Consider the following 131,342-nt stretch of genomic DNA (forward strand, 5'->3'; position numbering starts at 1 on the left):
TGCCTTCAATTCTTCTTCAATTCTTGCAGCCTCTCTTAATATCATATCTTCGATTTCTAAATCATCTTTTATCTTTTGTTGCCGCATTCTTATTAACCTTTTCCTTCCTGCAGGAAATCACAATGTTTTTAGTTGAACATTATTTTGTATAAGTTGAACATAAAGACTTGAGAAACTGAACATCACACAAAACTGTTCTTATTTATGAATATATCATAGTTGTATAAGTTGAATTGAGTTGAACATGATTATTTATAAGTTGAACATGACACTTGAGAAATTGAACATCAAACAAAAGTGTTCTTATTTGTGAACATCATCTTTTATAAATTGAACATCATCTTTTATAACTTGAACATCATCTTTTATAACTTGAACATCATCTTTTATAAGTTGAACATTGTGAATTATAAACTGAACATGACAATATTTAGGCAGCGCCACTTTTGATCTTTTAGTAAAGAATAATGGCCGTCTGTTTAATACTATTGTTGCTTGTCTTTTAGTTGAACATGATTCTGTATAAGTTGAACATAAGACTTGAGAAACTGAACATCACACAAAGTGTTGAAGATATCATAGTTTTATAGGCTAAATTTAGTTGTACATAATTCTTTATAAGTTGAACATGAAACTTGAGAAACTGAACGTCACACAAAATTATTGAACATATATTGGTTTTATAAGTTAAATTTAATTGAACATGATTTTGGATAAAATGAACATTAGACTTGATAAAATGAACATCACACAAAAGTATCGAATCAATTGCATCAAAAATCTCACCACACTCATAGTATTAATTCTCGGCTCGATATAAACTACGCACTAAACTTATGAATCTACTCCATAATTTCAAACTCATTCACAAAAATTAACCTCTAAAAAAAAATCCTAAAACATGTAAACTATAAATTAAAAATAGTAGTAGTTACTAATAACATTGTTACCAAATCTAATCATGCAATTACTTTAATCGTGGCTAGATTTCCAGCAGCATGATCAGTATTCAAAGCATTTTACCTACTCATGTCTAGATCCAGAAAATCATTTCTATACGTTGAATTAGAAAACACTCACAACAAGTCTTATCACGAGTCCGATTATGAGTTTGAACATCAATCATATTCGTATGCTGCGTCTTCTGTATGATCTTGTCAATCACATATGTAAAAAATAGACGTACGCAGACATAATTTGAATCAAAACAGATGCCCTAACCGGAACGGAGGAGATCGAAACTCCGGCGAAAGCATCGTCATCCTAGATTTTAGCAAAACTCAAAGAAATTGCAATTAATTGCAGTTTCGGAGAAGGAAAGAAGAGAGAAAGAGATAGATTACGGATGAGGAGGAGGTCAGCTGCCAGTGGAGGTGGTGATTGGCGCCGCCGGTTATTCGCCATGGCGCAAAATATGGAGAGAGAAAATGGGGTTTGATGAGAGAGAAAAATGATGAGAGGTTGTAGGAGAGAGAAAAATAGGTATATTATATATAATAGGTGTCGTTTTAGCTCATATGCACCTATCTTTAGGTGCATAGGTATGCAGCCATTAATTATTAAACCTTCCATGGATCCGAAGTCCGATACTGACCTTTGGAATTGGGCCCATACGTAACCTCATAGTCATGTAGTTTGTTCCTTTCCTAAACACAGCCCAATTGAATAAGTTCCACTCACCCAATACCAAACTAAGAGCTTCAACTTTCAAGTTTGATTTTACTCCTCCCGTTCCCAAAATTCTTCCTTTTCTCCAATTTTTTTTTTTTTTTTTTTTTTTTTTTTTTTTTTTTTTTTTTTTTTTTTTTTTCTCATTTGAAATATATTCCATGTATAACAAATGATTCTCCAATACTGCCCTCACAAAAGTTCTTGCAGGCACTATATGAACAATAAATTTATTGTATACCGGAGGAACTTTACCCAATTTTTGGTAATTTTTAACGGGCTTTATTCATTGTTTGTAGGTTTTGTGTTGCTTTACCCAAATATTATGTGAATCGGAGTGAAACCGAAGTGGGTGAATCGATACAATATTGATTTAACCTTGTCCATGTATTCATTTTTGGTTCTTAACCATTTTGGAGTCAAATTCTCTTAGGAGTCTTTATGTGGATATGTCCTAATCGATTGTCCATAAATGTTCCCCTATTCGAATTTCACATAAAGGTTCATGAACTTTTCCTTGAAAACTTATTGGCGGCTCCCTAATTTGACTCATTCGTAGACCTATTCGCACAAGTCAGCTCTCAAATTCTCTTAGCCAAATCCGCCCTCAAAAGGTACTACGAAAGCTAGGTTTTGTGGGGTAGAGGCGTGAAAATATCCCCAAGGGAGTAGCTAGCACGTTGAAATCTACAAACCATGTATTATGGCCCAACTTATCTCCTTATAGTAGCCATTAGTTTTACATGAACGCAATGCGTGCGATAATAAATACTCAATCGCAAGAGGGACACCAAAAGGTTAAAGATTGTGGAAGTTCTCTAATAAAATAGAGATTAGTATTTGTTCTTACATTAATAATAGTATCCCTCTATTTAAAGAAGTTATTAGAACCAATCTAACAAGTGTCACGTAAAAACGAGGCCCTAGCCGCCCCTTTTTCTCTCTAGCTCTCCCTCCTCTCTTTAGGGTTTATGGAAATTAGGTCTTCCTAGCCAAATTTGTTAAGAACTTTGGCTATTTTCGTCCCTTTCTATTTAGTTTACTTTTGTTTTTTATTGTTAATTTCGATAAAACTATATATTTGAGTGTAGTAAGTATCCTTATATATGGTGGGTTTAATTCTAATTGAGTTTCGTGAGTATAGTGTAGTACAAGTTGTTTCTTTGATACGATATGCCGGATTGAAAGACAAGTCAGTCAATCTTGGGAGTACAATCAGATGAATGAGACGAGAACCACATCGCGGCTACAACAAATCTACAAACTCCCTCGTTGAAAAATGTTGTAAATCACAATGGTATAAAAGAGGGCATACAGAAATTTCAATATACTATAATAAAGAAGTTTTATTACGTATTTGCCCAATACAAATACTTCATCCGTTCCGAAAATATCGCACCATGATTGACTTTTACTTCTCTAACCATTACTTTGACTCTTAATATCTCAAATCGTGTGCAAGTAAAAATTATAAAAAATTAATATTTAGAAAACATATATCGATACGAATCTAACATGACCCTCCATGGCTAAAATTTCCTTACGTACGAATCACAAAAAATGACCAAAGTCGTAGTGTAAATAGTGTAAAAAACAAATGATACGATATTTCCCAAATGGAGGAAGTATGTTTGTTGATGTCGTCTAATTAATTTGTTGTATAAAAAAAGAAAAAAGCAAGTGTTAAGTTCTTTATTCATTTACTTTGGTTTAGAGATGAAAGATTAGCGGGGGATTATTATTTCAAACTGTATTTGTTCAAAAATCTTTAAGAAAAAGAGCCTAGAGACATACCAGTCCATCTCAAAAGCCTAAAGTCCACCAGATATGGCCAACATGGCGGGTTGGGTTGGTCGTGGGTGAGTGTGGTGGGTCGTCAGTTGGGGATAATTGGATAATTGACACACCACCCGTCTCAGTTAAACTAGGGTGGGTCAAGTCGTGGGTTGTGTCGGAAAAATAGACGCAGTACATGATGGGTCGTGGGTTACGCGGGTCGTGGTCGAGGTGGGTTGCACGGGTCGGGTGGGTCTGATGGATTTGGTGGGTTATGACAAATGTGATTCCGAAGGGTCAGGCGAGTTTGGTGGGTGTACGTGAGTTTTAGAAACTGATTTGGGTCGGGTGGGTTTGGACAATTAATTAAGCGTTAAAAAATTACAAATTTTGTATGAACTTAAATTAATTAATTTTTATGTTATTCACTTACTCACATAAATTGTTTAAATTAGGATGAGTTTCGCGGGTTGGGTTCGTGTGTTGTGTGGGCTGGGTTCGTGTGTGGGTTGAGTGGGACGGGTGTGTCGTGACGGGTTGTGTCGGGTCCGATGGGGTGGGTCGAAATGGGTTGTGTTGAAAAATTCGACCCACAACACATCAAAAAAATATATGGATTGGGTGGGTTATGTCATGGGTCATAAATGTATCCGACCCACATAACCCACTACGGACTGTGTCAGGGTGGACTGGATCAAACCCAACCCACTAGCCATCTCTAAGTCCACTTCATTACACACAATCGTACAATTAGTGTACAACAACCATCAATGGCTTCTATTCATAATTGGTACTCTTATGGCCGGGTTACTAAAATTTATTTTTGATATAATCTTTATTAAACTTCATCGAAAATTATCAACCCTTATTATTCTCCCTAAATAATCTTTATTATATAAGGGAACACCTGAGCGTCGTAAAAGTGATTGTCTATTTTATCCTTTACTAAAATTAAATAAATTAAAATAAACTAAACATAAAACATTTTATATTACAATATAAAAGGAAATTAATTTAAAAGATATTTACTAAAATCAACAAATATTAAAACTAAGAAGAAAAAGCAATAAAAATGGCAATAAGTAATTAACCAAGTATATATTATTATGTGAAATTTTTTAAATTACAAGCATGAATCGCGTGCATAGAAAACTAGTTAAAAATAATGTGAACGACTTATTTTTTCTTCTCCAAAGCTTGTAATTCATCCGATGGGATGCTTTTAGATCAGGGCTTCTTTTGTAAGCACTACCTAGTTTTCTTTCCTAATAAAAAAAAACAACTAGATTGCATCTAGTTTATTTTAGCATTTTACGGGTTATTGTGGAAAATTGTCATATTGGTATCGTTTGTTTAAGTTAGGTTTGAATTATGTGATTTTAAGTCAATGTTCACTTTTAAAAGAAGTATTACTTTGATTCAAAAAATGCCTAGTATATATATCTAAGAAAATTGGTGTTCACTATGAGAATAATAATGGTTAATATGCATGTAAAAATAGTTACTTTATCTGAAAAGACGGTGTTTAATTTATCATAATCACTGTGTGAATAATAAAGGTCACTATGTATGTAGAAGGGTTGCTAGAAAAATTAGTTTCTTACCAGGTCCTTGTTAAGGTGAACCAACTACCGTCTTTTGCGCCAAGGAGACCCCCTTTCCTCGTACATGTTTGTTCTTTGTATTGAAGTTTTTTCTGCTCTTTTACGGAAAGATGAAGTTATTGGTTCTCTTCTTGGTCTTCGGGTCTTTTATTTCGCCCTTTCAATTTATCATATGTTCTTTGCCGATGATTCAATGTTATTCTTCAAGGTTTCTCCTTCACCTTGTGAGGTAGTTTGCTATTTATTATTGAAAATATGTAGGAATTAAGGCCAGCTTATCAATCTTCAAAAGTCCTTCGTTAAGTTCAGTCCAAACACTTCGTCAAACTATCTTCAATATTTAGCCTCATGTTTATCGTTGACTGTCAAGGATTTATTAGGTTCCTATCTGGACGTCCCAGTTGATTTTGGTCATGCTACGATTCCTTCTTTTCAGTTTCTGGTTGATAAGGTTGCGCATCGCATTTTAGAATTTTCTTTGCTCCATTTACCCTTCGCAACAAAGTTGGTCGTATTAACTCTATTATTATTCATCGTTCAATCATGTTTTGACCACGTTTCGAGTTCCACCTTCCATTTGTGATCACCTTTATGGTATATTAGCCCAATTATGGTGGTCTTCTACTTCTTCCATCTGGGGTATGTCTCTTACACAAAGATATGAGCTTCATGTTCCTAAGGGGGTGGGTGGTCTAGGGATTCTTTGTCTCATGCCCTTTAATCAAGATTTGTTAGCCAACCAAGCTTGGTGGATTATGCACCATCCCCAACTCTTTCTTTCTCGGGTGTTTACTATGAAGTATGTTTCTCTTCGTCATTTCCGCTCCATTGTCTCAGATCATCGTATGTCTTGAGTTGGCCGTAGTCTATAGGTTGGTTTCCACTCTATTTGGGATAGATTATATTGAAGGTGGGTTTAGGTACTCGGGTTTGTATTCCCTAGGATTCCTGGGTTTTGCGATGGCCTATGGTTTTCCTGGATTATATGGATGAGTCGGCTTTGCCAACTCATGTTTCCTCTCTTATTGACCTGCGTTCTTATGCATGGAATGCTCGTCTTGTTCATCGGCTTTTCGATCCTCTTACGACATATCATATTATGGCTTTGGATAGGCCTTCAGTTCGTATGGATGACCTCGTTTACTGAAAATACTCTCGAGATGGTAATTTTTCAGTTCGTTTAGCCTATGCAGTACTACTTCAGGGATCGTTGTACCCGCCTTTGTCCCCATATCCTTGGTGGAAATGCTTGTGGGGTCTTCCTCTGCTTCCTCGTTAGAAAATTTTCAAATGGAAACTTTTGCATATTGTTGCTAATATTCTTGTTCGCCGAAGATGAGCAGGCGACACATAAACTATTAGTAAAGTCGCCTCAAAAAAATAGCGATACATAAACTTTTATTGTCGCCTTTTGTAGAAAAGAGACACATAAAACACATCCAAAAATATAAAAAGAACTTATGTGTTGCATGTATTATAAAAGGCGATGAGTAATATATGTGCGTCCCATTTATCATTGTAGGCGACTTTTAGGTCATATTTTACGAGTCCCACCGTACAATAAAACATTGGATGTATAAGTTATGTGTCTCTTACTATTTAATGGGCTACACATATGGTTTACACATCGCTTGTTATATTGCAGGCGATTCCTTAAATTTGACCTGATGTATCAGTTGCAAATATTAAAGAGACTTCTGAAGCTTATGTGTCACCTTAAATTGTGGGGCGACACCTTAGGTAGTTAAGTTTTATTTTTATTTAAAAAAAACATTAGCCAGTTTACATTAGATCTCACTTTTGCCTTTGCTCAACCCTGAGCCCCTCTCTCCTCTCTTCTCATTTCCATTTTATATATCTTCACCATCCTTGATCTCTCAGCTGTGGCGTTACGGAAGAAGGAAACTTCACACACAAAGAACTCCAGTTTATCTTGACGTACGTTGTCCATCTATTATATGGGGGTCGACCCTCTTAGTTCGTTTTGTGGGTTAGATTTGGAAACGGCTGGTCACTTGGTCTATCATTGTTCAATGTATATGTGCTTGTAATTTGCACATCTTTAGGAGCCAATTAGGTTCTATTTTGTGTACATATTATAGTACGTAGTTTAGTAGCATATAGTTCATTTAGAGCTATTCCTACTCTATTGCTTTTCTTAGCTTGTTTATCTACAGAGAGCTTCTCTCTCCCTATTTTTAGGCCAAGCTCCTCTCTCCCTATTTTCAGGGCAAGCTAAGCGACACATGGAGTATGGATGTCTCGCTAATCCAAAAGAGATATTGACTATACCAGTGGGGTTCAAGTGCAAGATTTGCGGCATCCTCGTCATCCCACCTCATCACTATCATTGAAGGATGTCATGAAGAAAGAGAATTATTGGTGGAAAGCTTCCACCAAGTTGTGTCTTTGGACTTGAAGGACACACGATGTTTATGCACGGGAGAAGTGTAGAAGAGAAGTGGAGAAGCTAAGAGAATGGTCCTTGCGTGGATCATGCAACCCTTATATCGCATTGGAAGAAGATCCCCAATTGGATAGTAGTTATGCATGGGGAGTGCACAATTCGACTTGGGTCGTGCAGTTTCTGGTTCACGACCCTCTGCACGGGTCGTGCACATTTGGCATCAGTCGTGCAATATTCCATTCCAACAATTGCACGGGTCGTGTAGAGCTGACAAAGCCCGTGCAATGTCTAACGGCTACCCTACTTTTTGGGCACATGTTCCCCTTAGTATAAATAGAATGTGACCCCTAAGCCCGCATGCGTGGAGTGTGTGTAGTGTATCTTAGGTTTATTTTCTGTCATTTCTCTTAGGAACACACTCTCACCATTTTATTACTTTCTATATTACTCTTTAATTGCTTAATTTGTCTTTTAATTTATGCATATTTAGGAGCGAGATCTCCTCTTTTAATTCAAGTACTTTCTTTTGTGTACTTGCTTAATTTCTTTATAGCTTTTATTTAATTGATTTCTTTTCAATTTATAAGTTTTTAGTTCATGATTTGTGGTTGAGTTTCTTTTCCCATTTAGGTATGTTCTTGGTGTTCATCCCCAAATTCATCTTTTAGGTTGAGTTTCTTTACCCGAAATAGAAAGTCATGTTTTCATGTATGGTTTGTTTAGATCTATTATTTTTAAGTGTTACTATGTGTGAGTTCTCTTAGGCCTAGGGGTTGGGTGACCCCTAGTAAAATTATGGCATGATTTCTCTTTCTCTCTCCTCTTGTATGTAACTTTGGTGTTTATTAGGCTTTTCTAGTTGTTGTGGGATTATGTTCTTGCTTGAGATGGGTGTATGAGCATGCTAGATGGAGTTAGGTTGGTCTTGCTTGTTTGTCCCTTGTTCCAAACCCCAATTAAAAGTTATGATTCATGTGCTATAGTTGTACTCCTAGATAGGCATTGAGCACGGAGTCTTTGACATCAGGACGCTCCTTTATCATAGGAAAGCGCTTGTTCTTCGTGTAAACCCTAGGAGCGTGATTATAGTGGGTGTTGAGCCTTATTTCTATTTACCTAGTTGTCACCTTGACCATCGGAAATCTAGGTAGGAAATCGGAAACACAACGCTAGACTCTTGAACCACACCGTGACCATCGGGTGGGAATGGTCTGTAGTACATGTAGTGTCCAATGCTCCCTAGACTAACTTGTAATTCGCCAATTGTTCATGCTTGAGTAGATTAAAGAGACCTTGACTTGCCATAGCTACTCTAGGCGGAATCCCTCTTCCTTAGTCCTATCCCTTTATATTGATTACCCCGTTTGTGCAATTAGTGACAAGTTGTGCAAACAACCCAACTACTGATTGTTTTTTCAAAGTGAAGTGTGCTAGTAACTACATGTGTCTTGCTAGTATTGAAAATGTTTGATCCCCGAGAGTTCGACCCCTTACTTATCCCTTGTCTACTATACTTTGTGTAGAGTCATAGGATTTAGTCAAGTGTACTAAATTGTATTACTTGTGTGGACGCCCCTTGGTATTAGCGACTACCTTGGGGCCCTTTGGCTTGCTCGAAATAATATTCGGTTCCGTCGGGAATCCTGTTTGGATGATAAGTTCTTAGGGTTTGTTTCTTCTTGGATTTCTCGGTTGTCTCTAGCTCGCAGTTGGTGTCCTTCCTTGTCTCTAAATCGTCCATCTTCATTGCCGACGTCGTGTCGTCTTCCGGTGATCCTTCTTTATCGTTTTCTCCAATTCTTATTTTGGATGGTGCTTGGGTTGCCTGGAATAGGGCATGCACGGGGTAGATTTTTCAGGATTTCCTGTCTCAACGTCGTGGGGGTGTGGGAGTCAAGCTTTTTCCGGTCTTGTCTGCTTTGCATGCAAAAATGTTGGCTTGGTTGTTGGGTCTTCATCATGCATGCCATTCAGAGGCCTTTATCTTAGATCGTTCTTCTCACTGACTCCGCTCAGTTGGTTTCTGTTGTTTCTCGTTGTCTCTCTCCTCCGATTGCAGTTTCTTGGCTCTTTCTGGATATCCTTTCGGTTATTTGGAAGTTCATCTCTTGTTTGAACTCGGAGTTCTCCCGTTCTGAGGTTTCCGCTGCTCACTCTTTGGCTCATAGCGCAAGGAATCGATAGTCTCTTCGTCTTCGATTTGAAGTTTTTTTAGGATTTTTGTTTCTTTGTGTTTCGTACCTTTGTTTGTACTTCCTTAGTATTTTAAAAAGAGATACACTTTGACCGGCACATAGTTTTAGGAGAGTGAATTGAATTTATTAAAATAAGATGAAAGTGGGGTAGTTGATGAATTATTTATTATACTTAAAAGATGATGGGAGTATAATGGAAAGTGGGGACCAAAACATGTCAAAAAATGAAATTGTATCTCTTTTTAAAATACGGTCGTTTAAGGAAAGTATGTCTCTTTTTAAAATACGGAGGGAGAAGTTATTTGTCAAAAAAACAAAACAACTACTACTATAAAATTAAAAGTGGCTTACTAAACCCCGCCCCACTATTATTCACCCGCCCTATTAAATGTCCTAACTAACCCTCTTAATATTTACCCCTTCATATTTTTACATTTCACCTTACTTTTACTCACCATCTTACCTCCAACCTTACAACTCACCTTCAACCTTACAACCCACCTTCAACCTTCCAACATTCCGGCAGCCACCACTTCGGCAGCCACCACTCCGGCCGGACCTTCGGCCAAAATTATGGCGACTCGAAATCCGGCGGCTTCCACCACTCGGGCAATCACTTTTACAGCGACGCAAATATCCGACAAAAAAATGCGTCGAAAATTCTTACATGTACGAGTCATCCGGGGGAACATCCACGTCATCCCAAGAGATTTTTGGTACGTGCTCAAACTGCAAAAGTCTCTACCATGGTGGAAGCTTAAAATGAAGAAGCATGCATATTACTTCGATTTTAATTATTGTTGAATTTGAAATAATTATTCCGGAAAATATTAGTTAGACTTTTCGTTTTGAGCTCGCACCATGGTAGAGACTTCTGTTGTTTGAGCTTCTACCATGGTGGAAGCTTAAAACGAAGAAGTCTACATCTTGGTGGAAGCTTAAAACGTAGAAGTTTCCATGCTAAAAAAAAATGTAATTCTATTTTTTTTTATTTAATTAGTGATATTAAATACGAAATAGTTTTGGTAATTAAGTGTTGAATTGAAATAGTTATTCCGAAAATAAATTAGTTAGACTTTTTCGTTTTAAGTTTGCACCATGGTGGAGACTTCTATTGTTTAAGCTTCTATTATGGTGGAAGCTTAAAACGAAGAAGTCTTTACCATGTGAGAAGCTCAAAACGAAAAAGTCTAACTAATTTTTTTACATAGAATTTTATTTTCTTTTTATTCGATTGAATTTGAAATTGATATTAATTATTTATTTGATTAATTAATTCATACGAAGTATATTTTACACTAATTAAATAAAATATACTATATTATTTTTTTCGCATAAAGACTTCTATGTTTGAAGCTACTACCACGGTAGAGACTTTTTCGTTTTAAGCTTCCACCATGGTAGAAGCTCAAACAACATAAGTCTCCACCATAGTGCGAGCTTAAATCGAAAATGTCTACCTAATATTTTTCGGAATAATCGTTTCAAGTTCAACAATAATTAAAATTGAATTAATATGAGACTTCTTCATTTTGAGCTTCCACCATGGTGGAGACTTCTGCAGTTTGAGCTCGTACCATGGTACGAGCTTAAACTGCAGAAGTCCCAACCATGGTGGAAGCTCAAACTAAAGAAGCCTCTATAATTTTTACCGGAATTTTTTTATCTCTTGGGATGACGTGGATGTTCCTCTGGATGACTTGTACATGTAATAATTTCGACGCATTTTTTCTCCAGAGATTTCCCTCGCCGGAGTGGTGGCTGCCCAGAATTTGGGTCGCCGGAGGTCTGCCAGAGGTATGTCCGGAGGTCTGGCCGGAGTGGTGGCCGTCGGAATGTTGGAAGGTTGAAGGTGGGTGGTAAGGTTGAAGGTAAGTTGGTGAGTAAAAGTAAGGTGAAGGTAAAACATGAGAGCAAGATTATTGGAGAGGATATATATATCCTCTCTTCTACTCTCTCTCATTTTCTCCTTTTGACACATCACATTCTCTTTCTTCCACATCATTTTCCACTATCTCATTCCTCTTCCTTTTCCTATTTCTATTCTTTTTCACACATCAAAGAGGATCCTCTCTTTTTTCCTCTCTCTTAGTTTACATACCCCAAAACATATTATCTTTCTTATTAAAACATTTAATTTAGGAATAATGATAATTTCAAGTGTTTAAAAAATAAATTAGCATAATTAATTATTTTTCCACTACTATTGATAAAATAAATCGATTTGTAACCTTGACAATAATAAACTTGTTAATATAACATTAATAATAATTAAAAATATTACAATATAATGACAGTAATTAACTAACAATGACAAGAACAAACCATAACATTGATAAGAATAAAAACATTACTAACATTAATTAATGCAATACACTGACCGTAATTAAAAAAAAGTGACAGTAAATGAAAAACAATGGCAGTGATAAACCCTAACGGTGACAATAATAATAAAAATTGCAGTTACTAGTTTACTACTAATAATTCAAAGCAAAAATCTACTACTCAACTCATCTATCAGTTTCAGGTACATATGTATGCTTCTAGTTCATCATGAAAAAGATGAGATGTATGAAATATGGTTAAAATTAGGTTCAATTTATAGAGAAAAAATATATATAATCGTTGGTATTTTTTTTTATTTACAAATAAGTTACCGTTTTTTATTTATTATCGTTATAAATTATAACCGTATGCAAAATTGTTTAAAATTACCCAATTTTTAAATGACATGCGGCTTAATATATCCTCTAGCTAACCCAATATATCCTCTCCATATAGAGGATATATTGCGTTCCTCTCCATATAGAGGATCCTCTCTTCTACTCTTACATTAAAGAGGATCCTAATTTAGAGGAGAAAGAGTGTAATAGAGGACATATATCCTCCCCATTGCTAATGCTCTGAAAGGGTAGATATAGAGAAGAATATTGTGACATTTAATAGAGCGGATGAGTATTAATGGGACAGAGTTTACCGCTCCACAATTAAAATTCATAAGAGTTATAGATCAACATTGATCCAAGTACTGTACGGAGCATCATTGTCAATGTGAAAACAATTTAGCAGTGCACATGCTTGTACACGTAGATCTGACTAAGTGCTCACTTGAGAAATGAGAACCACAAATCTAATTTCACGACCATCAATGTCCTTAACCCAACAACAGTTACTCCGTATTTACGAAGTAAGTACAGAGTATATCTGTATAAGTGATGTAACTTGTTTATGTCTGTTATTACTCCGTAATAAATAAACCTGATCAAAATTAGCGTATGAAATAGTGTAATAATACAAATTAATTGATGCATCTATTAAGAAAATAAATAAATAAATAAATTACAGAGTATACATTTTCTATAAATAGAGGTCCACTTATTAATTTGGTATAGGACTAAGTTTAATTGAGTGGGCATTTGATTAGTCAATTTTGAATTTAGGTTATTTTTCAGACGGTATGGGATCCAAAAATACTTGTCTGATTCTTAGCCGAATAAGCAGGATATTAATATGGGGAAACTTGCTTGAAACATAGTCGTGTTTACGGATACTAAGAAGTTTAACTCGATTTGTGAATGCTCGATCTTTGGCATAAACATAGAGAAAGATTGAAAACGTAAAGAAAACAAGATTTTATAATCTTTGATGATTTTAATAGAAGTTAGTTGTTTTGCCAATAAAGTAGACTGACTCGAAATTGCATATAGGAAGAGCTTAAAAAGAAAAAGAAAAAAAACTTATGCTCCTCGATTCCTTGATTGATACAGTAAATGTCAACTAGCTTATACGTACTCCAGCGTAATTAAAGACCAGTGATGGATCCAATAATTTGATACAGGATATCCCACTTTACAAATTTCTTGTTTGTGATGTTGACTCTTCAAGCAGATTGAGTATTCTACTCCATGCAAGTTGAGATTGTAGCTAACATCAATAATTTTCCAGTTGGAACCCTATTTCACTATATAATTAATACAATAATAATTAAACTAGTAATTATTGGAAATTCTAGTTGAGAAAAGCAATGAAAAGAGTGAAAAGTGTATAGTGAAAATTGTCCCACATTGGTAGGAAGCCATCTTTTTACTTTATTTATGAAGTGAGGGGGTTGTTGTACTACTTGTATATGAAAGTGAAAGAGTGGTATGGAAGGACACATGTGCGCCGATTGGCTGGGTCAGGGTGGGCTCCAGGCCTCGGGATCTTGGGCGTGGGGTGGGTTGGTGGGCCTTACCTATCGGTACCCGATTATTTTGGTTAGACCATTGTTATATTAATATTTTTGATTTGATTACGTCATTTGGATTAATTAACCTTAATGGCGTCCGTTACAACCTTAACTGTGATTACTCAATCAAATTTTTCGTTGATTCCAAAAACACACAATACGTGATATTCCAGAAAAATCAAACACATTGTTTCTCTCTCAAAAAATTGCTCTCGGTTTTGGGTATATGTTATAACTCCATTCGAGTTTGTGAGTGCACACAAATTCGGTTTTGTGTATATGTTATAACCGTTGGATTAATTAGCCTTAATGGCATTTATTCGGATTCGTTGATTCCAAAAACACACAATACATAATGTTCCAGAAAATCAAACACATGCATTGTTTCCCTCTCACAAAATGGATCTCGATTTTGGATATATGTTCTTACTCCATTCGCGTTTGTAAGTGCACACAAATTCGGAACTGCCCTAATCTTGGAGGGCGACCGCTTTCTGTTCTTCTGCACTAGGAGGTAGCGTGTAATCGTCTTTTAGGACAATAAGTGTCAACGACATCTCAATCAATTGTTCCATCAATCATATAAGTTTGTTCTAATTATTGTATTATCGCAACAGTAATTAAACCGTAATAATATATTATTATTATTATTGTTAATTTTATTTTAACGTATAAGATCATTTCGTATTAATTTATGACAATTTGTTTATATATAATAATAATAATAATAATAATAATAATAATAATAATTATTATTATTATTACTATTTATTATTTACTACTATATATTATTATTATAAACGTGTAAAATTTTTACATAAATGAACCACTTCACTTGTATAGTTCTATAGCCTCAGCTCAGATCATCCCCAAATGTAAGGTTTGTTAGAAAGTTTGAAAATGAAGCATCTCGGTCGTTGTCGTTTATATACTCCACTTGGTAAGGTTTTATTTTGCATCAGCAACACCAATTGACTACGGAGTACTTAAATTGCTAAATTTGAACATGACTGCGTTAACCTAAAAAAACGTAACATACTAATACACGCTATTGACCATCTTTGCTACAACGTACGTACATTAGAAACAAAATTGTTGAACATCTCTTATTCTCGATTACTACACCTTGAACAAACTTTGTAATTTAAAACAACGACAGATACTGATCATATTAAGTAGTGAACATATAAAAACTTCAAACAAGAGTTACGGACTTACGACTTCAATTGTTTTGAAAGTTTAATATATTTACGTGCAATTTACTACTCCGTATAATATATATGCAGTAAAGAACTTTTCTTGCCAATATTACAATCCAGCTAGTACCATTGAATTGAGGGAGTATGAAATTATGCATGATGTTAATAAGTTGGCCAATTCAATTCCTACCCCAATTCACTAATTGAATCTCGCAGCAAGTAAACTTGGTACCAATAATTGAAGTGATTATAAGACAGCGATCCCTATCCATATCTATATATTATACTAAAAGAGAGGAAATCAATGTGGTGATGACAAATGTCACTCATTGATTGGCCTCTCTTTTAGATATAAAAAAAATTAAAAAATTAAATAATTGATTGTAAATTATTTTGTTACCTTTTTACCCAATAAAGATTTGATTCTATTTTCCTAAAAAAAAGATATCATGAGGAATACTATATAAAATCTGTTTTTATATTTTGGTAACAAATATAACAATATATGCTTATATTTTTATTAAAAAAATTAATCCATTTTACGGATTACGTAGTAGGATATTTACAAAAAATAATTAATGTAATCTACCGATTTGTACTTACAAAATTAGAATACAAATAAATTAGAAAAACAACTAAGTATGAATATAGTATAAAAAAAGGTTACTATAATACTATATAATATTTTAACAACTAAATTTGATAATTATAAGTAATATTTTATTACTTTAAAAAAGAAAGTACGGAGTATTGTAACTTCCTTAAACACGAGAAAAACTTGCGTAACCTTATCTAGCTACTACTCTACTATGTAACTCCTCAATTTTTAAAATTTTGCAACTCTTTTGTTTTTACACTAACTACTAAATTCACACATCTTTGTAATTTTAATGTTATTTGGTGAATTTTAATATAGATGATGAACATAGTCATGTAATCCGTATCATTTCGTTGGATTTGTCTAAATATTTACATAATACTTACATAATACAAATTTAATACCCATATCATAATAAAAATTTAATAAAATGACTAACTGTATGTATATATTGTCAATTTTTATTTAAAACATGTGTCTTATATTGACCGTGGATATGTATAACGAATATTTATCTTTACTTTAATATTCAAAGTAGTATTTATCAAGGTTTTGTAAAAGATGCTTATTGAAAAAAGAAATTGTTCTATATAAAAATGTCTCTCTCTCTAACTCCCTATCTTATACTTTATTCTATATAAAAAATATTCACTATATCCCATCATACCTATTTTCCTATTAGATTATATAATATAATCTTAAAATAACTTATGGCATAAAACTCCGTGAATATACTATTACAACAATTAAATCCGGACGGAGAGAGTATATATTTATAATGTTTTGTTTATTTAATCAATTATTCTAATAAGATACTGCAATTGAAGAAGACTCAGTAGTAGAATTTTAAAAATCAAAACTCTCTTACCAAAAAAAATTGAGTCATGGAGTGGGTTTGAGGCAAGTGTGGATACACGTGTAGGTGATAGATTGGGGATGAGTTTTACTTTTAACCCGTTAGAAGGAGATTGGGAGGGGTGAGTACTTTTCCCATCGTGGGTGACGGGAATAGAGATAAGAATTTTGGACGAGTACGAGTGTGGAGACTCCGACCAACTTCAAAGTCATGACTAGCTGAATAAATAAAATAGTGGAGTAGTTGTTAAGTGCTCGGATAATGATATAAATATGACTATCAAAGTAAAGATGGATGAGAATAACACTATGATTGACACATGTGACCATCAAAGTAAAGGATGGATGAGAATAACACTATGATTGACACATGTGATGAATAAAGATGAAAATAACTTTGTTTATGTACCTTTATTTGACTTTATTTTTATGATAAACAAGATACCGAATGGGGAAATAGAAAAAAAATTTCATCATTATTTTTAATTAAGAGAATATCTATAAGGTTGTGTCCAAAGTATAGTGTAACCAGATAACCAAATTGAGATTTGAGTTTTAAAATTCAAAACTCTCTTACCAAAACATAATGTTGAGTTCAGCCGTTTAGGGCTAGGTTTGACACATGTGATGAGTGGGGATGAAAATAATTTGTTCTATGTACCTTTATTTGTTTTTATTTTTTAATAAGTAAGACCAAATGGGCAATAAAAATTTATCCATCATTAGTTTTAATTAGGAGAATGTCCATAAGCTATATGTGTCCAAATTATAATGTAATCAGACAACAATATTATCAAATACTCTAGAATAGAGTTTTAAAATAAACTCTCCTACCAAAAAATAATGTCGGGTTCAGTCGTCTAGGGGTAGGTTTGACACGTGTGATGAATATGGAGGAAAATAATTTTGTCTAAGTACCCTTATTTGGTTCTTTTTTTAAATAAATAAGACACCGAAATTTATCCATCATTAATTTTAATTAATTAGGAAAATATCTATAAGTTATTTGTGTCTAAAGTATAATGTAACCAGACAACCAAATTGTCTAATACTCTTAGAGTTTTAAAATTCAAAGCTCTCTTATCAAAAAATAATGTCGGGTCAAGCCGTCCAGGGCTTGGTTTGAGGCGGGTGTAGATACACGGACGGGGATGGAGCGGGGTTAATTTTATTTTTTGCTTACGAGGCGGGAATTAGGACTGGGATGAGTATGACACCTATCGTGGTGACGGGCATGTGAATGAGAATTTCAGGTTGTGTTGAGGGACCAACATCACCCCGCTTCGAAGATATCTCTAGCTGAATAAAATATATGGTGGGATAGGTGTTAAATGATCGGGTAATGATTTAGATGATTTATGAATTAAGTGGGTATGACTATCGAAGTAAAGAATGGATGCGAATAAATTTATGTTTGACATGGTTTGTTATGAAAGAGGAAGAACGTAAATCTATCTACGTGCCCTTATTTTATTATTTTGAATTTGTTAAATATATAAGACATGGAATGAGCAGTAACATACCGAGCAATCATTAGTTTAAGAAGAAAATTATCTATAAGCTCTATTTCGATGATAATTGTCTATAGTTATAGTTTAGATATGCAAATTTAATATTCATATCATAAATCGTGCATCGAATGGGGAGAGTTTGAATCGATTGGATTTGAGAACACTCACCTCCTAATTATGTATGTCACTTTTTTATATTTTCATCAATATTATAGCTAAAACAATCAATTTTAATACTTCGTAATAAACTTATGTCAATATATTTAAAAGTTAGTTGAAAGGAAAAGTGGATTATTTATCGAATATGGGGATGTCAGTGGGTTTTTTTGGGAGATCCCCCGTGCATCCTTCCCAAGTGGGGCGGGGTTGAAGAAAGTTTGGTGGGTGACGGGGTTAAAAAATGAATTCGTCACAGGTGACGACGGGGCGATGATGGATTTTAGATTGGACTTGTCTACGTCGTTAATCTTCATCTAATTGATTATATATATATATATATATATATATATATATATATATATATATATATATATATATATATATATATATTAAAAAAAACTCTTATAAAAAAAAGAGTTGAACCTAAGGATGGGTTTGAGGCGGGTGTGGGTATACCGGGGGGGGGGGGGGGGTGATGATTGGGGATGAAATTTATTTTGTACCTCCCGAGACGTGGATTGGGGGTGGTGGCTATCGTTCCTATTGTTGATGGAAAAGATGGGGAAGAGAATTGTTGGTGGATACGTGTCTGCAGAGCCAACCCCGCCTCAAGTCATCTCTAAATGAATAAAGTAAGTGGTGTGTGTAGGTGCTAAGTGATCAGGTAATGAGGTTGATGGGGTGACCGTGCGAGTATTAAGTAGTTATTACTATCCAATTAGTAAAGGGTAAACGAAATAATTTTATGCTTGACACAAGTGGGAATAATTTATTTTTTTATATATCTACCCTTATTTGTTTTAATAAATAAGAAATTGAATGAGCAACAACAAATTTATTCATCCTTAGTTTTAATTTGGTTAGTTTTAATTTGGAAAATATCCATAAGTACTATTTTGATGATATTGTCTACCAGATTTCATACAAATTTATATTTAGATGATTATATCGTGCATCGCACGGGTATTATACTAGTATTATACTAAAAGAGAGGAAATCAATGTGGAGCTGACAAATGTCGCTCTCTGATTCGCCTCTCTTTTAATTAAAAAGTTAATTAAAATTATTGGTCAAAATTACTTTGCTTTAATTAAGGAAAACATGCACAAATAAAATATTATTGATTGTCATTATAAATCTCAAAGATTATGTGGATAATAAGCATCCTAAAAATATTACGAAAAAATATAAATTACCAAAATTTTTTGATTCCGTGGATTATAAACATCCTAATCATATTACGAAAAAATATAAATTACCAAAAATTTTCATCTACACCCGCCCGGTGAACTCATATTGATAAACTACAAAAATGATAACATTAGCTATGTGATTGAAAATGATTATACAAACGGAAATTATTAAGTCACATAGCTAATGTTAATGATTTCCTTTCATATGCTTTTCCTTGATAATAAACATAAAAAATTGACAACTTTAGCTATGTGAACGGAAGAATGCTTATTGTCATCGATTAATTTTTCTACACTAATCTATCTAACTATTTATATATTTCTATACTATAATAAAACAAAGGACGTTAATGTAGTGGTGACAAATGTCACTCTATGATTCGCCACTCTTTTAATATAAATAATTAAACTTAATATAAAAATAATTAAACCTCACATATTTTAATTACTAGATGTGATAAAATTCTCCCAAAAATAGTCCTACGTATGCTTATTCTATGATAACAAAAACTAATATGGAAAAATCTATAAGAATAATAGTAATGCACAGTTCAATTACTTTTGGTATAAATCTACGTACTATAGAATATTCATAATTAATACTAGGGTTTTATGCGTACTACATACTCCCATCTATCTATCTATCTATCTATCTATCTATCTATCTATCTATCTATATATATTCTACTAAAACACATGACACTCATTCTGAGGCTAACATTACTAACATATATACGTACTTATTTAATCCATTATACAATTTTATTGTACATTCTCACGTCTTTATAGAATGCAACTGAATATCTATACATATTTTTAAAATAAGAAATATAAACAAGCATCATAATATTGTTACTAATAATATGTACTCCGTATTGCATAGTAATTTCTTAGAGGGAATAATTTATGTAAGAGTACACAAGATATGAATCTTAAACTTAAATTATTTTTAAATTTGATAAAATGTACTACTATAGAAAAACAATTAAAGTTTAATGCAAGTTTACGATAAATTAATATTAGTTTACCTTCCCTATATAATATAATCAAGGAATGAAAACAATTTTTGTCTATCAAGGAATGAAAGCATTTTAGCATATACTACTCTTCGTTCTTTTGAGCGCTACTATGTTATTCATATTGACCAAAATCGTGGAATACTCAACAACCGATTGACAATATAACAATAAGTTGTTAGTAATAATTTGTTAATGGTTGTTTTAATTTTTATTATTAACCTTTTACGAAGTATACAATGGAAACATATCAATAAAATACGAACACTATATCCAAATAAAGTAACTAATATCTAAGATATTATGACTTTATGAGAAATATTATTCTCAATTGCATGACATATTATCTACAATATCTCCATATAAATATGTTAAATCATAATTAAAATAAAAAAATCGGTGGAACAAATTTAATGAACATTCATCTATCTCCGCCCTGTTTAGACGTGAATAAGTAGTGGTTTGATAAGTGATGAACATTTATACAGATAAAATAATAATCTCCATGGTGACGTGGTGGGTTTGGTTTTGAGTTTTAGCCAATGTAATCTCTTTCTTCATAAATACAATCCACAAAGTACAACCAATTTTATTTTGATCACATAAAAAACAAATGGAATAAAGAAAAATGGAAGTAGGGTGCATTCTTTTCACCTTATTTAAAATGAATTTAAATTTATCTAAACTTATTGGATTTGGAATTGATTAAATCTAATAGACCTAATAAAACTTATTGGATTTGATCATAACTGATTTCAAAAGAGTAAACTTGAAATAGAGCAAGTAACAAAATGAGGTGGGCAGCAAAATGATACAGGTAACACAATAATAAAAAAAGACTTAATATCTGAACATATAACTTTTTTTTTCAAGGGTGAAGAAAACACATATGTAATATAAGTTATAATCATTTGTTCCGAATATTTCCATAATTTTATAGTTAATAAATATTTTGTTAGTAAAATAAGTTCAACATTCTCAAAAGTGAGTAGATATACTGCACATTTTATATACATTCATATTTAAATTTTAAAGTTACTATGTAAGGTAAAAGAAATTTCGGGTAAGATCGATGCATTTGTGGTGGGATAATAACTAGAGATGGCCAACGCGGCGTGTTGGATGGCTCATGAGTGAGTTTGGTGGGTCATGGGGCGGGGATAATTAACACGCAAACCTCCGTAGTTAAATTAGTGTGGGTTGAGTCGCGGGTTGTGTCGGAAAAAATGGACAAAGTACATGATGGGCCGTGGGTTACATGGGTCGTGGTGGGTTGTGCGTGTCGAGTGGGTCCGATGGGTTTGGTGGGTTACGACAGGTTTAGGCCAAATGTGAATCCGATGGTCAGGTGTATTAGGTGGGTCTGGTGGGTTTAGACGAGTTTTAGGAACTGGTGTGGGTTAGGTGGGTTTAGAAGATTTACTAAGCGTTAAAAAGTTACAAATTTTATATGAATTTAAATGAATTAATATATGTTATTCACATACTCACATAAATGTGGTTAATGTATATTTAAACAATAAAATTATATATTTTTTAACATTTTAAACATACAAAATAGTTATTTGCCAAAAAAAAAATTAGTTTAAATTAGAATTGGTTCGGTGGGTTGAGTTCGTGTATTGGGTGGGTTGTGTTCGGGTGTTGGGTTGGATGGGTCGGGTGTGCCGTGGTGGGCTGTGTCGAGTTCGATAGGGTCGATCGAAATGGGTTGTGTTGAAAAAACTCGACCCACGACACATTGTGTCATGGGTCGTAAGTGGGTCCGACCCACGTAACCCACTATGGGCTTTGTCAGGATGGGTTAGGTCAGACCCGGCTCACTGTCCATCTCTAATAAAGACTAATGAGGCATGTAACCAAACGTGTACGGGTAACACGATAAAAAAATGAGATAGTATAGGATGTTAATTGATTTTTATACCTAACATGAAATTATGGGTGACGGGTGTAAATGAGAATGAAAATTCCACTTTTTTTTTATAAACTAATTTAACTTCGCACTTAAAGTTAAAATTTGTAAACCGTGCATCGCACGGGTCCTATACTAGTGAGATTTCTATAATTGACACATCTTATCAACTTAATTATAATTAGAAAGTCCAACGTTACACCAATCCCAAGAAGATAATTGGCAGTTTAACTCGCAATATGATCGAGAATAGTACTAATGTACGGATGAATTAGTTAATTGTGTAATTTATCTATACTCGTAATACTAGGTTATATAATTGAATAAGTTATCTTCTTCCATTTTCTTACTTGTACGTTAACATCTCTTTTCCATTCATACCTTTCATACTCAATTCTGGTAGTTTTGTTTCCTCTTTTAAGAAAAGAGTTACTCACGCATTGAATTTGTTGAAAATAGGGCGAATATTTTAATCATGTTTCCAATTGTGAAGCATCTAACAATGTACTCGAGAATCACATTGCACTTTAGCCTTTAGGGGTAGATTCACATGACTAAATGTCACAGTCTGAGTGTTTTGACACCGGATCGAGCAGTACACTCTTGATTATGGGGCAGTAAAGGCGCAAGCGTTGTGTGAAAAGTGTATCTCAAGGCTTGAGGGGAACGATTAAGTTCTTGATTCAAAATGATTACTTTTTCCTATTGGCGACAAAAGCGAGAGTCGAGGGTCGATGGGCGCTTGTGTGTGCACAACAAACACAAGAATGACCGAAGACGAGAGTGTATCTATTTTTGGGAGACATTATTGATTTGAAAAGTTTAACAACAAACAACAACACATTAACTATAAAGACTTACAACAACGCTAGTAATTAAGGAATACATGCAACTTCTGATGAGGTATTAATTAGTCCATACCCTTTATAGAGGTTTATTTTGAATTAGCTTTAAAATTCTAGTGAATGTTGGAGTGACAGAAACATAATGGTTCTATCTAAAGCCTAAAAAATTACTTCCTCCGTTTCTATATAGTTGCAACATTTCCCTAAAAGGGAAATGTCACAATAGTTGCAACACACCTAAATTGGAAACATTTTTTACCCAAAGTTACAATTTTACACCTAAGATCGACGAAGTAAGTAATATGACTAAAGTGGTTGTGGCCTCACTCAAGTACCACTTTCTTAAATACCATGTAGACGTATGTTGCAACAATAAAGAATCGGGGGAAGTATTAGAAAAGTCCTATAAAGCCTTAGATAAGAAAATACAAGGAATGTATACGTTGGATTCTAACATCCTCCCCCACTTAAGTTGTGGACGACGTTGTTGACTTATAAAATTACAATAGATAAAAGAAAAAGCTCTTATCCTAAATTCTGCATTCCCTTTTGCCCGTTGGTTGACGGTCGTTGTTCGAGTGTTCTTGAATCTTGTAATTATCTCTTGGGTGTTGGGTGAGCTTCTGCTGGAGTTTTGTGAAGTGTTTCTTCTTATATAGGTTGATGCTTCTTATGAATCCACATCTTCATTGCTCCTGGTTTCTTTCTCGATCGGTGCGGATGGACGCGAGCTTTCATCTTGTATATTGTCTATGGTGCGAGGTTGCTTCTGGGATGTTGCCTTTTTCTAGGGCTTCATTACACGCATTGCCAAAGGTATCATATCCCTTCTCTTTTGCATTTGTGGGGGTACCTGTACTTTTGACAACTTTTGACAAGACAAGTATGTCCACCTGCTACAAACATAGAATTCAAATGAGGCATTAATTACAATTGATTCGCTGGTGCGGAGGAACTCCAATACGTGCACAAAGATGAAATCGTCCATGTAGAAGGCACCGAAGTTCATTTTTCCTTCCGAATCTCCCAACATTGTTGCCACCTGTTTTGCAACACCGTGAATCGGCTTTGCTTTAGAGTTGACGGATTTCATGTCACTGCCTTCTACCTTAAGGACCGCTCCACATCGATTTGTCTCTCTTTTAGTATAGTACTCGGTATATAGATTAGTAATAAAGTGATAAATATTTTCTGAGTGTCTATACTATAGTTCTAGTTTCGTTAGTTAAGATTTTGACATTATTCTACATACGAAGTATATGATAAAGATGATTTTAAAAATGTGTTTATTTTAAATATAAGATAGTCAAAGGAGAGAGCGACACTTGTTAGCTTTACATTGATATGCCTCTCTTTTAGTCTAATAGATAGATAGATAGATAGATAGATAAATTGATAGGTAGGTAGATATACAGATGGGGGGAGGGGAACTTGTATGTAATATCTATACTAATATATTAAAAGGCGTTTGTGAAAACGTATATGTGTCGCGTAGATTCCCTCCGTATTACGCCATGTCACCACTAATAAGCATCATAGTATGTTATTGACAACCAAAAAAGCATGCATGTAGCAAGGATCGAACATCAAACCTCATGGATTAAAAGTTTCACTTCCTACCATCTCAACTACCTACAATGTTTGTGATATTTTCACATATAAATGTAAAATCCAATCTTTTAAAATTGGGCACATTTTTAGAAAACGTAAACCCGATTAAAAGTAAAACCTGGAGCAACGCCCGGGTCACACACTAGTTTTAATGTAAAAGTTACAAAAAAAAAAAAATAACTCCTAAAAAATACGGTTAAAATGATATGTGTAACTCCTAAAAAAATACGGAGGGAGTATCACTTATAAGTTATAACTCGAAATTTGTCTTAAAATTAAACTTGATTTTGTTAATGAAAACTCGTGGGGGTTGGCATACAATACTCCAATAGGTGAATAGTGTTTGTATGTGGCGCATAGGTCGCGCAATGGCAATGTCAATAATGTAGCTCTCCGCATATTCCCTGAATGTACTACTTCCTCTCTCTCTTTCTCCTCCTCTGCTTTCTATTTTATTATTTTTCTACCATAAATCACAAAATAATTATTGAACCGAATATTTCCAAAAGTATAATAGTATAGTAAAATAAAATAATTATAATTCAGCATGCAATATTTTTCTAGTTAATGGTCACTAGTGAATTAGTGATGTTACTAGGTCTATAGGGAAATCATCATTTGATTTGATGCCCTAATTGTTCAATCTATTTTTTAAAATAAAATTCCTTGTCTTTTTTAATGTGCTAATCTCCATTTCTCTATGTCTATGACTTTATTCACCTTTTCGTTTATTAATTGTTGAGCTAAGCATGGAAAGGAATTACTAAGACTAGTTTAATTACATAATCCTTTTTGACCATGAAAAAAGAACTAGAAAAATATTAGTAATGTTTGGTATCTTAGTGCTAGATCATTGCATCAAACACAATACAAGGAAATGAATGAAATTATTAATGAGTGAAGTCTACACAAAAGTAAAATAGTAATTTCAATCCACCATCCAATCAAAAGTTGAATAGTTGAAATTATTTGATTTTAAAATTAATTTAACTACAATCGGTTGTATTAGAAGCTTTTTTGCCCATGTGCTCACAAAGTACATGCATACAATACGGAATAACTTTGATTATACGTTATTGATGGTATAACCGATTGTAGATGCATAGAAAATCAACAAAATTTCAGAAGAAGAGAAAAAAAACAAAATAATAAGCTAAAGTAGTGTTGTCAACTGTACTTAAATTTGTGAAGGAATAAAGCTCAATTAGTATATAAGAGTGAGAATTTGGCTTTTATGAGGATCAACGGTCAAATTCGATTTACAAGGATAGTAATAGTGCAACAGATTTTGTTGAGCAATTATGATTTGCATTTTAGTATATACTCGTGGTATAAGGTGAATATAAGGTCCATCTATGCTTCAACCAAACAAGGTTAGGGTCAAAAACATAATCTTCCCAACTAGATATCCATATCAAGATTATATCCTATTCCCTTGTAAAAAAAGTATATAGTCTTTTATGCTTTTCATTCAAAGGGTTTTGCTTATATGAAAAAAGACAATCACGTAGGGTCTTATTAGATTAATTTCAATGTATAGTTTTGGAATATTAATTTTTTTGTAACTTTTACGCCATGCTTACTGTGCACCATGGTCCATAGTCCACGAATTGATTTAACGCAATTTAAAAGGTGGACTATGGTGCACAGTGAGTATGGTGAATACATAGATTGCCTGTTGAATACGTAGTAGTAGTAGTAGGAGATTGGTGATATAGCTCATAATCTAACAATAAATTAATTATTACACGTTTTTTTACAAGAATTTGTATTCTCATATACGTAAAATAAGAGTTATTACCATGGAAGATGCCAAAAACCAAAGATGAAGGTGACGCAAAAATACGCTCCCCAATGAAGATGATCATAATAAAATTAAAAATTTGGAAGTGGATTAGGGTGATGCTTGCCTTCAATGAGTCCGACCCATTAGGTAATTAGATAGCTAGTGATGACAAATGACCACCATGCCTCGTGCAATCTTTCCATTTTCATGCTATCTTCCCACTTGAGAGGGCTAATCTATTGCATGGTTTCTTGTTAATGAATTAATTTTTGTTTCATAAAAAGCTTATTTGATAAAGACACAAAAGAAAATCGTCCAAATTTTATAACCAGCTTGACTCAAAGTTTCTATCACATACATTTAATACATATACATACATATATTTTATTTTCTTTTCCATTTGGAAAAACAGTAAAAAGTACGGAGTGCAATTATAATTGGGTAAACAAATTTACAAATCAAACCAAGTATCATATTAAAGGGGTTTTAAATTCATTTACTTGGTCGTTTAGGTCGGAAGTAGTCTAATTTCTTCGGAAATTAGACTATTTTCGATCCTTCTTGCTTTTCATTCTTTTTTCTTGTTTTGGTTTCTTGTTTGTTGATTTGTTCCCAATTATTACTGGGTTGTTCCCAATTTATTTGGGTTTTTCCTAGATTTTTCTAGGTTCTTGATTCTCATTCATGGATGAGAATTTTTTTAGAGTTTCAATAATTGGGAAGGAGATTTGGATTCATACAGGTTTCGTGTTTATCATCAACTCGTCGATCAGAACAATTCGTGCGCAGATTGCGAAGGACTCTACTGGGAAAGATGTGAAATCATCGAAAATCACTGCTCGCGTCAAGCTAGAAGCGGTGGAGTACGAGATGTGCTTTAGGATGCAGAATAGTAATTGTTTTGATTATAACAGTTATGTATTTTCTTTGAATCTGTGGTATGCATCATTGTAAATGCCGTATGACTTATTATTAATGGATTGTTCTTCCCCGTCAAAAAAAAAAAGGGGTTCATTTTAGACACTTAACCTATATCACTCCGTAAACCAAATCTACCCTTTAGCCATGAAGATTTATGGTGAGTTCTTTTTCACTTAATAGTTACTCTCTCTATTTTTTTTAATGACATAATTGTTTAGGCACGTTTACTAATGTACGATTTCAAACATTAATACTCTCTATTTATTTTAAAAAGAGATACACTTTGACCGGCACATAGTTTCAGGAGAGTGAGTTGAATTTATTAAAATAAGATGAAAGTGGGGTAATTGGTGAATTATTTATCATAGTAAAATGATGATGTGAGTGAGTGTAGGGACAACATTAATTGGTGAATTATCTAATAAGACCCCACACGACTATGTTTTTTCTTAATTATAAATCACAAAAGGAGTTCAAATGAGCTTGTGTGAATAGTGTCAAAAACTCAATTGTGTCATGTAAATAAGAACGAAAGAAGTATAAGTTTATAAACTTTTATATAAGTTGGTCTTACATAAACGACCGTATTGGTGTCATGTAAGTTAAGCAATGAAATCAATTAGTTAAGCAATGAAACCAATTAGTTAAGTAATGAAACCAATTAGTTAAGCACGAGAAATAATTAGTTATAAGCACTTGAACCAATTAGTTAAGCACTTGAACCAATTAGTTAATCTATCAAAGCGGTCTTTTCGATAAAGCGATCTTACACAAAGTCGTCGTGATAAATTTCAGGTGAAATAATTTTTAATCAGATCTAAACAGATTAGATAAACTTCAACTAAATTAATTACAATAACATATGTTCAGCATATTTCAATTCAGATAATACTTCCTCCGATTCTTTATTATTGCAATATACCCCTTTACACGTTATCTAAGAAAGTGGTACTTGATTGGGGCCACAACCACTATAGTCACATTACTTACTTCATCTTAGGTGTAAAATTGTAAATTTGGGTAAAAAATGTTTCCATTTTAGGTATGTTGCAACTATTGTGACATTTTTCATTTTAGGAAAGCGTTGCAACTGTATAGAAACGGAGGAAATATTTCTTATTTGAAGGTTTTATTTTATGTCCTAACTTCTACATTTGATAAATTCGATAGGGCTAAACCGAAAAAAAAAGTTGTGTATAAATGGTACTCCTTCTGTCCCTTAATACTCCCACCGTTTTGACATTTACACTATACACATAATTCACTTTGACCGTATTTTATTTCTTATATATGAAAACAAATGTTAGCATAAAATATATTGTTGGGTTCATCTTAATATATATTTTTAAAATATTAATATTCTTATACGTTTTTTATAATATGTAGTTAAAGATATTGGTGATCAAGGTTGTGCATTGAAAAGCGTGTCCAGTCAAAACGGTGCGAGTATTTAGAGATGAAAGGAGTATTATTGGAGTTGTACCCCTCCCTTCGTCCTCTCTTTTCTCCTTTGCCGTCTCTCTATTTTCAATTCCCCCCCGCCCCCTCTTTATTTTTCTTTCTGTCCCTGTTCCACCATTTTGACTCCCCCCTTTTTCTCTCTCCTACCCTCACACTCCAACTCCAACTCACCTTTTTCTCTCTCCTCCTTTTCCAACCCTTATATAAACTCCTTTCCTTAGACGCCAAACTCATTCACACCGCGCATTTCAAAACGTACCCCCCATTTTCTTCAACTGTCAAAAATCCAACAAAACACAGAATGAAGGTGGAAAGATCATCACCATCCCCCAAGTGTGGCGATTGTGGTAATTGCAGGATGATCTTCGTCGTCGATAATAATAACAACAATAATAATAAGCGTAAGTTGTACACCACTACTTCAAAGTTTCTCCTACCAATTAATCAAGGAAAAGATGATAATGATATTGTTAATGGAATCTTGAATGATGATCATATAAACCAATTTTTGGTTCCACCATTGAATTTCTCCTTTGTCGATAATGGCGTCTTCCGTTCTGGTTTCCCCGAACCTCCCAATTTCCCTTTCCTTCAATCCTTAGGTCTTCGGTCTATCATGTAAGTACTTCTCCCTCTATTTTTTAAATCAAAAGTTTGAGTATAAAAGATGATTGTTATCGCTACATTATATGATAGTTGAAGATTTAATTATGATTAGCGTTGAATAATTGGTTGTAGATATTTGTGCCCGGAAGCATATCCAGAGACGAATTTGGAGTTTATCAAGAAGAATGGAATTAAGTTATACAAGTTCGGGATTGAAGGACACAAGGTAAATTATTCCCAATCTCAATTGGATTACTATTATTATACCAATAATTGATTTGGAATTTAGTGAAATTTAATTAATTAAGTGGATGAATTGTGTGTTTAATTAGGGTAAGTTAAGTATACTTAATTTATGAGGGGAAGTTAAGTATAGTTAGGTGGTTGTGATTGTGTCGAAACAGTAGTGATTATTATTATTATCGACCTGTAAAGTAGAATATACGGAGTATATCAATCTGTTTGTAAAGTGCGGTGCGGTGCTGCGACAACGAGAAAATAAAAGAATGATTTGAAATGGTTTAGAATCTTTAACAACTGAAGATGGAATATGCCTTCAGCCTTCAGCCTTCAGCATTCATCAATCAGGGTGTTTTTGTACTTGTGTATTTTATGTACGCCTTTCACTAACCTAGCTAATCAGTACATGTAGTACTCTGTAAGTCCGTAGGTAGTCTTGTCACATGCGCTACTCACTGTTGATTCAGTGGTGATTGAGGCTGAACTTGATAGGGAAGAACTATGTGTCCACAACAACAATAGGGAGGGGACTGGAACCTATCCACCCAGAACTAGCCCTGAATCCGGATTAACCCTAAGGGTGAACCGGGTGCTAACACCCAAAAAAATATCATACGGAGTAGTATCATGAATAGAATGAGGGTCGAATATTTCTGTCCTATTGCTCTAGAATTGGTCCATCTTACATTCAGCCGCATCAGGTGATAGTTTTTTTTTCCTCATTTAATTTGAATGATTAAATTGATTATTGCTTATTGTCATTTGAACTACTATATTAAATCTTAGTTGTAAGTTGATTTTGGTTAACCAACATAAGTTGGTAGAGTTGGTAGGGAACTCACCTTGTGACTTTGAGGTTACAGGGTCGAGCCTCACTGCGTAGCCGCACTGGTTAACTTGTGTGAGGTGCTGGTTCAGTAGGGTCCCTTCTTCTTACCTATTAAGGTGAAAAGAACAAAACTGTTACTATGAAATGTTAATTATATACTCCGTAGTTCATTCTAATTTGTCGTACGTGTATTTATGTCAAGTTAGCTAATTGACTCATTGAGTGTATAATAATGCGACGTCACATGCCATGTTGATTGCTGAATCCGTCTCTAATTATACTACGTATATTGTTAGCCCCTAGATTAGCTTCTTCGGTTCATCTTATCTTAACACTTTCAACATTTGTTTAAGTACAAAATAACTTTGAACATATGCTACCTAGCTACCATGTTCTTAGTATTGGTAATTGATAATCCATTTATCAACGAGTAAAATATAGAATGGTACAACATTTAACGATAATAATTAAGTATATAGTACAATCTTTTATGGGATAGGTACAATATATTAAAATTTGTCCATTTTTTACCTTGAAGTTGCGTTGCTCCAGTAGGGGAATTCAAACTTAATTGGGATCTTAAAGTTGCCGAGTGAAGCTTTCACCACTAGACCCATCAGTGGCGGAGCCACGGTGCCCTCAGTGGGGTCCTTGACCCCACTTGAATTTTTTTTTTTTTTTTTTTTATAGTTAAAATTTCAATTTTTTTTTAAAAAATAAATAATTTTAGTGAAAGTTTCATCAATTTTTAAATAGTGACCCACTATCTCAAATTTCTGGATCCGCTACTGAGACCCATGTTTTGTTTTGCTAGTGTAGCAACTAAACTAAAATATGAAGTACTTACCTCATCCATGACGAGTAAAACGGGGATGTACACTTTTGTTTTTCTTTCTATACAAGGATGTTTTGATGTTTACTGCATAATCGAATATTTTACTGTGATTATGTGAGTTCTAGGAAAGAACTAGAATCTTAGCAACCAATGGAAAGATAACATTCTTTTGGACTCTTTCTTTGTTAGGTTTTATTTAAGTGACTTCTTAGCTCACATCTAGTCAGCTGTGAATAAGTAATTGTATTACTCCATCCGTCTTAATTTAGTTGTCACATTACTACTTCAAATTACTATATTATTAAATTTTAGAGACTACGAAATGGGTTTGGATTAATCAACAAAGAGGAGGAGAGTTCGGTCCACTTATAAGGCCAACGAATACTCCACGTACACTAAAGTTATCGACAATAGCGAGACTAACTCCTTAAGCTTATAAATTGGTATTTATCTTCTCTCTTTTCAATTTAGGACAACTCACGTATGTTTCATCAAATATTTTATTCTGGACGGATAGAGGATATATTTGTTAAATATCATTGATGGATTGGATGTTTTATTGGTTATAGGAGCCGTTTGTGAACATCCCAGACAAAGCAATACGTGAAGCCCTAAAAGTTGTACTAGGTATGTATAGTATTACATACATCATTGCCTTTGTTTATAAATTATAAATCGATCTTGAGTTGAAATTTTTGGTAAGTTTGGTAAGTTACTAGTTACTACTAGTAGTTATTATCTTGATCGAGTTGGGTTGTAAGTTGTAACTTGTATGTGTTGTAATTACAGATGTAAGGAATCATCCAGTTTTGATACATTGCAAAAGAGGAAAGGTAATACTAGTTGTAGTTAATTGTTTAATATATTCCTGCGGGAAATTAGAAAGTAATATTGGTTGCTTGGTGATGATCAGCACCGAACAGGATGCCTGGTGGGATGTTTAAGAAAATTGGAAAAGTGGTGTTTGTCATCCATTTTCGATGAATATCAAAGATTTGCAGGTGGCAAAGCCAGAGTCTCGGATCAACGATTTATAGAGTTGTTCGACACAGCTAGCTTCAACCATCTTCCAATTTCCTTTACAGCAGCTTCCAAGATTAGGTAACTAATATTCATCCACATTTGAATATTCATCCACATTTCTGCTACCAAATTAAAGGAATATTCGACATTTCGAAGACGGACACCCTCCTCAATCGATCACCCTCCTCAATCGATCACCATCGCCGGCCATGTGGTATTTTCCTAAGTTGCTCTTAGAATTATATATGTACTTGTTAATTGTTTAGCTTAGAGTAATACAAAGCATTACGCTTCTTATTTTCTAGTACTGAAAGGCAGAGAGAGTTGCCGGAATTACAGATTGACAACTCGTCAATCTTTTCCATTTATCCAGTTATTTTTACTAATGCCTAATCATTGGTTATCATGACAATTGAATTGACAAACACAGCCAACCTTTGCATATCCCATACTAACCAACCGTTACCCTTTCTCTAACTATTGGAAAGAAGTCGATCGTTGTACAAAAATGTTGCAGGATTTTAATGTTTCAATTCGATCCATCCGTTAATGTACTTGGAGTTTCCATTGTGATTCTTGTACAAAATTCACGTCCCTTCACTTGTACTCCCTACTCCATAGTCGATTAATTGAAGATTCCTACCCTTACCATTAATGGGGTTAACAAATAACAACCTATTCAATGTTATGATACTACGTATATATCGATATTGATTGAAGCTTACTAAAATTATTTTCCCCTTATAAAAACACTATTTTTCATGATTCCCAATTTCTATTCTGGATGTTGAATGTTCATTGAACTTGATTGTTAATTTTTAGATAACATAACTAGTATAGGACCCGTGCGATGCACGGTTTACAAATCTTAACTTTAAGTGCGAAGTTAAATTTGTTTTAAATTTTTTTTTGTGGATTTTTCATTCTCATTTGCACCCGTCACCCATAATTTCATGTTAGGTATAAAAATCAATTAACATCCTATAATATCTCTTTTTAATTGTGTTACCCATACGCATTTGATTACATGCCTCATTAGTCTTTATTAGAGATGGACAGTGAGTCGGGTCTGACATAGCTCATCCTGACACAGCACATAGTGGGTTACGTGGGTCAGACCCACTTATGACCCATGACACAATGTGTCGTCGGACGAGTTTTTTCGACACAACTCATTTCGACCGACCCCATCGAACTCGACACAACCCACCACGGTACACCCGACCCATCCAACTCAACACCCGAACCAAACCCACCTGATACACGAACTCAACCCACCGAACCATTCCTTAAAAAATCGTCTAAACGCACCTAACTCACACCAGTCCTAAAACTCGTCGAAACCCACGAAACCCACCTAATACACCTGACCCATCGGAGTCACATCTGGCCTAAACCTGTCGTAACCTATCAAACCCATCGGACCCACTCGACACGCACAAATCACCACGACCCATGTAACCCACGACCCATCATGTACTTTGTCCTTTTTTTCCGACACAACACACGACTCGACCCACCCTGGTTTAACTGCGGAGGTTTGTGTGTTATATATCCCTGCCCCACGACCCACCAAACTCACTCATGAGCCATCCAACATGCCACGTTGGCCATCTCTAGTTATTATCCCACTATAAATGCATCTTATCCGAAATTTCTTTTACCTTACATAATAACTTTAAAATTTAAATATGAATCTATGTAAAATGTGCAATATATTTACTCACTTTTGAGAATGTTGTACTTATTTTATTAACAAAATATTTTATTAACTATAAAAATTATGGAAATATTCGGAACAAATGATTATAACTTATATTGCATATGTGTTTTCTTCATCCTTGAAAAAAAAGTTGTATGTTCAGATATTATGTCATTTTTTTTTATTGTGTTACCCGTATCATTTTGTTGCCCACCTCATTTTGTTACTTGCTCTATTTCAAGTTTACTCTTTTGAAATCAGTTATGATCAAATCCAATAAGGTTAATTAGGTCTATTAGATTTAATCAAGTCCAAATCCAATAAGTTTAGATAAATTTAAATTCATTTTAAATAAGGTGAAACTAATGCACCCTATTGCCATTTTTTTTTGTTCCATTTGTTTTTATGTGGTCAAAATAAAATTTTAAAAATTGGTTGTACTTTGTGGATTGTATTTATGAAGAAAGAAACTACATTGGCTAAAACTCAAAACCAAACCCACCACGTCACCATGGAGAATATTATTTTATCTCTATAAATGTTCATCACTTATCAAATCACTACTTATTCACGTCCAAACAGGGCGGAGACAGATGAATGTCCATTAAATATGTTCCACCGTTTTTTATTTTAATTATGATTTAACATATTTATATGGTGATATTGTAGATAATAATGTCGTGCAATTGAGAAAAATATTTCTCGTAAAGTCATAATATCTTAGATATTAGTTACTTTATTTGGATATAGTGTTCGTATTTCATTGATATGTTTCCAATGTATACTTCGTAAAAGGTTAATAATAAAAATTAAAACAACCATTAACAAATTATAACTAACAGCTTATTGTTATTTTGTCAAATTGGTTGTTGAGTATTCCACGATTTTGGTCAATATGAATAACATAGTAGCGCTCAAAAGAACGAAGAGCAGTATATACTAAAATGCTTTCATTCCTTGAAAGACAAAAATTGTTTTTATTCCTATATTATATAGGGAAGGTACACTAATTTTATTAAAATTTAATTGTTTTTCTATAGTAGTACATTTTATCAAATATGAAAATAATTTAAGTTTAAGATTCATATCTTGTGTACTCTTACATAAATTATCCCCTCTAAGAAATTACTATGCAATTCATATTATTAGTAAAAATAATATGATGTTTGTTTACAATTCTTATTTTAAAAATATATATAGATATTCAGTTCCATTCTATAAAGACGTGAGAGTGTACCATAAAATTGTATAATGGATTAAATAAGTATGTATATATGTTAGTAATGTTGTCAATGATATTATTGTGTATAAAGATATTGCATAAAATTGTATTTCATAATAAAATATTCATGATGTATTATTTAAGAAAAATATGCATGATAAGATACAATTTTATTAGGTAGTACTCCATTATAATTAAGATATTAGGTGTCAATTTCCTACGTACGTAAAACATTGAATGTTTTTAAAATTAATTTTTCATATTGATAAGTCATTGTTACCATGAAATATAATGCATTCAGTCTAGTATGACTCTAATTTATCTATTAATTAATTTATGTGTAATATAATTTTCTATATTATAAAATGAGCAAATAAAATAGACAGATATACTTGTCAGCACCATGTAGTTAGATTTTTAGTTTGAGGAAAATAACATACTTATTTATTTATACCTAATTATATGAACTTTAAGAATGGAATCTTGATGATTTACATTTATATGTAAATTTTTAAGATGTTCAATATCAAAATAATATTTACGATTTATAACAACCAACAATATATTTCAGGTGCATATTTTTCCTTAAATACGACAAATAAATTTATATTTATGCACAATATTTGCAATATTGATATTTTGTTATAATCTATTCAGATACGACAAAATATTAGCACAATAGTTTAGATAGTAAGTATTTCATTCAAATTTACTTGAACGTAAACAATTAGTATGCAATACTTTTTGTTGTTTGATTTTATTAAACAAACGCTATTAAAAAGAAATAGTGTCTTAGTTGTTTGGTTCTATTAGACAGGCGCTATGCCGCTATTAATAAACATAACCAACTTATCTTTCAACCTTGTTCGGTTGTTCCTCGCGTTGTTTAATCTATTTAGACACGACAAACTATTTGCACAATAGTTTAGAAAGTTCAAATTTACTTGAACGTAAATAATTAGTATGCAGAACTTTTTGTTGTTTGATTCTATTAAACAAACGCTATTAAAAAGAAATAATGTCTTAGTTGTTTGATTCTATTAAACAGGCGTTATGCCGCTATTAATAAAAATAACCAACTTTTCTTTCAACCTTGTTCGTTTGTTCCTCGTGTTGTTTAATGTTGAACAGTGGAGCTCTTTTATGGATTATTGACATTGTTGGTATTGAATTACTTTTTTGTTTTTGATGTTATAGATCGATTTGCATTGATTTGGGTGGTGGTCTTACAGTGGGAAGAGTTTGGAAATTGTTTCTTTAAATTGTAGAGAATAATTCCATAAACCGTACTTTGAAAACATACTTCGTAATATGATATTGAACTATAAGCTAAAACATATTTCGTAATATGATAATTAACTGAAATATATATTCCGTATATATAACTGATTTGTTTGCCGGAAAATATTTTTAAGATGTATATTATCAACAGAATCTTTAGGGTTTGTAATCAAAATAAATAATACACTTCCTTAAATAAAATATTCTAATTCCCTCAAAAAAAATTTAATTAATTTTTTTTAATTAAAAAGAGAGGCGAATCAATGAGTGACATTTGTCATCACCACATTGATTTCCTCTCTTTTAGTATAATAACTAGTATAACACCCGTGCGATGCACAATTTGAAAATCATAATATAAAATTTGGGTATAGGGATTTTTTTTACACTAATACAATATTGTATTAAGTGAGTATGACTATCAACGGTGGTAGGAACATATTTAAAATTATTCTTAATTGTCACACAACCCTCTTATGTACTAATAAATCTTAACACACATCTTCATTCTACTCATCTTTAACCCACACGAATTAACACCTTAGTATGTATAACTTACCAATAAACTTGATAAAATGTCTGACCCTCCGGACTTGTACCTGAATATCCGAAATAGAAGTCTTCTTACCCGTAAATAAATCCTACTCGAATGCACTCACTTTTGTCATTCTTAAATAACAGTCGGTTACTTAATCCAAGCACCAACTTTGACCTCAGTTAGGTCGTTCATAACCTATACCAGTAAAATATATTCATACTTAGTAAAAATAATAGCATATACCAGTTGTTTCGTATTAATAATTAACTTTATAAAATAATACTCAGTAAATTTTCTATATACTTTTCTATAAATTTATTGATATTAACGATCAAAGTTAAATCTTGAAAAGTGACACTTATTAAGGATTATGTATATATTCTGCTTTTGAGCATTCTGACATATAATCTTTAGCATTACACTTGTTATAAAGTCAAGAAAATACTTAATACTTACAACAAAATGTTCAAGGATTCGGGGCAAGCTAGTGGGTGTGTGGGACCATCACATGTAACCCCAACCTATATCCTCCTTACCATGGTACATAAAAAATCTATCTTGATTCCCCCACCAACTTATTATATATGAAGCACTTTTTTAAAAAAAAAAATAAAAAAAATCGATATCTATGTATTTAATTTCACGTTGAAATTAAGGATTTTTTTTTAATAATAATATGTTCTCTTTTTTAAAAAAATACGAAAAAAAAGAGTTTATAATACATTTTTCTGTATGTTAGTAAAAATACATGACTATGTTCATGGTAAGAACCTTTTCTTCCTGTCCAATAAAAAAAATTAAATCACATTTTCTAGCATACAAAACATTTTCCTGGTCAGGGTTTTTTTATTTATTTTTTAACCACAATTATCTTTATTATGGTCTTCTCATCAACTTATATGACCTTAATTATTGAAATAAGTTCCAGATCCTATAAGTTCAGGTAATTAGTTGAAGAGAAATCCCCCTATATGAGCCAACTCTTGAAATAAAGTAAAAAAAATGATTTTCCCTTTCATACTTATTGAATAATGTCATTCGATTTTCAATTTTAAGATATTAGTAAGCAGGAAAAAACTAAAGAAAAGTTTTTTTGCTTAATAGTCGAATTTTTATAACTCTGAACTTTAGGAATAATAACTTTCAATAATCAATTACAATGTTTCAAATTCAATAATCATACTCTATATTAGGTTAAACTACCTAGCTAGAAAGTTCAATTAGTTAGTCTATGATTCTTGTTTTACATATTTTTTCTCTAAATTCTCGCGTTAAAAAGGTTGTTCTACACTCACTCGTCTTTCCATAACTATGATTTTTTTATTACTCCTATCAATGTGACAACTTTTTATAAAGTAAGAAGTTTGAATATTCAATGAATGAGTTATGTATTGTCGTTTGAAAGTCGAGAATATGATCATGCACATACTGATTTATTTTTTCTGACCAAAATATAACAATTATCAATTATGAGCTAGTTATGTTGTTACATACTCGGGCATTGTTCAATTCGACTTATTGTGACTTATTTCAGGCAAAATAAGTTCAATGTTCATTTAAGTTCAGATAGTTTAGTTTTGTTCAGGTTAGACAAAATAAGTCGAATAGAACTAAGCCTTGTTTGTATATTTTGTAATAAAGTAAAATATATTATTTTGTTTTAATTATTTTTATTAAAAGAGTCGCAAATCATAGAGCGACATTTATATTAAAAAATAACTTTAACAAAGTAATCCATAATTAAGTTTTAATTTCCTCTAAATCTATTACTATATACTAAAAGAGACACCAGGAACGACACGTGTCAATTTCTGGTGCGATATTTCCCGCCGAAAAACACTTTCCCAAAAAAGTGTATTTGTTTTATTTTATTTTTATTCTCTTCCTTTTTTTTATAAACTATTTATGTATGGAAACAAAATTTACTTTATAAATTATGGCAATAATAGATACGACGTAATAATAATTATTCTAAATTGGTAATATTTTAGTCAAATCGATATATTAATAATGGAAAATATATCACTCAATATTTTAGTCAAATTACCATATTAGCATTTTAAATATGCATATTTGATGAATAAATTTAAACGAGTATGTTAAAAATGTTATAACTATGCAGTAGTTTGAGAATTATTCATTTAAATATTTTGTGGAAAAAATTGATAAAAATCCGTGCGTGCACGGGATCTAAGCTAGTATATTGATATGAACGATCAAAGTTAAATCTCGAAAACTGACACTTATTAAGGACTACGTACATAATATGCTTTTGAGAATTTTGACATATTTTCGTAAGTCGTGCATCGCACGGGTATCATACTAGTTTTATAAATAAAATATTCTAATTCCCTCAAAAAAAATTTAATTAATTTTTTTTAATTAAAAAGAGAGGCGAATCAATGAGTGACATTTGTCATCACCACATTGATTTCCTCTCTTTTAGTATAATAATATAGATAGATAGATGAGATTATTGTTCCTTTTTGGATGTATTAGAAACTGAAATGGTTTTTTTATTGGGGAAAAGTGCTGTCTCATGAAATTTTAGTATTGACTTATATATACGCTGAGATCACAAAATTAATATTCCTAGGGATGTCAACGAGCCGAGCCGAGCCGAGTATTTGGATGTTCGAGCTAGGCTTGATAAGAAATTTCCGAGCTCGAGCTCGAGCCGAGCTTTCATTTTCCCTGTTCGAGCTTGGCTCATTTAAGTTTTTCGTTGTTCGAGCTTAGCTCACGAGTAGCTTGTTTAAGTTCAAGCTCGAGCCGCGCCGAGCTATTAACAAACGAGCCTTAAGAAACGAGCTTTTAACAAACAAGCCTTAATAAACAAGCAAGATCGAATTTAAATGATCATATTAATAAATGAAATATTATCTTAAAAAATTATAAAAACATAACCATACCCAAATAAAAAGTTAGCACAGTATAAAAACTAATACTATTTTATAAATTATAATCTCCTAAAAATCAAAATCTAACAAAATAATTGCAACTTATATTTACTTATAAATAAAAATTTGTCATATTTTTTTTTAGAAATTTAATATAAACGAGCTTGAACAAGCTTTTAAACGAGCTTATAAACGAACAAGAACGAGCTTGGAAACGAACACGAACGAGCTTGGAAACGAACATGAACGAGTTGTTCGCGAGCCTAAACGAGCCGAACACTAGGCTGTTCGAGCTAGTATCATTTATTAAACGAGCTTAAATTTTTTGTTCAAGCTCGTTTATTTATTTATTGAACGAGCTTTGACCGAGCTTTGACCGAGCTTGTTCACGAGTTATTCACGAGCGTATCGGCTCATTGACATCCCTAAATATTCCGTCGCAATTTAGAAGGTTGACCATGGTGCACATAGAGCAGGGTGCACCTTAGGAACACTAGTATATAGTTGAAAGAACATCTGGTTATGAGAAAAGAACATGAGTATTTTTTTTTATTTAGGTTTTTAATAAATAATGAAATAATATATTATTTTTATAACAAAAAAGTGAAATATTATATCGCATGTTCTTTTGTCGTAGTGTCATGTTCTTTTGCTTATGTACATATGTTCTTTTGGTGCACCATGCTCTATGTGCACCACGGTCCATAGTCTACGGATTGATATTCCGTACTTCTCCTTTTCTTTTTGGGTTATTTACGTTTTTCTTTTTGGGTGTTTTAAAATGTTCTTTACATTAAATTTTTCTCATTTTCCCAATATCAGAATTTTGATAAGAGTGAAAACATTATAAATAAATTTAATTTTCCTTGTTTAAATTAAAAAAAATAGAGGAATCTCAATTCACATTAATTAGTCGTTAATAAATGTGTAAAAAGTCAAACGAAAAGAACAAAAAGAAACGGAGATAGTAGCAGTTTAAATTTAAGAATTCAGATTCGGTTGGAACTAGTTCGGGTTTAAAACGGTTTTGTTACAGTTTGATTTGGTTGGAATTGAGTTGGGTTCAGGTGTATGTCGGATTTGGATACAATTTTAACCGATTAACTTCGGGTATGGTCACGTTCGGATCGAGAGTATCGGGTTCGGGTCAAGTATGTATAGGTGAGTATCGGGTTCGGGTCAAATGTGGATTAGATGAACCTTGGATTTGGGTCAATTACGCATTGGGTTTGCGGTTCAAGTTTAGATTGAATTAAACTTGTATTCTTGTGTTTTATAAATCGAGTGACTCTCGAGTTCGCGATAAAATCCAAATAACTTTATTATTCTAGGACTTTATTCCAAATAAATTAGACTTCTATTACTTTGTCTCCTATTTATTTAGAATAAATGTTCATATATCGAGTAGGAGTTACTCAATTGGCTATACTATATATATTAAAAGACGTTTTTAAAGAAGTTAGCTATACATGACACATGACGCTCTTCTTATTAGTCATTCACTCTATGTGATTTTCACATGCATGGAAAAAATATGAAATATGGTTTGCATAAGGTTTGAACCCAAACCTTGTGTTTAAACAATAAGGCCTTTACCACTAAGACATGACATGTTTCATGTTATCATTGCGAAAATAAAAATAAATAAATGCAAACGTTATTAATGTATAACCTGAGGCATCGCTCAAGCCCAAAAGCTAGTTAATAGTTCAATTCGGTTAACTTGAGTCATATTAATAATAAGTAAATTGAATAGGATTTGGGCTAAACTGAGTATGTTTTTATCTTGGGTGGCTTTGGTTTATCGGTAACTCGAGTAGGGTTTAAAATCTTCGGTATTAGATAACTCAGGTCAGATTGACAACAATTCAATTGAATTCTGATTCGGGTCGACGTGGGTCAGGTTAAATCGGATATTGGGTTTGATAGGGTTGGGTTGGTTGCGGTTATTATCGGGTAAAGATAGTTTCGGATTTCTATTAGATCGGACGCAAGTTTTGTTCGGTTAAAAGTTAACATATGCAAATTGGGTTACAAGTCTCATCGGGATGCTAGCGGTTCAGGTCTTGAATTCACGGGTTAAATCGAATTTTGGATCAATAATGGATTGATTCGAGTCGGTTTTGAGATCATCATTTCTCGGATGTATTTGGGTTGGATGTCGAAGTTTCGGTCGTGGTCACCTTTTTTTTTACCGCCTCACATTTACACGCAACTAGAACCGGACCAAAACCTTGTGAAGCCCAATAAATAACTCGTTCTGCTAATATGTGAGTCACAAAATTTTCCAAAGGCCCAAGTTAATTGACCCAAAATTTTCCAAAGGCCCAAACCTGTGAAAGCCTTTTGTCACAATATCTGTTTCTCTCTATGCAACAGAATGTTTAATTGTATCAAGTGGTCATAAATCATAATGGCCGGGTTTGAACCTAGGGGTTGTAGACTTGTAGCAATATGAGCAAGGACTCGGGTGAGCTCTGCTTTCCCTTGGTTTAGGGCTTGACCCTTCAAAAATTTACGCACAACAGCGTGAAAGTTCAAACAATGCATCTATTTTGAAACAGAGAAAATATTATTAATTTAGCAAAAATTACAAGACTTAACTCATTTGTCATTTTTTCACCTTCTTTCTTGTTATAGAGTGAAATTTGTGGTTTAGGGCAATATTTTAGGGACGACTTCTTTCTTAATAAAGTGAAAATTGTGGTAGGGTAGTATTTTAGGGACGACTTTCTTTCTTAATAAACTGAAAATTGTTGTTCAGGGTAATTTTTCAGGGACGACTTCTTTCTTAACAAAGTGAAAATTGTAGTTCAGCCTAATCTTTTAGGGACAACTTCTTTCTGAATAAAGTGAAAATTGTGGTTAGGGTAATCTTTTAGGGACGAAGGGATTAGGAGCCTAATAGACTATAAATAGAAGGTGATTTTCGTGATTACCTCGAAATATAAAGGTTTAAATCCTTGTGGAGTTGTAGGTTCCTGAACTGCATGAGTTGGCTTACCTTAAAAAATACTCCGTACTTCTTCATGTTGGCAATTCCCTATTCTGCACTATGGCAAATTGGTGTTCTTTAATTAGGGCCGGGTTTTGTTTTAATCTTAAAAATGGAAATGCAGGGGTATCTAAATTCTAAATGCAGATGTATATTACTATTATATTAAGTTGAGATTTGATTTAAGATTGTAAAACATTTGTCAGATGTCAGACTAAAGATTAATAAATACTGAAAGGTTTAGCTGAACAAGTGATAAGCTTTGTTTTGTTTCTCCAATAAGTAATATATCTTGTAATTGTTCGTCGATTTAAGGGGAACTTTTATGTGATCCCATACTCAGCAAGTAATCGGTAATAACTCAAAATTTATTGTTAACACACTTAAGAAAGAAACTTACATGTTATAACTATAAGTTTACTAGTGCAAAAAATAATTATCTTTTAAGACTTGTTGATGAACAAACATTCTTCACCAAGAACAACTTTAAACAAATAAAAATAAAATCGTTTTATACTATGATATGAAGAATATATGCTGGATCTATATATAATGTTTGTTATTCTAATAAGCAGCAGCAATAGGACCTAAGTCCAACTTGACTCCATTTTGGGCATTCTTCATAGCTTCAAACCTGGGCTCCTTAGGCTGGAATTTAAGGCCTGCATACAGCTTCATGTAGTCATCAAATACAAATTCTGGGTAGATTTGCTTTTGCTGATCCTTCTCCACCAAACAAGGTGCAGGGAAGATCACTGCATCGCTTGCAGGGTTGTAGAACGATGCAATCGACATTCTAGTCCCGCCTGTTTGGGCTACTACTCGATGCAGAACACTCTTGTATTTCCCATTACTGATTACCTACACAATTTTATTTATATTACAAGGTTAATTAATTGATGGTATTATTGACTAATTGCGCGCCTCATCCATATATAAGGTACTGCTTATCTGAATTGAATGGAGCTAAACTGAACTGAACTTAAATAAAATCCAAAAGAACAGAGCCCAAATGTACTACTTCCTCCGTTTCTGAAAGAACAGAGGGAGTAATAAGTTAGTGTTTTACCTCAAGTTGGTCACCAAGGTTGATAACAATAGAGTGGCGCATGGGTGGAACATCGATCCATTGGTCATCTTTAAGGAGTTGTAAGCCGCTAACTTTGTCATCTTGGAATAAGAGGATGATGCCACCTGCATCGGTATGGGCTCGTAGTCCCTTGATCAAGTCAGGTTTAGGGCATGGTGGGTAATTGCTCACCTTGGTACCATAGTTGGGTGCTCTGCCTCCATAGAATACCTTCTTAAGGTAACCTTTCTCTAACCCTAGATTCTCACACAACAAGTCCAAAAGATCTTCTGCTAGTTTTTCTAGTCTCAGACCAAACTCCTTCATTACCCTCCTGTAATAATATCCCCCATATAATTAATTATTTGAACAACGGAATATATTATAGTATGTGTGACTATTAATTTCAGTACGTACCTATATTCGTCATCTAGATCAGGGATAGAGGCAATGTTAGAATCAGGAAGGTGGCGCAAATAGAAGGTGCTTTCCCAATCCATGTCCTTAATCTCAGTAGACACATTCTCTAAGCCTTTGCTTGCTACAAGCTCTTTAAATCTTTGTTCATTACATTTCTTGTAATGCTCCTTTGTGATCCTCTCCACCGTGTCCATCAGATCATGTGAAATTCCATGATTTACCAACTAAATATATACCCACCAAATAAATTCATCATAAATTTATTAGTAAAATGTTTACATCCTAATTTGAAAATGTGAAAAAACCATAATGAATAAAAAAAAAAATCTATGGACTATATATCTACCCGTTAGCTAAGCTAGTGTAACGGATAACAAGGTAGAAGTGACACAAACTCGTACCACTAGATGAATCCATAAAATATCGAATGGAAGTTTTTTTTACCACCTGAACAAAAATAGAAAAGAGAGTACTCCGTAGTAGAATGGAATATTAAAAACATACCTCGAAAAAACCCCAATTTTCACAAGCGTCGTGGATCTTAGCCATGGTAGCTTGTCTCTCCTCACCATTAAGATTTTCCAAATTGATAACCGGGAAGTTCTCCATTTCTTTTTTTTTCCCTCTTATGTAAAGCTTGGTTTTTTCTTTGGAGAATATTCTTTGTTACTTTGATTTTTCACTTATGTTTGTGGTAGTGATAAAATGAGCATTGGTTGGTCCTATTTATAGAAGGTGGAAATGAGGGTTACGAAAAGTATAATAAAAATAATGATATGTGTTTGGTTGAGATTTAGTCATTTATTTGAATAAGTGGGCCCATTGACAAAGGAATGTTGGAGTCCTACCACATGCTTAAATTTATAAAACCGTCTTACCCATACTTCACTAGTGATGGCTAAACAATGGGTCTAGATTCTTGACCGAAAGAGAGGAACCATGAATGCCACTTTCCAAAGCATATGACTTCGGATTTACTTTTTTTTTATTTTTATTATCCCTTTTTTTAGCTTATAAGTATCTAGCTAGGAAGCTACCTAGAGTTGCATGAATTTTTTTTTTTGAAAGATAAGAAGAATATACTTAGGAGCCTCTCCGCACGAGAGTCACTTCTGAGTAGTCATTACAAAGGATGGAAGATAAATGCGGACTAACTTTAGGATCTAAATACATTTTTCCTGCAATGAGGTGACCTACATTTGTTATCCAATCTGCTGCTGAGTTGACTTCTCTGAAGACATGATTAATATCCCAAGTGTCGAAAGAGCCGAGTAGAATCTTGATGTCTTGAATGATGTTATGAATTTTCCACGGAGGAGTGTACTTTCCTTTAATAGAATTGATGACAAGAAGATTATCACCTTCGATCTGAATGTGAGAAATGTTGAGACGTCGAGCTTCTTGGAGACCTTTGTGGAGAGCGATAACTTCAGCCATGAACGCCTGAGTGTGACCAAGGTTAAAGGTACAGGCCGAGACCGGAATGCATGTACTGTTGCGGATGATAATTCCTGCTGCTGAAGAAGTTTTCTTACATGAAGATTTTCCACCAAAGTAATTATTTTGAAGTTTGACTTAATTGTGACTTAGTAATCAAAAGTTTATTTTGACTTCCATTGAGGTTATTTTCATTCTTTTTGTCAACTAGAGGCTTCAAAGTTATTCCATATGTTAACAAATTAAGAGGGAGAAAATATTCGATCTTGTACTCCATCGTCCCTTAATGTATGCCTCGTTACATTTTTTTGGGTTAAACTTAAAAAAATTTGACCATAAATTTCCATCAACATGTAAGTAATAATATAATCATGTGGGATCGTGTTAGGTTCGATTCAATGTATTTTTTTTAAAAATCAACCTTTTAAAATTTGTATGCGTTATATTAACATTTTAGATCTTGGAGACAATAAAAAGTCAAAATGAGCAAACAAGAAGGGAAGAAAGAAGTAATTTATTGTAATCACTATTTAAATTATAACATTGTAATAAGGTCTTGTTCTTCTGAGCGTTATTTGGCTGAACCCCAATTCAATTCAATTCAAACCTGGCTTGGTGTACACAGAAGTATAGGGGATTGGCATTCTGAGATACAAATGATCAACCACTTAACAGAGATCACCAGGTACACAAACTATTTACGGAGTTGTTGTTTTTGTTGCTGTTTATATACTCTAGAAGGACAGAAATGCCAGGAAGTTTCAGCAACAGCAACAGGTGATTTATGAGATTGTGAAGAGCATTCAGGTGGTTGTTTATGCCAGTTACTATAATGTGAAGAAGTTAGCAAGTATGGTGTCTTAGGTGCTATTTTCTGTGGTTTTGGCTGTTTTTTGTTACTTATTTTCAACCAAGTTTTGGTGTTGCTTGCCTGTTGGCTTGGCCCTTGTTTTGTAAGTTTGTATAAACTGCCTATATTTTGGTTAATAATATTTTACTATTTATCAAAAAAAAATTATAAAATAATTTTTATTTATTTATTATCATAATTTTATTATTTATAATTTATTATTTATGAATATTATATTAGTATTACTCCGTATTACTAATTTCTTATTTATTACTAGATTTTAGCCCGTGCGATGCAATAATTCTATTAAATTGTTAAGTTAAAATCAAACTCCTTTATATACCAACTGCTATATTTTATCTATTAGATTAGATTAGTTTTTGATTTTGGAATTTGGATTGAGTTTCATTTTAGATTTATGTTTTAATTATTAGAGTGTTTCATTTTGGATGAAATTGTATATGTCTAATATTAATCATTAATAATAAAAATTATCTACGTGGCACCTAATTATTTATCTACATGACACTCGACTTTTTTTTAATTCAAAAATAATTTCAAAATCTTAATTTTCATTGGCCGAAACCAGAGTTAAGATAAAGAATGGGGACTCATCTTTCACATTTTTCACCGTTTAGGACCTACACCTTTTTTTTTACCCTTTAGGACCTCAAATCAATTTTCCGGTAAGTTAACTCAGACTAACTCACCGTTAACCACAACATGAATATAAAAAAATAAATAGAAAAATAAATAAAGGAACATCCTCCCAAACTAAATAAAATATGACCAGTATACAATATAATCCTTGGTCTATAAAATTAACTCTGATTGCTTCTTGCTCTGAATTTTCATCAAACACCAAAATTAATTAATCGGTGTTCATCAAACACCAACTTGAATCTGGTCAATCTTTCTGTATTTACAATCTCTTGCATCATTAATTCAACAAACCTAAATTTTTTTTCGTAGTTCTTGACGGTCGACAACAGATTCTGGAAATAACCTCACCTTAGAGCATTGGGAGGCCGCTTTACGGGCTGTTCATTATCTGAAGGGCACGCCCGGGGCAAGGGGTTCAATTCTCTTACATGCCAATAGTGAATTATTCTTAGAAGAGTGGCGTGACTCTAATTGGGTTGCATGTCCTATTACTCAACGATCTCTGACAGGTTGGCTTGTTTTCCTTGGCCAATCATCTATTTCTTGGAAGATGAAGAAGCAACACACAATGTCTCATTCTTTCGTCGAGGCGGAGAATTTCTCCATGGCCGTTATTACTTGTGAACATAAGTAGATCAAAGGATTGTTATTTAACTTAAGTGTTCATCATCCTAAGTTGGTCAGGTTATTTTGTGATAGTCAATTTGCAATGCACATGGCTAGAAATTTGGTCTTTTATAAATGCACCAAGCATATTGAAGTTGATTGTTATTTGTACACCAAGTCACCGGGGAAACGCAATTTGATTTACTCTTTACCATGTTGGCATGTTGGTCGGACATGTTTTATCCTAGGATGTTTATGTAGTTTAGGATTGTTTGCTAAACGTCTGATATAATTATTCTAGAGTTTTCATATTAGTAGACTTCCTATTGTACTATATATACTTGCATATAAAAAATATTACGCTCAAAAGTTGAATCCTAAACACAATTAACACATTTAAAGTCATCCACATATATTTCAAAAATTAGAATCACTTATATAAGATTCAAACCCATTACTTCGTAATTCGAACACTGATGACTTATCCAATTGTTTATGTCATGTAATGTTATTTTTTACAAACGAAATATAGTAAGTGGTGATAAGTCAATAACAAATATTTTAATAAAGTAGGTGGTAACTAAAATTGTTTTTGCAAAAAGGTAAAGTATATACTACCAAAAACTTTTGTGTGCCCCCGATTTACGGTATTTTACTGTACATCCAAATATAAAAGTGAACCAGACCAAAGATATAAGTGACCTTATTCGGGGACTAAATTTACCTTACTCAAGGATAAATGTGACCCTAACCATTGAAAAAATGTGACCCTAACAATAAACAATGAAGTGCCCTGATCAAGAGTGATATGCTTGTTACAAGTTATAACTATGACCAATATACAACACCACCAATGAAAATATACACCAATACACAAGTGTAATATAGGTAGTAGGCTTCGTGGAGTTTGACCTCACGTACACCATGTACAATATTATACATTGCTCTACCATTTGAGCTAATAGCTTTGAAAATAAGGTAACTTATAACTACAATAAAGAAAACTTAAAACATCAATAAGGGTAACTAATAACCGAACAGGTGTGGATAACCTTTCCCTTTTAGACCGCCACACAATATATTACCGTAGATCGGCCTTTCTGAAAAGTTTGTGATATACTACAGTTGTCTAAGTAATAATTATATTTAGGGCATTAACCGTATTTAAAAACTAGTTTAAGATTTAAATATTGTGCAATGTTATAATTAATTAGAATCTTGAAAATTTTCAAATGTTCTCACCCAAAATGAGAAAAAGAAAAGAGTTATGTACTAATGTTAAGGTGCCTAATTAACGTGTCAATTAAAGCATGTACTAGAGGACCTACTTTACAATAGTTGGTGTTATGTTGAGAAGTAGACTCGATTCGATCGCAAATTTCTATGCTTTGTCACGAGATTTTACTTATTAACTAATTAAGCTAGCTAATATGATTCGCAATCTAAGTACTTGGACAAATGTACATAAATAAACCGTATAGTTGTTACGAAAGAAGTATATGTAGGTGGCTTACCAAGTAAGGCTTGTTGAGTTGGTGTAGTGATAAATTGGTAGTGGTTTGATCTCGTAATCTCAAGATCATAAGATTAAGGATGTGTTTTATTCATCTGAATTTCAATTATTTTTTCTTAACTTGTCTTAACTGAACTTAAATGGGCTATGAACTTATTATAACTTATCATAACTTATTTTAGTTAAAAATTATACTTGACTAATTACCCTTATTTTTCTGAATTTATCTGAAATTTCATGAAATAAGGTGAATAGAACATGACCCTAAACTTCATTAGAGATTCTTTAGTGATGATAATTTAATTCTCTTATAATCCCTCTCATTCACAATAAGTTTGACCTACAAAATTAGATGAACTTACCTGCGAAAGATACCAGCTAGCTCATGAGGATATTCATCTTACATTCTTAGAAGAAAAAAAAGGTCGATGGTTTATCCGAACAAAATAATTGTTAATGTTGGTATTATTTGAAGCCACTTCTACATACATAATCATTAAAAAGCTTTGTGAAGCAACAAACAACTGCACATGTACACTAGCTAATATTTTGCTTTGGTTTTTCTTGAGTTAATTTAGAGGGGAGAAGAAAACAAAAATGGAGCAATGGACAAATCATTATCAATCCAAATGGATCACATGCTATTAGACCTGTTAAACGGGTCGGGTCGGGTCAGTGTCGGTCAATTTCGGGTTCTATCGGGTCGGTCACTTTCGGGTTCGGGTTGACAAATGCTTGTTCAAGACCCAGAGTTTTCGGGTTCGGGTTGACCCAACGGGTTGAGAGCATTTCTTACGCGCGCCTTTTTTTGTTCCGTATTTTTTTTACTGTTATATGCCTTTTTTACGGGTTCAAATTGACCCAACGGGTTGAATGATTATTATTACTATTAGTTAATCGTATAATGATATTAGTTAATCATATAATGAATTTAGATGTGCCTGAAATTAAAAGCATTTTTATTTTTAACATTGAGAGATCCAATATTATTAATATAGTATCGTCTGCTTATTAAATAGTAATGATATCATATTATCAGATGCATTTTATAGTTACACCAATTGGGCATTTTAACAATAGTAGTAAAATCAAGTGTAAAACATTTTAACAAAGAGAGATCCAATTGAAAGCATTTTTAAAATGTTCAAAATCAAGCTCGACCTGGTATGTTATCTGTGCTTAATTACAACTGCAACACAAGGACTCAACTCGCCTGAGTGACACAACAACAGCTGCTAAAGAAACCCAAGAAACAAAATTAAAGTTAGGGAGTTGAGAAAGGAAGAAATGAAGTGAGCCAACAATCATAACCATTGTACATGGTCCCCTGTAACATCAATTACAATTTTACAACTGATATTCACTTCTTGTATTAGCATATACTTCCCAAGTTCCCAATTCAAGGATATGGAGTACATGGCTTTTCAAAATGTTAAGCTTTAAAACACACAGACCCACATAGTAATATAGTTAAACTAGGGGTATTTGTTAACCGATCTAATGGTTGGAGGTTAAACAATTTAGAACTGCTACCTCCCAATTTCTGGAGAAATACAGCAGCAAGCATGAAGAAGCAACAGCAAGCAACAAGCATGAAATCAGAAGCACCCTTGGCCGATTAACCAGAGAGGATGAGAGCTGGAGAATTGGAGATATGCGGCCAGTAAACCAAAGAGGATGAGAGCTTGAGAGGAAAGAGATGTTTGGGTGTTTGTCGGCTCCTGAGTCCTGACTATACTTTAGTTTTAGGGTTTATTACGATTTTTGGTTGTTTTTTCAACTTTTTTTTTTTAAAATAAAAAAAATTCATTTAACCACTAAACCCGACGGGTCATACCGAACCCGACCCGTTTTGGACCCGAAAATTCCGGGTTGTTCGGGTTCGGATAAAAACGGGTTACAGGTTGAAAAATCTTGTTCAAGACCCGCTTTTTCGGGTCGGGTTCGGGTCGGTTTTCGGATCGGGTCGATTTTTGACAGGTCTACATGCTATGTATTCTAAATTTCTAACCCATCATAACACTTTCCATTATTGGTGTTTCATGGATGGGCAAAAATAGTAAAACTTAGGTGGATAGGTATTAGGTTAGTAGGTGGGTTTCGAATATTTTTTATCAGATTAGTTAATTATTTAACAATTTAACTTTATCATTTTTGTACCTTTTACAAAATTTGCACCTTTATTAACGTTTTGGATTTTTTTTTTTTAAAATAAACCGTTTAATGTAATACTATCATCCAACACTATGAAATGTGGATTTTTTTTTTTTTTTTTTTTTTTTGATGGGATATGAAATGTGGAATTTGGGAAGCTTTTATAAGTAAGCCATATTTCTCTTCTATAATAAAAAGCCCCCACAAATTTTTGTTTTTGCGTAACTTTTTTGGACCATTTTGTCCTTTTTTATTTTATTTCGAGTATTATTATTATTATTTTTTTATTTTTTTTATTTTTATCATTATTATTTTGAATCAAATGCTAACAAAGTCAAACATTTTACAAATAATAATATTATTGTTATTATTATTATTATATGTTAAATATTTTAGTTCCCTAACGTCAATTGTCTTTTTATGTATATGCATCTTACGTATTTTTTAGGAGTCACAATACTACTTTCGACAATATTTTTTTAGGAGTCACAATTCCTTAATACTTGTGTCGGTCAAAATGTGACTCCTAAAAAAATACGGAGGGAGTACTACGTACGAAGTATGCCAAATGCTCCACTAGATCTTTATCCCTATTTGGCTCCGATTGCTTTGACGTAAAACACTTTTTTGGGAAATGGTTGTCCCGTTTTCCTTTCTTTGTCTTGTTAGGGATGGAAAATAATTTTTCCAAAGACAGAAAACTACCCTATATGAAACACAACTTTCTTTTAGAAAAGTAAGAATGCTAAATTTTCTTCTCTAACCCCTTATACTTTTTTTCTCTCCCCCTATCTGTATTTCATTTTCACTTTTTTTTTCTAAAAAAAAAATTTCTTGTAAGGAAACTATCGTCCCTTGATGTTTTCCTTTGAAAAATTTTCCATGAAAATATCATTTTCATTTAAATATTTGTTCGGTGAAACAAAAGGAGCCTTAGTATAAGAGGTATTAAGTTAAATATAGCTAGAAATTTCACATAATTACAAGCTATTTTCTTAATTTTTGTGTACATATAAACTTTTACAAAATGCAAATAAGTACGATTACGCTTCAAAAAACAACCACGTGCAACGCACGTACATTTGACTAGTAATTTTTAAAACAATCTTTAAATCATATAAAACCTACTTATGTGCCTAGAGTATTTGTCTAGGTATATTCTCTCTCCTATACATCTACTAACCTAATTTCCCTCTTAATTCTTGATATGTGAAGTTACCCTAAGAGAGAAAATCGAAATACAAGAGTTTTTCGATCAAAGAATATAATGGAGATATACAGGCTTGTTATATACATGTTAAGTTAGCAAGGGAGCTACATCTGGCTTTTATTGGGAAATCTAATGAAAATTTGAGTTTTCTTTATCCTCCAGAACAGTTGCCCGGGTACACTTTCTCATAATCTATATTCCACATTCCCACTTTCCTATAATCTATATTCCATTTTTTCCACTTTCCCGTACACTACATTCCACTTTCACGTACACTATATCGCACTTTTCTTAAAATCCGTGTTTTTAGTCAAACATGACACTAAATTTGGGACGGAGGGAGTATTACATAAAACAAAAGTTGATTGATGAACATTTTAAAGTGTTAAATGATTATTTTTATACGTCATTAGTGATTTGAAGAATTTTTTTAATTAAATGAATTTTTTTTATCACTAAAAGTAGATAACTTTTACATAATCACTCTTTCCCTTAATACTCGCCCCGGTTTGACCGCTACAAAGTTTTAGCCAATTTAATTGACTTATTAATTTATTAGGTGGTAGTTTATAGTGTGGTATTTTTTTAATATAGTTAGTGGGAAATGTGTCAAATAAAAGGGTAGAGGGATGAGTTGAATTTTTTTAATGTTTTTTTTAAGGAAGTAAGAATATATGTGGGTCCATAGTAAGTGAGAGAAATGATACAATATTAATAAAAGTATGTTATTTATAGAAACGGGGCGAGTATTAAGGGACGGTTTTATAAGAAAATATGAGCGAGTATTAAGGGACATAAGGAGTATATAAGGGTGAGTAACTTTTAACTATTTTGTGTTAACTTTTACTCTGATTTACAATATTTACTGTACACCACTTGTAAATAAGAATTTGTGTCTACTAATTTGTCATTTATTATATTTTGTTATGAAAAGATGACAAATAATTTGATTTGGATTAGTGGTAAGCTATTTGGTTTACAAATTAAAATTCACGGGTTAGAGACTTGTACAACATATATTTTCGTCATTTTCAAATAAATGTGTATGACATGGAACATTGGAGTGTGATTAGTGTGAGTGCCCGTGGTACCTAGACTTGCTTATCAACGCTTTTTAATATACTAACTAGTATTTGGGCCAGTGCGATACCCCGGGTTAATACATGAATAACAATTTCAAGTAAATTCAACATTTTAAGTTGTCATTTATTATATTTAGTTATAAAAAATAATATATAATTTGATTTGGGTTAGTGGTAAGTTATTTGATTTGCCCATTAGAGATCAAGGGTTCAAGACTTATACAACACATTATTTATCATTTTTAAATAAATGTGTATGACATGAAATGTTGGAGTGAGGTTAGTATGAGTCACGTGGCACATAGACTTACTTATCAACGCTTTTTAATGTATTAGTATAAATAATAGATTTGTACCAATACAACTTGCCAAAGTCCAAAATGTACGCTCTCTGGTATGTATTTAGTCAACCTCCTCAAAACTATTCGTCTATTCCCTCTATATTTTATTAAATTGTTCACTTTTCTTAAGAGGTCATATTTTATTAAATGATGCATTTTCCAAGTTTTGTATGCTTTTACATTTTAGTAATATTTCTCTCCTCTCATGGTCCTCACTCTCATCTATTTTATTAATTCTTCCTAATCTTTTGCATCATTGAATAATTAAATAACCCATTATTTTTATTCTCCATTTACCGCACTTGCATCTTAATTTAATAATATCGAATCACCTTCCTTAAACGCATTGTAGGTTAAAATGCACCATTTAATGAAAAACGGAGGGAATATTTATATGTGGATTAATTTTTTGATAGGTTTGGATGTAAGTACCTAAAACGAATAAAAATGAACTTATAAACGATGGCTATTACTATTATGAGCATATAACTCTTAATACTTCCTATGTTCTTTTTTAAATGACACAACTATTTAGGCACGTTTGTCAATGCATGATTTCAAACGTTAATACCTCTAATTATGGATAAGAAAAAATTATAAAAAGTTGATATTTAAAAAATATTTATTGAGATAAATCGAATAAGACCCCACACGATTATATTTTTTCTTAAGTATAAATCACAAAATAAAGTCAAATGAGCTTGTGTGAATAGTGTCATAAACTCAATTGTGTTAGGTAAATAAGAACGGAGGAAGTATTTTACAACAATAAGCTACTCTATGTTATACCATGCTCATTATACGTCTAGACGTTTGCTTCAGCTAAAATAGGTACTCCCTCTGTCTCTTTTTGTTTTTTACATTTTCCTTTTTGGGTATTTCAAAATGTTCTTTACGTTTCCTTTTATATTACCACATAAATAACTTAGTATTGTATCAAAATTTGTGTCCAATTATTATTTTAACCAATCAAATTCATTGGGTCATTTAATCTCTCACACTTTTCCATTGGGACATTAAAATTTTCTCATTTCCCAATATCAGAATTTTGATAAAAGTGAAAACATTATAAATAAAAGCAATTTATCTCGTTTAAATAAAAAAATTGAGGAATTTCAATGCAAATTAGTTATTCGTTAAAACGCGTGAAAAATACCAAACGTAAAAAACAAAAAGAGACGGAGAGAGTAGAATTTATTGTATATTGAGTATCTTCTTTGAATTCAGTGGACAAATCTAAAACAAATTTGTGAATTTTCTTTTTGGAAAGAGTTGAAAGAAGAAAGAAGTTAGTCAAAGTCGTCGATAGAAGTTCTTGAGGTGGGCCTTAGGCTTACTGCATTAGTAGCTTTTCGACAAAGACTTCAACGCCTACTACAGACTCAATTGGATTTGGATGTTTTAAAATAGGGCCGTTCCTACTAAAGTTGGAATACTACGTCCTTAGTTACATCACAACAATACAAAATAAATAACTTTAATTAAATAATATTTGTTTATTTTATTTAGTTTGGTGAGAGAGATGAGCAAAGTCCTAAAATTAAATTTAATAAAAAACAAAATAGAAAATGGAAAAAATAAAGTTAACAAGAAAATTAGATAACTATAGCCGGCACCTCCTATATATCACCACTGCCCTTCATTTAAGTCCTCTAATAAAATAGCATGACGATGATAAAATAGTAATCCGTATTAGTAATACTAGTCCATAGTAAGTAGTTTATTGGTCCGAAGTAGAAGACAATAAGAAACAAACATATTGGTAGCCGAAGACAGAAACGAGGCTGCTTCAAGAATGAATTCTTCATTCGTCTTCCAAATAAGATGATGTAGATTTATAATAACGACGGTCAAACTCTTAAGCAACTTGGTTAATAATATGCCAAATTATGAAAGTAACCATTCAAGTTACAACTATTATAGAAGTATCCTTATATCTGCTACTGTCATTTAGCAATTTTGTTCAAAGTCTTTACTAGGCGGCCCTCTCCTTAATTCTATTGACTCTTAGTAGCCACTTACTTCAAATAACTGCGATTAGGACACGTGTTCTCGCTTCCTAGATTGCGAGCCAAATATCTATGGCCAGCAATGCAATGTAGCAAAACGTGTCAAAAGACCAACTCCACCAAAAAGCTTAAGCTTATGGTTAAAGTCTCAAAATTAGTTTTATACTCTATCACGCCCTCTCACATTAAAGCACTTTAGGCCTGAAGTGTGGATGCGACATAGGACTCCTCATACTCAGCGCAAAATATTCCATTTTGAAAGAAGAGTGGATGAGATTTGAACCATGCTGGCTCTGATACCATATCAAATGACCAACTCAACCAAAAACCTTAAGCTTATGGTTGAAGCCTTAAGATTAGTTTTATACTCTTACAAAATGATCAATATACATTGTACATTAGTTGTTAGATAGATTATAGGGTAAAAAAACCTACTAGTTGTTTACTAATTCTACCATGTCTCTAAAGGCGTAGTGCATGCACTATTAGTAAGCTACATAAACTGTTCTTGTCTTTCATATCCTTAACTCCCTATTGTGTGTGTGCATAGGGGCGTAATTTCATCAACACCACCATGACTACAAAAGAACCATTCATCATCCGCCAAGGAAAAGGTGTTAAAGACCTTCAAAGTTAACCTTCAATTGTTTTATTTCCTTCAATTCTATATCTAATATCCGATATGATTTGTACAAATGTCTCATATTCGGGGGTAAGGTTTCATCCAATTCTCAACAAGATGTAAACAATATCAAATCTTGTTCCGACCCAGAAAAAAACTCGCTATAATTTTCAGCACTAGGCATTTCTACAAGAATTACAATCGTTAAGGTTTAGAGTTCCTGCAGTGGAAGGAGCTCCTGTCATCACTTTCATGTACATCACAAACTGCTTTCGAGAAATTTAAACATTGTCAATTTTGAGGAAAGGAGCCTTCTTGCTCTTGCTGGTCATTCAATGGTGAGTTGACTACAGGAATGTCCAGGCTCCTTCCTTGTATATCAGGAGCAACTTCTCTTACATCCGCTATTCTTGATTCTGTAGCTTGAATATCGTTCCATTGACCATCACCAATCGGATGATCATTACCCTGCTCTGCATCAGATAAACCAACAGCACTATCCTCAGTCACTGGAACTGTTTTTGAGACACTAAGACATGCTTTATCATCAGATGAGTCCACATGCTTAGTCAGTGGACGCGTGTCTTCCATGTCAGAACTAGTTTCTGCCTTCTCAAATACTTGTTTTGTGTCAATTTGCTGCCTGTCATGTAAAGAAAAATGAAACCCCATCAGATGCTACACGTGACTATAAATTGAAAACAAAAACAATACAAGTATACAACTTAACAAGGTTTGTTTATTGACCTCTGAAGCTGCATCTGTAATGCATTCACATAATTCAAAAGCTCTTGCTTCTCATGCAAAGCTGCTGATTCCTTCTCTGCAGCTTCCTTTATTCTGGTTTCAGAATCTGTCTGCGTCATCCTCACCTTCTCCTCCGCTCTCACAACAGCTGCTTCCAATATCACATTACGATCTCTAGCCTTCCCAAGCTCGCTTCTCCATAAATGTGCCTCCTGAATAGCTGAGTCTCGCTGCTTAATCAGTTGCTCTATTTCTTTACTTAGAGCCACCACCTTCTCTTCAGTTTCTCTTGACTGCACCATTCAAGCAGAGTATTCCTTGATCAAACATAATATAGTGATGGACTGTGATTAAAAAAAAAAAAGAGCATGCATGCGGGTGAATTTAGGCCATTGAGGATGCAAAAAAGTAATAACCACACAGAAAGTAATGCTGTAAATGTTTGTTTGGCTTCATCTAGCTCTATCTCCATGAAACTAGATATCTTCAACGGAACACACAAGCAATAATACCTTAACCATAGTAGACTCCAACTGTTTCTTGTAACCCTCTTTGATCTGCTCCTTTTCAGCATAAGCAATTCTCCTTTGGTCATCCATTTTATGAGCTGCAGATGCAGCAGCCTCTGCAGCTTGAGCAGTATCAGATAACTTTTCTGTTAATTCCTTTATTGCAGAATCCCTTCCACGGAGCTCACGAGCCAAGTTCTGCAACTCTTCATCTTTCACCCGTAAAGTTTCCTGAAAAACAATAGGAAATAATCAAATAAAGTCATAACAGGAACTTCAACAAATTTCTTTGTATACGCTTTTGAGCATATATCCTTCATTTTCAAACTTCATAACTCCAAGACACACAATTAGCCGACGACGAAGAATAAGGCAACATTTCAATAAATTGCGAGCCCTGCACCTATTTAGGGTTGATAATTACTGTAAGACCATCATTATATACAACGTGCAGCTTCTACTATGTGCAGTGGGAGTTATAGACTTTTAGGACCATACCTTCAAGATTGCTGTATTGTCCATTTGGCCTTCAGGGGATTTGCTCAACATGGATCCCAGAGCATTTCTTAAGGAAACCTTCATTGCTGCCTCAATTTCTTTTGAGGCCTCCAGTGCAGTTGAATTTGCAGCAGCAACAACAGTAGCAACTGTGCCAAGTTGAGCAGAACCACTTCCACTTAACGAATTTACAGCCTCTTTATGAGCCTTAAGGACTAACTGGGCCGCACTTTTGTCATGTAAAATGGTTTATGTCAGACAAAACCATACAACAAAAAGCCTACATTATGCATCATAAATATGGTCTGCAAAAATTCAATCTTTCGCAGAGAAGACAAGCAATCCAAAACAAACATCACGCAATCAACCAACATAAATCAACATCGAGCACAATTTATTAAGGTCTTCAACCTCACATAAAGAAAGCGATTACACGATGAATACCCAACTAGACTATGAAGTACTGAACAGTTAAAACGTTTATTCCTTATACCAGTCACATGAAAGAAAATGACTAGAAAATGCATCGAATGTGAAGGAAGCACACCATGACAACTAAAAGCAGACAGGTAAGCAGAGCCTTATACAATTACACTTAACCTAAATAGAGTGCACCTAGTCAATAAAAATAGGTTCCTTGAAGGTCAAATTGTTGTGAAAGTATTTGTAACCCAAAAACAGAAAAGGGCTAAAACAAATCGGTCTCTGTTCCATTTTGGATGAGACGGTTTTCATTTTGGAATGTCCCAAATTTATATGATTAAGGTAAAAGACAATTTCTTATTAAGAAAAAACGCAAAAGATAATAATTACCAATGTTGGCCATTTTAGAAAGTGCAAGCCACTAATTTTACACATATTATCACAGTATACTTGTATGCAGTAGGGAATGACTGTAAAGTTGAGTATATCAACATCTAAACTGTAAAAAGCCTACAGATTTCTCCCAACTACGAATAGACGGTCAAAACAGCACTGAAGGTTGCTATTAAGAGGGAGGCCACGAAACAGCGTAGACCTCCACTTTTAGCAGAAACTCAGAAAGTAAGCAAATAAAATACTATAGCTACTGAGGCTAGTCTATCTCACACAGTGTTCGTGGTCAGCTGTGTTATAAAACAATGTTTTTCACTGAGAGATATAGGTTTGCAGTTCGTAGCACACTGGAACCAGACGTAACAGATGTAAGATTGTGGAAAAATTGCAGGTGGCAAATGCTGAAGCACAGACTGAAGAATAGAAGAATGAACCGATTATTAGTGGTAGGTGATGAACCCACTGAGAGATATAGGTTTGCAGTTCGTAGCACACTGGAACCAGACGTAACAGATGTAAGATTGTGGAAAAATTGCAGGTGGCAAATGCTGAAGCACAGACTGAAGAATAGAAGAATGAACCGATTATTAGTGGTAGGTGATGAACCCACAATGACTTTTGAAAACAAATTCATTGCTTTAGTGGGGGTCTCTGCGCCTGATTTGTCTTATTATGATGATAGGCATGTTGTTGGCTCGTCCCTCACTTCAAATCATACACCAATATGGATGAATTTGCACGCGCAGGTCCCCTGATTATCAAGATACAACTTTTGATTTTAAAGGGGAGATAATGAATGTACTCCCACTATAGAAAAGGTTCCCAAGTTTCCAATGAATTGATGGGGGAAAAGAGTCTTTGAGGAAGTTGCTAGCACTTGAGCGGACATCACTACTTTCCGACAAGTGTATGACAAAGCAATAATAGTTTCTAATGGAACATTACTAGTGGAAATTGATGCCACTAAAGATCCTGTTCGTATAATTTGCGTTGAGGATCCTTTTAGGCAGACTATCGAACAGGTGGTTGAATACAACAAGAGGCCACCTTATTGCAATAGTTATTTATAATACGAAATGATTGTTCAATGTTGGCAAATCAAGCCGGTTCCACAAGAAGGCTGAGAATTAAGAAAGTTCCGAGGTAGTTCAGAAACAAAAGGTTGGGAACAATAACCTGACAGCAACGTGAAAAATTCAAAAATTAAATGCCCCAGCTTCCTAGAGGAAATCAGATCACCAGATGCATACTTCACAGAGATGCTTTGCTGAAGAAGCACAGGAGAGTTGGACGACTATATCCAGAGTATTTAAGGACAAGGTATGAAGGTAAGCAATCAAGAAATATTACTTCTGAATCTATGGCTGCCTGTAACCCCAACCCCGTTGATTGGTGGTTTTGACAAACTTATTGGTTGGTGAGAATATATTGGAACAGTTTTGGTAATACTCCTAGACTCCTAGAAGGCCTTCTGATCCGAATTTACTTGATGAGAAAAGTAGCCTGAAATATGAGAAATCTTCTATGCTTGGGAAAATAAGCAAGAAGATGAAGATAGAATCTTCTCAAAGTTTGATAGAGCAATAAGTTGCATGAATGATATAAAATAGGCAGTATGAGATGGATCTTACAATTTTATTGTTCCCGGATCATTCCCTTATGTATTGATTGGACTCCTAACTTTCAGTGAAGCCCTTAATGGCTAAAGTGAAACCCTTAATGGCTAAACCTTTTAGTTTCCTTAATGTCTGGGTAGACCAGTAGAGTAGAGCATCCTAGTTTTTTCTCATATTATCGCAGGAAGGTAGAGAGAAGAAGTTACAGCCACTTACAGGTTGTGATATAGGTTCGAGTTAAAAGTGCAGGGGCAGCTTCGGAGCAGGACAAATAAGCTTTTGACTCAGAAACTGGTCGAGGAATTACAGCAGAAGTTAAAAGTTCAGAACCAGCCCATTGGAGGAGGCATTGTGAAATAAAATCAAAGGACTTGCGGTTGAAGGCTTGAAGCTAAGTGAATCAAACACTAGCCATTTTTATGCACCGATAAAGGCAAGAGTTACTCATAACATCACCAAAATTTAGAGTTATACGAAGTAAATAACATGATAACAACATCATGTCCTTGTATAATTTAAAATAGAAAAAGGGTGAAGGGTGGTCATGGACTAATACGGTAAAGGTCATAGGCCTCATAGATATATAGGGTATAACTCGTACAAGTGCATTCACAGGCCTTCTGTTTTTATTTTCTAGGTGAAGCAGTGTCAGTGCCTACCCTTTCAAGGAGCTTGAACAAAATTTCCTCTGGCATCTGGCTTAATTGTAAATTCGAGCACAACTAGAGTTTACGTTATTGGGTGATGGTGAACGGAAGCCATTTGTTGAGGTATTTGGTTATCTCTGTGGGCAGTTACCAACTTACCATTCAAGTACTTAAGTTTACCTTTTCCTACCAAAGTTGACACTTGACAGTAACAATCACTTGTCCTTATAACTTGAGTTTTTGGTAGACTGCAGTCATACCATCCTTCCACGTAGTCAAATCTTTGAACTCCAAAAAATAAGATCATGCTGTTGAGTTATGCAGAAGACACCTCTTTCTTTGGTAATACTCTTTCAGTTCCATATTTGGTTCCCCCTTTTCTTTTGTGGGGTATAAAAGAGTCACTTTCTCACTCCATCACATCCTATCTCTTTCCAATCCATACTTCCTCAGTTTCTCTTACTAAAATTTCTCTCTATCCATCCACTATGAAATTCTTTTCACTTCTAGCATTTCTCTTACTATGTGTCTTTTAGGAGTGGAAAGTTAAATAATGGGACGGAGGGAATGAATTAATGTTAATTACCCCCAAAAAAGAAAACAAGTGGTTATAAGTTGGCTTTCTCTTCTAGAAACCTCACAAAGGATCCCCCAAACACTAGTCTTCAGGTGGATATGTAGTCAAACACCAATTGAAAGTATTAGACATGAAGTCATTCAGGAAAAAAAGAATTATATTGCAGAACTGAAATAAAAAGTATGGACCACATCAAGAGAAGAGAAAATGAACAAAAAATGCCTCCTAATAGTTAGTTGCTTGGATATAATAAGTCTTCTGACCTCTTAACCTTCTTTATGTTTAGGCAACTCAGGCAAGCATGTGATTAGGCATATACATGCTCGTGAATGTGTCTATCAGCAAGAAAATGGATATGATAGTGTGCATTATCAGTTAAAGAGAGGCGATTGATGAACATGTGGAGAGAAACAACGATCAAGCCTTCTTCATAAACAAATTAAAAGAAAATGCAGCAAAATGGACTTACTGTAAAGTTGACACCCAAGCTCTTGCAGCACCTGGAGTTTCTGCACAAAGGAAATAGTCCTTCTTCTGCGGGGTTCCGATATCTGTATGTTCTGTTAAGTATGATTGTTATTTCTTTCTCATCCACCTCCCCCCAAAAAAAAGATTTTCTCCATTAAAATTGTGGGGATCCGAATTGAAATGTAATCTACCAGTTACATAATCTAATACTGCATACAAATTTAACGTCAGATAAATCATATGGATACAGATGCAACACCCGTCATACTTTGGTAGTCCCCTGAAATATGAAAATCACAAGTCAACATCTCCTCTACACATAGAACAAAGACAATCACTTAGTAAACCATAGAAGATGAACTAGCATATCATACTGGAAATTCACAGGTGACAAGGTAATCGTGCTATTTGCGTCAAATAAAATGGTCCCCTTGACATTTGGCTCATTTCTCTTTAACCTGAAATAAATGGAATAAGTAATGGGGAGCTACACATGGGGAAAGAGGTCAAAGGACCCAAAAACATAAAAATAAAAACTAAAATTTTAGCAACTAAGAATATAAACAATATGGCCCATGATACTACTTACTTGTATTCCATTTTCCCTGTACTAGGATCTAAAATCATCCATCTCTCATTCCATTTCCTCAACTGCAAAATAGAAAGTACATGAATAACAAAGTATTAGCATAAATATTATGCTTTGAACAAACATTTTGAAAGTTCTTTATAAATCATAACTCAAGTGTTAAATTGGTGTCAAATTCAAATAACCTATGTAATTATTATAGCCAATGAATAATTCCATACAGGGAAATGCTAAAACTGGTAATTGAAGGCTCAACACAGAGTGCAGTAACAAATAATCGGCCTTTACAAATTATAAGATGGAAATGTCGATTCTAGGCATAGAAGGTTCACCAAGCCGTTACAGAGCTTTTCATCGGGGCCAGATTCTATATCTAAGGAACCTGTTACTTCGAGACATGAGAAAGCCAGTTTTCTTTTCGACCTATTCGCAATTCTTGTGGGATTACCAAAAAGAGTAACGACATAAGTTAAGTTCCATGAAAACATTAACAAATCACTCAAGGGCAATAAAGCTCAGTCACACCATCAAGTTAACTGCATTCTTCTATACCTAAATGATAAATAAACTGAATTATACACCAGTGACATAGGAGCTATGAAATATATACTCCCTCTCTTTGTTATAGTAACAACAGTTGACTTTCACACTTGTTAATGCACAACTTTATCAATCAATATCTTTTATTGTATATAAGTAAAAATTATACAAAATCGGTATTGTGAAAATATAAATTCACATGATCTAACAAAATCACACATGACTACGTTTTAGCTTATATATAAATCACCAATGATGGTAAAAAGAAAGTTAAATAGTGTAAAATTCAAACTGTTGCAATCATAACGGAGGGAGTATGTTAAGAAATTAGAAGAACACTGGAAAGATTGTCTGGCTGGAGCAGGATGGCTGTATTTTAATGCTGTTGTTGTCTTGTGATCTATTGTGGAATAAAGTAACTTTTTTAGCTTCTTTTTGTGTTAAGGCGGCAGGGAGTTATCCAAAATACTCTATAGGGGAGATACAAATTAATTGGGCTAACTTGTAGATATATTTTCTGTCTCTTCGTGACTCCTTGTCCTCTTGATATTCTTTTACTAGTGCAATTTAATAAAACACTTACATTTTTTCTAATAAATAAAAAAGATGTCTGATGATCTGATCCTTGATCCTAAACAGTGGAGACCAAAGACCAATACTTGAAGGATTACTATTAATTAAATAGAACTGTCTTGTCGGATCATCATGTCATGCAGCTCTAGCTCATGAAATTCATTCTATTACTAGATGATCCTTTTTTTCTTATCAGCCCCTTTATGGGTAAAGGTCAGGAGGTTGATCGGTGGTCTCCTGTTTGATAGGAGTATAGATAAAAAATGCGGTATCGGGATCATTCGCGGAGTCTCGGTAATGGAAATGATGCGTTAGTCGCGGACCGTGTCGCGGTTGTCGCGTAGAAATTTGAAATTTGAAAAAGAAGCCCCATGTCGGCCCCATTCACTATCTATCCTAGTTCCCCTCCCCTAAACTGTACACATGACATAATTAAAATGAATTCCTTTGTCTACCTTCACTTTCCTCTCTTGTTTTAGATTTGAAAATGGAGTTCTCTACTCTATTTCAATGGAATTTATCCATTTCTTTCCTTTTTCCCTTTCTTTTTGTCGACAACATGGGGAATTCGGCTGAAAACCGAGTAGATGTGAGGTTTATAACGTTTAATGCGGAAAAAATTCGTTCGGATCGGTTGCACCGGCCGAGATCTCGGCGTTTTTAAAAACACCTTTACAACTCGGGATATCTCGTATCGCCAGCCTCCAAAACCTTGTTAACTCGGGCGATACGAGTTAACTCGGGCGAGTTTTTACATCATGGATAGGAGCCATATGTTAACTACAAGTACAGGAAAGGGAAGGATTCATTAGATGATTGTTAGTAAAAGACAAAAATGGAGGACACGGACGGAGGAATACTACTTGTATCCAAAATTCTATATAGTAGTAAAATTTGCAAGTGGCAGCAAAGGAGGATCAGAATTGAAATCCTGTAAGGGATATCTAGTCTCAACAGATGAACGTACCCATGGTGACAACAGTAAATCAAAAGGAACAACAAAGGAGAAAACGAGAAAATACTTGAGGTCCCATCCAAGTTTCCATGAATGTTTAAGGTAGGGAAGTCAATTCTCTCTCTAAATGGGTTCTCTTTCTCTACCTAGGAGACTGTCTAATATCCGTCAGTGAGAGGCGAAGTGATTCACCCTTCCTCTTATTTATAGCGGGGACCAAGTGGGGTGAGAGGTTGTTAAGGACTGCAGAGCGAATACTTCCCAAAATATTTCCCTTTTAAGCCCAAAGTTTTTCTGTAGGGCCATCAAATTAAAAATAGGTATAGGTCACTATTCTAGAGTTCATAAAAGGTGCACCTTTAACAACTAGAATAGTCAAATGAACCAATGCTTTAGCTAACTTTAACGAACACTAATCAAGGATGAAGAAACTTTAAGAACGGAAAGTGTGGACCGCTCATGCGATCTTTACTACTCACTGAAAGTTGGCTATAATGCCAATCCCAATAAACAGTGAATTTCCTCGGTAGTGGCAAGCAAAAAAACCGGTAGTGCTGGCCCTTCTCTAACCTAGGATTAGCATTGTTTATTTGTTCCCCTTTATTATTCAAGGCTTATGATCTCGTTCAATAACTTACGAACGATTTAGATAACAAGTCTCTTTAGCCAAAGCATGAGCTCCCTTAAAGACAAAATCTTTTAGTATAAATACCCTAAACTTTGAAACACATAATGTACATGTTCTATCTGTGGTCTTCCAGATACAGACAAACTACTTGATCTCAGTGTCAGAACTCAGCCCCAAAAAACCTTCATGTAGGGGTGCAAATGAGCCTATACGTTTGTGAACTACTCGCAAACAAACTCGCTCAAAGCTCGTCAAAACTCATTTGATAAGCAAATAAATAAGCTTGAACAAAAAATGTAAACTCGTTAAGTAAACGAGAAAAACTCAAACAACTTCATGTGCGGCTCGTTCATGTTCGTGAACAACTCGTTTAAGTTCTTTTGTAAGCGTGATTATGTTCAAGTATAATTTGTTCAAGCTCGAAAAAATGTATAACATTTTAAAACTATTTTGGTTTCTCTCTATATCTTTTAAATGAAATCAAAATTTTCGACCATATATTTTTATAATAGAAAGATTTGAAAAAACTTAATAAATTAAATGGATGCATAAATTTTGTTTTAAGGTAATTGGAGGCTCGTTTATTTTATCAAGCTCGACTTGAGCTCGTTCAAGCTAGAGTTCAGGCTCGAAATGCAAACTAGCTTGTTCATGAACAATGTTCGAACAAACCAAATTCTTAACGAGCCAAACTCGAACAAGAATTTTTCAATACTCGTTCAAGCTCGGGCTTGAACACTAATAATCCTTATCAAGCTCAGCTAAGACTAAATCTCGGCTCGGCTCGATTCGACTCTTTTGCAGCCCTACCTTCACTAAGTTGGACGATCAGCTTATAACCACAAAGGATAAAATCCCGACATTTAACCCAAAAGAGGGGTGGAAAATCACTACGCTACATCTTGGCTCCTTGATAAAAGTGAAAGGAAGCAAATTAGCAAGTGTCAAACAAAACGATTGGATGAACTATAACAGGCATCCTCCTTTTGCCCGGTGAGACCTAGCATGGATAGCATCATGTATAAGGCTATTTCTAGGATATTGCACTACAACCTCTCCCTAGCATGGTTGTACTTCCCTCCTCATTAACATAAGTTCGCACATCAGTGACATCACCGCATATCATGCTCGGACATTATTGATCCAATCATTGTCATCCTTTGACGGGCTACATCATCACCCCCCCCCCCCCCGTGACACTATATGCACCTAACACTACCATTAACTCTCCCTAAATTTACCTTACTTATATTTCTTCTAACCATTTAGTTTGTTCTTCGCCAACTTCTCCCTCGAAAAGAGAAAATCCTCATCCACCCTGCGAACCTCACAGGTGTGCACACTATTCATCCATTAGAAGAGTACATAATAAGCGTTTTAGTGATCCACAAACATTAAATCATGATATTCCATCTTGTTTTACAAAATGTGAACTAGTACAGATTGTGTTATTAGTAGTACGAACTATTATACTTCGTATAATATACACATAATTTAAAAAGATTTTTACAAAGAAATGCTTCACGCACACATGATGTGCACGCCTTTGCTTCCCTTGAGTGCTTCAGCGTTCAGCCTAGACCCTTAGTGTAGTTACCTGAAACTTCTTACAGTCTTCATTTTTATCAACTACATTCAAATACCAAGACAGTAACATTTGTCCCCAATATTAAATAGTAGGAAGTTTAATCATGTGTGAAGTTTAATCGTAGAGTTCTTTGATTAATTAGAAAAAGTGGAAACTTGAACTTACATATGTTCAGCTTCCTACAATATGAAGGTGACAACTCCTGGTTGAAGTACACATTCATCCCAACCCTACCCAACCCAAACCAATTGTCATGGTCACTTTCGTTTCCTCATGCAACTCTTGTATGCATTAAAAATAGCAGATCTACTTTGGCCTTTGGGCTGGCAGAGCCCAGCCTCCTTTGGAATTTTTAAGGGTCATTAGATTTATCTAAAATATACATGAAGACCTTTATTTTTGGCCCAAGATACGCCATTGTCCATTAAGCTTGCTTAGAACTACATACTTTTATATTTTCTATTACAACTTTGAAGTTTTTAGTTCACATTTTGTAAATCTACCTTTCAAAGAAGTCAAGTATGGTGTTTTGAGGAAACAATAAAAACCTGTACATAGACACCTCTACTTCAACTCCATGGGAGGCTAAAAATCTTGATAGGATACTGCTTAAAGTTGTAAAGGTACAAACCTACACTAACAACCAAGTCAATTCAATAATCTCTCTCTACAATGTCCTTCAAATTGTTGCCTAACGCCATCTACGCAAAACTCATCACCTGGGCACCAAACTTACAGGTTATTCCTGGTTGTTTCACTTGCTTGTGAACTCTTAAAATAGCTACTTAGTTAGGTATTGATAGAGTAGACTGCTTCCTAGTTCCTACAGCATCAGGTCAGTAATCAGATACTTGTATTTGTACTCAATTGGTGACGGTCATAAATCTCATAATGTATAACTGATTGTATCAGATACTTCCTAGTTCCTACAACCGCAGCATGTCGAAAAAACTCTATCACCTCTCATCTATTTGGATCACTTAATTTAAGATTTCAACATAAATACTACGTTTTTAGTAATCATAGAGCAGAAATTCCATCACATTGATCAATCACTAGGTTCTCTAATCCCATCACATTGATCAACTAAAATCCATAATTATGAAATTCTGAAAAAACATAATATTTTAAACAAAAGAACAAAGGAGATAGAATTAACGAAAAAAGGAAATTACAGTTTCAGATCGTTTATAAAGAGGGCCTTGTAACAGATTTCGACCCGAATTCGAAGCTAATTGCCGCTTGATCTTCTGAAGGCTGGCTTCTGTATCCTCAGTTATCTGCAAAAATAACAAAAATAATAAAATGAATTCAATTCGATGGCATTTCGGAAAGCTACATCAATTGATTGGTAAAAGAGAAGCTAAATTGATTAAGATCAAAGAGGAAAAGGGAGGAGAGAGAGAGAGACGAACCGCAGGAGCTCCGTTTGTCGCCATTGATGAATTTGATTGAGCTTAAAAGGAGAGAGTGCAAAAATGGGGGGTTTGCTTAGGTTTTGTTTTCCGGTTAAGATGTCGTTGGAGCTTGGAAGTTATGGACTACTCAGGAGTAGAATGGTAGCGTTAGACTTGTACTTTGGTGATACTACCGCAAATATGATGGTGCAGGGGTGTGCAAAGTGCTCTTGGTGCACTGGTGCCCAAACGACATGCAATAAATATAAAACACGGATATCTTGTTGAATTCGGAGAAGAAAAGAACAAACGTTGTTTTTTTGATAAAAAAAGAACAAACGTTGTTCTTTTGTTAAAAAAAAAACAAACGTTGTTCTTTTGTTAAAAAAAAGAACAATGACTGCTCTGTCCCTTTTTTTTCGTTCTTTTGTTTTTCACTCTATTTTTCTGGTATATATACCTTCTTTTTTATAATTTTCAAATCAGAATTTGTGAAGAGGGGAGAGAAAAACTATGGAAATGAGAGAGAAACTGTGAAGAGGAGAGAGAAAGTAATGGAAAATTCTCAGATATTGGTTGATTTTTCTACTTCAATATCAAATTCTATTGATTCTTCTTCTTCAAATTTGAATTCCTCTGCTGATAATCCGATTTGTGAAGGTAATTTTTCAATTTTTTAAAACGAATTACTTATTTATGATGATTTTGATTTCCATGTTCATTATTTTCATCATTTCAATTTATTTTGATTTTTTTGATCATTTCGATTTCTGCATTTCTCAATAACCTTGATTAATGTATTTTGATTCTATATTTTGATAATTTTGATGATTAATGTATCTTGATTATATATTTCTGATGATTTTGATTTCTGTTCTTTTTTCGATTTTATATGCTCTTTTAGTCTTATCTTTTGTTCTTTTATATATTGGTTCTCATATATGTATTAAGAGATTGTAATAATACAGAAAGTAATTATTGAACATGTTGTTCTTTTTTGCTTTAGGTTGTTGTTCTTTGTTCTTTTTTGCTTTAACTTGTTGTCCTTTTGATATTACACACTTCAGATCAAATTGTTCTTTTACCATTTTTGTTGTTCTTTTATTTATTTTTTTTGTTCTTTTTTCACATGGTTAAAATAAGTGTTCTACATGATATGTTCTTTTCTGCTATTTTTAATGTTCTTTTTCTTTACTTTATTATGTTCTTTTATGCTATATTGTTGTTCGTTTTTTTATTGGTAATGTTGTTTTACATGGTTAAAATAAGTGTTCTACATGATATGTTCTTTTCTGTATTTATAATGTTCTTTTTCTTTATTTATAATGTTCTTTTAGGTTCATCCTCTTTTTGTTCTTTTGAGGAATTGCTCTGTTTATTCAGCCTTTCTTCTTGTTCTTTCAGCTGTTTTTGAAGATTTAACATCATTTGTTGCGGGTCAAGTAAAAGCTTCCTTTGCTCTTCAATGTTGTACTTTTGAAAAAAGAACAAACATAAAAGAACATTAAGATTTATATCTAATAAACATAAAAGAACAGAACAACAAAACCCAAAAAAAAAAAAAAAAACAAGTGCACCGTTCTTATCATGAACATGGCTTGTATTTCTTCTCCTTCCCCCTCTTTTTTTTATTTTTTTTATTTTTCATTTTCTATATATATAATATTTCTCCTATTGGATTCATAACTTCTCATTTTAGAAATACATTCTTGAGAGAGAAAGAGGAGTGCTTTTAGTTTCTCCCAACAAAAGAGAGATTTTATGAGAGAGAAAGTTCAAAATAAATTTTCTCCTCCTTCTTTCTCTGAAATGTGATTTTAATTGAATTACGTTTACAAAAACTAGTTTATTAAGCGAAATACTATTTCAATTTCGCTATTTTTTGAATTTTTTTATTCATTCAAAGAGGTTTATGCTGTTGATGAAGGTGCATCGGGTGATTAAGGTAAATTTTCTCGTTCTTAATTCTATGTTCTTTTTAAATTTTAATGTTCTTTTCTTATAACTTTCTATTTCTGTGGCATCAAAACAGTGTGTTCTTTTTTAGAATCAGCAATTGTTCTTTTTACATATTTATAGTGTTGTTTTCAGATATCTTTTGATAAATAAAATAACGGAATTAGAACATAAATTGGTTGAAAAAGAACATTTCCAGAACTTAAAAGAACAAGAAAAAATATAGATCTGGTTTTAATGTTCATCAAAGGTTTGTCGTTTTATTTTTTAATTAGAACATAAATTGGTTGGAAAAGAACATTTCCAGAACTTAAAAGAACAAGAAAAATTATAAATCTGGTTTTAAAGTTCATCAAAGGTTCGTCGTTTTATTTTTTAATTAGAACATACTGTAAATTGGTTGGAAAAGAACATTTCCAGAACTTAAAAGAACAAGAAAAAATATAACTGCTTTTTATATTTGTACCTTTTGTCTGATTTGTCAATATTAGTGTTCTTTTTGTTAGTGTTCTTTTTGTTAATGTTCTTTTTGTTAATGTTCTTTTGTTAATGTTCTTTTTTTTTTGCGGTTTTATTTTTGTTGCGTTTTATTGTTATTTATGTGCGTTTTGGGACAGGTGCACCAAGAGCACCATGCACACCCCTGCACAATCTGAGCGTTGGACTAGTAGTAGATCCGGCAATGTAATATACTAAACTCCCTCTGTCCACATTGATGGTGAGAGCATGAGATTGAGGTTGCATAAGGATCTTACCAAAATAAGTTATTGAGAATTAGTCCGTCTATCAGGTTGATGATATCAATGAATGTTATGAAATTCGAAAAGAATTATGAATGATTGAGGAATACGATGGAGTTGAGAATAGAAATCGACAAAATGACATGTCTGTAAAACCAGGTAGTATGAACTAAGTTTCTGGAAGCTAGATTGATTATGATAAAGGCATGCTTGATGGCTTAGCATGATCCGCCAAATCCGAGGTTTGTAGACTTAAAATACTAAGGATAAGTAGCGAAGTCGTATATTTACAATGTATTTCCTGTCACGTGATTGGACTCGAACCCCTGCAACGAACGTAGCCAACGAAGTTACTTGGCGTAGAAGAAAAGATCGGAGATCGAAATCGAAACGAATCAAATAACGAAAGTCAACGACAAGATTCCTGCAACAAAGAGGCCAATAGAAAATGAAAGCGAAATATCTCTAACGATATGATGTATGAATATAATAACTATGTTTTCTACGAATGATTATGTTATGGTCAACCATGATCGTATGTTAGATTAAATGATTGTTCCAAGTATGATTTCAAAGAATGTCGATTGGTCAAAGGTTCAACTGAGCTCCAGTTTCGAGGACGAAACTCTTTCTAATGGGGTAAGAGTGTAATACCCCGAATTTTTAAAACTCGATTAATTATGCTTAATTATTTTATTTAATTTAAAAACATTTTAAATCCTAATTTCGAACTTATTTTAATTAACTAAGTTTTATTTCGCTTGAATTTCTAATATTATTACACGAATTACTATTTTTAGATTTTTTTTTTTAATTTAACTCCATATTTACGAGCTTAATCTTAATATTTTCGGATCTTAAATAATTTCGAAACGTTCTTATCTTTATTCAAAAACTAAACTTATTTTTCGTTAATGATATTTTTTTTAAGAATTATTTCAAAAATTGGTTTCTATTTTAACAAAAGTTTTAGTTCACGATTTATTTTTCAGATTATAAAATTTAATCTCGTATTTTTGAGAATAATTACGTTTTAAATACTTCGTAACTTATAAAAGATTTTAAAATAACGTTTTCGTTAACGACTTATTAGGAAACTAAATTCAATTACTTGCACTTTATAAATACTTTCGGAAATTAATTTAGTCAAAATTATTATTTTAGTAATTAAATTCTGAAATTTTCCAAAATTACTAAAAGTGCCTTTTCAACACAAAAGTCAGTTTTCTTCTCCTTCTTCCTCACGCCATTTCCATGGGAGTCAAAACTCCACTTGTCATCACCCCAATACAACTCAAGCCTTACTCATCAAACCTACTTGAATATGTGGAAATCTAGAACTAGAATAGCTCATCTTAATCATCAATTTCTTTCATTCAATCTCTTCCACTTGTCAAAGGTATCAAGCTGAGTTGTTGCATCCATGGAGCCCCATAACAACTATAAATAGCTGCTCAATCAGCCCAAAAGAAACACAACTCAGATTTCAATTTCAATTTCAACTTCAATTTCAATTTCAATTTCCAAATTAAAATCACTCACCACCACTGTCTGCCTCGCCGGAAACCACCACCACCGCGACCAACCAACACCTCCCTAACCTCACAACACCGCCACGACCGCCCAAACCACCCAACGCCACCACCCACTCCATTCGCCGCCACGCACAACCTCCCCTGGCTTTCTCCTTCTCGGCTTCTTCTCTCCCCTGTCTTTCTTCTTCCGCGGCCACGCTGCCAGCACCGCCCCTCCAGGCGTGTCTCTTCTGCCTTACCCAGCCTCGCCGGCGTTCCTTCGATAGAAAACCGCCGCCCAGCCGCCGTTCCTTCCTCCTCTCCTTTTCCCTTCGTGTCTCCCCTGCTTCGCGTCCCAGCCCTCCTCTGTTTCTTGTTCGAGATTCCTAGGAAACCAAAAACCCCATTTGGTTTTACTGCTTTTAATTTCTTGAACCCTTGTTTAGCCCAATATCCTAAAGTATTTGTTTGGCCCAATATCCTAAAGTAAGCCCTATTCCTTTATTTAAACACTCATGTTAATATTTCATGAAAATCAATTGTTATTTATTTTAATCATCTAAATTTAAATGATAATTTAAGATTTATATTTTAGCTGAAAATTTGATTTAAATAATATTTCGTTAATTTAGGTGATTAAATAATATTCCATCAATTTATATATATATATATATATATATATATATATATATATATATATATATATATATATATATATATATATATATATATATATATATATATATATATATATATATATATATATATATTTAATTGAAATTTCGTTTAATAATATTATCAATAATTTTATAAAAATTATATTTTTATTAAATTCATTATTTCCAAATTCACTATTTATAAATTTATTATTTATAAAATATTGATTTTAAAGTAGTTACCGTTTTAATACTAATTCAACAATTTAATATTTTGAAAGAATTCAGACTCGGAGCTCAGAAAGAACGAACCAAGGGCAAAGCTTAGCAAATCGTGGAATTGAGGTAACGGTTATTGCTAGTACCCGCAATCCCTTCAAAATGTATTTATGTACGAATGATGTTATGAATGATTGATGTTTTATAATGATGTTTTATGATTTGCGGGATTACAAGTATGTTTTGATTGAATTGATTTACGATAATGCAGCTTTATGCAAAGTATTGATTTAATGACTTATTATTCCTGAAAGTAATGATTTTATGAAATAACGAGATTTAATGGTTTTATTGAACCACCCTGAATGAATGAGATTTTCCTGATTAATGTCCCATTAAAAGAAATGTAAACATGATAAAGAAAAGTGTAAGAACTGGTCAAGTTCCCCTGATATGGAGCCCAGGCTCCCCCTGATAAGAAGCACTAGCTTCCCCTAATATGGAACCAAGGTTCCCCCTGATAAGAAGCACTGGCTTCCCCTGAAATGGAACCAAGGTTCCCCCTGATAAGAAGCACTTGCTTCCCCTGTTATGGAGCACTGGCTCCCTCTGTTATGAAGCACTGGCTTCCCCTGTTCGTAGGAGACGTCCTACCATGTTTCCTGTAAAGTCCTAACGACCAGAATAATACTGTTAAAAGGAAAAAGATTAGTGAAATAATGTTCCTGAAATAATGTTCCTGAAATGATGTTCCAAATGATGCTTTTGAAATGATGATTTATTAAATGTTTTACTATATTCTATCCTCCCTGTTTATTGAATAAAATGAATTGAAATGATGTTACGATGCTAGGGTAATTCGTTACTGAGTCTTCGGCTCACCGTTTTGTTTTCTGTTTTAGGTACTGCTGGGGACCACGGAAACGAGTAGTGGCGAGGATTTCACTATAGCAAAGTTCACCTAAGTAAATGTTAAGTTGTAACAAGTTTAAGTATGACTCTGGATTAAGTTATGTACTTTGATTAAGGAATTAAAAAGGATTATTATGTTAATTTTGGAGTTTAATAGCTTATGAATGATAGTTGCCTTGTAATTCCCAAAAAGGAGTTACGGCAGGTAATGTCCCGACCGAATTAGGTTAATTCCGCTGCTAAGTATGTTTAATAAGTGATTTAGAGGTCGGGGTGTTACAGTTTGGTATTCAGAGCAAAGGTTCTGGACCATAAGTGCTAAACCTTACGGGTTTTGCGCATAGTAGAATTCAATAGGCTTTAAGCAAAGAGTTTTAAGGAATAAGTTAAAAAGAAAATGTTAAAATCATGTTAAGTTAAAATGAAATGAGTGTGAGTGTAGGAACGGGCAGAAAAGGGATTATTTTCCTGTTATCTATGTGCTCCTGATCAAGTATATTATGCAGAATGTCAACTATCGAGGCGACTAACGATATTAACGGTGGAGCGCACCACGAGCACAACGTCCATGTCAACGATGACACTATCTACGAGGATGTCGCCCACGATGATCCCTATGACGATCAACCTATCGAAGATCACAAAGAAAGGATGGAACGATTAGAAACCATTAGCACGATGTTAGCTGAATTAATCAAAGATTCTCATAAACAGAAATCGGCGAATGCGAACGAAAATGCATCAATGTTCAAGAAGTTTTCATCCCTGAACCCACCATCTTACGATGGCAAGCCCGACCCTGTAGAATTCGAGGATTGGATTAATCGCATAGATCAGTTGTTTGAAACCTTGCAATGTCCTAAGGAATGGAGAGTCGATTTCGCTGTGTTTTACTTAACGGGTCAAGCAAGTTTATGGTGGAAAGTTAATAAGGAAAGGAAGAATGAGCCTAGATTTGGTTGGACCGAACTGCAAAAGTTACTAAGAGATAAGTTTTACCCACCATCCCTGAGGAAACAAAAGGAAGACGAGTTTTTGCACTTGCAACAAGGAACAATGAGTGTTATGGAATATGCAAACAAATTCATGGAATTATCAAGATTTGCACCGGAGCTGGTATCGACAGAGCAATCCAGGATGAACCATTTTGAGCGAGGTCTTACCAAGATAGGTTGGCAACTCAAAGGTTTACTTCCTATCAAGATATGGTTGATATTGCAGTTAATGTTGAACGAGTTGTATTACTTCGAGAAGCGCAAAATGTTGGTGATAAAAGGAAGAATGATAATCAAAACCATGGAGGAGCTAAACGGCCAAACCAAGGAAACCATAATTATAGAAGGAACGATAGTAGAGACCAAGGTTATAATGATAGAGCAGCTCGTAATGTATGGTGTGCTAAGTGTGGAAAGAGAAACCATACCGAAAGTGAATGTCGTGCAGGAACGAAGACGTGTTATCGATGTGGAGGAAAAGACCATTTTGTCAGGGACTGCCCTAAACCACCTCCCACAGATACTGGAAGAACAACCTCAACCAATCATGAACGAAACAACAACAATGCTAGGGTTAATCATGATCCACCACGACCACCAATATCTGGAAAAGCTTATATGATGAGAGCTGACAAGGAAGAAGAAGATGACGCCAACGCTGATACTATTTCAATTTAGTTCTCATGTACGTTTGAACCTAAGTTTCCTGTTTTAGATTTGAATCATGTCATAGATCTTTTGTCAAGGACATGTTATGAAATGTTTAAGAATCACTGATGTCCTCAAGGAAGTAAAGTTTATGAAAGAATTAATAAAAGCATGATTTTGTGGATATGAACTGTTTTAAGGAACTTTTATGTTGATTTAAGGTTGATTGTTATAGTACCGAAAGAGCATGAGTTTGTATTTAAGGTTGAATGATAAAGTACAAAAGAGTATGAGTTTATATTTCATAAATGGAAAATCATCACTTAACTCAAGGTTATTAAAGGTTCAAAGCGTTAAGTTACGATTTATGGGTTATTTTCCCGCACCCTTCATAATGATTGTTTTGTGGTTGTAAGTACCTAAGTATATTTTCATATATGTTAAGGAAGCTAAGCTAGAATCTTAAAAAGTTATGCAAAAATATTATGTGATCGAGACCAAACATGATTTATGGTGAGAGCATGAGATTGAGGTTGCATAAGGATCTTACCAAAATAAGTTATTGAGAATTAGTCCGTCTATCAGGTTGATGATATCAATGAATGTTATGAAATTCGAAAAGAATTATGAATGATTGAGGAATACGATGGAGTTGAGAATAGAAATCGACAAAATGACATGTCTGTAAAACGAGGTAGTATGAACTAAGTTTCTGGAAGCTAGATTGATTATGATAAAGGCATGCTTGATGGCTTAGCATGATCCGCCAAATCCGAGGTTTGTAGACTTAAAATACTGAGGATAAGTAGCGAAGTCGTATATTTACAATGTATTTCCTGTCACGTGATTGGACTCGAACCCCTGCAACGAACGTAGCCAACGAAGTTACTTGGCGTAGAAGAAAAGATCGGAGATCGAAATCGAAACGAATCAAATAACGAAAGTCAACGACAAGATTCCTGCAACAAAGAGGCCAATAGAAAATGAAAGCGAAATATCTCTAACGATATGATGTATGAATATAATAACTATGTTTTCTACGAATGATTATGTTATGGTCAACCATGATCGTATGTTAGATTAAATGATTGTTCCAAGTATGATTTCAAAGAATGTCGATTGGTCAAAGGTTCAACTGAGCTCCAGTTTCGAGGACGAAACTCTTTCTAATGGGGTAAGAGTGTAATACCCCGAATTTTTAAAACTCGATTAATTATGCTTAATTATTTTATTTAATTTAAAAACATTTTAAATCCTAATTTCGAACTTATTTTAATTAACTAAGTTTTATTTCGCTTGAATTTCTAATATTATTACACGAATTACTATTTTTAGATTTTTTTTAAAATTTAACTCCATATTTACGAGCTTAATCTTAATATTTTCGGATCTTAAATAATTTCGAAACGTTCTTATCTTTATTCAAAAACTAAACTTATTTTTCGTTAATGATATTTTTTTAAGAATTATTTCAAAAATTGGTTTCTATTTTAACAAAAGTTTTAGTTCACGATTTATTTTTCAGATTATAAAATTTAATCTCGTATTTTTGAGAATAATTACGTTTTAAATACTTCGTAACTTATAAAAGATTTTAAAATAACGTTTTCGTTAACGACTTATTAGGAAACTAAATTCAATTACTTGCACTTTATAAATACTTTCGGAAATTAATTTAGTCAAAATTATTATTTTAGTAATTAAATTCTGAAATTTTCCAAAATTACTAAAAGTGCCTTTTCAACACAAAAGTCAGTTTTCTTCTCCTTCTTCCTCACGCCATTTCCATGGGAGTCAAAACTCCACTTTCTACTTGTCATCACCCCAATACAACTCAAGCCTTACTCATCAAACCTACTTGAATATGTGGAAATCTAGAACTAGAATAGCTCATCTTAATCATCAATTTCTTTCATTCAATCTCTTCCACTTGTCAATGGTATCAAGCTGAGTTGTTGCATCCATGGAGCCCCATAACAACTATAAATAGCTGCTCAATCAGCCCAAAAGAAACACAACTCAGATATCAATTTCAATTTCAATTTCAACTTCAATTTCAATTTCAATTTCCAAATTAAAATCACTCACCACCACTGTCTGCCTCGCCGGAAACCACCACCACCGCGACCAACCAACACCTCCCTAACCTCACAACACCGCCACGACCGCCCAAACCACCCAACGCCACCACCCACTCCATTCGCCGCCACGCACAACCTCCCCTGGCTTTCTCCTTCTCTCCCCTGTCTTTCTTCTTCCGCGGCCACGCTGCCAGCACCGCCCCTCCAGGCGTGTCTCTTCTGCCTTACCCAGCCTCGCCGGCGTTCCTTCGATAGAAAACCGCCGCCCAGCCGCCGTTCCTTCCTCCTCTCCTTTTCCCTTCGTGTCTCCCCTGCTTCGCGTCCCAGCCCTCCTCTGTTTCTTGTTCGAGATTCCTAGGAAACCAAAAACCCCATTTGGTTTTACTGCTTTTAATTTCTTGAACCCTTGTTTAGCCCAATATCCTAAAGTATTTGTTTGGCCCAATATCCTAAAGTAAGCCCTATTCCTTTATTTAAACACTCATGTTAATATTTCATGAAAATCAATTGTTATTTATTTTAATCATCTAAATTTAAATGATAATTTAAGATTTATATTTTAGCTGAAAATTTGATTTAAATAATATTTCGTTAATTTAGGTGATTAAATAATATTCCATCAATTTATATATATATATATATATATATATATATATATATATATATATATATATATATATATATATATATATATATATATATATATATATATATATATATATATATAATTGAAATTTCGTTTAATAATATTATCAATAATTTTATAAAAATTATATTTTTATTAAATTCATTATTTCCAAATTCACTATTTATAAATTTATTATTTATAAAATATTGATTTTAAAGTAGTTACCGTTTTAATACTAATTCAACAATTTAATATTTTGAAAGAATTCAGACTCGGAGCTCAGAAAGAACGAACCAAGGGCAAAGCTTAGCAAATCGTGGAATTGAGGTAACGATTATTGCTAGTACCCGCAATCCCTTCAAAATGTATTTATGTACGAATGATGTTATGAATGATTGATGTTTTATAATGATGTTTTATGATTTGCGGGATTACAAGTATGTTTTGATTGAATTGATTTACGATAATGCAGCTTTATGCAAAGTATTGATTTAATGACTTATTATTCCTGAAAGTAATGATTTTATGAAATAACGAGATTAAATGGTTTTATTGAACCACCCTGAATGAATGAGATTTTCCTGATTAATGTCCCATTAAAAGAAATGTAAACATGATAAAGAAAAGTGCAAGAACTGGTCAAGTTCCCCTGATATGGAGCCCAGACTCCCCCTGATAAGAAGCACTAGCTTCCCCTGATATGGAACCAAGGTTCCCCCTGATAAGAAGCACTGGCTTCCCCTGAAATGGAACCAAGGTTCCCCCTGATAAGAAGCACTGGCTTCCCCTGTTATGGAGCACTGGCTCCCCCTGTTATGAAGCACTGGCTTCCCCTGTTCGTAGGAGACGTCCTACCATGTTTCCTGTAAAGTCCTAACGACCAGAATAATACTGTTAAAAGGAAAAAGATTAGTGAAATAATGTTCCTGAAATAATGTTCCTGAAATGATGTTCCAAATGATGCTTTTGAAATGATGATTTATTAAATGTTTTACTATATTCTATCCTCCCTGTTTATTGAATAAAATGAATTGAAATGATGTTACGATGCTAGGGTAATTCGTTACTGAGTCTTCGGCTCACCGTTTTGTTTTCTGTTTTAGGTACTGCTGGGGACCACGGAAACGAGTAGTGGCGAGGATTTCACTATAGCAAAGTTCACCTAAGTAAATGTTAAGTTGTAACAAGTTTAAGTATGACTCTGGATTAAGTTATGTACTTTGATTAAGGAATTAAAAAGGATTATTATGTTAATTTTGGAGTTTAATAGCTTATGAATGATAGTTGCCTTGTAATTCCCAAAAGGGAGTTACGGCAGGTAATGTCCCGACCGAATTAGGTTAATTCCGCTGCTAAGTATGTTTAATAAGTGATTTAGAGGTCGGGGTGTTACAGTTCCCTCCTGACTTTACTTGCCCTTGCTGCTCTTCGAAAGTCATAGATCGTTCTGGGGATCACGCAGTGTATTGTGGTAATGATGTTGGCCTGAAATTCCGCAATAACTTGGTTCGAGATGTGTTAGGGGATATATGTTCGCAGGCTGGGGTTGTTGTGCAGAAGGAGGTGCCTTTGGGATTTCTGTCTGAGGAAGGGAGAGATCTCCGTCCTGCAGACCTTCTTGTCTACTCTTGGGACAAAGGGAAAAATGTATGCTTAGATGTCACAGGTATCTCTCCATTCACCGGGCCAGGAGTTGATGCTTTTGCTCCTGGGGTTGCTGTCGCTAATGTTGTTGCCAGGAAGAAGAAGAAGTATGAAGCGAAGTGCATAGACAACGGGTATGGTTTTATCGCTTTTGCCTTCTCCACCTTTGGATAACTAGGGTGTGATGCCCTCGAGTTCATGGCTAGGGTCTCACGGGTTGCTCAGAGTAACACGGCTGCTGCTAATATTCGTTCTTTTCTTTTTCATCGTTTGTGTTTTGCTTTGAATAAGGGTGTTGGAGCCCAATTAGTAGCTAGGCTCCCATCCAACTTTGTGTAATCGCTTCTTTATAATTATAATAAAATAATAATAATAAAAGAAAAAAAAAAACCCAAAGGCACCTCCTTCTGCACAACAACCCTATCCTTTTACGTGAAGTTCGTCTTCGTTGTCCGGGCATTTCGCGTTGGGTTGATTTCTGCTACTCTACTCCAGCCAGATTGTATTGTGGGGAGCATACCTTATGGTCGTCTCAGGGTGTGCAGCAGGGTGATCCCCTTGGTCCTTTGCTTTTTGCTTTGGTTTTACAACCCCTGATTTGTAAAATCAGAGATGCTTTTGATTTATGTCTTCAGGCATGGTATTTGGATGACGGCACTATTACTGCTGACACCTTGGTGGTTGGGAAGGTTCTACAATTGATTATGGAGGAAGGGCCTTGTCTCGGATTACATCTTAACGTGGAGAAGACTGAGGTTTTCTGGCCTACAGAGGACCCTCGTAGCAGGCTTGTGGGGGTCTTTCCCATTGACATTGCTCGTCCTTTGCATGGTGTTAAGTTTCTTGGGGGTCCCGCTAGTTCCGACGCAGTTTTTAGTGGTGAGCTTGTGATGCAGAGGGTAACCAAAACCATTGGGCTTATGGATAAGGTTGCTCAGCTTGATGATCCTCAGTGTGAGTTGTTGTTACTTAGGGCATATACTGGAGTTTCTAAGCTCTACTTTGCTTTGCGTACTTGTCCTCCTGGTATCTTTGAGGCGGCTCAGCGCTCTTTCGATGAGGCTCTTCGTTCTTCCTTGGAGCGTATTGTTACTGCTTCGGGGATTGGCTTTGGCGATTGGCAGTGGCGTCTTGCCACCTTACCTTTTTCCTTTGGCGGACTTGGTGTTTATTCCGCAGGTGATGTTCGTCATTATGCTTTTCTTGCTTCTCGTTTGCAGTCTTCGGGTTGGCAGACAAAGCTTCTACGGCATGCTGGTATTGTTGGTCCTGGTCGTGTATTTGAGGATGCGTTGAGTCTATTTAGTAGGACGGTGGAGTATGACATCCTGAGTAACCCTAGTGAGGTCGATGCCCCTAAACTCATGAAGAAACTGACAGATATATACTTCACAAAGGTTACTGCATCTGCGGAATCCACCTTCTCTTATCTTCTCGACAGTTGGCGTTGTGGAAATCTCAGCAGGGAGATCACACCTCTGCTTGGTTTCATGCGGTCCCCATATCAGGTTTGGGACAGACGATGAATGCTAAGGCTTACCGATGTGTGTTGTGTGACCGGTTGGGGGTTCCTTTATTCTCTGTTACGGGGCCATGTTCTGCTTGTTCCAGGGTCTTTGCGGGAGACTTCTTTGGTGATCATGCGGTGTCATGTGCTGGCATCGTGGGTATTAAACATCGGCATAATGTGGTACGGGACCCTTGTTGATGTTTGTTATCGCTCTGGGATTTCGGCGCGGAAAGAGGTTGATATTGGTCTATCTGGAGGGAACGAGGGGGCTCTCCGACCAGCAGACGTGTTGCTCTACTCTTGGGATCGGAGCTGTAATGTGTGTGTGGACTTGACGGGATCATCCCCTTTGACACAGTCTGGGTTGGCTGGACTTGTCCCGGGCCGGGTTGTGGCTGATGCGGCTATTCGGAAGCGGGTCAAGTACAAAGCACGTTGCAGGGCCATTGGTTATGGCTTTCTTCCGTTCTCTTTCTCTCCTTTGGGGGAGCTGGATAAGGATGTTGTAGCGTTGCTGAAGCGGATTCAGAAGTTTTCTAGGACACAGGAGATTGGGGCTCGTGCTGCTGCTCATATTTTCACCAGGATAGGCTTTGCTATAGACAGGGGAGTGGGGGCCCAGATTGTATCTCGGCTTCCCACTAATTATTTGTAAAATATTTGACTTTGTTAGCATTTGATTTATTATAATAATAATAATAATAATAATAATAATAATAATAATAATAATAATAATAATAATGTTGGTCTATCTGGAGGGAACGATGGGGCACTCCGACCAGCAGACGTGTTGCTCTACTCTTGGGATCGGGGCTGTGATGTGTGTGTTGACTTGACGGGATCATCTCCTTTGACACAACGTGGGTTGTCTTGCTTTGCTCCAGGCCGGGTTGTGACAGATGCGGCTGTTCGAAAGCGGGTCAAGTACGAAGCACGTTGCAGGGCCATTGGTTATGGCTTTCTTCCGTTCTCTTTCTCTTCTTTGGGGGAGCTGGATAAGGATGCGGTTGCGTTGCTGAAGCGGATTCAGAAGTATTCTAAGACACAGGACAAATCGGTTATAACCTGGACAAATAGAATCTATTACTATATACTATAATAGACACCAGGAATGACACGTGTCATTTCCTGGTGCGATTTTTTCCCGCCAAAATATATACTTTTTAAAAAAAATTAAAAGATTTTACTTTGCATTTTTTTAGGAAACTAAGATAAAAAATGAAATAAAAATATAATTGAATTACCATTGATAGAATATGCAGTTATTTTGTAAATATTGTGTATTAATTAGATTCCTAATTAATAGCCTCATATCACTCTATTGTACAACAAATAGTTTGTATATATATACTGACAAAGTGACAATACACAATCAATGAAAGTCAGGGAAATTATTTCTCACAACCATAAATATGACTACGTAGTACATGATATATTATTGGAGGAAAGATGAATTAATATTATTTTCTCCTTTACAATTTGATTTTATTTATGTATTGTTATAACTTTTTAATTAATTTATACAATATTGAAGAATTGATTTCTAATGTTAGTCTAATAATAATACACGGTGAGTACAGATGTTAATTAAAATAATAATAAGTGGTAAGTATACAACAATATAATCCTTAACTTTGTACTCCGTATTGTACTAATATGCATATTTAGCTTATTTGGATATTTATTTTATACACTATGAATTCATACTTTTGCATATATTCTTTTACTTTAATTTCACGTTTTCCTAATATCACAAATCTTTTATTTAGATACTATTGAAATAGTAAAATATTTTAGTAATAACCGTGCGTTGCACGGGACCTGACCTAGTATGTTCTATTATGAAGCACATATATTCTTCTGGAAGATGAATAACCAGTACCGGGTAATTCGTGGGGACAGGGACAGTACAGGTACGGCAAAGATACGTCCTCGATACGTATCCAAAAACTGAGTATGGTCAACGAAAATTTTGTGGACATTTTGGATACGTTTTGGGACATTTTGCATAAAAGCAGTTCTCTGAAAGTATAAAAAAAAGAGTAAACTTGCAAAACAATTTGAATCCTCTCATCTTGTAAAATTAATTACATAAGAGAACACCGGAAACACATAGCTTCACTAACTAACAAGCTGTGAAAGTGAAAGGCAGTTGTACAAGAATCAATATTGTAGGTAACTCCATTCTTCATTTGCACCTTCTTCGTAATACTGGTCAAGTTCTCGTTTGTGTAAGCATCAAATTAATGACTTTACAGTTGCCAACTTTTACATCATATACATGATAATGATTAACATACCAAGTATTATACTAATGATAATAATGGATCACTATACACCGTGCATCATACGTTTTGTATAATTATACACTCGGATGATACGTAGAAAGTTACAAGTATTTTTTCATTTTACCATTCATGTCTGAGTGGTAACAACATTGTATGTAACTCATGCAGCAGGTTTCCGTTCAAGTGTCTTCTCATACTCCTCAATTGATTTGAAAAGCTCTGAAAAGTTTCCCTTTCCAAATCCTCCACAGCCTCCCTTTTGGTACAACTTGCCTTCTTCGTTTCTCGTCATGCAACCGATTCTTTGGATGATCTCAATGAACATTGTTGGCCTGATCACATTAACACAGGCTCAAACTTAACGCATTTACGGATTTACTTGCAGATAATCACAAGTTTAAGAAGCACAGCCTTGCTTACAGGGTAAAAGCTAACTACATCTAGCCATTTATTTATTGTCCTCAGGAACATATCTTATTGTGATAGCCACTACAATAGGCTAAAAGTTGGCGATTCAGCCTTTAGGCAACCTGAACTCGTGTCCTAAAACTATCCTCATCATTATCATTATCATTACCCATTGCCTCAAAGAGGCTCCCGCAAGAAGCGGGGTAAGGGGGGGGGGGTTGGACGTGCGCAACCTTACCTCTACAATTGCAGAGAGGTTGTTTTCAATTGACCCAAAAGCGACAACGGGACGACTATCTTCTACTTCATGGAAAGGAAGCGAAGAGGTATTAAGAGCAATTTTGATTTAGTCCTAAAACTATCCTCACTCCGGTTAATATTCTGTAACTTAAAATTTCCTAAAAAGGGTGCCCTGGTTCTAAGTTAACATTCTATTTAGGTAAGTTTTCCCTTGCTCCTTTTTCTCAAAGGTTGGGAACCAAAACTCCCTGATCTCCGATACCCTAAAAGCAATGTTAACTGACAACTGGGACAAAGGGAGTAATTCATTAAAATTCCAAACCATAATGTCAATCTTGTCATGAAAAACAAGAAACATTTCAACTTCCCCAAAACAGTTACACGCAGGCATTCATGTAGAATAACAGGTGCTGCTATGAATCTATGCAAAAATTCACACCAAAGATCCTGCAAAACAATCTACTAGAGCATATATCAGGCATCAGCCAACTTACTTTACGAGGTTTACAGTACAGAAAATCAGGGATGCTTTTCCTAAAGCAAGAGCGCAATAAGGTTCTATCTCCCATCTTAAAAGGTAAGGGTTTGGACTACTAATCAGTCCAACACCCTTCATAAAGACCCACTGGCTTGGAAATAATGCCAAATACTACATGTACTACTTCTTAACAAAGTCATATTTGGATGATAGTAAGATTTTATGAAAATGAAATCCCAAAGGGGTGTTTATTAGGCCTTCCGGGGACAAGCTATAGCAGTATCTGCCATTAATAAGGACACAGGGAAGAAGAAATTCCAAAGGAAGACAGGACAAGTTCAGAAGAAGTAGGACAAGAAACTGTAACTGAGACAGGCAATGGAGAGAGAGAGAACAGGATCAATATGAAGAGTAAAGATCTAGTGCAGCTGTTTGTTATGGACTGAACACTGAACAAGGGGCTACAATAATGTCCTTCATCTTCATGTTGGTGCTCAATCAGCATTTGATTCCTCTGTTTCAGTGAGGCCTGTATTATGCGGAGTAACTAACAACTCCAGTCGCTCTCTTATAAGTCTTATTATATCCAAAATTTAAGACAAAGTCCCAAACTGCACAAATGAATTGGAACTGTTTTTCACCTATACAACACATGATATTATGTCCCCTCTAAACTTTCTATCATGGAATCCAAGTAACAAGCTTTATATTGATAGAGAAATCTTAAAACTTAAAAGCAACAAATTAGACAACATTAACCAATCCTCCCGCCTTAGCCTCACAGGGCACTCTCATACTCAATATAACCAAAGAAGACTGCATATCTTATTCTGCCCATGTTTTTCTGGTAGAAATATGACTTAATATGGCCTAACTATGCGATTTGAGCATCTCAAGTCATTATATTAGCATTTCAAGTCAAATATCCACTGGAAACGTAGGCCAAGTTAGTGGTCAGCAAAGTGAAAGAAAGTGCAAGTTTGGAACAAACACAGTAAAGACCAACTTTTTTAAGTTCCCACTCACGAGCAACATCTTGAAACACTTCTCAAACAACTTGCAAAATCAACACCAAGTAGTACTCATTAATACTAGAGTTTTAGCCACCTAACACTCAATAAACATCTTTGTGAATCACTAATCAATGTTTGGTAATCATAGTTAACAATAGTATTAGTATCATAAGTGAAGCAACAACATATGATCAAGCAATAATCAAAAGCAACTGAGAAGCAAAGAAATGAAGTGAATAGAAATAGTACCTGTCCCCAATATGCTTAGTGAAGATCTGAAGCAGAGTACCCTGATCATCTTTATCCACCAAAATCCCCAACTCTTCACACTCCTTCATCTGATCTTCATTCAACACATCCCCAACTCGATTCCTCATATTCCTGTAATACGTCGGTGGTGGAGATGGCATAAACTCGAACCCCCCTAAGCCACTTCGCTTCCTCATCTCCCTTAGAGTCCAAAATATATCCTCACTCATCAATGCCAAATGCTGTACCCCAGCTCCCTCATTATGCTCCAAATATGTTTGAATTTGACTCTTTCTTTTCGTCCCATACACCGGCTCATTCATCGGTATCAACACCGTCTCCTCATTGTTCGCCAGCACCGCCGAATTCAGCCCGCTCTCACTCGTCCCTACATCATCGGCCGTGAACTCGGCGAACTCGTGAAACCCGGTGAACTTTTTTACATACTCAATTGCTTTCACTAGGTCAGGGACATTCCCCACCGCATGGTCTAGCCTTCGGAGTCCGAAATCAAGACCTTGAAAAGACGATTCCTCCGGAATTTTCTCGAAACCCGGGAGAAACCACTCACTAGGAGCTTTTGTAACGTCGGAATTCCTCTTCTCACTTCCGTAACTGATATAGCGGAGTACCACGTCGCCGTAAAGGCAAACTTCCGATAATACGACACCGTTTCCAAGGCGAATCGGAGCAGAAGAGGGTATTGCGCCGTTGGAAACGCTAATTTGAAAGGCGGCGTCGGCGTCTTCGACTTCAACGGCGATGGCGCGGACACCGATGCCGTGAGAAGTGAGGAAGGAGGTGAAGAGAGAGAAATCGAAGGTGGGGATGGCAGCAGAAGTAGGTGATGAAAGAGAAGGTGAGTAAGGGGAGGTGAAGAGAAAGCAGAGGTCGCCGGACCGGAGAAGGTAAGAAGCGTGGACGGAGTTTCCGGTGGAAAGGTCGGATTTAGCGACGGTGGGCATTCCGAGACCCCAGGAGAAGCGACGGCTGACATTGGTGGCATCGCCGCACCAGAATTCAACGTGATGGAATCGGTTGACGGAGAATCGGTCGGACATGGGGTTAACTCGAACAAAGTTAGAGTGTCCCACCAACTTGAACTCGGAAGTCATGGACTGAGTTTCGGAATGAGTACCCATGTAGGAGAGAGAAAGTGGGGTGGATTTGAAGAAATGAAGAAGTAGAGGTTGCGGTGGTAGTGGCGGTGGAGAGAGGAAATGGTGGGTTGAAAATGGGTGGTGGTGGTGGTGGTGGTGAAGAATGGAAGAGCACACAGAAATTGTGAAATTGGAGGGAGTGCGACTTTATAGAATCAAAATTGTTGACGTAATTATTATTTTTTTAAAAAAAATAGAAATGGTAACATTTGTAGGATTGTTTTGTGGTAAGATATGATAGATCATAGAAGTGTTTATGAGGTGGAAGAACGATCGCTGAAGAGGAAAATTGAGTTTGACACTTGGGCTTCAACATTCAACACTTCAACGTCAACGTCCAATGTAGACCGTAGTGTTAAGGAGAGATCAGAGATGAGATGGTTAACTTTTGTTTTTGCCATTTGGGGATGGATTCACATGCTACCTTCCGTGTTTCACATATTTACGGGAATTAAATAATTTAAAAAATACGTAGTAACATAATTAATTAATATTGTTATACTTGTTAGAAAAGTACACAATTTCTTTAATAAAAAATAAAAAAAACACACAATTTATTTAAAAATTACATTAAAAAAAAGACAAAGTACAATAAACTGTACGAAGGAGAGAGAATAAAAAAATCAACACACTATTTTTCATGGTACAAATATTAATTATGCACCTACATTTTGTAGGTAAAATAAAACAATTGAGATGTTTAAGTTGTTTGGGGAAAAATCAATTGATTGTCAAAGTAAACATATCATTTTGGAACACCCAAAATGGAAAATATACACTATATTATGGGACGGGTACAGGGTACTACTCCCTGTGTCTTTAGTCTAGAATTATGAAAAAATCGACTTGACCCGATAATCCGACATGAACCGATTGTATCCGTAATAGATCAAAACTGAAATGTTGTTAAAACAGGAAACCCGTAACGTACCCGACCATATCCGATCCCAAAAAATCGATAACTGATTTTGACCTGATATTGTATAACCTGAAACCGAAGCCCGGCACAAAGATGGCCGATAAGCGAACTGGCCCAACCCGACATTGTTCTGGACCCCATTTGACAACTGACCTGATGCCTACCCGAAACCGATTAAAACCCCACGCAACCTGTTATTGGCCCGAACTATGAAAACTCGTTATCTGATTTAACCCGGCCTAGTGACAACCCGACTTTTCATTAATCCAAACAAAACGTAACTTAAATTGTAAGTCTATATTACCTTTTTCTACCTAATCCGAAAAAACTAAAAGAAGTATGAAACCTATTATAACGTGTTTTGTTTCTACAATACTTTTAATGTAGTGATGTTGCAAACTTGAAACCTATTAATACCGTTACTTTGGATAATAATCACGAAAAATTACTCTGTACATCTAGTAATCCAATCTTTACAGGATTTTACAAAATTCATTCAACCTTTCACCTTATATATTACATTATACTAAAACAGACACTAAGAGATACGTGTTACCTCCCAGTGCAAAATATTCCCGCAAATATTTTTTATACCCTTTTTAATGTATTGTTTATATACGTGTCATTTGGGCCTAGTCCAACTACTAAGCCATAACGTTGCCTCGGTCAAGGTACAAATAATCTCGATATAACTAATTTGAGTATGTTACATCCATATGCTCTTGGTTAGTCAATGATCTTCCATGGTTGGATAGCCCTTAAAATTAGATTTTCATTCATATATCATAAGCTCAATTCGGACTTGTAATAAGAGAGTTATGAGTAATTTTCTAAAACCAAATCATTTTCTAATATCGTACATGCTTCGATATTTGGGTCATATCTTGAGTTCTACAAATAATAATCCAATGATTTCAATTGGGTTAGAAATATAAAATCCATATATAACTTTCCAACAACCTATCGTAATCCCAAAAATGAGACCAGGTGCAAAAAATGACCTGATCAATCCACCGCATCTGTAGATTCTGTAATATTTTCATGCGCATGTTCAGCACGCATGAACCATGCGCGGACCACCAGGCCCTTGCGCACTGCGTATGGTCCTTGTAGCCCTCATGCCTTGATGGCGGGTCACAATTCAACCCTAATTCTATTGTTTTCCCTATTAATACAATGCATTTAATCTAAATCGACACGACAATTTTATCTTTCATAGTTGGCATAAAACTTACCGTTTTCTCTCTCAATACTTATTTTCACTTTCATACATTTACATCAATAAAAGTTCCGATAATCATCATTCATCAAATCAATCACAATTCCTCCCTAATGTGAGTGTGCACTACAAATTAAGGCTCGTATTTCCTTAGCTAAGACCCCAAACAAACTCGGGAAAAATTCTAAGAAACCTAAACAAATTAATTTAGTCATTTCATTTTGTTATTTTGTTCATTTAATTTGTATTATTATACTTGAAGTCATTTAACATGTGTGTTGATGATATATGTACAAAAGTACGTATTTTGATTATTACTAATATTATTTTTGTGTAGGTTTTGATGGCATGAATTGTGTGCTAATGCTAATGCTAATCAATTAATCTAATATACATATATAAAGGAGGCATATTTGCTGAACTATTAGAGCGCCACCTAGGATTACTAATGGTTTCGGCCAATAAAAAATAAGATTTTTAATTTATTTTTAAATTAAAAAAATCGAGTGCCACTTAGATAATTAATTAGGTGCCACGTAGATATTTAAATTAATTAATACACATATAAATGAGGCATATTTGCTGAACTATTAGAGCGCCACCTAGGATTACTAATGGTTTCGGCCAATAAAAAATAAGTTTTTAATTTTATTTTTGAATTAAAAAAATCGAGTGCCACGTAGATAATTAATTAGGTTCCACGTAGATATTTAAATTAATTAATTAATTATTAATATATACAATTCCATCCAAAATCAAACGTTCTAATAATTAAAAAATAAATCTAATATAAAATTCATCCAAAATCAAATATTAATCTAAAATAAAATTCAAACAAAAATCAAACATTAATCCAATATTAGAGAGCCACGTAGGAAATCTAATGGTTTCAGCCAATGAAAAATAAGACTTCAAAATTATTTTTGAATAAAAAAGTCGAATGCCACGTAGATAAATAATTAGGTGCCACGTAAATATTTTTATTAAATAATTTTTAATATTTCTTATATACAATTTCATCCAAAATCAAACACTATAATAATTAAAAAATAAATCTAAAATGAAATTCAATCCAAAATAAAAAATCAATTTAATCTAATATGTAAAATATAGCAGTTGATATATATAGGTGTTTTGTTTTAACGTAACAATTTAATAGAAACCGTGCATCGCACGGACTAAATTCTAGTTAATATATTATTATTATTATTAATTCGTTTTTTATAGGTTAATTAGCACACGGGCTATGTTGTTGTGGCGTCATGTTTTGTTTAAATGCGTGACGGCAAGAGAGATGTGGGATGACAACAACTTCTTTGAGATTATTGACGCAACCCCTACTGGACAATTTGATACGAAGCTATAGTATTTTTTTTTTTTTTTGACAGCAGCTTAGAGAAAAAAAAAAAAAAACGTTATTAGAAAAGCTAATAAGGGATCGCGCTGTTCCTGTGGCAAGGACGTGAGCCTGATGAATCCTTTCCCTGTCAACCTTGTTGACGGAGCAATAATCCAACTCCCTAGCCCGTGCCGCTATCTCCGCCAATGTCCACTTAACCTGCAGATCAACACACCCACCTCCCCGAAGCATTGCCACCAGACAATACGAATCGGTCAAAATTAACATATACTTAATTCCGCAACGAATAGCCCATGTAATTCCTGCGAGGCAAGCCCGAGCTTCAGCTTGAATTGCAGATTCCGCATAGCCGAAGGTGGCCCCACCGTGAGGAGAACCCGCATTCGACCCGTGATTGTCAAGAACCCATGCCATACCCGATATTTTTGACGCTTTATTCCAAGCACCATCAACCAGAAGGGTTATAGGCGTGACAGTCCCCCCATTATCCGACATGATTACTCTGAAAAACCCCGGGGGGAAGAGATGTTGTTCCGGTGGATGCAAATACCTAAGAGCTCCGGAGCTATTACCAATAGTGATATCATGTTGCTCCAAACCTTTAGTGATTAGCGCCATTACCATTGAAAGATCCACATTCACATCTCTAAAGACTTTGTTATTCCTGGCCACCCATAAGCTCCAAAGGGTGGTGATAAAGTATATAGTCCTAATACTCGAGTGTCCATCCTGGCGTTGAAAAAGCCGGATATAAGAGAGCATCCATTCCGCAAATGGAATGTCGCCGCGCAATTCTGAGTGGATCCCTAAGGTCCCACTCCTCCAAGTTCCTTTAGCTATTTCACAAAAGCGAAATAAGTGTTGAAAGTCTTCTTCCCCGTTTAAGCATAAGTCACAAATAGAGGGGATGTTTAATCCCCTATGATTAAGATTACACTTTGTCGCAAGGCCATTCCTGAGAATTTTCCAAAGGAAAAGCTTCCATTTCGGGGCCACCCGAAGAGACCATAACAACGAGAAGAAACCTTTAACTTCAACCTCATTAAGGGCATTCGAATCTTCCCCAAGAATCATCGCATATGCCGTTTTAACCGTAAATTTACCTCCCTTATGGTACTTCCAGTAAAGGTAATCCTTAGCATGATTATGCGGAAGCTCCATCCCAACAATTTGTTTTGCATCGTCAAACTCGAAGCACCTGTTAATGACAACAAATGACAACAAACCAAATTTCTACAGCAAGGTTGTTTCCTCCTCCCATTGGCCATTGGTCTAATTAAAGTCAATGTCGATGCACACATTCTTGACGGTTCATACGAGGGATTGAGTGTTATGTTCCGCGATGTAGGAGTCAAGATTCTGGTGGCTGCTTTCAAACGTGTGGAGGTAGATTTAGATGTGGGTGTGGCTGAAGCAACAGTTGTACAATATGAACTACATGTGGCTCGTCGGCTGGGATTCAATAACATTTGGCTAGAAAGGGAATGCAATTAATGTACTAACGGCGATAGACAATTTTATCTTTGGTTCGTCTCCAATTTACTTGATATATGACGATATAGGCAAAATGTCGAGGTTTTTTTTAATGAATTTTATATTTTAACATATAAATGGGACGGGGAATACAATAGCTCGTCTTGTTACAAGATGAGATATGAAGGGTAATTCTACATTAATTTATATGGATTTTTTTCAAAGTGTTCTAAGGAACTTGATTTGCAATAAAGCCTAAGGGGGCGTTTGGTTGGAGGTTTTCAGGAAAGGGAAGGGAATAGACTAATATCATTCCCTTTGTTATTGTTTGTTTTACATGTTTTACCATTCCCTTTACCCAATTTCATTTTTGGGTTACCCTAAAAACCTTCTACCCTGATTCCTCATCCCCTCCTGGACTTTTCCATTCCCATTCCACCAACACTTCTCAAAAACGCTTACCACCATTCAACTGACCTTGACCACCTTATAGCACCCAAATGTCACCTGAACCACCACATAGCCACCAGCACCACCCCACACGGACCTCACCATACTCAACCACCACTACCCGAAACCACCCCCAAAACCACCCGAAACCACCCCCAGACCCACCACCCGAAACTAGTAAAACTATCCCCAGACCTGCCACCACCACCCGAAACCACCCCCATACCCACCACCACCACCCCGAAATCCACCCCAACCCTAAAAATTTGAAGAAAAAACAAGAATTAGTTACCTTTTTTTTGTGCAAATCATGTCTTTAAATGGTCAAATTCAGCTATGGAATCTTCAGATATGAGAATTTCATAGTCGAATTAGAACATTTAAACATCAAATTCATCCATAAAATTGTGAGAAAATAAAAGGTAGAGAGAGGGCGATGGAGGAGGAGGCATGGCGGCGGAGGGAGCAAGAGAAGGCGGTTGGGTGGGCGGCGAAGGGAGCAAGAGAGGCATTAAGGGATAAAAACATCCCAAACAACTTTTTAAATCAAAGGGTTTCATTCCCATTCCCCTTCTATCCAATTTTTAATTCCATTCCGTTTACCCCGTGTGAACCAAACGCCCCCTTAAATATAATTTTTTTGCTAAAAAAAAAGAAAAATAAAAAGAAAAAGAAGGGTGATAGAAAGAGTTTCCCTCCTAAAGTTTAAATTTCAAAATCAGAAAGTCGAAACGTCTGCTTCTCTCTCCGTCTGTACGGAAAATCAGCATTTTTTGATTAATTGCTCCATCATTTCTGGCTCTTTCTCTCACCAAATCACAATTCTCAGACACACTTTCCTTCTACTTTCTCTCTCCTCAACACTGGAACACCCGATTGCAAGCTTAACCTAACCTCAATCATCATCATCATCTTCTTCTTCAATACATTTCTCATTCTCCCCACCCCCTCCCCCTCAAAAGTTCACCTATAACAATTAAGAAATCCTAGTTTCACAATCCTATGACATGCCAGTGACATACTGTGACGTTTTCGGCTTTCTTTTGCGATCTGTTCAAGCCATGGCTTGTTTCTTTGATTGCTTTCGGGTTCGCAATAACAATCACCATCGTCGTCATCATCACCATCATCCCCAACTCGCTCCTCAGGATTCCCCGATTTCTGATTCTAGAGTGAGTTTTCTTGATTCTGTAATTTTGATTCAAGATTCTACTTATTCTTCTTTCATTTGCGCCTATTTTCGAAACAAATGGTGGATCATAAGTTCAGATTTTTTTTACTCATTGTTTTTTATTTTTTATTTTTTATACTGTTCTTTAGGGTTTAGGGTTTAGTGGTTTAGTTTTGTGATTTGATTGATTTTATTTTCAATTAGGTTGGTGATCAAGAAGAGGGGCGACAAAAGATTCGTCTCTCAACTCTTTTTACAGCAGAAGGTGGATTATTCATTGATTTTTGGCTTCATTTGATGTGTATGTTTTAATTCTCAACGAAATTTGTAGATTTTAATCGGTTTATCTGAAATTGGTGCAGAGGGGAAAGAAGTTGCTGCGAAAGATGGGGAGAATGAAGCACTTGTGCGTCGGGTGGGGCGACCCGAAGTCGATCAAGAGCTTGTGGAGGAAGTAAGTTTTTAATGCTTATACTATGTGAGGGGTGACAAATTTGATCATTATGCATTTGTCATTGTGGTTTTAATTATGGTTAGAGCAAGAGTTTTGCTGGTAATAGGTGTTATATGTAATTATCCCATAGCAGTTAGAGGGAGCTAATGACTTTTATCTAAAAGGGGAGCTATATATTTGGGATACTTTGAATTGTGAATGTAGGAAAGAGATATAGTTTCAAAATTCAAGGAAACTTTTCTTTATGTTTGGTCTTTTTCTTTTCTTTACTGTAGTTAAGAATGATAAACAGCAAAAGTTAGTCAAATCATAGAATGTTTCCTAACAGTTTTTTGAATGTAATTCTGAATGTGTCGTTTCCTGATCATAATAGCTTTTGGTTTTATTTTTTGATTTGAAATGATTGAGTAACATAACTCTGTGGAGAGCATTGATTCTTAGCACGATTTGTAATCGGTGGTGTAAATATTATAATAAAATGGTTTGAGTGAACCAGGTTAGCATTATAATTTGCATCTTACCTCACATTCCACCAATTATGGTTAAGAAGACAAATGTTGAAGGGTTCTAGCAAGCTCGATATAGGTAGCTTAGGTTTATTGCTTCAATATAGGTAGCTTAGCTTTGTTGCTTGAGTGAACCAGTGGAATTTTATGTCTTTGTCCAAATGGAATGAGTTATACTTCATTACTTCCCGCAGAGTTGGTTGCTGTCTAACTGTTAGTTGGTTTGAGGATCCTTTGCCCCCGAGTACTTGCTCTGGAAATTGTTGGCAGTCTAGTCAACTAGGTTGAGTACCTTTAGCTCTATAATATACTCAGTAAAGGAAATATTTCTATGTAGTAATAAGGACAGTAAGACAATCTTGACAACCATGATTGATGACAAATTAGGCCAGAGATGTCACTCTTTCAATTATGCCCTTTTATGTTCATTGTGTCAAGTCAGGTCTTTCTTTTGGGGTGGTTATCTGTTACTGAAAGATGTTTACTGTTATCTATTTGTTGAATCTAGGCCAAGTTCCTTAAAGCATGTGGCACAATTCCAGAGACTCCAGCTGAAATCCGAAAAAGGGTTACTATTGTGGAAAACTTTGACAATTTAGATATGCAAAGACCACACAGTGTGCTAGAATTTTCACCAGAGACTCCAGTTGAAATTCAACAAGCAGAAACGTTGGCTGAAAAGTTAGAGAGATCTGACTTACAAAGTTCTCATAGTGCTATGGAGTCTTCACCAGAGACACCTGATGATGTCCAAAAAGTGGGAACACTTGCTGAAAATTCAGTGAAATTAGATGCTCGAATACCACAAAGTATGCTAAAATCTTCACCTTATCCGACACCCATAAAAATAAGTGCTGACATGCAAACACCAGGAACTGTATTTGCCACAAATATGAAAAGTCTAACTCAAGGGAATGGTCGTATACGGTCCCAGTATGTCTTTACAGTCCCTATAGAGAATCGTTGTCAGCTAGATGAGTTGAGAGAAGAGAATTCTGTTCTCGATGAATCAGATTCATCAGATCATGGTGGAGAATACACAAAGCAAGGAAACACTACGCCTTCTTATGCAGTGGGTTCAAGTAAAATTTCAGTCAATGAAGAGAAACTGGGAGATTTCAGTTTATCTGCATGGTTGAAGCCTCCATCGTCTAAGAATGATGCCAGCTACAAAAAGCCTAACGTTGGCAGAACACCTGGAGATAGGCCTATTATTGGGTTGGTTGCTACTCACTGGAATGATCTAGAGGAAGCTTCCCATATATCACCCAAGGGATGGGATGGTAATGGGATTCCAAATTCAACAACTAAATACAAAGAGGTCTTTTACCTTCACTCTCAAGTTGCCGTTATAATTCATTCTGCATTTGAAACTTTGCTAATACACTTATGTCTTTTTCAGGATCAGAAGGTTTGTTGGCATGCTACTCCATTTGAGGAAAGGCTTGAAAAGGCGCTATCCGAAGAGACTGTTGTTCCCCAAAGGTAAGCTGTGTGACTTCTCCTGTTACCTTTAGTTTGTTTGCAATGTGGTCAGATATGTTGCTACTCATTAGGCTTAAAATATGTCGAAGCTAGCATTGTCTGGCAATTGGGACATCTGCAGCAGCACTTTGGTTAATTTTGGTAACAATAGCTCCTTATGCAATTTCCATAACCAACTGAAGTGTGCTGTTGGAGAAGTTCTACAATGATTTTTCATCATCTGTCACTCTGTCGGTGCCTCACAGTGCTAAAAGTTAATCAACACTCATATTCCATTGTGATTCAATATTACGACTGCCATTATAATTTATTCTAGTCAAATCTATGATTTCTCACGATACTGTTTATTATTTGCTCTTTTGTTGATTTGTAGGAAGCCGATCACAGGGGCACCAATTTCATTTGAAGAGACAGAAGGCCAGGATACTGCTACATCACAGCTGCAGTCAATGAGCTGTGCAAAGTCCGTGATTTCATTTTGAACACTTTCAACCTAGGATTTCATGAAAGTATGAAAATGATTGTTTTCATTGACAACAATCTAACATTGGCCAGTCCTTTCAGTATATATGAAGATATCTTGTGTATCTTTTGTGAGTGAACGTTTACTACACAGTATACTGAATATGAGTGGTCGCATGGGGGGTAAGGCACATGATTGGATACACTCATGATTTCAAATGCGATTCACAACTTCTCAGCAGAATAAAAAATTTAGTGTAAATAGATGCAAATTATTTGGTACGGAATATCTGTTTAAATGTTTCTAGGGTCATTATGGTGATGATGAGGTGATTTCGTGTGGTTGAGGTTTGGATGTGCATAGCTTGATAATTATAATGTTGCCATGTTAGCCAATATATTCCAACCTTGTGTTTTTTTTTCTCATCCATATTACTTGAATCGATGATAAGATGACAGGAAAACTTCATTCTGGAATGAAGAATCTGTTGTACAAAGCAAAATATTATGTTTAAGCTTTGTACGTGATATCTGGTTGTTTGTCCTGAATTCTAGAGTGTTGCCAATACCATTTTATGAAAGCTCTTGGGGAATAACAGGACTAATTAGTACTGTTATTATCTAGATCTCTAATACAGTATATAGAGTAAAAGATTCAACATAGAAGGCTAAATAGACTCTTCATCAATTTCTTTTTCTTCTAAACACCATAATTTCTGCTAACACCTATAGCTCCTTGTATTGTACACTTGTAGTCTTCCGTCTCAGTGTATTGTAATCGTCAAAATGTATATAGTACACAATGGGGAACTAATCCTACTAGAAATAGGCATTAAAACAAGACTAAACTAACTAAAGTAATGTACATACTAGAATTCTAGACTAACATAAACACTAACTCTAGCATTGGAATTATATCCTAATTATAATTGATGTAGTTTCCGTAACATATAGTGTTCCTCTTGTTTCCGTAGACTCTTCGGTTATGGTTATGTTGCCTTGTTTGGTTGTATTTTTGTTTTGGGAATGTTGGTATTGCCAATTTTCCCCTGAAAACACAGAATTCATCGCTCAGACGAAGCTAACAACCTTGCAACATAAGGGCTCCATTCGAGAGTACGTGAAGGAGTATTCCGCGTGCATGCTCGACATTAAGGACATGACCGAGAAGGATTGGTTGTTCAACTTCGTCAAGGGATTGAAGGAGTGGGCTCAGCGTGAGATCTGACGCTCAAAAGTAGACACATTATCAGGGGCCATTGAGGCGGCAAAAAGGTTGATGGATTACTCGTCCGATAGAGCACCCATTCAGAAGAAGGGGAACAACAACTCTACGGCGAGCACTCCAAAGAATTCAGGGAATTGCTCCCAAGCTAGTTCCAACAGTGTGGGGAACAAGTATCGAAGTGGGGGAGAAGAATCACGGAAGAACGGTGGTTCATCCTCTTCCAGTAAAGGGGGAGCTCATTCGGGATCTTCGTCGTGGAACAAAACCCTCACTTGCATATTGTGTTGTGGACCACACAAATGGTTTGAATGCAAGCATAAGGGAGAAATTGATAGTTCAAGTTGTCCGCCATGACCACTTCGGAGCCGAATCAAGAGGATGATAGAGAAGAGTCGGGGTGCGGTGAAGAGGAACCCTCAAAACTAGGTGTCGTCCACATGATGTATGCCATGGGAAAAGAACCCCAAGGAGAGAAACCCCACAGTACTAACTTGATGTTTGTGGAAGTCCAGGTGAATGAGAAGGGAACTCGAGCTATGGTAGATACAATTGCCACTCACAACTTCGTTACTGAAGGCGGAGCAAAAAGGCTCGGGTTAAAGTTGATGCGCGAAGGGGGAAAAATGAAAATTGTCAACTTGGTAGCGAGGTCCATTCACGACATTACAAAGAATGTTCCCACCAAGTTAGGAGACTGGAGTGGGCATCTCAATTTCACAGTGGCGCCTATGGACGACTTCAATCTGGTGTTGGGCATGGAGTTCCTCCGTGCCAGCAAATCCGTCCCGATGCCGCACCTGAGTTCCTTACTGGTTGTAGGGCAACAACTATGCCTTCTCAAAATATGTGCCTCAGTTAAAGAGACGAAGAAAGAAAAGGGGCCTCTTCTATCAGCTATGCAGTTGAAGAAAGGGCTTAACAGGAATGAGCCTACATTCCTTGAAACTCTGTCGATGAAAGACGGTGAAACACAAGGAGATACCCCTCCGGATCTTATGGACATACTTAGAGAGTTTGCTGATAACCTTCCAGAGGAACTTCCGAAAGTCCTCCCACCGAGGAGGGTCATTGATCACGATATTGAGCTAGTGCCCGGAGCCAAGCCTCCTGCACGAGGTTCGTATCGAATGGCACCCCTAGAGCTTGATGAACTGCAAAGACAGTTAGATGATTTGTTGAAAGGTGGATTTGTCCGCCCTTCTAAGGCTCCCTATGGTGCTCTTCCAGAAGAAACTAGACGGGAGTCTCCGCTTGTGCATCAATTACAGGGCGCTGAACAAGGTGACTGTGAGAAACCACTATCCAATTCCGCTAGTGGCTGACTTGTTCGACTAGTTGGGGGATGCAGTCTACTTTACTAAGTTAGACTTGAGATCGGGGTACCATCAAGTTCGGATCGCTCGAGGCGACGAACCAAAGACAACATGTGTTACGAGGTACGGACCATTCGAATGGCTCGTCATGCCCTTCCTCCTAACTAATGCCCTTGCCATGTTTTGCACACTCATGAATCAAGTCTTCCATGAATACCTCGACAAGTTTATAGTGGTATACTTGGACGACATTGTGATTTATAACAAGACACTTAAAGATCTTTCTCATTGTGAACATCCATCTTATGAAATTTCCAATTTTTGGAATAAACTCGAAAGTTCAAACCCAATACCTAAGCTACAATACAAAAAAGGAGAATCTAAAGCTATTCGTTTAGACGGGGGGATCGAGGTGTCTTCAACCTCAATGCCTGCCATGATTCCCAAGCGACAAAAAAAGTTGTGTGGTTTATGATGGATGTGATACCGTGACAAGATAAATATTTGATGTGTGAAAGTTGTAGTGTATTATTCCGTAACTAGGCATAAGCATTAAAGATTTAAAAAACAAGACTAAACTAACGACATTAACGTACATACTAGAATTCTAGACTAACATAAACACTAACTCTAGCATTGGAATTATATCCTAATTATAATTGATGTAGTTTCCGTAACATATAGTGTTCCTCTTGTTTCCGTAGACTCTTCGGTTATGGTTATGTTTCCTTGTTTGGTTGTATTTTGTGTTTTGGGAATGTTGGTATTGCCTATTACGGTGTATGTTGTGGTATTAGTTGTTGCTTTTAGTTTGGAATTCTCAAGTTCCTGGTTTATATTTTGTTGCTTGTAATTTGGGATAGTCAAGTTTTTGGGCTCCTTGTGGTTTTATGTTGTTGGTTACGGTTTGAATTATTTTTTATGGTTGGATTGTTCAAGCCCGGGGAACGTAAAGGTTATGGAGGTGTTATAATAGGAGTGCGTCGAGGCGGATATCGGGCATGCAACAACAAACACATATCAACTAAAAGACAAACAGCTAAAAGACAAAAAAGGAAGTACCATTCATGTAAAAAAAGTACCATTCTAATACCATTCTGTAAAAAAAAGTACCATTTGTGTTTAGAAAAGTACCATTTAATTTTTTTTTTTGTCCTTTTTCCTATTTTGTCTTATGTTCTGATATGTATTTGGACACACATATCAGATATGTGTTTTTACTTCCTCGTTATAATAGTGTCAGTCAATTTACTCTATGGTATAGCTTCTGCGAGTAGTATTGTTCTTGTAGGTAGTATGCTGGTTCCTAGAATGGGGGAAGATGGTAGCTTGATTAGGAGTTCAGATCCTCTAGAGTTTTAATAAAACTCTATAAGGTAGAGTTGTATCTAAACCATACATTTTAAAATCAATGGCTCATATTCATGAGAAAAAATAGGGGAAATTTTGGAAAGATAATATCTGAACCATTGATTTTTCATTCAATGGTTGATATGCTCAAACTCTACATTGTAGAGTTATTTTAAAACTCTAGAGGATCCAAAACCCTTGATTAGGTGTGGAGGACTGTTTGGTGGATGCGAGTGTTGGTTGTGCTTTTTAGGTTTGTGAGGATCGAAGTAGTTTTTTTTCTCTCTTCACTCTCAAAATCTTTTATCCGAAGACAACTCCCTAAGGGCAAAAATTGGGGTTCATAGCTTGTCACATTGATTCTCTCTTTGTCATAGGGGAGAGGCTCTAATTATCCATTCATGTGGAACCGAGTCATCTTTGGTGGCTCAGTTTGTGTGCGAGCTTGTGCTAACAATGTCGAATCAACCATCTCGTGTTTATGTCATATTTCCGTCTCTTTCTTCATTTTATAAGTTCCACATGGCTAAGGGGTCCCCGAGATGCTAATTGCCCAAGCCACAACACAAGTGGAAACGGAAATAAGAATGTGCAAGATGAGGCCATCATTCAAAGGCCACGAACAAGGTGGCTACCTATGTAGTTTCTTTTTGTATTTGCAAGCGGTACGCGTTTGTATTATGTAGTAGAACTATAAGCAGTTGTGTATGGGTCTTGTTTGGCCCCAAAACATGCTACTGACGTTTAGGTTGTAATTTGTAAACTTGTTGTTTTACACTTTGTATAAGTTTATATTATCCCAACTTTTGATAATTCAAAATTTTACTAAAATAAACTTTGAATTGATTTAATACAACTTTTTTAATATAGTAGATTTAGATTATGCTTAAGTTTTAGTTAATACGAATTACATCGTAATAATTAAATCGTAGGGCATGTTTAGATTGGAGGTAATGTATTAAGAGGTAATAAAAGTCAAACTAAAAATAATAATGTAATAGAAGGTGATGGTGAAGGAATGAAGTGGTGACAAAGAGAATAAGTTAGTATTGGTAAGAAGAAGAAAAAAAAAAGCAAATGGGAAATAGTTACCCTCATTGGGGGTAATGGTTACAAACTATTCCGTTAAGGTGATTATTACCCTCGTTTGGGGTAATAGCTTACCCCTCCTCCTTTCTTCTCACAACATCACCACTTCTCATTATAGTACCACCACATCATGCATCCTCCTTACAAGTTACAACTACCCCAATTCATCTTAATTTTTTATTATTAAGGTGATGACTTTTATTACCCCTTAATTTATTACTCCCATATCAATCATGCCCATAATACAACTTGTTCCTTATCCATCCTCAAATACGAAAGACTTCGTATGTCTTTTTCAAGATGAGCAAAATAATAAAAGTAAAAGCCTTTGTACTCCGTACGTAATTCTAGTTGTACCTAACAAATTGCTAAAACTGTAAAAGTATGGTGATCTAATTCTCTATCGGATAATAGTCATAATACTATAACCAAATTTGTCAAATCCATAAGCAAACACAAGTTCATGTTTATTTTGGGGCGGCTATCTAATTCTCTATCGGATAATTTCCTATGTATTACTGATTGTACTTTAAAATGAGGTATCTCTTTGCCTTGTATGGATATAAATGAGTACTTGTTACAATCGATTGTACGATGAAGAAGCTCAAGATACTGTTGTTATTACCGTACCTTCAGTTTTTTTTTTTATTTGTTTAATTAGATTGTGTCACATTTTCCAACTCGATTTTTTTGTACAACAACAGACAAGTATTCAGTTAAAGGTGAGTTTATCCCAAATCTTAAGTTGAGTCTCAAGTCTAAATCTTGGGATAATGTGTTAAAAAACTACAACAAGTCTTGAAGTAAGTTTGAAAATTCAAGACTCACTCGAGACTCAAGACTTCACTTTTTCTCCAACCAAATAAAATTATATCAGATCGTCATACTTTATCCTATTTAATATTCTTTTTAAGAGTTTAGTTGAGTATGAGGCGAGTATGGGTATAATGTGTAAAAATAGGGAGAGTCTTATGTGAGTCTAAATAATGAAAAACATCATTGAAAAACTGATGTGACAGAGTATGACGATTGAAGGTGAATTTGAGGAATAAACTCACCCTAAATTGATTTCTTAGAGTAGTACGGAGTATGTAATAAAAATCCCCATAGTACTGTATTAATTTGTGGTTGCGTATTGGGAATGGCATTGGAATGAGGAAGGACCAAACACAAGGCCGCCCTTTGCACTTGCTTTGAGAATTGAGATGGCTTCTCCATTATCAAATTCCACGCATCAGGTGTTCCGATACACTTATCCTTGAGCCTATGTGTGCCGGACACAGCACGTGGGACAATGTATTTTTTATTTATTTTTCTTTCTTGTGAGGAGAAGACATTCTATTAAATCAAAATTTTCCATAGATCAATTTCTATTCGGGATTCTCGAATTGTAATTAGTTATGTTAGCAATGAATAATTCTAGGGAAAATTACTTGTAACATCATGATTTATGTTATATTTTAATCATTAAATCAAAACTTACACTATTGTCACTATAGCCTTGAAATTCGAACTACCGAAAAAGTGGCATGCCAAGAATCTTGTTTTTCAACCTTTTTTTTGTTTTGTTTACATCGAGTTAAACTTGTATTAAACGAAAGATCGAGTTAACGAATTACAAAACTTATAGGACCTTATTTAACTTCCTTAAGTCTTATATGTGACCAGCCACACTATTAACTTGATGGTGTAACATGTTCACACTTATAAATAAGTCCAATATGTTTAAAGCCATAAAATAAAGTAACATCAACGTACAAATAAAGTAACATCAGCATAGAAAATAAAGTAACATCAGTATATACAAAGAACCTGTAACCTGAAATTGAAGAAAATGCAATAAAACAAGAAAAGTAACATCGAATACAATGTATAAATAATACCAGCATAGAAAGTCAAGTAACACTCGTCTATACAAGGAACTTCTAACATGAAACTGAAGAAACTGCACTAACTAAAAGTAACATCGACATAAAAAGTCCAGTAACACCAGTCTATATAAGGAACCTCGAACAAGAAATTGTAGTAAAACAAGAAAATAACAACGAATATAACGTATAAGTAACATTATCATAGAAAATAAAGTAACACCAGTCTATATACAAGTAACCTCTAACATGAAATCGGAATAAAACAAGAAAAGTAACAACGAATACAGTGTATAAGTAACACTAGTATACGAAATCAAGTAACACGAGCATAGAAAATCAAGTAACACCAGTTTATACAAGGAACATCTAACATGAAATTCAAGAAACTGCAGTAAAACAAGAAAAGTAACAGCGAATACAATGTATAAGTAACACCAGTATATAAAGTTAAGTAACACGTGCAATAACTTTTTTCATATTAGTTGCGAGCGTCACACCATCAAGTTGATGGTGTAGCTGGTCACACATGAAACGCACTTATTTAACTTATAAGACCTTATTAGACTTTTATTTAAAGTTTATTAGACTATTACTAAACTTTTAACCATAAGAATATTGATAATAGTTGATTGCAAATATTAATAAATGTAAATTAATAAAGTAATTATTCCGTATTATTTAAGTTTTATACCATTTAAGGTATCATAACACCATTATTCTACATTTTGTTAAAATAAAAGTAAAAAGTTTTTCTATAACAGTTACCAAAGGTCTTGCACACCCTAATTGCACGATAAATCTATCGTATATCGGGATAAGTTGTACCCAGCTTTAGTAATTTTTGACATATTTTGATTAACTTTAATGTTATAATTTTTTATTTTAAAATGTTACATTTGTACTTCATTTCCTAAATGTTTTCCATGTTTCCTTTTAAAATGTCACAAAATTATCTTCTAATTTCTTTTCTTTCCCTTTTAATCTCCTCTACGCGATTTGTGTGCTCATAACCTTGTAATTCTATTGATTTAACAATAAAAGACCTTGTAATCCCATAAGTTTGGGTGGATTAATTAGTTGGTACTTTTACTCCTTAAATTGTATTGGCTCACAATCCTTAATTACAACTGTTTTGTTTTCTTGTGAAATAGGAAGCAGATAAACAACAAGTTCCCATGAAATTATAACAATGGCTGTTAATGTTGTAATTAATGTTTCTTTCTCCTTGATAACTGCGCACAATGACAAACGGTTTTAACATTTAGGGACAGAAAGTGTGCATAAATACCTTTTAGCAGGCCCGGCCCTAGGGGGTAGGCAAGGGGTGCGACCGCCTAGGGCCCAAGGCGGAAAGGGGCCCAAAATAATTGTCTATCCAGTAATTTAGCACTAGTAATAAACAACGCATTAAATACACATGTTATTTCTTTGGCTCATTGGTAGAAAGTAGGTTCTAAAGTTTTGATATCTACTAGAGGTCTAGGGTTCGACTCCCCTTACTGACTCTTTTCTTTTCTTTTTAAACTTTGTCAAAATTTTTATTTCTGTGTTTTACATTGAGTTTATGTACGTAGTATATATTTGACTTTTAGTACTCAGTTCTAATTGATATAACTATATGTGAGCAAAAAAATGTTATTTGATGGACTATGGGTTTATAAGTTTTAAAATAGATAAGCATTTTAATGAAGACAAAATTAACTGATATAGTTATATGCTCAAAATGAACCTTTATTTTCAAAAAATATCTATGTACGCATATTAATTATCTTGTAATTAAGTGAGTATTTATTTTATTGAAATATTTCAAGAAATCGACTAGAGCCAGATTTTGAAATTTTAAGATCCTGCAAAGGAGATATAGTAAGTTTTTATTGATTTGAATTTAACAATATAATGGATTTTACAAAAAAAAAAGATATTATTTCAGTTAAAGACGTACTCCGTATTATTTTGAAAGGGGCCCAAATCCCTTATTTCGCCTAGGGCCTTCAAAATGTCAGGACCGGCCCTGCCTTTTAGAAGGGACAATTTTTATTAAAGCGGAAAATTTTATAGAATAAATACCTTTTACATAATGCCAGATAACTTTTAACTTTTTCAATTAAACTTTTATTCCAATATATATAATACGGATTTTTCATGAAATACCCCTCAATTTTCACGAAATTCACCAAATACCACTCGACTTTCAGAAATTCACCAAATGCCCCTCACTTTTGACATAATACCCAAACTACCCTTACATTTAACAGACGTTAAGTCGCCACCTCCTTTAAACCGTTGTAGAAAAACTCAATTTTAGGGGTAAAAGTAGGGTCCATCTGACGGCCACTTCCCAAATTCCTCCCTTGCTACGGTCTTCATAACCTTGTTTGGCGGGGAAATTTCCAAATCTTGGCAGCAAAAAGAAAAACACTTTTTTTCTAGTTTTACAATTAATTAACGTGTCTTTTACTCTTAATTTGTTCAATACTCCTTTTTAAGTCAAAGATTTGACCTAGCAAAATCTTTAATACTCTCTACATTTCTAAAAGATTACATCATTGTAATTTTTTGGATTAAACTTTAATAACTTTGATCATGAATCCTCATTAATATATAAGAAATAATATAGTTATATGAAATCTTGTTAGATTATTTCAGTGTATATTTTCGAAATATTAACTTTTTATAATTTTTACACGTATAAAATTAGAGATATTTGCGTTTTAACTCATGTATTGGAGACCGTAAAAAGTATAACTGGACAATCTTTAAAAAACGGAAGGAGTAACAAGAAAAAGTTACAATTTTCGAGCATTTTCAGTCTTCCAAGTATGATGTGATGTGTGAAACCTTAATTCAGTTTTTAATGGAGGACAAATACAACCCCATGTAATTTAATACGGAGTACTTCTAATATTTGCAATTTTGCCACGAGCAGAGTGTGTAAGTCTATGATAATGGGTCTGTTTGGTAACTGGCTTCTTGCTAGCCTTTTCATTGGATTTTGGCTTTTAAATGTGGTCAAACAGTTACAAAACGTATTTGGTACGTAACTGACTTGTTGGTTGGCTGAAAAGCCAACTTTTCCGCGAAAAATAAAAAGCTAGTGTGTTACTAGATTTTTAGGGTTGACTTTTGGCTTCTCACTATCTAAATTACTTTTCTATCCTTGTTTTCACTAATTAACTAATAATAATTAATTAATTAATTAATAATTAATAATTAATAATTAAATTATTAATACAAGCCAACCTCCATAGTTAGTTAAGCAAGTCAACATTTTATAGCATGGATTATTAAAGATTATTAACAAAATATTCAATACCTTCTTTTTTTTTTCAACATTTCATAGCATGAAAAAGTGATGCAATTTTTTTTCAATATTTTTTGTTGAGATTATTAGAGTAATGGATTTTACAGTTTGATATATCACTTAAGGGTCTTCTTCGTTGTCTTAATGATCCACGTGCATCATGTGACAACAACGGTCGTTTTCTCTCTCAAAATTGTTAATATGTTCATTCTTGCATTCCTCTGTACAAGTTGATCCATTTTTACGTCTTTATAGAACTGGCCGGTTTCGTACAAGTAATAAAATATCTCATAAATAAGTAAATGTATTTAATGAATAAGTTTAACATGTTTTCTTTAAATATGAAAAGATGGCGTTTAGCTTATTAATTTAAATAGATATTTTTAAAACGTCAAAATCGTCAAATTTTCCATTTAAAAGAGCATAAAATGTGTCGTAATAACTTATTTATATCAGTATATTTTATTATGAATTATATAATGTCAATATTTGTATGCAGAATAAAAATATTACGAATCATATTACAAAGTCGGAGCTAGGTGCTGGAGTTTTCGGGTTCTGTTTTGTTTCTTTTCTTTTGTTCTGTTTTGATACTTTGTTGTGTTTGTTATAATTTTCTAGCTTGATGTAGTTTTTCCTTTGCTTTGGGATTTATTACCTCCCTTTTCACAAAAAAATAAATTGAAACGTTGACTTAGACTCAAAAGTATAGTACCCAAGTTAAACAAATGCTATAAAATCGATAGCAATGGTGAATTTGGACTTTGCATTTCATGCCAATTAATTAAGAGTGTTAATCTTTTTTTACTTGAAACATGAATATGGAGTATACAATATATACTAAGAAATATTATTTTAATTATTCCTTTTATCAAATTCCTAGGATCGTAACAAGCCGATTATATCAATCCGATCATATACTTGGCCTCACCAATTTAAAATAGGATACCAATCTGTATAAGATGTTAATTATCGATATTGGTTCTAGATTGTGTCAAGGTAAAATAATAAAAAGAAAAAGAGGACACCTTATTTAAATTACATGCAATCCGTAACTTTTAAAATGAAGGAATTAGATACCATCAACCATTCAAATTATTTGATAAAAGGAATCAATATAAACTTATAAACCGTGTAATTGCACGGGTTCTATACCAGTAACAAGCTAATTGTCAAATTAGCTTACCATTAGAGATGCTTTAAGTAACTAAACTCTATACCTCGTCAAAAAAAAATAAAAAAATAAAAATTAAACTACTCAATACAACGCGTTGATGAAAAAGTATTAATAGTTTAGTTCTGTTTGATGTTCTTCATTTTGACCAGAAATAAGACATTTCAACGCTTTGAACAACCCAACCTTATTCCTCATTGAATTGGAATTACTTGTATATGTTTGGACTAACCAAAGCCCTTTTCCTACTACTATCTTCTGCTTTCCTCTTTCTTTCCTTTGCCCGTCAAAAAGAGTTCAAGCTCAATCTTTTACAGCTCTATAACATTTCTCTCTTTCTCTCTCCTCAAATGTTTAGTTTCTCACTAGCTGAAATCTCATAAATTTGTTCATTTTTTGATTCAAAGTTTTCTTCTTTTGCCCATTTCTAGTTGGGTTTTGCTGATTTTTGTCCCCATAAAACAAATTAAGGCTTATAATATCTGGGTATTTTTTCCTCAAATTCTGTCCCTTTTTCTCCCAGGTTAGCTCATTTTATGGTTTTTATCTTCTGTTTGTGTAAAAGTTTTATGTCATTTTGTTTGTGTTCTTGCTAAGTTCGTTCAGTTCACTGGTTTTTTCTGGGTGAATTTGTGTTTTGTTATTGAGAATTGCTTCTGAATCTTAAACAAATTGTTGCTGGCAGGTGGGTTTTCTCTCTTATCAGAGAAGAACAAATCATCCTTATGGTGTCTAAGGCATTATGTATCGTGATTTTAGTACTAATTTCTTATTTGATGCTAGCAGCAAGCAGCTCTAGTATTCATAATCACAACCCTTTTAATTCAAATGGTTCATATCTCGAATTACCCGAGCACAGCTTCAATACTAATGTCAATACTGTAATGTCTTCGGCTTCAGCTTCAGGCTGCAATAGTCTGTCCACATCTCTGAATCACAGCAATGGAGAATCAGAAAAAAGGGTAGTTGTCAGTGATGAGAATGGTGAGGTGAAGGCAGAGAAAACTGAGAAGCAACCATATTTAGTGAAACTCCCTTTAAGACATAGAACAGTTGGGAAAGAAGGGAGGAGGCAGTCAGTAATTGAGTCTACAATCAGAGACTTGAATCGAATTCATACTTTCCGGCGCAGGATTAATGAGAATAAGAACCAGAAAGCGAATTCAAGGGTACAGAATCATAGGCAATTACTGGAGGAACACCCAGCAGAAGAAGACCCTGATTTAAATGTGTTACAAGGACATCTTGTAGGCAGTTTGAAATCCGGGGTTAGTCTTGGTTCAGGGGAATACTTCATGGATGTGTATGTGGGTACTCCCCCTAAGCATTTCTCTCTGATAGTTGATACTGGAAGTGATCTTAATTGGATACAATGTGTACCGTGCTACGATTGTTTCGAGCAAAATGGGCCTCACTATGATCCAAAGAATTCGAAATCGTTTAAAAATATTGGTTGCCAAGATAGTCGGTGTGACCTTGTGAGCGCACCTGATCCTCCAGTGTCTTGCAAGGGTCAAAACCAAAGTTGTCCATACTTTTACTGGTATGGTGATAGTTCTAACACAACGGGAGATTTTTCCCTCGAAACTTTCACTGTGAACTTGACTTCTCCAAATGGGGAGTCCGAGTTTAAGAAGGTAGATAATGTAATGTTCGGTTGTGGGCATTGGAATCGCGGTCTCTTCCATGGAGCTGCAGGGTTGTTAGGACTTGGAAAAGGGCCACTGTCATTCTCCTCTCAGTTGCAATCTATATATGGGCATTCCTTTTCATACTGTTTGGTAGACAGAAATAGTGATCCTACTGTTAGTAGCAAGCTGATTTTTGGGGAGGACAAGGATCTGTTGAACCACCCAGAATTGAAATTCACTAAGCTAGTAAATGGTAAAGATAATCCAGTTGATACCTTTTACTATGTTGAGATAAAATCAATCTCAGTTGGAGGAGAAATGTTGAAAATACCAAAGGAGATGTGGGATTTTATGAAGGATGGCGGGGGTGGAACTATTATTGATTCAGGAACTACTCTTAGCTACTTTGTAGAACCGGCTTATGAGGTCATTAAAGCCGCGTTCATGAAGAATATCAACAAGTATCCATTGGTGTCAGACTTTCCTATCTTAAGTCCTTGCTACAATGTATCTGGGGTGGAGAATAACAAGCTGGATATGCCCAGTTTCAAAATACAGTTCAATGATGGAGCTGAGTGGAACTTTCCTGTTCAGAATTATTTCATTCGGGTTGATCAGGAGGTGGTGTGTTTGGCGATGCTGGGCACCAAAAGAACTGCCTTTTCTATCATCGGAAACTATCAGCAGCAGAATTTTCACATGTTGTACGACACAAAGCAATCCAGGCTAGGATATGCACCTACAAAATGTGCTGATGTCTGACAGAAGATTGCAGAGGAACATACATAGGAATTTTTTCACACATTTATTCTTTTTCTTAGTGGAGTGTGGAGTATGTTGTTTTTTCAATCTTCTTTTTGTAGATTTGGGTTGTTTCACTTTCATTCATTCAGGTTAGATACACAGCAAATAGTTCCCTTAATTGCAAAGTTCAGCTAATTATACCAGACCTGTTTCATTAAATGTACAAATCCCTTAATGTTTCAGTTGATTCATGTACATCAACTGTTTCCCTTTCACCGATTTCTGTTTTGTTTATAAGGATAAGCTACCAACATAGAACAGAATATGACAGGAACTTAAATTTCATGATTTATCCATTATTCAGTTTTCATGTTATCTACAGCTTCTTTAAAGAAAAAGATACTAGCACACCAAGCCCAATGCTCCATTTGGCCCAACAACTCAACCCATCACATATTTAATATATTATGCACATGGGTCTATTTAAAGACCTTCTAAACTTCATATTTCTTCCATGTGGGAGAATACTCCCACACTCACAAATAGAAGACTATTATCTAACACGCCCAAGGTAGAAGTGATCTCCCAGATCACATGCCCTCAAAATCAGGGCTCAGCAAGGCCCGAACAAAGGTACCCTGCCAAGCATAAACGATAAATAGAAGTACATCGCCGCCACACATCTGAATAGGCCAAATAACTGTTGGATACAAAAGTTGCTTTCTGATTCAGTATCATCCTCCATGTTGAAAAGTGTTGGTTTCACCTCTACGAGCTCTCTGCAATTCTAAAAAGTAGAGATATACAAGTGTATCAGTATTCAAAGGTTTTTAAGGAGAAAGTCCAGCCCAGGAGTGGTGGGCTGTTTCCAAAGCTCCTGTTATGGTTTCCTGTCTTTTCTAAGATATTGATCACAATCAACTATGATATCCACAAAGTAACACATGCATCCACAGAAAAAGAAAAAAAAAAGAAAAAAAAAGAAAAAAAAAGAAAAAAAAAAGGCAAATAGATGATATCACATGCATATCCAAAGAGCAGAGTTAAATTGTTTAAAACGATACAAGAATTATTTCTGCATATTAATCCTTTAGAAAATAGTTTCCTAAAAAATTTGCAGTCTCTTATAGTCTTATGAAGGATCAAGAAATACACTGTTAACTACAAAGACCAACTTAAGAAGCTAGATAACAATCCTTTACCCATACATTGGAGCATGTTATAACGGATGCAAAGAAAGAATAAAGAACGTAATAAAGAACGCAGAGAATTTAACGTGGTTCACTAACAATGTGTTAGCTACGTCCACAGGCAGAGGGGAGAAAATCTTTATTGATCTTGAGGAGTACAGATTACAGAATACTACTAGATTATGACCTAGAGAGTTTATATAGTACTCTCTAGACAGATGCGGAAAAGCCCAGAAAATAGGCCCAAAACAGATAACCCTAGTCCAGAATAACAGATACCGTGTTGGGGCGTTGCAGTAAGGGGCTTGACCGATTCAAGGCGTTATTCTAACAAATCTCCACCTTGACTTGAATCCTCTCACAAAAAACAGATGTACCAGATGCACCATTATAATGCCAGATGTGCCAGAACTCCTCTGCCTCAGATTTTGCCCTCAAAAGGGCAATCAACAACTCCTAACATTTAGCAAGTTCAAACAGTGTTGAAACTTGCTATGTGGAACCGGCTTGGTGGACATATTGTTAGGTTATGATACATATGATATTACATAAATCATGCGGAAACAACCATTAACCCAGGAATACATATTATTTACACATAATCATATAGCATAATTTAGATGCATACTCTTTGTTGCGTGCCCTCCCTAGCTGCGCCCGAACCGAACAAGAACAAGTCTTTAGGACTCCAAGTGTCGTCCCTCCGTAGATAGTCCACAGCACGTCCGGATCCGCCTTAAGATTGACCAACTAGAATCGCCCTTAAGGTACTAGAATTTTCGGCACTTTTGAGCAAGATGTGTGACTGAATTTTTCTCTCAAAAACTCACTTTGAATACTTTTAAAACTCGTCATAAATTGTGAACCCAGGCCACATATTTATAGGGGTATGGAAAGAGAATTGGAATCCTATTAGGATACGAATTAATTAAACTTAGAATCCTACAAGAACTCTAATTAATTAATTTATCAAATAGAATTAGGAATTTAATCATTAACCGAACTCTGCACGTTTTAGGAATCGTGCATGAACACAAACTCACACACACACACACGGCAGCCACGATGGGCCGCCCATGCGCGTGCGTGCGAGCAGCAGCCCACGCAGCGAGGCCCACGCAGCCGCGGCCTTGGCGCGCGCTAGGCCTGCCTTGCGGTAGGCCTGGGCGCTGCCTTGGCTGGGCTTGTGGCGCGCGTTTGGCTTGCTGGGCGATGGCCTGGCTTCGAGGTGGGCCCTCGTCCGGCAGGCCTCGTCCGATGCTTTATTCGTACGATACGCTTCCGATTAAATTTCCGATTCCGGAATTCATTTCCGATACGAACAATATTTAACATTTCCGATTCCGGAATTAATTTCCGTTTCGAACAAATATTTAATATTTCCGTTTCCGGAATTATTTTCCGATTCTGACAATATTTCCGTTTCCGGTAATATTTCCGATTCCGGCAATATTTCCATTTCCGATAATATTTTCCGATAATATTTTCCGATACGTACCATGTTTCCGTTTCCGGCAACATCTACGACTTGGATAATATTTATATTTCCGATACGATCCATATTTCCGTTTCCGGCAATATCATCGTTTCCGGAGTATTCATTTCATGCCTGTGACGATCTCAGCTCCCACTGAAACCAAGATCTGTCGATTCCGAATATCCATAGATGGAGTATTTAATGCCATTAAATACTTGATCCGTTTACGTACTATTTGTGTGACCCTACGGGTTCAGTCAAGAGTAAGCTGTGGATTAATATCATTAATTCCACTTGAACTGAAGCGGCCTCTAGCTAGGCATTCAGCTCACTTGATCTCACTGAATTATTAACTTGTTAATTAATACTGAACCGCATTTATTAGACTTAACATTGAATGCATACTTGGACCAAGGGCATTATTTCCTTCAGTCTCCCACTTGTCCTTAGGGACAAGTGTGCATTTCCTAATTCCTTTGTCGCTCGATGCTTGCTCTTGAACATAAGGTAAGAGTTGTCATCCTTATTATGTCCAGAGGTGTTCCTCGGTTTCAGAGTTCAACTGATCAAATAGACAGATAATCATAGCCTATGATTCATCCGAGCACGGCCATGCATTTCACAGTTTCTAGCTCCCCGAGTGGCCTTGTACAACTTTTAAGCATCTCATCCCGATTTATGGGAGGACAATCCCAATCTTACGATCTTGAGATTAGACTTCGTTTGATAGGTGATTACCTGAGCGTTGCCTTTATAGCCTCCTTTTACGGTGCGATGGTTGGTCAACGTCAAAGCAACTAGTTCTCAAACAAGTAATCTCAAATCACTCAGGTATTGAGGATTTAGTGTCTAATAATTTTAATGAAATTTACTTATGACAGATTTTCATCTCTTACAGTAAAGTTTCATAGGTCTTGTCCGATACTAGTCTTCCCAAAGTAAGTATCTATGCAAATGATTATGACATTGCCATGTCCACATAGTTCAAGAAACAGAACTACTAGTCATCTTGCATTCTAATCGTCTAACGTTTTCTATGCGTCCAATTTTATAGAAAACTCCGACCAGGGACCATTTTCAACCTTTGACATTCAAGTTCACTTGATAGACATTTCTTAGTCACAGGACTGGTCCTGACAGTCTATCTTGAATATATCGTCAAGTTGAAGGGACTCATCATTTAATAAACCACAAATTAAATGGAAAAATGAATTCTTTTCATTTATTGTGAATGATTAACCAATAATGTTTTACAAAGATTTAAACTCTAAAACTTTAAAACATTAAACAGAGACATCAAAGCCATTCTCCAATATGCTTGATTTCCATAGCTGCAGTGTGCGAGTTGTGCTTCGCTTGCGGCAGAGGTTTAGTTAATGGATCTGATATGTTGTCATCAGTTCCAATCTTGCTTATCTCGACTTCTTTTCTTTCAACGAACTCTCGTAGAAGGTGAAATCTACGAAGTACATGCTTGACTCTCTGGTGGTGTCTAGGCTCTTTTGCCTAAGCAATAGCTCCGTTATTGTCACAATACAGGGCTATTGGTCCTTTAATGGAGGGGACTACACCAAGTTCACCTATGAACTTCCTTAGCCATATAGCTTCCTTTGCTGTTTCATGTGCAGCAATGTACTCCGCTTCAGTTGTAGAATCCGCAATGGTGCTTTGCTTAGCACTTTTCCAGCTTACTGCTCCTCCGTTGAGGCAGAAGACAAACCCAGACTGTGATCTGAAATCATCTTTGTCGGTTTGGAAACTTGCGTCCGTATAGCCTTTAACAATTAATTCATCATCTCCACCATAGACCAGGAAGTCATCTTTGTGCCTTTTTAGGTACTTCAGAATGTTCTTGGCAGCAGTCCAATGCGCCTCTCCTGGGTCTGACTGGTATCTGCTTGTAGCACTGAGTGCGTACGCAACATCCGGGCGTGTACATATCATAGCATACATTATTGAACCAATCAATGATGCATATGGAATCCCATTCATTCGTCTACGCTCATCAAGTGTTTTTGGGCACTGAGTCTTGCTTAGAGTCATTCCATGAGACATGGGTAGGTAGCCTCGCTTGGAGTCCGCCATCTTGAACCTATCAAGCACCTTATTGATATAAGTGCTTTGACTAAGTCCAATCATCCTTTTAGATCTATCTCTGTAAATCTTGATGCCCAATATGTACTGTGCTTCTCCTAGATCCTTCATCGAAAAACATTTCCCAAGCCAAATCTTGACAGAGTTCAACATAGGAATGTCATTTCCGATAAGCAATATGTCGTCGACATATAATACTAGGAAAGCAATTTGGCTCCCACTGACCTTCTTGTATACACAAGATTCGTCCGCGTTCTTGATGAAACCAAAGTCCTTGACTGCTTCATCAAAACGTATGTTCCAGCTCCTGGATGCCTGCTTCAATCCGTAGATTGATTTCTTTAGCTTGCATACCTTTTTAGCATTCTTTGGATCCTCAAAACCTTCAGGCTGTGTCATAAACACAGTTTCTGTTAAAACGCCGTTTAAGAAAGCAGTTTTGACATCCATCTGCCATATTTCGTAATCGTAATATGCAGCGATTGCTAACATTATCCGAATAGACTTTAGCATTGCAACTGGTGAAAAAGTTTCATCGTAATCCACACCGTGGACTTGCCTGTAACCTTTTGCAACCAATCTAGCTTTGAAAACTTCAAGTTTCCCATCCTTGTCCTTTTTCAGTTTGAAAACCCATTTGCTTCCAATGGCTTGGTAGCCATCTGGCAAATCGACCAAATCCCATACTTGGTTTTCAGACATGGAGTCTAATTCAGATTGCATGGCTTCTTGCCATTGCTTGGAGCTAGGGCTTGTCATAGCTTGTTTGTAAGTCGCAGGTTCATCACTTTCAAGTAATAGAACGTCATAGCTCTCGTTCGTCAAAATACCTAAGTACCTTTCCGGTTGAGATCTATATCTTTGCGATCTACGCGGGGTAACATTTCTAGATTGACCATGATTCTCACCAGATTCTTCTAAAGATCTCTGAGTTTCATCCTGAATGTCATCTTGAGCATTCTCTAGAGTTTGTTGTTCGACTCGAATTTCTTCGAGGTCTACTTTTCTCCCACTTGTCATTTTGGAAATGTGATCTTTCTCCAAAAAGACACCATCTCGAGCAACAAACACTTTGTTCTCAGATGTATTGTAGAAGTAATACCCCTTTGTTTCCTTTGGATAGCCCACAAGGATACATTTGTCAGATTTTGGATGAAGTTTGTCTGAAATTAATCGTTTGACGTATACTTCACATCCCCAAATCTTAAGAAAAGACACATTTGGAGGCTTTCCAAACCATAATTCGTATGGAGTCTTTTCGACAGCTTTAGACGGAGCTCTATTTATAGTGAGTGCAGCTGTATTTAGTGCATGTCCCCAAAATTCTAATGGAAGTTCGGCCTGACCCATCATTGACCTGACCATGTCTAGCAAGGTTCTGTTCCTCCGTTCCGACACACCATTCCATTGTGGTGTTCCAGGAGGAGTCAATTCTGATAGAATTCCACATTCTTTCAGATGGTCATCAAATTCATAGCTCAGATATTCACCGCCTCTATCAGACCGCAGTGCCTTAATCTTCTTGCCTAATTGATTCTCTACTTCACTCTGAAATTCCTTGAATTTGTCAAAGGATTCAGACTTATGCTTCATTAGGTAGACATAACCATACCTACTGAAGTCATCAGTGAAAGTGATAAAGTAGCTGAAACCACCTCTAGCATTTGTACTCATTGGTCCACATACATCTGTATGGATTAAACCCAATAGTTCATTTGCTCTTTCTCCAACTTTAGAGAAAGGTTGCTTTGTCATTTTGCCAAGTAAACATGATTCGCATTTACCATAATCCTCTAAGTCAAATGGTTCTAGAATTCCTTCCTTTTGAAGTCTTTCTAAGCGTTTCAAGTTTATATGGCCTAATCGACAATGCCACAGATAGGTGAGATCTGAATCATCCTTTTTGGCATTTTTGGTATTTATGTTATATACTTGTTTGTCGTGATCTAATAAATAAAGTCCATTGACTAATCTAGCAGATCCATAAAACATCTCTTTAAAATAAAACGAACAACTATTGTCTTTTATTAAAAAGGAAAATCCCTTAGCATCTAAGCAAGAAACTGAAATGATGTTTTTAGTAAGACTTGGAACATGGAAACATTCTTCCAGTTCCAAAACTAGCCCGGAGGGCAACGACAAATAGTAAGTTCCTACAGCTAATGCAGCAATCCGTGCTCCATTTCCCACTCGTAGGTCGACTTCACCCTTGCTTAACTTTCTACTTCTTCTTAGTCCCTGTGGATTGGAACATAAGTGTGAGCCACAACCTGTATCTAATACCCAAGAAGTTGAATTAGCAAGTATACAGTCTATAACGAAAATACCTGAAGATGGAACGACTGTTCCGTTCTTCTGATCTTCCTTTAGCTTCAAGCAATCTCTCTTCCAATGCCCCTTCTTCTTGCAGTAGAAGCATTCGGATTCAGAAGTGGGTTGACTGACCTTCCTCTTTACAGATTTGGCGCCAGTTTGCTTAGTTGGGCTGGCCTTGTTGCCACCTTTCTTAGCATTCCTCTTCTTTCCAGATTTCTTGAACTTGCCCCCACGCACCATAAGCACATCCTGCTTATCACTTTTGAGCGTCTTTTCAGCGGTCTTCAGCATACCGTGAAGCTCAGTGAGCGTTTTGTCCAGACTATTCATACTGTAGTTCAGTTTGAACTGATCATACCCGCTATGAAGAGAATGGAGGATGGTGTCTATAGCCATTTCCTGAGAAAATTGCTGATCCAGCCGACTCATATTCTCAATGAGTCCAATCATTTTGAGAACATGTGGACTTACGGGCTCGCCTTTCTTAAGCTTGGTCTCAAGAATTTGCCTATGAGTCTCGAATCTTTCGACTCGAGCCAGATCTTGGAACATGTTCTTCAACTCACTGATGATTGTGAAAGCATCTGAGTTGATGAACGTTTTCTGCAGATCCGCACTCATGGTGGCGAGCATTAGACATTTCACATCCTTGTTGGCATCAATCCAACGATTGAGGGCTGCCTGAGTGACCCCGTCGCCTGCGGCTTCGGGCATCGCCTCATCTAGGACATACTCCTTTTCTTCCTGCATAAGAACTATTTGCAAGTTCCTTTGCCAGTCAAGGAAGTTTTTCCCGTTCAACTTCTCCTTTTCGAGAATTGATCGAATGTTGAATGAATTGTTGTTTGCCATATTAAAACTACAATTGAAAAGAATAAACAAATAAATAACCATTCACAGTTTCTCTTAATAAACTTAAATTCTAGCATACATGCATAATTCAATGTTTATTAAGCATTTTATTCAAGTTATGTGTTCCGGCAGGTGTGAATAAAATGATTCCAAGATCCTAAAATCATTGAAGAACTAAGCACAGTTTGTCGACTTAATCCTAGAACATCTTAGGTAAGCAAAAGCCTTTTGCTAATAGTCTAGAAACTATTCTTGGTTGATAGGTACGTCTAAGAACTTATTAGGTAAACCTATCGATTTTGCCACGACATAAAAGGACTCCTTACTTATATCGTTGAGTTTCACCAAAACTAACATGTACTCACAATTGTTTGTGTACCTTGTGTAACACCCCCGATTTACTAACTAGAAATAAATAAGAATATAAAAGACTTTATAAAAATTATGCGGAAGCTTACACCTAAATCGGAGGTATCACCGCCACACTTGATCACATTGTCAAGTGCTAAGGCTTACAAAACTCAAACTATTACAACTTGATTACTAAGTGGTCTATTTAAACTAAAAGTATTAAACTGTCATACAAGACTAAACGATAATACTGAGCTCCTTCAACTTGTAATTGCATCCTTCACGATCGATCTGCTCCAGTCAATCTTGACTGCTCACCATAGTGGACAAATTCCAAAAGGGTCGTCGCAGGGCCACCATAAGAAAAAGACATGGCCGCAAACACACATAGCCAATAAACACACACGTCAGCAATAGCTGAGTAATCAACGCTTATTGAATAACCAGACATATAATAATAATAATAATAATAATAATAATAATAATAATAATAATAATAATAATAATAATAATAATAATAATAATAATAATAATAATAATTTAACAAACACATTAGTACAAATTGATAAACAATTCTTATAAAACTAGTACTTATAACCATAGGTAACAAGGGTTTATTGTTAATTTCTTATAAGTCCAACATTAGAGGAATGTGGATCGAGTCCACCACCGAATAGTATATATTGAACTATTGGATGTAACCACCAGAGAGATGTGGATCGCGTCCACCACCCATTAGTATATATTAAACTATTGGATGTAACCACCAGAAAAATGTGAATCTAGTCCACCACCCAATAGTAATGGACTATTGGATGTAACCACCAGAGAAATGTGAATCTAGTCCACCACCCAATAGTAATGGACTATTGGATGTAACCACCAAATAGGTCTTAGTCTTTAAGTGTGCACACCCCCCGATGAGTGTTTTTAACTCAAAGGAGTAGATTAAGCCTAGGGTCGTGCTCATGGCTCCGACCAAATAATAAAGCACAATGTGCTATTTGACCGGTTCATATAACTTTTCAACCTTAACTACTTAGGGAAATACTACTCTAAACCATAATTATTTATCTTCTCAAAATAATACGAGTAACCCTAGAACTTCAAGGATAAGACTCACTAGAGTACAATGTTAATTTCCTTAAAATAAAAACCCTAATAATCAATACAACAGCCACATCATAATACCAAGCATTTACGCAACTTTCTACTGTTATCTATAAAACCCAACAACAAACATAATATCGCAACATACTATAGCATACATCGCACAGTATACAAGCCCACTACTATATACTTAAAATCAATTATATACTCAAACGTCTCCAAATATATACGAGTAATACGAACAGATTGAGTGTATGCGATTACAATTAACATGTACAAATAACTCGAATAGACTAAGTGCGCGTGATTACTAACTACTAATTAATAAAGCCAAGAAACTCTATAACGATCTAAAACTCTAGAATATATAGATTGATCCAATCCAAATTTCCAATATCAATCCGCAAATAAACTAGACCCTTAGATATCTACACACATACAAAATAACAGTGACTAATAAAATAAGAAATCTAAATCAACAATATTTTTCATGAGTTGAGCATTTATCTAATTCACGTTATCACATTATTCACTTATAATTAGACATAAAAATTTATACTATATATAACAAACACCTCCAAAGGCCTATACATGATTATATATAATGATCAATACTTAATTACGAATAATTTAAAGAGACTAAGTGTGCGTGATTACCTTCCGAGGATTGTTTATATTCAAGTATCCGAACAGATTGAAGAATCAGGTAAAAGGCTGATTGCGGTTATTATTTTCAGTAGATAAAATATCATGATTTGGCTGATCAAGTGAGGTCTAATCATTATCATTAGTTTAAAAAAAAAGGATTGAAACTAAATATCAAAATTGGTTTCATGTATGCATGATAAATAAGTGCGCATGAACAATATTGGAAACGAAATCTTGAGTTTGAGCATAAACAGCCATTAAAGCGAAAAGATTAGTTAGGGAATGAATGTGTGACGGCCGGGGAGCTAATTAGGGTTAACGGAATATATATAGTTCTTATTATAAGAGTCCTACTAAATTTAAAATAGCGTTTTAAATTTTCCAAAAATATTAAAAGAGATTAAATAAAATGGAAAAATGATTAGTAAGAATTATAACTTTATTTTGCTATAAATTATATTTTATGAAATCATAAAATATTGGGGTATTACACCTTGCCCCTTTAGGACCAATAAGTAACACCTCGCTGAGCGAAAACTATTACTAGATTGATGTAAAGGATATCCAAGCAAGTGTATATTTTGGCATGGCACCTTTTAACTCAATTTTTAAGTTTGGAACTTAAGGCTCTTACTATGTTGGTTAGATTTTAAGTGAACTAAAATCCTTAATCATGCAACATAATCAAGCTTTTGATCTCATGCATTTTAAGACATATTTAAAAGCAATAAATAACTTAAAACATGCATAAGATTAAATGTGATCTAGTATGGCCCGACTTCATCTTGAAGCTTTGACTTCAAAGTCCGTCTTGAAAATCTCCGTGGGAGGCACCATTTTCTTCAAATAGGATAAGCTATAACTAATTACAACTATTTGATGGTTCGCAGACCATATTTGAATTGAAAAATAACTTTGGTACTTTAGACCAATTACATTCAAATTAATGGTACGCAGACCATATTTTCTATCCTATTTGGGCCATACTAGTCACTTCATAACCTGGAAAACAGTACATATACAATATATATACCATTCACCCATTCATTATCATGAATGGCCCACATAGCTGGTTAGTAAAACACATTATGCATCACGTAAACATTTGCAGCAATTAATCAAGGGCACCAATAATCTACCAATTATTCAGTCCTTATTAATTCTAATCAAGTTGTTTTAACCTTAAGGATTTGTAGACCTAATCAAGAGTTTATGACTAAAGAGCGCTCCCACTTAAACCAATAAATTCATATGCTTTACTAATTTTAAACATAAAAATGTATTTCTAGTCTAACCGGAAACATACAAATTTAATTAAAATTTAAAGCTCATATAAATTTATAATTGAATCCAAAAAGTTTAATTTAATTTCAGTCGCTATTTAAATTAATTCATGATTTTAATTTTAGTAAAATAATTAGAATAAATAAAATTTATTATAATTACAATATTCAAAATTAAAATCCAAGAAAATAATTTAAATTATTAATTTTAAAATTAATTAAAATTACGTGAACTGAAATTTTCAAATTAAACATTCAAAACGATCTAATCGTAACGCAAACACCCTACGCATTGCACGCCCATGGGCCGCACGCACACAGCCATTGCTGGCCATGTGCGCGCAGCCCATGCGCTCGTCGCATAGCTGCTGCATCTCCCATCGCAAGCCATCGCACGCTGTGGTGCTCGCTGCGCGCGCCAGCGCTCATCGCACGCGAGCCATCGCTCGCAGTGCGCGCTCGCCAGCGCTCGCTGCGCGCGCTCCATAGCTCGCTGTGTGCGCGAGCCATTGCTCGCTGTGCGCGCGACATCGCTCGCTGTGCGCGCGAGCAACGCTGGGCGCAGCGCTCGTGGCACGCGAGCTTGCGCTTGCTGCGCGCGAGGCTGCGCGCTCTTGCGCAAGGCAGTGCGCGTTGTGGCGCAGCTCGCTTGCTGCCCACACGCGACTGCCTTGGCTTGCCTTTCGCCCATGCCCATTTGTTCATAGCTCGTGGCCCACGACACAAGGCAGGGCTGCTGCCTTGTGCTCGTGCACCATGCCTTGCTCATTGCATTGGTGCCGCACGGGCGACGAGCTCCCTTGCTCGTCGTCGCATGCCCGCACTATACAACACCCCTTAAGGGTAACACGAAGCGTCCATTGCTTTGTGCGTGCAAGTTATATGAACGAATCGCATAAAAATTTAAAATTTATATTTAAAATTAATGACAAATTAATAAATAATATTAATTTCATAATTTTAGGGCGAAAAATCGAAAATTTATTATTCAATTGATTTCCGATTATCATGGATTCAAGTCTAGGTCATAAAAATTTAAAATTTATCATAAATTTACAATTTTTATAGTGGTTTTTAATCATAGGTTTCTAATTAAATTATAATTAATTATGAAAATCAAATTAATTCTAAATTATTCTAATTTTCAACAAATTAATCATAATTACAAATTAGATTGCATAATTAACAAGGCTAGGCATTCAAACTTGTTAAACATATACAGTAGGTCAATCAAAAATTCAAGATTTATCAACAAGAATCGCAAATATTTAATTTAACATCTTAAATTTACGAAATTTTGCATTCGAAAAACTAAAACCTTCGAAAAGTCATAGTTAGGCTTCGAATTTGAGAATTCTGGGTTCGGCAGAAAAATACTCTTTTTGTCAAAATTTTAGAATGCCTTTTACATGCGAAATTGACACAAAAATCACTCGATTTGGATGAGTAACGAAGAAACTGCCGAAAAACTGCGTACGTATAATTAAATAAACGCAATTTGCAATTAATTAACAATTACGAAAATTAATCACCCCTTTTAATTCTTGCAAATTTGTAATATTTAACCATGTTCATGCAATTTAGATTATGAAAATAATAAGGGGCTCGTGATACCACTGTTAGGCTATGATACATATGATATTACATAAATCATGCGGAAACAACCATTAACCCAGGAATACATATTATTTACACATAATCATATAGCATAATTTAGATGCATACTCTTTGTTGCGTTCCCTCCCTAGCTGCGCCCGAACCGAACAAGAACAAGTCTTTAGGACTCCAAGTGTCGTCCCTCCGTAGATAGTCCACAGCACGTCCGGATCCGCCTTAAGATTGACCAACTAGAATAGCCCTTAAGGTACTAGAATTTTCGGCACTTTTGAGCAAGATGTGTGACTGAATTTTTCTCTCAAAAACTCACTTTGAATACTTTTAAAACTCGTCATAAATTGTGAACCCAGGCCACATATTTATAGGGGTATGGAAAGAGAATTGGAATCCTATTAGGATACGAATTAATTAAACTTAGAATCCTACAAGAACTCTAATTAATTAATTTATCAAATAGAATTAGGAATTTAATCATTAACTGAACTCTGCACGTTTTAGGAATCGTGCATGAACACAAACTCACACACACACACACGGCAGCCACGATGGGCCGCCCATGCGCGTGCGTGCGAGCAGCAGCCCACGCAGCGAGGCCCACGCAGCCGCGGCCTTGGCGCGCGCTGGGCCTGCCTTGCGGTAGGCCTGGGCGCTGCCTTGGCTGGGCTTGTGGCGCGCGTTTGGCTTGCTGGGCGATGGCCTGGCTTCGAGGTGGGCCCTCGTCCGGCAGGCCTCGTCCGATGCTTTATTCGTACGATACGCTTCCGATTAAATTTCCGATTCCGGAATTCATTTCCGATACGAACAATATTTAACATTTCCGATTCCGGAATTAATTTCCGTTTCGAACAAATATTTAATATTTCCGTTTCCGGAATTATTTTCCGATTCCGATAATATTTCCGATTCTGACAATATTTCCGTTTCCGGCAATATTTCCGATTCTGGCAATATTTCCATTTCCGATAATATTTTCCGATACGTACCATGTTTCCGTTTCCGGCAACATCTACGACTTGGATAATATTTATATTTTCGATACGATCCATATTTCCGTTTCCGGCAATATCATCGTTTCCGGTGTATTCATTTCTTGCCGGTGACGATCTCAGCTCCCACTGAAAACAAGATCCGTCGATTCCGAATATTCATAGATGGAGTATTTAATGCCATTAAATACTTGATCCGTTTACGTACTATTTGTGTGACCCTACGGGTTCAGCCAAGAGTAAGCTGTGGATTAATATCATTAATTCCACTTGAACTGAAGCGGCCTCTAGCTAGGCATTCAGCTCACTTGATCTCACTGAATTATTAACTTGTTAATCAATACTGAACCGCATTTATTAGACTTAACATAGAATGCATACTTGGACCAAGGGCATTATTTCCTTCACATATCGGCTGGGTTATCAGCAGTACCCACTTTGTGCACCTTAATTCTCTTCTCACTTCTCAGAAAATGATACCTTACATCGATGTGCTTAGTCCTCTCATGATGGACTTGATCCTTAGCTAAACAAATTGCACTGAGACTGTCACAGTACACTATAGCCTGATCATGATGTAGACCCAAATCACTGACCAACCCTTTCAACCATATTCCCTCTTTTGCTGCTTCTGTCAATGCCGTGTACTCTGCTTCCGTAGTAGACAAAGTCACCGTAGGTTGCAAAGTAGCTTTCCAACTGACAACTGAACAACCAAGAGTGAAAGCATAACCAGTCATAGATCTTCTACTGTCAACATCTCCAGCATAATCAGAGTCTGAAAACCCTGTCACCAAACATTCTGTATCACCTCCATAAATGAGACCAACATCAGATGTACCTTTTAGGTACCGAAAAATCCTCTTCACAGCTTGCCAATGCTCCTTTCCAGGTTCACCCATAAACCTACTAACAACACTAACAGACTGTGCCAGATCAGGTCTAGTGCAGACCATTGCATACATCAAGCTTCCTACTGCACTAGCATAGGGAACTCGATCGAGACATGTACTCCTTCTCCTCAGCAGACTTAGGTGCAAAAGAAACAGACAGATGTGCATTTGCAGCACTAGGAGTATCTATGGGTTTTGCTGTAGACATGCCAAACCTTGACAAAATCTTCTGAATGTATCCCTTCTGTGATAAGAAGAGATTCTTTTTGCTTCTATCCCGATAAATCTCCATCCCCAGAATTTTCCGAGCCGCACCCAAATCTTTCATCTCAAACTCAGCACTAAGGAGATCCTTCAACTTCTGAACATCAGACTTGTTCTCTGCAGCTAACAACATATCATCTACATACAGGACCAGATAAATCAATGAACCATTTGCTGCCTTGCTATAGTAAACACATCAATCATACGGACTCCTGGTGTAGCCAATCTCTATCATATAGCTATCGAATTTCTTATACCACTGCCTCGGAGACTGCTTTAGTCCATACAAGAACTTCTTCAACTTGCAAACATAATCTTCCTTACCAGGAACCTGAAAACCATTTGGATGAGTCATGTGTATCTCCTCTTCCAACTCTCCATGTAGAAAAGCTGTCTTCACATCTAGTTGTTCAAGCTCTAGATCCTGATGTGCAACTATTGCTAGTAGCACCCTGATGGAAGTGTGTCTGACCACTGGCGAAAATATCTCATTGTAGTCTACTCCCTCTCTCTGAGTGAACCCTCTAGCTACTACTCGAGCTTTATACTTGATACCCTCAACTGATGTTTCTCCTTCCTTCTTCTTGTAGACCCATTTACAAGTGACGATCTTTCTGTCTTGAGGTCTCTTGGTTAATTCCCAAGTCTGATTCTTATGAAGTGACTCCATCTCATCTCCCATTGCAGCAAGCCATTGGGTAGACTCAGTACATGTAACTGCTTCTTTGTAGGTGGATGGCTCATCAGGGTTAGGATCCACCTCTTCAGCAACCTGTAGTGCATAGGCCACCATATCTTCAAAACCATATCTCTTGGGAGACATCCCATAATTAGCTCTCTTTGATCGATCAAGAGCCAAACTGTGCTGATTCGCTACTGGTAATGAAGAACCTGATGGTTCTGATTCTGACTGTGGTTGTTGTGGTTCACTCTCATCTAGAATGATTTGCTGCTCCACCTGTTTCTCAACACTACCACTTTCTGACACAACAATAGACTTCACAGTAGGGTTAAACATAGAATTTTCATCAAAGACTACATTTCTACTTAGTATAACCCTCTTTTCAGATGGGGACTAGATTCTATACCCTTTAACCCCATCCCCATAACCCACAAATACTCCCTTTTTAGCTCGTGGCTCTAATTTACCCTCATTTACATGATAATAAACGGTACAACCAAAAGCTCTTAAACTAGAGTAATCAGCAGGCTTACCAGACCACACCTCAATAGGGGTTTTGAGATGTATACCTGTGTGAGGTCCACGATTGATCAGATAACAAGCTGTACTAACCGCTTCTGCCCAAAATCTTCTAGTAATCCAGCATTAGAAAGCATGCACCTAGCTCTCTCCAGAAGTGTCTGATTCATACGTTCTGCTACACCATTTTGCTGTGGTGTATCCCTGACTGTATGATGCCTAGCAATCCCTTCATTCTTGCAGAACTCATCGAACTCAGACCAACAAAATTCCAGACCATTATCAGTTCGCAGCCTTTTGATCTTCTTCCCTGTTTGATTCTCCACTAATGCCTTCCACTGTCTGAAATTCTTAAAAGCTTCACTTTTATTCTTCATAATGAACACCCAAGTCATCCTTGAGAAATCATCAATCATTGACACAAAATATCTGTGACCCCCTAAGGACTCCACCCGGGAAGGACCCCAACAATCAGAATGGATGTAATCAAGTGTGCCTTTTGTTCTGTGTATACCTTTAGGGAACTTGCTACGATGTAGTTTCCCAAAAATACAATGTTCACAGAATTCAAGATCTGTGACCTTGTGACCACAAAGAAGATCCGCTTTTGACAGAATTTGCATCCCTCTTGCACTCATGTGACCAAGCCTCATATGGCATAACCTGTTCATGTTCTCCTTATCAATCTCCGAGGATGCAACAGCAACAGAACCTGATAACGTAGATCCTTGAAGTAAATACAAGGTACCACGTTTTACACCTTTCAGAACCACATTCGAACCCTTGCAGACATGTAGAACTCCACCTTCACCCTGAAAACTGAAACCCTTGTTGTCTAACATACTCAAAGATATCAGATTCTTTGTCATAAGTGGGACATGCCTAACATCATTCAATGTGCAGAATTTACCATCATGTGTCCGAATTTTAATTGAGCCTACTCCAACCGCCTTACAAACAGAACTATTAGCCATAGAAATATTGCCACCGTCTACTTGCTCGTAGGTTGTAAACCACTCCCTGCGCGGACATATATGGTAAGACGCTCCAGAATCAAGGATCCACACATCACTGTGATGCGTGTGCTCATCAGCAACTAGAGCAATATCCTCTTCAGAATTGGTATCAGCTACCGCAGCAGTACCTGGCGATTTATCCTGTTGCCTCTTCTTCTTGAGACAATCAGATTTCCAGTGTCCCTTCTCCTTACAGTAATTACAGACATCATTAGGTTTAGGACCCTTAGAAAATGGTTTCTTGAATTTCTTCTTCCCCGAATTTCCATGCCCATAACTCCCACTAGCTACTAACCCAGCAGCCTGATTATCTGTACATGTACCAGTCGCCTTATGGCGCAACTCTCTAGTATGGAGGGACGATCTAACCTCCTCTAGAGAAATAGTATCTCTACCAACAATAAACGATTGCACGAAATTTTCATACGATAATGGTAAAGAAACTAACAGAATTAAATCAGCATCCTCATCTTCAATTTTAACATCAATATTACGCAATTCTAATAAAATTGTGTTTAATTGATCTAAGTGATCTCGGAGAGGCATACCTTCCTGCATTCGCAGACTGAACAGACGTTGCTTCAGAAGCAACTTATTGGTTAAGGACTTTTTCATATACAGAATCTCGAGCTTAACCCACAGACCTTGCGCGGTTTCCTCCTCCGCGACCTCGGTGATGATATCGTCAGCAAGACACAACAAAATCGTCGAGTGTGCCTTCTCCTCCAGAACGGCCATCTCATCGGTGATTGGGTCTGCCGACTTCCTAGCAAGCGACGCCTACAGCCCTTGTTGTTTCAACAAGGCTCGCATCTTGATTCGCCATAAACTGAAACTATTACTCCCGGTAAATTTCTCGACCTTCACGTTAATACCAGACATCTTTCTCCACGAAATTTCAAACCCTAGAACAGATCTGGCTCTGATACCAGTTTGTTATAACGGATGCAAAGAAAGAATAAAGAACGTAATAAAGAACGCAGAGAATTTAACGTGGTTCACTAACAATGTGTTAGCTACGTCCACAGGCAGAGGGGAGAAAAGCTTTATTGATCTTGAGGAGTACAAATTACAGAATACTACTAGGTTATGACCTAGAGAGTTTATATAGTACTCTCTAGACAGATGCGGAAAATCCCAGAAAATAGGCCCAAAACAGATAACCCTAGTCCACAATAACGGATCCCCGTGCTGGGGCGTTACAGTAAGGGGCTTGACCGATTCAAGGCATATACTAACAAATGATTTGTTAGAAAGTAAGTGTGAGTATTGTCTCCCACATCGAAAGATTAAGTAAAGAGTTTCTAGTTTATAACCTAAGTGGGCTACTCCTCCTATTGCCAACTGGTTTTAGGATGGAACCTCACTTGGGTTATGTTAGGGGATTCTATTTCCTCCTCGATTCCCCAATCCGTTATAACATGTTGCTTCTTGGTAAGTAAATGGAAAGATACCCAACTTTCCATCAAATGTGCATTCATCTTTATCATTGAATCTTGGTCTTGCTACTGCTGTTGTGAACATTACCTTATGTATGAGCTTGCTTGACTTTCCTGGTCTGTATTTGCCCCTTTCATTCTTCCTTCAGTACACCCATTGCTATTTTTTGGTTAAGTAGAACCACTTCTCATCAATGTGCACAAAGTAATACATAGTTTTGTATTTCCTCTTATTTCGTGGATTGTCCCCAACAAGTAAATCTAGAACCCACTTGAACCTTTGTAGCATGTTTGGGTCTTGCAAATCAGGATGTAGAGGGTTTGTGTGTGGTCTAACATCACCTCATTTTATCATTCTCCAGAGGGTTGTTGCTCCAATATGTAGCATCATTGCCAAATCCTTTATGCATGTTTTGCCACCCATGCCAAGACTTGTAATGTTGTCTTGTTCCACTTGGATTCTTTTCCTCCCTGCATTTTGTGCCTTTGTCGTCATGTTGTATCTTCCGAATGCTTCTTTTTGTGCATTTTCTTTCTTCCATATTCTTGTGACTGTTCTTGGATGACAATTGTAGATTCGAGCAACATCTTTAATGGCTCCATGATATGGTTTGCTTTTGTCCCCTTTGCTGTGATTGTTCAACAACCACATAAGGATTTGCAGCCTTGTGTCACAGCTGAGCCTTGGCTTCTGTATGCGTTGATGACCCCGTACCCCATAACTTTGTTGCTGCAAATGGCTGTCAAGATGCTGAGCGAGATCCCCGTGTTGGGGCGTTGCAGTAAGGGGCTTGACCGATTCAAGGCATTATTCTAACAGAGCATA

General features: G+C 35.3%; 6 protein-coding genes across 6 annotated transcripts; 3 read left to right on the plus strand and 3 right to left on the minus strand.

Moving 5' to 3' along the window:
* Positions 1-29,046: 29,046 nt before the first annotated feature.
* LOC110803802 (probable tyrosine-protein phosphatase DSP4) lies at positions 29,047-32,871 on the plus strand. The gene is made up of 5 exons (XM_022009329.2): positions 29,047-29,563; positions 29,684-29,777; positions 32,025-32,082; positions 32,245-32,288; positions 32,369-32,871. The coding sequence occupies exons 1-5, from the start codon at positions 29,247-29,249 to the stop codon at positions 32,558-32,560; spliced, it is 705 nt and encodes a 234-aa protein (XP_021865021.1). The 5' UTR covers positions 29,047-29,246; the 3' UTR covers positions 32,561-32,871.
* A 10,592-nt stretch (positions 32,872-43,463) lies between these two features.
* Positions 43,464-45,309, minus strand: LOC110803795 (1-aminocyclopropane-1-carboxylate oxidase 4). The gene is made up of 4 exons (XM_022009320.2): positions 45,110-45,309; positions 44,603-44,829; positions 44,186-44,519; positions 43,464-43,977 (listed from the first exon to the last, which is right to left on the minus strand). The coding sequence occupies exons 1-4, from the start codon at positions 45,212-45,214 to the stop codon at positions 43,681-43,683; spliced, it is 963 nt and encodes a 320-aa protein (XP_021865012.2). The 5' UTR covers positions 45,215-45,309; the 3' UTR covers positions 43,464-43,680.
* Positions 45,310-57,087: 11,778 nt separating this feature from the next.
* Positions 57,088-69,419, minus strand: LOC110803793 (uncharacterized). The gene is made up of 10 exons (XM_022009318.2): positions 69,259-69,419; positions 69,019-69,123; positions 63,560-63,621; positions 63,345-63,428; positions 63,219-63,250; positions 62,972-63,053; positions 58,847-59,075; positions 58,352-58,579; positions 57,840-58,132; positions 57,088-57,735 (listed from the first exon to the last, which is right to left on the minus strand). Exons 1-10 carry the CDS (start codon positions 69,280-69,282, stop codon positions 57,384-57,386), a joined length of 1,491 nt encoding a protein of 496 aa, XP_021865010.1. The 5' UTR covers positions 69,283-69,419; the 3' UTR covers positions 57,088-57,383.
* A 15,493-nt stretch (positions 69,420-84,912) lies between these two features.
* Positions 84,913-88,854, minus strand: LOC110803794 (4-hydroxyphenylpyruvate dioxygenase). Its single transcript, XM_022009319.2, has 2 exons — positions 87,420-88,854; positions 84,913-85,363 (listed from the first exon to the last, which is right to left on the minus strand). Exons 1-2 carry the CDS (start codon positions 88,559-88,561, stop codon positions 85,192-85,194), a joined length of 1,314 nt encoding a protein of 437 aa, XP_021865011.2. The 5' UTR covers positions 88,562-88,854; the 3' UTR covers positions 84,913-85,191.
* Positions 88,855-94,719: 5,865 nt separating this feature from the next.
* On the plus strand, positions 94,720-98,504 carry LOC110803803 (protein JASON). Its single transcript, XM_022009330.2, has 6 exons — positions 94,720-95,172; positions 95,376-95,436; positions 95,534-95,625; positions 96,640-97,452; positions 97,534-97,616; positions 97,990-98,504. The coding sequence occupies exons 1-6, from the start codon at positions 95,008-95,010 to the stop codon at positions 98,096-98,098; spliced, it is 1,323 nt and encodes a 440-aa protein (XP_021865022.1). The 5' UTR covers positions 94,720-95,007; the 3' UTR covers positions 98,099-98,504.
* An 11,126-nt stretch (positions 98,505-109,630) lies between these two features.
* On the plus strand, positions 109,631-112,054 carry LOC110803800 (aspartyl protease family protein 2). Its single transcript, XM_022009328.2, has 2 exons — positions 109,631-109,927; positions 110,090-112,054. Exon 2 carries the CDS (start codon positions 110,130-110,132, stop codon positions 111,795-111,797), a length of 1,668 nt encoding a protein of 555 aa, XP_021865020.2. The 5' UTR covers positions 109,631-109,927; positions 110,090-110,129; the 3' UTR covers positions 111,798-112,054.
* The last annotated feature ends 19,288 nt before the right edge of the window (positions 112,055-131,342 follow it).

Source organism: Spinacia oleracea, chromosome 2 (assembly GCF_020520425.1).
Source record: "Spinacia oleracea cultivar Varoflay chromosome 2, BTI_SOV_V1, whole genome shotgun sequence".
Lineage (NCBI taxonomy): Eukaryota > Viridiplantae > Streptophyta > Magnoliopsida > Caryophyllales > Amaranthaceae > Spinacia > Spinacia oleracea.

Bases quoted from the DNA above. Each gene is read 5' to 3' on its own strand.
- LOC110803793 (XM_022009318.2), bottom strand. From the start codon at position 69,282: ATGGCGACAAACGGAGCTCCTGCG. The intron at 63,622-69,018 runs GTAATTTCCTTT...TCTATTTTGCAG, and splicing joins TTTATAAACGATCTGAAACT to TTGAGGAAATGGAATGAGAG. The intron at 63,429-63,559 runs GTAAGTAGTATC...CATTTATTTCAG, and splicing joins ACAGGGAAAATGGAATACAA to GTTAAAGAGAAATGAGCCAA.
- LOC110803802 (XM_022009329.2), top strand. From the start codon at position 29,247: ATGAAGGTGGAAAGATCATCACCATCCCCCAAGTGTGGCGATTGTGGT. The intron at 29,778-32,024 runs GTAAATTATTCC...TATTGGTTATAG, and splicing joins TCGGGATTGAAGGACACAAG to GAGCCGTTTGTGAACATCCC. The intron at 32,289-32,368 runs GTAATACTAGTT...GGTGATGATCAG, and splicing joins TACATTGCAAAAGAGGAAAG to CACCGAACAGGATGCCTGGT.
- LOC110803800 (XM_022009328.2), top strand. From the start codon at position 110,130: ATGGTGTCTAAGGCATTATGTATCGTGATTTTAGTACTAATTTCTTAT.
- LOC110803794 (XM_022009319.2), bottom strand. From the start codon at position 88,561: ATGGGTACTCATTCCGAAACTCAGTCCATGACTTCCGAGTTCAAGTTG. The intron at 85,364-87,419 runs GTACTATTTCTA...TAATGTGATCAG, and splicing joins ACTAAGCATATTGGGGACAG to GCCAACAATGTTCATTGAGA.
- LOC110803795 (XM_022009320.2), bottom strand. From the start codon at position 45,214: ATGGAGAACTTCCCGGTTATCAATTTGGAAAATCTTAATGGTGAGGAG. The intron at 44,830-45,109 runs GTATGTTTTTAA...GTATATATTTAG, and splicing joins AAAATTGGGGTTTTTTCGAG to TTGGTAAATCATGGAATTTC. The intron at 43,978-44,185 runs GTAAAACACTAA...AAAATTGTGTAG, and splicing joins ACCTTGGTGACCAACTTGAG to GTAATCAGTAATGGGAAATA.
- LOC110803803 (XM_022009330.2), top strand. From the start codon at position 95,008: ATGCCAGTGACATACTGTGACGTTTTCGGCTTTCTTTTGCGATCTGTT. The intron at 95,437-95,533 runs GTGGATTATTCA...AAATTGGTGCAG, and splicing joins AACTCTTTTTACAGCAGAAG to AGGGGAAAGAAGTTGCTGCG. The intron at 95,626-96,639 runs GTAAGTTTTTAA...TGTTGAATCTAG, and splicing joins ATCAAGAGCTTGTGGAGGAA to GCCAAGTTCCTTAAAGCATG.